General features: G+C 30.2%; 6 protein-coding genes across 13 annotated transcripts; 1 reads left to right on the top strand and 5 right to left on the bottom strand.

The window, feature by feature from the left end:
* Positions 1-22724: 22724 nt before the first annotated feature.
* On the bottom strand, positions 22725-25432 carry LOC110641442 (zinc finger protein WIP2). Its single transcript, XM_021793151.2, has 2 exons — positions 24653-25432; positions 22725-23440 (listed from the first exon to the last, which is right to left on the bottom strand). Exons 1-2 carry the CDS (start codon positions 25289-25291, stop codon positions 23003-23005), a joined length of 1077 nt encoding a protein of 358 aa, XP_021648843.2. The 5' UTR covers positions 25292-25432; the 3' UTR covers positions 22725-23002.
* A 15323-nt stretch (positions 25433-40755) lies between these two features.
* Positions 40756-44632, bottom strand: LOC110641440 (uncharacterized). 3 transcript variants are annotated; one of them, XM_058147296.1, is made up of 4 exons: positions 44341-44632; positions 42948-43803; positions 41295-41521; positions 40756-41134 (listed from the first exon to the last, which is right to left on the bottom strand). In XM_058147296.1, exons 2-4 carry the CDS (start codon positions 42966-42968, stop codon positions 41119-41121), a joined length of 264 nt encoding a protein of 87 aa, XP_058003279.1. In that variant the 5' UTR covers positions 42969-43803; positions 44341-44632; the 3' UTR covers positions 40756-41118. The 3 variants fall into 3 exon arrangements, with proteins under 3 accessions (XP_058003279.1, XP_058003277.1, XP_058003278.1); XM_058147294.1 differs by having other exon boundaries at positions 40756-41521; XM_058147295.1 differs by having other exon boundaries at positions 40756-41521; positions 42948-43364.
* A 7591-nt stretch (positions 44633-52223) lies between these two features.
* On the bottom strand, positions 52224-70976 carry LOC110640114 (1-acyl-sn-glycerol-3-phosphate acyltransferase 2). 3 transcript variants are annotated; one of them, XR_002492017.2, is made up of 12 exons: positions 70510-70976; positions 70094-70216; positions 66137-66176; positions 65930-66003; positions 64826-64885; positions 64132-64209; positions 63824-63982; positions 56757-56882; positions 56064-56156; positions 55748-55834; positions 55308-55611; positions 52224-53055 (listed from the first exon to the last, which is right to left on the bottom strand). XR_002492017.2 is itself a non-coding variant. In XM_021791306.2 (11 exons), exons 1-11 carry the CDS (start codon positions 70588-70590, stop codon positions 55372-55374), a joined length of 1161 nt encoding a protein of 386 aa, XP_021646998.2. In that variant the 5' UTR covers positions 70591-70976; the 3' UTR covers positions 55012-55371. The 3 variants fall into 3 exon arrangements, 1 of the variants encoding a protein (XP_021646998.2); XR_002492016.2 differs by lacking the exon at positions 52224-53055 and adding an exon at positions 55012-55218; XM_021791306.2 differs by lacking the exon at positions 52224-53055 and having other exon boundaries at positions 55012-55611.
* A 13740-nt stretch (positions 70977-84716) lies between these two features.
* On the top strand, positions 84717-86066 carry LOC110667366 (uncharacterized). The gene is made up of 3 exons (XM_058147757.1): positions 84717-85165; positions 85269-85324; positions 85395-86066. Exons 1-3 carry the CDS (start codon positions 85009-85011, stop codon positions 85956-85958), a joined length of 777 nt encoding a protein of 258 aa, XP_058003740.1. The 5' UTR covers positions 84717-85008; the 3' UTR covers positions 85959-86066.
* Positions 86067-90466: 4400 nt separating this feature from the next.
* Positions 90467-91879, bottom strand: LOC110667739 (dehydration-responsive element-binding protein 2F-like). Its single transcript, XM_021828700.2, has one exon. The coding sequence runs from the start codon at positions 91871-91873 to the stop codon at positions 90821-90823; it is 1053 nt and encodes a 350-aa protein (XP_021684392.2). The 5' UTR covers positions 91874-91879; the 3' UTR covers positions 90467-90820.
* A 1946-nt stretch (positions 91880-93825) lies between these two features.
* On the bottom strand, positions 93826-99395 carry LOC110667382 (uncharacterized). 4 transcript variants are annotated; one of them, XR_009148956.1, is made up of 9 exons: positions 99234-99395; positions 98874-99040; positions 98496-98692; positions 98240-98347; positions 96322-98129; positions 96005-96077; positions 94931-95096; positions 94456-94750; positions 93826-94079 (listed from the first exon to the last, which is right to left on the bottom strand). XR_009148956.1 is itself a non-coding variant. In XM_021828224.2 (8 exons), the coding sequence occupies exons 2-7, from the start codon at positions 98968-98970 to the stop codon at positions 94962-94964; spliced, it is 2418 nt and encodes an 805-aa protein (XP_021683916.2). In that variant the 5' UTR covers positions 98971-99040; positions 99234-99395; the 3' UTR covers positions 94305-94750; positions 94931-94961. The 4 variants fall into 4 exon arrangements, 1 of the variants encoding a protein (XP_021683916.2); XR_009148955.1 differs by having other exon boundaries at positions 93826-94076; XR_009148957.1 differs by having other exon boundaries at positions 93826-94076; positions 98874-98948; positions 99234-99394.
* Positions 99396-144179: the final 44784 nt, after the last annotated feature.

The following is a 144179-nucleotide window of genomic DNA, read 5'->3' as shown; positions in this document are numbered from 1 at the left end:
AATTTGAGAGAAATAAAGTTTGGAATTTAGTGCCTAAACCAAAAGATCATTCAATTATTGGTACTAAATGGGTTTTTAGAAACAAAATGGATGAAAAAGGCAATGTTGTTAGGAATAAAGCTAGACTAGTGGCTCAAGGCTACAACCAAGAGGAAGGGATTGATTTTGATGAAACCTTTGCTCCGGTTGCTAGAATTGAAGCTATTAGAATGTTGTGTGCCTTTGCATGTTACAAGGATTTTATGCTTTATCAAATGGATGTCAAGAGTGCATTTTTAAATGGTTATATTGATGAGGAAGTGTATGTTGCACAACCTCCAGGCTTTGAAAATCATGAGCATCCAAATCATGTTTATAAACTTACTAAAGCTTTATATGGTTTAAAGCAAGCTCCTAGAGCATGGTATGAAAGGCTTAGTAAATTCCTTTTACAAAATGATTTTCAAAGAGGCAAAGTGGATACAACACTTTTTGTTAAGAAGCATCATAATGATATGCTCATTGTGCAAATTTATGTTGATGATATAATTTTTGGTGCTACTAACGAATCTCTTTGCAAGAAATTTTCTAAGATTATGCAGAATGAATTTGAAATGAGCATGATGGGTGAGCTCACATTCTTCCTTGGACTTCAAATTAAACAAATGAATGATGGCATCTTCATAAATCAATCAAAGTACATCAAGGATATGCTAAAGAAATTTAAAATGGAAGATTTGAAGAGCATGGGCACTCCTATGAGTTCAACAATTAAAATGGACAGTGATGAAAAAGGTAAAGAAGTAGATACCAAGCTTTATAGAGGTATGATTGGCTCTCTTTTGTATCTTACTGCATCTAGGCCAGACATACACTTTAGTGTTTGCTTGTGTGCAAGATTTCAATCATGTCCAAAAGAATCTCATCTAAGTGCAGTTAAAAGGATTTTTAGATATCTCATTGGCTCACAATCAATTGGTTTATGGTATCCAAAGTGTGAATCATTTAATCTTGTTGGCTATAGTGACTCTGATTTTACTGGAAGTAGACTGAATAGAAAAAGTACTTCAGGTACTTGTCAATTTCTTGGTCTTGCACTAGTTTCTTGGCACAGTAAGAAACAAACTTCAGTAGCTTTATCTACAGCTGAGGCAGAATATATAGCTGCTGGTAGTTGTGTTGCTCAAATTTTATGGATGAAACAACAATTGGAAGATTTTGGTTTAAAATATAATCTTGTTCCAATTAGGTGTGACAACACAAGTGCCATAAACTTGGTCAAAAATCCAGTCCAACATTCAAGAACTAAACATATTGAGATTAGACATCATTTTATTAGAGATCATGTTCAAAATGGAAATATCAAAATAGAGTTTGTTGCCTCTGAAAATCAACTTGCTGACATTTTTACAAAACCTCTTAATGAAGAAACTTTTTGTAGAATTAGAAGGGAAATTGGTATGTGTGAACCACTTGCTTAAAATTTAAGTCATAAAAATTTCATGTTTTGCATCTTGTTTAATGCATGTGTGATCTGCTGTGATATAAAGTTTACTAAGAAATTTCTGAAGATATTAGCTAACTTATTTGTGTACTCATAAAATTAGTTTACTGTGTTGTATGCTAATATTGCTTGACTAAAATTAGTTTGCTATATCGTGTACTGTTCAAATTTCAAATCAAAAGGTGATTGTTCTTCAAACTTTCTGCGTGTCCACTAATGCATTTATCCTTTCACATTTGATATCACATTCTCAGTGCTGTGTCAGACATGTAGAAATGTTTATTTGTGCATATAGGTATAGGTAGACTTGTTTGAAATGCAAAATAAAGTAAAAAAAAAAAAAAAGGGAAAAACAGGTTCAGTTGAAAGTACAGTGAAAATGAAAAGCGCGGGACTCAAGAGGACTTAAACCCTCTGCCACACGAAACCTCCACGCTTCCTCTCTCTCCTCTGTTTCGATTTCCGACACCTCCCAAACCATAGCCGATACCTCTATCCGGCGAAACATACCCTAACTCACCAAAAATCTCAAGTTTCCTTTCCTCTTCCTCTCTTCACTCACCGAACCATCATTACCCGATTTCATTTTTGTTTCAATGGCTCGCACCAAATGAAAATCCCCTGTTGTTGCAGCTGCTTCATCTTCCTCGTCAGCCTCTAACGATGTTCCTGTCGCGGCATTGCGGAAGAAAATGAAAGGAAAGCAAAACGTGCCGAAATCAAAATCAGCTAGTGAGTCTTCTCACTCGTCCAAGGGTGTCGAATCCCCTAAATCGGCCTTGAGAAAAGAAAAAGATCTGAAGCAAGGGATGGATGCCAAAAGAAAAATGGGTATCGAAAAACTTTCGGGTTCAGTGGATAAAGCACTGTTGGATTGCAAATTCATCAAATGGGAGAACTTTAATCAGGCCAAGGAAACTGGTGTTCCAACTAAAGTTGAGGCTGCTACTCAAGTCTCTGCTGATAAGGGAGAAAGCAACAAAGTTGATGAGTCTCCTACTGCTATGGCACATGAAAGTGGCCAAGTAGCTGAACCTGACCTTGAACCTGCAGTGGAAACCCATGTTGAGCATGCTGGTCACCAAGTCATTGAACCTGAGATTGGTACTACAGCTGATGTACCTACTGAGCTTGATGGCAAAAAGGTTGTAGAAGCTGAAACACCAGGAAACTTCTTTAAAAGATCACCAAGCTAGTGCTCAAACACAGCTATCTGCAGCTGCTGCCCCTGCAGCAAAGAAAGGTAAGAAAAGGTACAAGTCAACCGTGTCAAATCCATACCAGACCCTCGCTGCTGCACTTCAACCACAATCTGAAGAAGATGAGTCCGAGAAAGATGATCAAGTGGTTGAACAAGCACCTCAGCCCCCTGTTATTAAACTCCCTAGGAAGAAAATGGTGCCTTCAAAATCCACTCGCAGGAGTAACAGACTTAAATAGCATCTCATCTGGATTTTTAGTTTACTGATTGCATATTTAGTTTACTGGTCTGTTTGCTGCTATTGGTTTTTAGTTTGCTACTGTCTATCTTACTGCATTTACATTCTGGCTTACATGATTCTTTTTGGGTACTTTCTCCTGTTTCCTTTTTGATTGATGACAAAAAGGGGGAGAATGGTTATGGATATGAGAATATGTGTTGATGACCATGAAAATATGGAAATGTGTTGATATATATATAATTGTGAAGTATGGTGATATGTGATGATACTTGTGTTGCTGGATATATGCTTATACTTGTGATTGATACTTGTGAAGTGTGAATATGTTTTATAGCATAATTTCAGGGGGAGCTTATGTACAGAAAATGGATTTCTTGGATATTATGTGCATATATTTAGGGGGAGCATTTTCGGTATACTATACTTGGATTTACATACTCACATAAATTCTCACACACTTTTATTTTTGACTGATTGATTCAGTTGAGTTTTGTCATCATCAAAAAGGGGGAGATTGTTGACTCCGTGTAGCTCAAAATGAGCATTGATTTTGATGATAACAAAACTCAAAGAGAATCTATCTAACCTAACCTTAAAGTGATGTGTAGATTCTTTGTCTTATGCATAAAGAACCTTTGAAGTTGTATCTAAGGAGAAAGGATACTCAAAGGTATTTCAAGACAAATCCAAAATGAGAAAAAGGCTATGGAAATCAAAACTCAAAGCAAAGGTATGAAAAGCATAGTGTTAGAGTCTTAGGTCTTTTTGTGAAAAAGAATATATGAGAATTTAGTCATATGGAGCTCAAAAATGAAAATTTATTTTCTGATTACTTTTTCTCATCATGACCTTGAACACAACTATTGAAACATTTTTTAAAGGTCTAAATCATTTTGCATTGCAAGTTGAGACATGCAGCTGTTGACTTAGTTTCCTAACTGGTTTGCTAAAATTTTCGGTTTGCTAATGTGTTTGCTAAAAACATTAGTTTACTAACCAGCTTTTGTCGATCGCTTTAAAATTTTATTAGTTTGCTAATCGACTGTGAGCTGCTCAACTTCGCATAAAAGGACAAAATAACGGCTATTTTGTCTTGGGCAGTGTGTATAACGTTCCAAAAGGGTTTCAAACGGTCTAAAATGATTTGGGACTATAAATACACATTCTTCACTTCATTTACACTTAATGAAAGCTTACATTTGAACTCCAACATTGATTTTTCATTTATTGCTTTCATTCAAGAGCTTTAAAGATTTTGAGCTTCCATTGGCAAATCAACTCATCTCTTCTTTATAGTTTGAATTGTATTGAGTAAGAGTGAGTGTTACAATATTGAATTGCATTTAAGAGAGGTTGTACAAGCACCTATTGAAGCTTGAGAGAGAAAGTGCTTGTGATAGCATTTGTGAAGGTTTCAAGCTACCTTGATAAAAGCTTGGTGTTGAGAAATTGTAAAGGGCTTTTGGTCTCTTGCCTTCAAAAGAGCAAATAGTGGAGAGAAGACTCAAAGAGGGTTCTTTGAGAGAGTGGATGTAGGCTAGTTAAGCCGAACCACTATAAAAATCCTTGTGTTTGATCTCTCTATCCTTTACCTTTTTACTTTTGTGCAATTTTAAATTTTTCCTCATATACATGATATTGAATATTGGTTAAATAGATTGAGTTGATAAATTTGTGGACATATTGAGTGACTTGAGAAATTGGTTATATATTGTATGATAAATGCTTTGTTGGATATTGCCATATATATTGATTGAGGCTTAAATTGCAACCTAGGAACACATTGTTGAAGCATATATTATTTTCATTATATATAGAGAAACACTTAGTTGAACAAAACCACAATTTTTCATTAGGCTACAAGCAAGAGCCGAAAAATTGTTAAAGTCCAATTCACCCCCCTCTTGGACTATTTTTGGGACAACACTAGTTTCCACCTGGATAGCTCCACCATTGTACTTACATTTGAAGGATATCAACATTTTCTCTGTTTTTGTTTGCTCTCAATAAGATTTTCAATTTTGTTCTTCAATTTTTTCATGGTATCAGAGACATCGATTGCTTCCTTGCATCTGTTCCGAAGCATAGGCTGCTTGATCTTTGAGAGTAATGATTGAAAACTTGAGGATATGGCTGGTGGATGCGATAAGGATTGGGATCAAATGGTTTTGCAGGGTTCGAATCATCCTGGGGTGATTTTGGTAAGTGCTCCCCTTACTGGTGATAGCTACTAGACATGGAGTAGATCCATGCTAATTACTGTTAAGGCAAAGGATAAAGTAGGATTCATCAATGACAAATGTGAAATGCCCTAATGAAGATTCACCTGAACTCGAGAAATGGATGAAGGTAGCTAGCATGGTAATATCATGGATTATCAACTCAATTTCTGAGGAAATCGTTGAAGGTTTTCTTTATAAATCAGTTTACCAAATTAAGAACAAGGCCCATATTTTGAAATATGGACCCTGAATTATGGGCCTCATTTCTGACCTGGGCTTATATCGCTTTACATGAAAAAAATTGCATAAAGTTTTGAGTGGTTTATAATACTTTAAAATTTCAAATTAGAGTACTAAACCAAATTAAATTAAGAAAAAAAAAACTATTTATCCCAAAAGGGTTGTTTATCATAGAGTAATGCCGCTTATGTCTACAAAAATTATGACAAATTAAATGAATTAAAATTGCTAATTTAGACTAATTTAATTAATTTTTCTCAGCGTTTATATATATTTCTCAAGTTTGAGCATTTTCATCTATTGATTGTAAGACAACTTATCACTTTTATGGTTAAAATTGGGAGTGAACTAATTTTACAGTTTTGTTCACTAATTAATATTTAACCCATTAGTAAATTTTTGAAAGAACAATATTACATAAGGTTTCTTTAATCGTTCAAAATAAAAAAGAATAAGTCACTACACACACAATTATTTTCTTCTATTTCTATTTAGATCATCTCTGAATAGAAGTTTTCAATTGACCACATTTATATATTTTTTCTTTTATGAGAATGTTATGTTATAATTTTATTATGATACTCAGTAATGAATTACTAAATTTTTTAATATAAAAAAATTCAATTCATTAGATTTCTTTTAAATAAAAATGAAAGATAATAAATGAATAAATAAATAAATAAAATTATTAGAATAATAATTTAGTGGTTAATGAATACTTATTTTTATACAGTGTAAGAAATTATTTTAGGGTTGAAATCATGATAAAATTAAAGAAAATTTTTGAGCTAAATGATATATGAAATTTGTACTTGCTAAGATTTGAACTCTAGAACCACTTTTTATATAGCTTCACTTTTATCATTAGTCTAAGATATGGCTTGGTGTAATTTCTTTATTGAGGAAAGGATTTTAAGGGCAATATCTTTGTATTATCAGAAGTCATCTCACACCTTATGCATAAACATTTGAAGTAACATGTGATCCCACATTCCATGTGTTAGCTATCAAAATCTTAATGAAATCTAGGAGAGGTTGATTTTAATATAAAGAAACAAGGAAATTTTATATTTCCTTCAAGAAAAAAAAAAAAAAAAAACATACATCACTGATTGACTGATCATATAAGGCAAGAAATGCATCAAATTTTGGATCTTGAATTTATGAAAGGAGAATAAATGTCATTTATCCCACATTAATTTTGAAGGAGACATTCTGAATCCTTTATTTCATCTTGTGATTGAAAGAAGTTTAGTAATTACTTTTAGGGAAAAATATATAAAAATATATTGTAATTTAAATTTTTTTAATCAATATTTAATGAAAAAGTTTAAATATCTTTAAACGGTAGATTAAAAAAATATAGTCACATCAACTGCTATTATTAATATTAAGATATATTTTTTTTTCTCCGTAATTATAGATTAATGTTTTCACCGGTGATAATTCTTTCTTTTTTTTATTAATTTATTTTTTTAATAATTTTTATATTCATATTCATTTAAAATAAATTTTATATATATTTTCTTAGATATATTATTATTGATAAATTTTGAGTGAATAAATTTTTAAATTTATTATTATTGATAAATCTTAAGTTTTTATTGCATTTTTTTTCTCATTTAATGGAGTATTATGTGCTTTTATCGTTGAGATTTTTTTTTAAAGAAAAAGCACTTAACAAGGTGCAAATCTTTCTTTCAATATGAAATCTAAATTTGGTTCTAACGAGACTCGTAAAAAGATTATAGGGTTGAAGAGTAGAGATTCTATGAGGTTTAAGAGTGGAGTTCACAGTCTGTTTATTGATCAATTTACATGTTTTGTCAATACTATTGAATTTTTTAAATTCTTTATATTATTTTTGACATGAGTGGTTAGTTTTATTTATATAAAAATATAATATGTTGATTTATAATTTTTTTTAATTTATTTCTAATTAATGAAATATTTGTTTTCATTTTTATCAAAAATATATTAAGATATTTAATTTTTTTTACTATTTAATCATAATGTATTAATTTATTAACATCTAAATTATAATATTATATTTAAAAATAATCAAATCACATTTTATATTTTTATGCTTTGTTCTTAATTCTACCAAATGGACTTTTAGAGAGAATGTCTCTATGATGGATTGGAATTTTGCACATAGCTCCAAACACATGTAACAAGGAAACATAAATTTGTGAAACATATTGTAACTAAATTTGTCTTTTTATTCAGTCATGTTTTCCACACATAAATAAAGTTGAGATTTTGATTGGATTTCCCAAAGTAATACTTGAGAAAAGGGTATGGGAAAAGAGGGATATAAAGACACACACACAAAGCTGAAAAAGATAAGAGAGATTTAGTAGTTGAAGTGTGGGTGATGATGAACAGTTATGAAAAGACAATACTGACCTTGTTTTATTTTTTATACTTTATGTAAAATTCACGCCTTTGCAAGGCCTTTTTAAGGTTTGGAATCATTTTATAAGGAACAAAAATATGTAGATGAGAGTATGCTTTATTGGGAAGAGAAACTAGTTGCTATATAATATAGCCCCATAAAAATAAATTGATTGGATTGCATTCAACATGCACAAAGGGAAAAGTTTCTTGAAAATACTCAAGCATAACAATCAATAGATAAATGATGATAGATATAGAGACCTATCCTTAATAGGTAAGAAAGGATAAAATAATGCTTACAAATTTTTTAACACAGGATATTTAATATAGTTAAAATATTTAATGGGTAAAAAAGATAAAATACAGAGATAATTTAATAATTGAAATAATTACTATAAAAAAATATTAGTAACAAATTAATAGATTAGTTGCTAATTTATCGTAAAAACATAGATTAGCAACGGATTAGTAATGGATCAACAATAAGTTAGTGAAATATCAGTGACAGATTCGTTACTAATTAATATTTTTATAATAGAATTTTGATCCGTTGCTAAATTCATTTTTGATAATTATGTTTTCTTGTAGTGAATATAATAATTTTTAATGTCACACCTTACCCTTCTATAAAGTATAATATGATCCCGTAATATACTTGATGAATTATCAAATTTCGCCTACCGATAACTCATTAAATATACTATAAGGGATTTTAAATTAATTTTCATTCATTTTTAAAATGGTGGGTAATATTGAATAATTATTCAAACAATTAATTGAAGTTTAGGTCATAAATTAAATTTTTGATTAAATTAGGATTTTCGAAAATTTTGTAGAAAATTCAGCAGAGTGCCAGCTAAAAATTGAAAAAACAGTTTTTCAAAACCTGTCAAAAACACTCCCAATATTTATAATTCCCACAACTCCATTTATACTCATCACCATCCATTGTCAATTCAACACAATTTCAAGTAAAATCACAATTTATAGAATTCTCAAAGAAGTTTAACTACTGCATTTATAAAAAAAAAATAAATAAATAAACAAGTTTATATTACAAAAATTTACATTAGCCAAAATGACAGTATATCTTTTATACAACTGCTCAAAGTTCACATATGGATACATACAATTTAATTTACATCAAAAGAAAATTTACAAAGGGGTATAACTGATATACCTGGAATAAGTCCAAAATAAACTCTAATCTTAGCTCCAAGCAGCTTACTTTACTGCTTTATCCTTTTTCCTATCTGCGATAACAAGAAAAGCCATCACTGAGTAACTTTACCCAGTGGTACACAACTAATATAAACAAAACATTATAAAATAAAATAAATCAATTCCTAACAAATCAAGGTTTTTGTGACACCCCTTACTCGTTTATAGTGTAGCTTAGTAGGACATGTCACGCTCGGTGGCTGAGCATCGTATCTTATCTTATCTCAATTTATTATTTCTTAATTATCACATTCAATTTTTATTAAATTTAATCAATTGTTCATTTATTTTATTTTATTTTATTATTTTTTTTATGGAGAAACTGACGGAATTTCCCCTCATTTCTTAATAATTTGACGATTTTCCCCACCTGTATGAAACAATTATTTTTGTACAGATTCTCAAAATCGTTTTCTCATTCAGAACATTTATAAGGTTCACTCATATAAATACATAAGAAAATTTAAATCATTTCCATACATATATAATTCAAAGATGAAATTTTTAAACTGTATTAATTTACATCATATGCACATTTAATGTACAAAAATACATAATTTACATTAAATGTCCAAAATTTGATTACAATGATCAAAAATAAAATACAAGCTGCTGGACACTACCAAAATATGCACTGCTGAGGAGGTAACACTCGGAACCCAAATGCAAATCAAAACTTTAATCTCCCAGTTTATAGTCTACTGGGTTCTCTGGCCAAATCTTCAATACCTACGCGTTGCAAACAGCGACGCGCTAAGTATAAAGCTTAGTGGTGCCAATAATACAAGAAAATATAATATACAAATAAAAATAATGATTTCTTAGTTATTGTGCTTATAAGAATAATAAATAATTTCTAAATTTTTGTTTTGTTTAAGACTAATTAAATCTTATGATATTAACTCTTCCTAACATGTCATTAATCGATCTCATAATAATTTTAAGTCTCATGTATTTATTTATATTCATTTTATGACCCTTAAGAATATTTATTTTTATTAGAATCATTCTTGTTTCTTAACTTAATATTTCATCAATTTATTTCCTTTAAACTTAATTTAATTTTATTAATGCTTTTCCATGCCCAAGTAACCTATACAAATTGACCGGACTGAATAAATGAGTAAACTAGCACAAGGTATAAAGTACCTCGAGCCGTTACACCATCGGTCACAATGTGTCTCCCGGTGTGCAGACATAATGGCTAATAAGCCATAAAAACAATAAGGCATAAAGCCAAGCATAACATCATAATCAGTATAGCCATAGGCTATCATATCACAAAATGACATAATAGGTCATAAAACATAGAATGGCTTGAAGCTACACGCAGTACTGCTATCAGAACCCTATTAGCATATCAACCTATCCAACTCAATCACACTAGGCTTACTAGGGCATATTACAAATTTAAATGTGACATTCTTTGCAATTGAAGTTCAATAGTTACTATTTATCCTATTAGTCAACTAAAATGTTGACTTTTTCATAGACAATAGGTGTATTGGTTCTAATATCACCCATATACCACATTTTGTATTCTAAATTTGTTGACATTAGTTGCCAATACCATTTCAAAGCTTAGTGTTACTTATTTACAATTTTTAGATTTCAAGTACTAAGTTTATTATTCCATTGCTTATTTGTATAATATGAATTTGATAAAATTCTCTTCATAAAAGTTGTACCTTTATGTGTCATCTTTAATTTCCTTTTTAAGTCACTCCATTTGGAGTTTTCTATCTCAAGATATGCTAATTTTAGCAAGGCTGGCCAGATTGGCATCTACCCAGAATTTCTGGGTAGAATTTCATTCTATCAGCTTGGTGTCCTAATTTTTGATGGGCAATTTCACTAAGTCATGGTCAGAATTTAAAGTTGTGTTATTCATAAAAGTTATCCTAAATTGTCTAAACTTTCCATTGATATAAATTTCAGATTAATTGGACTTTTCTACACTGAGTTATGACCAAATGAATTAATATTGTTCATTTGATTATTTTGCTCAGGCAGAATATGTGTTGCCCGTATTTGATAAATTTTTAGGTCAGTCTATTGTGGTTTTCTAGGCAGGGTTTCTTCATCAAAGTTTTGCCATTATGTATCAAGTTTCATGTCCAATTAGCTCTGCACCAATTGAACCTACACCACTCAAGTTACAATTGCCCAAACCTGCTAGACTCACAACTAGCCCTGCAGGTCACCAAAGGCAGCATATCTAACCTCAATTCCATTGGCACAAATAACTTCAATTCCTCATCAAATATAGTCAAATGGTCACTAATTGACTATTACAACTTTAATTTATGTTCAATTGCATTAACCTCTAAATTTGAGTGTCAAAACCCTAACCTTAATTGACCAAAGCCTTCAATTCATATATCTTACTCCTAATTGTTGTACTAATCATATAATTCATAGTAGGGGCAGCTAATATATCACTTTAAATCAAGAAATTCATCTAACCCTAACTCATGTCAAGGCTGGCCGAAATTCCATGGAACATAATCATGCATATTTTATTCATTTTTCATCAAGTTTTCAACTTAACTTAACTTAAATTCATGCTTAGAAGGAAGTAAGAGTAAAGAATATGGCACTAACCTCTTTGGTGATTTTCTAAGCTTGTTTACACCTCACTTTCTTTCACTTTCTCTTCTTCTAATTACTGCCCAATTCTTACTCTAGTGGTAAGGGTAATTTTTAGTAAAAGGAGGATGAGGTTTTAAGATGAATTGGAATGGAGTTTAAAGCATAATGAAGCTTTAATGGTGGCTTGAGGTTGGAGGTGGGTTTCGGCTGGTTGGAGGTAAGGGAAGACATAATATTTTTGTTCATTTTCTACCCATTTAACTCTTTTAATGGGGTTTAGAAATAGGTATCACAATGTGATTGGGTGAAGAGTTTTTAATGACCTCATAATGAGGTCATAAATCCTATTTAACTCATTTTCTTTCCTTTTCTTTTCTACTCATTTTCAATTAAATTTTAGCAATAATTATTCATATTTTATGTCGTAATAATTATTTATTTAACTGGACAATTTGGTCAAAAATTATCTCTGAAGACGAAATGATCAAAATGTCCTTCGTTTTGCTTAACAGACTAAAATTGTTTGTGTTGGTCTAAAAATTTTTCTAAATATTTTTTTGGCATTCTAATGCCATTAAAACCTCAATGACTCTTCTCTGGAGTCTCAAAATTTATTTCATAGATTTTCCCCCGGGTTTAGGGTTACTAGCTATGAAAACAGTAATTTCTCGTTAGGTTACCCATCGCTAGGGCACCGGCTCATTTATCTTGATTGTATTTTATTTTTGAAATTTTTTCTTGATTTTTCTTACCATTATTTGAGTTATTTATAACTCCTCACTCTAGTTTAATTATAGTTCCAGACATTCTGGCTATCCGGACAGACATTGATCATCGGAACAGTAGAATGTATGGACTATTTAAAGTGAGGGCGTTACAGTTTTCATAATAATGAAACATATCAAATTATCAAATCACTAAAAACCATCATTTCAATCATATTTCACAAATCTCAAAGAAAAAGGTGTTGCCAAAAACACACAATCTAGACCATGATACAAAATTTCATGATCAATGCCATGTTGTACACCACGACAAAGCAAATCACCTCACTAACTGTTATTAATGAGGGAAGGGCTAGCTAGCTAATGAGTGCTCATATAGTCTTACCTCACTAACTGTTATTAATGGGAGACATAAGAAATTTTAATTGCCAAACCCAAATAGCCGTTACTACAGGGAGTTTCGAATGGGACTATCATCCTAACCATGGTTTAAAAACTAATTCATAAAAATTCCATTCAAATAATTGCATTTCAAATCACATAACATATTTCATTCAAAGAAATTTCCCTTATAGGGTTGGCAACACATAATTAAATAAATTCAAGGAGAAAATCATAAATTGCAACCAAAACAATTTATATTTACAACTCATTCAACTCAATTACAAAATTAAAATCACTTGAACAAAATTAGTTATGTACAAACCTCGAATGAGTAGCCTCTCTGCCTTGACTCACTTTTTCCTTATCTTTTACGGTCTCTTTTTCCACTGAAACACAAAATTAAAGTGTTTCAATGCCTATCCAAATTATTTCTAAGAATAATTTCAACAATTGAATTTTTCATTTCCCATTTACTTATATAGTCCTATAAGTTGAGTTCTTTGTATTTTTGTTATGGTGGTTACTATTCATTTAACTAATTTGGTAAAATGTTGACTTTCTCATGCTTAATAGGTATGCTAATTCTAATTATCCCCACATACCACATTTTGGGTTACAACTATGTTGGCATTGATTGCCAGTTGAAATTTCAAACTCCCTAAGAGAGTTTCCAAAATTTTAATTTTGGTCACTTGGATTTACTATTCTATTGGACCTATCAACAATGAAAATTTGGCTAACTTTTCTTCATCAAAGTTGTTTCTTAATGTCTTAGCTTTAATTCTCTTTTTGAATCACTCCATTTGGAGTTTTCTAGCTCAAGTTATGCCATTTTTACTAAGGCTGGCCGGATTGGTCAAAACCTAGAAATTCTGGGCAAATTTAGGTCTAGCAGATTTGGTGACCTAAGTTTGGTTGTCAATTTGATCAGGTTATGGTCAGAATTTAGATTTGTGTTCCTCATAAAAGTTATTCTACTATGTCTAAGCTTTCCATTGGTATTAAAATCAGGTCATTTGGACATTTCTACAGAGAGTTATGACTATTTGAATAAGTACTGTTCATATAGTCAATTTTATTCAATGGTAGTGTACCTAATCCAAATTTAACCAAAATTTACACCAACTTGTGGTCGGTTTTAGGGCAAGATTCCTACATGAAAATTGTTACTTTGGGTCTTAATTTTCATCTCTAATTAATCTCACACAAATTGGGGCAACAAAATTTCAGTTATGGCTATTTGAGTAGACCAAGGTCAAGCTGTCCAGATTTGGACATTACTACATTTACACTTCAATTCATTCCATGCATTCAATCACACTCATAAGCACACCAATTGACCAATTTAAGCATCAATTATGTCAATTGGTATCAATTCATTAAAATCTCCAAATTTTTCCCAATTTTTCAATTGCCAAGAACCCTAATTATGCATTTGCCACAATTCATGAAATCAAAGTGTACAAATCACATCCACCAACTCATTTAAGCTTGTTTACACATTTAATTCTATCAATTACCATCAAACCCTAATTCCCCATATGTTGGCCGAATTTTCTACCCCTCCATTCCTATAAAATTTTCTTCATTTTCTTCACAATTTCCATGTATCTAAACTAAATTTCAAGTAATCTTTCAAGAACTAATTTATACATACCTTAATTTGTGAATTTTCTAAGTCTTCAAACCTCCTTTCTTTCTTCTTCTTTTTGTTGCCAATCACTTTACCAAGGTCCAAAAGCAAGGTTTACTTAAGGGAGTTAGGGAATTTATGGCTAAAATTAGGGTTTATAAAAGCTTGAGGTGAACTTTCATGGTGGAAGAAAGAAAATGAGAGAGAGAGAGAAGAGAGAGAGTGGACGGCTAGAAGAAGATAGAAATAATTTTTCTCTTTTTTTTTTTATTTGGTCTTTTATGTCAACATTTATCCGTAATTTCAAAATTTTAAATTATAAATTTTTATTACATCATGCTTACATCATTGATGATGTCATAAAGCTTTTACTTTTTAAATTTCTTTTCTTTTTATTTTCTTTTCTTCTATTCACCTCTTCAATTTAATTCTATTTTTTTTATAATTTTAATTTCCTATATTTCAATGGACATTTAGGCCGAAAGTCACCTCTAAGGGTGAATTGACCATTTTGCCCCTTAGCAGTCTAATCCGTTTTTGTAATAGCACTGAATTGCTTCTAGAACTCTGGTTCAATTATTTGAGTTGGTTCTCTATTCTTTTCTGTGATTTTCACATTACCATTAGTTTCGTAAAAATCCTTAGGCCTAGGGTACCATAAGGTCCCATTCGAAAATAGGGCAGTGACTGACATCGCAGGCACTTCCCGGTTCGATCACCCATCGCTGTGGCTTTGGCTCATTTAACCTATTATGCCTTGTTTTCTTGATTTCTATTTTACCTTCATGTAACCATTATTAATTTTTGTCTGTGATTTTTCTAGGTGACTTAAATATAGTTCTAAACCTCTTGACTGTTTGGACTAACACTGGTCATCGAAACAATGAAATGTATAGAACTAATAAATATAGGGGTGTTGCGAAACAATGAAATGTATAGAACTAATAAATATAGGGGTGTTACATTTAAATTAATTTTTATCTTTTACTTTTAATTACAGATTATTAACATCTTATTAATATTAATTGATTTGTTGAATTAAATAAATTCTTAATTTTAAATAAATTGAGACATGTATTTATTATGTTATATGAATGCAAGAAGAAAGTTAAGTAAAGAAAAAGGGTGCAATTTCAAATACAAAACTTAAACAATTAAGCTTTTCCTTGGAGTTGAAGTTGAAAGGTTATTTTTTAAAAATATTATTATATTATTTAAAAATAATTTAAAAAATATTTATTTTACAATTTTATAATTATAATTATAATTTATATTTTAAGGGTACATAATTTTATTTTTTACACTATGTTGACATACATTTTAATTAGTTTTATATATATATATATATATATATATATATATATATATATAATTTGATTTTATTTTAAAATGAATCTAGTATGATTTTAGTTTTATTTTTAATAAAAAAATAAAAATTAAATTAAAATAATAGAATAAATTTGATTCATTATAATTCTAATAAATTTGATATAATTCTTTACTTGAGTTCAAAACTTCTAACTATACACACCCCTACTTTAAATATGAATTTATGATCCTAGCAAAATATGGGGGATTTTATAGGCATGTGTATGAGTCCTTCCCCATTTGTATGAAGTAGACAAAATCAGTTGCATGTAGGGTCCTCCTAATTAATTACAATTTTAGGGCCTTAGGCTTTTTATTCTATTTGTCTGGAATACACTAACTGATTGGTGCCTTATCCCTAAAATTTAGGGGATGAAAGGAGTGTCTCTCCTACCCCTTATTAGCACACAAGATATTTGTTTTAGAGTGATTTAGGCACCTCCTTTATGTAATTTGGTTGGAGGTTGAATGGATAGAGTAACAACTGAACAGAAGGTAGTTTTTTTTTTTTTTTTTTACTATAAGGATAAATCTTAAAATAGGTAAATGAAGAAACTCAAATATGAGACTTTTTTGCTCCTACATTTAAAAAGTGAACCAACTAGATTACCTATTGTTCTACATTAGTTTGAAATACGGTATTTAAGTTAAATATAAGACTTGGGCAAACCTCCTCCCTTTAGTTAGCTTTTGGAGTGGAGTTTAATTTGATACATTTTCTATACATGATATCAAAGCCCATCTTACTTCAATGTTAGGCCACCCAAAGTGTATTTGTTTGTAAATTTCACACTTCAGATGTTCATTTCTGGGTGGAAAAGTGTATTGTTATACATTGGTTTGGGATGAAGTATTTGAACTAAATATAAGATTTCCTTTCTTTGAGCTAAAGCTAAGTTTGATCTATTTTCTCTACACTTTTCTAATAGCCTTTAACCTATTAGCAAATACCCTTAAATCAGTCCGAAATTTATTTGAAATAGGACGGGTAGATAGGATCCTTCTAGGAAGCTGGTAAAAGTTGGCTTTTTAAAAGAAAAAAAAAATCAGTAGATTTTGTTTGATTAATAGTGTGACAAAAGTTATAAGATCATATCTTAGAAAGTAAAACTATCATACTCAAAAATGGTCCTAAAGTTCATATATTTAAAAATGGCCCACCAATGTTAAGAATCCATCCAAAAATATCATGAAATTTTGTCAGAAGTTTAACTACCGATCGAAATTTACAATATCAAAACTAAGAAATTAAAGTTTACAAATGATTCTCCACACCTTGATGCTCACAAACAACACAGTTCATATATGAACCTTGTGAAAAACACAAGCACATTAACAACTCTTCTGTGAAATAATGAATTCAAATTTTTTTTGTTGGCACTTTGAAGATGATGATATGATTGTGTCAATCTGCTGGTCCACACCGAGTCACACGAGTTAATAGAAAATGGGTCAAGTGGCTTAATCTTTAGCGGATAAAATAATTTAATTCAATTGAAATTCAATCCAATTTGAATTAATAATTGTAATTTCCAATGACATATATATACCTTTAATCTGAAAATATATGCATTTCTTAACTTATGAAGATAAGAAGATTTAGATTTTAATCATCACTCTTATATAATAAATAAATTGCAGATCCTTGATTTACAAAATTGATGATAATAACACAAGAATCTGATTTATTTGTTAACTAGACTAATCCTTTAAATCCTTGGGGACCTCTACACACATCTAACTTTAAAATTCATAGCATATTATAAAGAGATTATGAAGTCCATAAGTAGGCGATGAGGAATAAAAGGTTAAGAATTAAAAGCCCAGATATGAGGCAAGAAATGACTCAAAGGAAAGTGATTATGCGCTGATATCATTTTAGAAACCCTAGCCCAACATTAAAACCTAGGTATTAAGGTTAAAGGGCTAACATATTATAAAAAAGTCTAAAGATCTATGAGCAGGCGATGTGAGATAAGAGACTAAGAAGAATTTTTGTTAACACACGTGATAGACAAACCAAAAACATTCCAAAACTGGCTATGTTATGTCATTGTTACATTACATGTGAGTGTGGCCAAAACTTCTTTCGGTAAAAGTATATATATATATATATATATATATATATATATACACACGCACACCAACATTATATATTACTTTTGTCATATCACTACTCACCCTTTATGGGACAGAAACATTTCATTATGATTAGTAGGCATGATAAGGTTGTGTTAGTGAACCATATAGGTGTCATATATCTTGACCTTAATGAGAAAAATTTATGACAAACGGTCTCCATAGAGAGACAAGCTCGAATTTGCAATAAGATTAAGTAAGAGAGGGATTCCTAAACTTCTTAAGATGTTTACTCCAATGATTAATTTAGTAAATTAAGTAATGGATGATGATGATGATGATGATGATGATGATGATGATGATGATGATGATGATGATGATGATGATGATGGAAAATTCTTACTTGAAACTTAATCCATTATGGAAAATTTTTACTTAAACTTGATTCATTATGGACTAAAATGCAAATAAATGATATTTATGTATTTAATAGGTAGATCTTACCATACATTCTATGTCTTGAGTCCATAATAAAACAGATTTAGGTAAAAATTATCTAATAATAATAATAATAATATAAGTGAAGTTCAAATTTAAGATAATAAATATGGGACATGAGTAGTTCACTTATATTATTATTATTATTATTATTAAGTAAAAGGGTTAACTTTTTTTATTAATAATAAAAAAAGAAAAAAAACTTAATATGTAAACATATACTAAATTTTGATCAATAGATCTCATAATATATCTGAGTATGTTAAGTGAAAAAATTTGATAAGACAAGAAACTCCAAAAGCTAGTTACGAAAAATCTGTCCCAACAAGTGCCCAAGATACCATCCACGAAGCAAACCAGCAATATAATCACACCCTCAAAAGAGTAATATTGTAATATTCTATTGTCAAGTTGGAATTGCATGGAAATTGGAATCTAAAATATATATATATATATATATATATATATATATATACTAGTTGGTGCTATTTTAATCAAGGGGTTTGTCTATGTGGGTTTGGTTCTAATGAGTGCACTTGGGTGTGGGCTTCAATTAATTACTTTAAGGATGTGTTATCTTTCAATTAATAGGATCTTGTACAAGTATATATGCATAGACCTTGATTATATAAAATATGTTTCTCAAATTCTGGTTTAAAAGATTGGTTTATACCTATTTGACTTGATTTGATAGCCATGAACATCTAACATGGCTTTTTCACTGACCTTGAGCCGAGAGAAAAGCCTAGATATGCCTCTCTCTCTCTCTCTCTCTCTCTCTCTCTCTCTCTCTCTCTCCCTCTCAAGTATGCTCTCTTTCTTCCCTATGAAGTTTTTCTCACTATATTCCCCATAATAACAAAGGATACCCAATACCTACAACTTGGGGAATCTCCAGGCTCCAAAGCAGGCTAACTTTAGCAGAAGAAGATGGATCATCAAAGGGGGCATACATGTCATGGATAATGATCCCTGGGAAACAAAGAGATCTGTAGGTATAGTCCAAAAGAAGGATTTTTGGACCATTTTATTTTTTTATTTTAGCTTTTTTTATATATCTATATTATTTATACACATATACGTGTGCACATTCTTTCTTTTTTAAAGGTACGTGATTATGGGTCAAGATTATTTTTGCCTTTTCCCTTTTTCTTTTGTTCATTGGGTCCTCTCTAAACAAAGTTGTCTCATATACTTTGAGAATCAGGCCAACCTCTGTTTAATTTTCCTTCCTCACACTTGTCCATATATATATATATATATATATATATATGTATATATGTATAATATATATAACATCAGGGTATGGTAATTTTTTCCCCCTATAATATCACTGATGAATTTTCAGCAATTATATGTCAAAAAAATAAGAGAAAAAAGTTTAATATTCCCATGAAATGGTAGACTCTCTAGCTTTTATTATGGCGACATGCTTCACCTTTTGCACCCCACTACGATTAACTGATACATAGTAAAGTAACTTTGATGTTTACTTTTAGATTTTTCCTTCTCAAAGTGAAAATTTTTACTTTATCATCTAGCGATTCAATGCATTCTCTTGTTATAAATGCACAAATCGATGAAGTATTACTTGCTAGGGATATAAGACTATCTTTAGAGCCTTCATTTGTTAGCTTAAACTTTTAAATTAAGTGATTTTCTAAGACTAAAAAATTTAAAGTTCAAATCTTAATAATCCCATTTATTAATTAAATATTTCAATGCAAATTATTAAAAATGGCCTGTGTTTGTTTATATTTGAAATTCAATGAACATCCTAAGTAAGTAAGCAAGAGTGTGCTAAAGATATAAAACTATTCTTAAAGCTCACTTTTTTACCTTAAAGAAAAAATTCTGCACAGTTTTTGTCACTGGCTATGCTACAAAACAAAAGGAGACCTACAACTCAAGCTACATGGTTCAGGAAATATCCCCTCTGAATTTATTCCAGATAGATAACATTGATTATTTTGTATAAGCTATGAAAATATATAAAGAAAATGTTAGTGATTGGGGCCAAAGGAGACAAGGCTGTCCCCTTTGTATTGGAATATGAATACAAAGGAGGTAATAAAAATAAGAAGATACTCTCTCTTATGTGTGTGTGTATACATATATATATAGGATTCTTGGTCTCCTTCACAAGGTCAAGCCAACAGTATAAGGAAATTATGGAACCAATATTAAAAATTATATTAATGTATTTAATGGCAAAAGGAAACCGATGAGAAAGGGTCCTTGGGATTTTAAGCTATGGATTAATAGCCTATGTTCAATTCAATTGGCTGTCGTGTAAAATTGACTAGCTTTGCTAATTGCATACCAATCTCCACCTTTTATTTAAAGAGATGCCAATAATGATCGCATTTTATAAATTAAGCACAACTTTGTAATAAAATACTCCTGCAAGTACATATGCTTAAATTAATTCTTAATGCATTTCCACCTAACAAGTAGAATATCTAGACTTGGATAATTCTTTCTTTTTGAGCTAATTTTAAAATTAAATTATATCTGTTTCTGTTTTATTTTTTCTTTAGAAATAACCTTTGTCTTGATATTAGGTCACTAATAGATGTTTATTTCTGCAAATTAACTTCACTCTAGAGTTAGATTCTGTCTGTTCCTCTATTAGATGTCATACATGTTAATGGGTGTGAACTGTTTTGGGTTGATCTGGATTTGCTTCATAACAATGAGGAATAGTGTAGAAATGAATTAGAAAACCCCACATGCCCATCAACTGAAACTGTCAGTATAGTTTCCAATCCAGTCAAGAGCCATTCTAGTTGCGAGGCATATGTAATGTCATAATCTTTAAAATAGTCAATCTATACATGGAAAACAAAATAAAAATAGTAGTGTTTTTTTCCCCTTTTCTCTTAGTAATTATTATTGCATGTTGTGAGCAATGTAGAGATATGGTGTGTGTATTTATTAATAGCAAATTGCAGGGCGAATTGAAAGGCGATAAGAGAGATATGGTCAAGGTGAGGCATTGATATGTCGTTTCAATCTACAGTTTATCCCTCTGAAGAGGCCTGCATGCACTGTTGGAGGCATCTGTCTGTGTTGCCAAATTGCCCAACCAGTACAACTTGCCCTCCACACTGTGTTTTTAACCTGATTTTTGCCCATACTCTCTCTCTCTCTCTCTCAGACACACACACACACACAGAGAAAAAGCTGCCAACAAGATCCATTAAAAAAAAAAAAAAAAGGAAATCAAGAACAAGAAAAAGAGGCCGAGGAACAAGAGATCGATATATCCTAATAATTTCTTTTTTCTTTTTTTTTTCAAGAAGACAGAAATTGTAATTTATATTTTCATCAAATGAAATTATAGTGGGACTAACTCATAAATACTTAATAAATTTCATTTTAATCTCTCTAAATTTAATTATAAAATATTAATTTTTTCTTATTTATTAAATATATAAATTTTATATATATATATTTTAAATTCCTGATAAAATTTACCTAAAACATTTTACTACAAGTATTACTGCCCCTACCCTCCATATATCCTTTGATTTCTTTATTTATACGGTGTTATTATTAAATAATTACCCTTTCTTTAATTTCTTTTCTCTCTCTTTCTCTCTTTAAAAAGCTAATCATTTGTTTTGATTTTTCCAAGCAATAGTGAATCTCAAATGGTATATGTTCCATCCATCAATAGACACATCTCTCCACTAACCAAAGCAAAAGGGCATCATATCAACCCCTCAAAAAGCTGATGCGTTTGCAGGGTGAAAAGCCTATCTCAACTACATTCGGAGCAAAATATACTCACTCACTCACTCCCTCACTCACCCCTTTTATTATCCGTTCATCTCTGCCTTTTTCATGTACATCCTTCTCTACCCATTTGCCCACTTAATGTTTGCATAAATTTTTTTTGATAAATAAAAATTTTATTAATATAATTTAGAAAAAGGTAGATAGTAAATTAGAGAACTGATCATCAGATTTTCCAGGTACACCCAACTAGAAGCATAATTTTCATATATATATATATATATATATATATATATATATATATTCCACCGAATTCATGTTGCATGCATGATGAATACAGATGTATATATGCATCATCTGTAAGGCCAAAAGAGGTGACCTTCTTGCTTAATGGGAATTTCTCTCTAAGTCCATGGAATAATGAAACTTCCAAAAATGATTGAATATATATAATTCTAATTTTTTAATTAAAGTTTTAAATTCAAATATCATGATCAACTATCGATCTCACTGTCAGTCTCAACATTTACACAGTTTCTCATTGTGAACCTGTGAGGGTTTTCACATAAAGCTAAGAATGACTTCACCATTTTCTGATGCTTTCTTTTTTTTTTTTTGTAAGCACAATTTTCTGATGCTTTCGCAGCTGTATTTTCACCTATGGTACAAAGATTCTGATTCAAGACCGCAAAACAATAACAAGAAAAGAAAACAAAGGATAAGCCATAAACAATAGAAAAGAAAATGGATATACAGAACTTACCTTACCTGATGATCGATTTGTTTTTAGGATCCTACAGCGCTAACAAGGAAAAGGGAAAGAACATAGAAGGCTAAAGAAAGAAAGAAATAGAGGTGGCTTTCCAAGTAAATATGGATGCTTATACAGTTCTTACTTCAAAAGCCTGGGCTTTATGTGAATCTGATATAAGCTCATTAAATTAAGATAATCCAGTAATGATCGATCTTCTACTTCACTGCATGGATTCATTATCTTGTTCTACTTCAGATGCAGGTTCATCTTCTTCTTCAAATCCATCTATGCCATAGGCCGCATGGCCATTCCCAAAAGCCTTAATGTGGTCTTTAAGTGATCTCTTGTGCTTAAAATCAGATCCACAAATACAATACCAAAGCTTCCCACAGTTCTTCTCATGGGTTCTCCAATCTCCCCTCACTGCGAAAGCCTTACTGCATTTCCTACACATGAAAGGCTTAATTCCATGCTTTCTCCTGTAATGTGTTTGAAGGGTTCTAAAATCTTTAAGTGGCTTGGCTCTAGGGTGATCAATATTGTTCCTGCACCCAGGAGCACAGCAATAACAAGGAAGCCTAAGCATTCCCGTGGGTTGAGTTCCTCTGAGAGATTCAGGCCCTTTTCTGTACTGAGATCCATGCCCCCACATATGCATCTACACAATAATTCAGTGACAACATAGTCTATACATTATCAGTTGAAACCCCAACAAAACAAAAATCAAAAACAGCAAAAATTTTAAGTGCTATCTAATCACACACTAGAACCAAAGCAGAAATATGGAAGCATTTCAACCTCATATAATAAAAGCAGGATTTAGTGGTACGTTCAAATCTGTTAAAACCGCGTTTAAAGAAAGAATTGTGTGTTTTGTTTTCTCCGTGCATAAAGGTTCGTAAGGTTTTATCAAAGTACGGACCATGTTTCCTTTAGATCTTGGAATTAGAGATGCTTATATTTTGTGTTCTAACAAAATTATATATATATATATATATATATAAAAACAAAGGCATATTTATAAAGCAAAGCCTTTACTTTCTTTTTGCAAAGAACAGTTACTGTGATTGTGTTTAAATTTGAAAAAAAAAAAAAAGAAATACAAACAAAACTACATAATGATAAATGTATTTTCTTCAAATTGATGGATCACTTGGTAAGTTTGTTCATCTTAATTCCCATAAGAACGTCATAATTGTAGCGAAGAAGGCAAGCTTTTCTAGCTAATTAATTCAAAGGGGGGAAGAAGAAAAAGACTAATGAGTTGAATCTTTTGTACTATTTTTCTTCTGGTGGGGCTTTCATGTCTGTGAAATCTATGTCGTGAACTCAAGCATTCACATGTAGAAATTTGTTATATAATTGAGATGATCTAAGGCCCTGGTAGAACTGCAAAATTTTCAGTTCCACACACCTGTCAATGTTTAGAGCACAAACTTCTAAGTACTAAAGGCATAAGGAACATTGCCTGAGTTGTTCAATCACATAAAGCACGGTACTGATCTTAGTTTCAGTTGGATCAGAAAGATTCATTGGAACTCCAAAACCCATAACCATGCAAAAGAAAAAATTTCAAGAAACTAAGAAAGAAAAAAGAAGGAAAAAAAAAAGCTTATGGTTTTCAGAAAAAATAAGAACAGAATTTGATGCCCACAGGATCAATCTAATTTTCTTCCCTCTTTGAATCCAAGCATATGGAAACAGTACCGAAAGAATCAAATCTGGAAAGGAAGTCATGGGCTTTTTTTTTTTTTCTTTTCTGTTTATCTTCCTTTAAATTAAGGTAAGGGAAAAAAAGGGCAGAAAGGAGGATACAAGGAAAGGAGTAGTCTTTAGGGAGCAAGGCACAGTGGATTGCCATGAAACTTACCTGCATGTTGTTGTATCTATTGAAGGTTTTGCAGCAAACAGGACATGAGAACTGAGTAGGACCAATCAGAATCTGGGTAGGGGTAGGGATCCAATACTGACCCTTATTGAGCCTGCTAAAGGGGAACCCAGAATCATCACCATCTCCATCTTTGTCAGTGACCTCCGAGGAAGAAGACAACACAGAGGCCATCTCTGCAGCACTAGGGCTTGGCAAGCCTATATGCAGTGCAACAGTAACAGTCTCATCTTCATTGGTAGCACCAGCATCAGCATTAGAAGAAAAAAAGCTCCCATGATCTACTTTGGCCTTATTATTGTTGATTTTGTCCACATCCATAGCAGTGCAACTTATTTGTTCTTGATCTTCATCTTCATCTTCTTGTTCTTGGTCTTTCTCAGCATCCCTTTCTGGACTTAACCTCAAGAGGGGTAGGGCTTCTCTGAGAGGAGGAGAAGGAGGTCGGTTTTGACAGTGAAAATAAGGAGTCTGAATTTGGTTGGTGGTAAAGGGATTTGTATAGGAAAGTTGTGGATTAGTACTCGCTGGTGTTGGATTCAGAGATGGGTATTGGTGATAAAGAGGGTTATTATTGATCTTGAACCAACCAGTGAAGAAATTTGAGTAAGGGTCAGCCATGGTTGAAAAGGTGTGAGAGGAATAGTTTAGCTTGGTGGATTTGCTTTTATAGAGAGAGAGAGAGAGAGAGAGAGAGAGAGAGTACAAGATGACTGAAGAGAGTTTGGATTGTGGAAGAGAGGAGAGAGAGAGAGAGAGAGAGAGAGTTCACTTGTACTACTACTCAGAGAAAAGGCAAGAGACGAAAGAGAAATAATAAAATCAACTTGTCAAACAATGGGTATAAGAGAATAGTGTATTATTGTAGGTTCTTTTCATCATTAGATGAAGAGAATCTAATTATAGTGTAAAAATATTAAATGAAAATTTTAATAATTTTTCCTTTTAAAAATTTCAGAATATAAATAAAAAAAAAAACTCACTATATCTCAAGTTTGATTTTATGATGTGAAGGAAGTTCTGAAAATGAATTTCAAAATTAATAATAAATAAATTATAAATTAATAATAAAATATAATAAAATTCATCTATTAAATATAAAAATTTTACATATTTATATTCTAAATTTATAAAAAATTGAATCTACACAAAAATCTATTATTAAATTTGCCTCCGTTAATTCTATGTACAATGCATTGCATCCTTAAATATTTCATTCTTTCTGCTTACCATATTTGAATACTTTGATGGGTTTTGCTTTTACATTGTTTCACCCTAAGCTCAAACAAGTTTTTCTTCATTAAATTATTCTTTTATGTTCAATTCTGTTTGGTTTTATTAAATGAAATTTTATATTAATGTATATTATATAGGAATAGTTATAAAATATAATGCTATAATTAAGAGTTTTAGTTAAAAAATAAATTAGAAGTGCAAATATTAATCTAAAACATGACAATTTCAGTAAATTTCCTTTTTAAATTTTTTTCTTGGCAAGTTTTTGGTTTGGAAAATTTTGACAAATTAAGGTTCTAATGATTTCCTATAAAATGAAGTTTAATTTTTTGCACATGAGATTTATATAAAAAAAAAATTAGAAAGAAATTTTGGATTTAACTGTATGTTTGATACTTGAACAATTCATTAATCTTTAAGATTTGATTGAAAAATAATTAAAAAAAAAATGAGCATTGAAAATTTACTCAAGTTGGCTTTGAATTGTTGAATTGGGTTTTTTTCTAACTGAAAATTAAAATTTTAGTGTTTTTCATCTTTTAATTTTTTTATTTAGAGTATTTTTGAATTAATTTTCAGATATTGAAATTAAATTCTCTATTCAAATAATTTTAATGGAATATTTTTCTACATTATTTAAGATAAATAATTTTAAAATTTTTATAAAATTAAATTTTAATTAATAAAAAAATTTAACGCATTATGAGAAATATGATCACAATTAAACAATAATAATAATAATAATAATAATAATAATAATAATAATAATAATATAAAGTGTGGATATCTATTTAAAATACTCTATGAATGACAAAATATTAAAACTAAAATATAAAAATAAAAAAAAGAAAAAAAATGAGAAAAAAAAAACTAAAATAATACATGCTTTGAAATTTATGTAGATATATGTACTTCTTTATTGAATAAAATTACTTATTGATTAATGTAACTTGTTTTTAGTTTCTCTTTACTTTATTTACTTTTTAACCATCCAGTTCTCACTTCTCATGATTTATTTATTAACAAAATTGAAGATGAATTCTTTCTTAATTAGTTGCTTCTATTTATTGGAAAAAAAAAGTAAAAACACTTTTAAGTTTTGACAATTATTGTTAATTTAGTTAATTCATTTAAACTCTTGAAAATTACTCTTATAGTTAAATAAGCTATTGTCAATTTAGTTGATCTATTTTAAGCTCCTTACGACTACTATTAGAGTTAAATAAATTTTTGTTAATTTAGTTAATCCATTTAAGTATCTAAAAATTACTCTTAGAGTTGAAACCTTGAAAATTAAGGTTAAATAGACCTAATCTCTATCACATGATACTTACACGTGATGAACGAACATTTAGTTAATGACCATTTTTGTTACATAACCTAAGAGCTAAACTCTCTCTCTCTCTCTCTCTCTCTCTCTCTCTCTCTCTCTCTCTCTCTCTCTCTCTCTCTCTCTCTCTCTCTCTCTCTCTCTCTCTCTCTCTCTGCGACTTCATTTCATCAATGGAAGACAAATAATTGAAAATCTATCTCTCTCTGCAACTTCATCCCATCAATGGAAGACAAATAATTAAAAATATGAGTAATGTGCATTGTTATTGCCATTCAACATGCTCAGTGTTGAATTCAATACTTTTTAGCATATCCCATGCTAGATGCAGAAAAGGATCTTTAGACGCGGCATAACACAGTGGCACTGGACATGCTGGACTCACATTTAACAGAGCATACATAGCATCAAGTGGTAGCTTGTAAAAGTGAATTTTCATCTCATAGGGATTTAAATGGATCAATTAAATTGATAATAATTTATTTGACTTTAAGAGTAAATATTAGGTGCTTAAAAGGATAAACATAAATTAACGAGAGTTTATTTGTCTCTATGAGTAATTATTAGGACTTAAAAAAATTAACTAAATTAACAAACGCTTGTTTGATTCTAAAAATAATTATAAGGGGGTTCAAAAAGGCTTTTTGCCAAAAAAAATGCTAAAAAATTTAATTTATATTCACTTATAGATGATTTTCATGACATATAAGTGTTACACATTTTTTTTAATATGTTATATATAATAATATGTTATATATAATAGTTGAGATAAATTATTAGAAAGTGTTTAATACTATGCTATCCGGTGCTGAAAAATTAGTCATAATTTAGCAAAATTATTTTATATTATAAATCTTTTTATCTCAAGATTCTAATAATATATCTTACATTGAGTTAGACAACAAATTAACTAATAGGACTACTCATATTTTAATAAGGACAATTTTATTACGTGTTATTTTTTGAACATTTTAAGAAGAGTGCCTTTTAAATTTTGACTCCTTTAAAGTTCTATTATAATTTAAATAATTTTAAAAATATACGGAGAAAAAGGAAGAATTAGTTTTATTTGATATTTGCTACGTATATGAGTTCAATGATTGAAGTGGGACAATTTGCCTACCTTCATTCATTGCCATTAAAGTTGAACACTGTAGCAAATATCGCAAACAAAAACAGTCCACCACCACCACCGCCATCTATCCTATTGGACATGTGCCGTGTGCGTGCATTGCATGCCCCTCTCATCCTCCCCAACCACCACCACCTCCTCCTCCTCCTCCTTTAAACACAAACAGACAATTAACTACGTAAAGAAAGATCTATCATCATTACTCCTAATCCTATTAAATATTATTTAATTAAACCTAATAATAAGCAACTCATGTTTTTCATCTCCAAATTATTATTGCTTTTCTTTTTACCCACACCTATTTCCACATTTGTAAATTCTTATAATAAATTTTAATTTATTAGGTTAATAATTAAAAAGGTAAGAATTTAAATCTTAATTATATTATCTTTCTCTTTTATTAAATATAAAAAAATTTTAATAAATATAAAATATAATTTTTTTACATAAAAAGGTTCACACTTAGGAAGGGTAAATTTTATGATTATTTTATAAAAGTCATTAAAATTTAATTTTTTTTTATAAATTTTATTAAATTTTAATTTTTTTTATAAAGATTATTGTGGTAGAAAATTAAAAATTTTTAAATTAATTTATTGACTTATAATTATTTTATAAATATAATTTTTTATATAAAAAAATTAAGGTTAGAAAGGGTATCCCATCTCAAATTTAGGAAAAATCTATAAACAACTAAAAATTTACAATAAAATTTATGTCTTATTTACCCACAAAAAATTTTAACAACAATTATTGAAATTTAAATTCAAAATGGATTGCATGAATTCTTAATTATTGAGTACATCTAATTATGAATGTTTTATTTTTACTGAATTGGAAGGATGCATTTGAAATTGGAAAGAAAAGAAAAGATATGGAAATGGAGATTGGCTCCCATCCCAAGCAATTGATGAGTAGTGAGAGATGATAGACAGACACATGCATAGACAGTTGGAAGCAAGAAGCAAAATAGTTTCAATGTAACCCAACATTTTCCATTGGTGTGCGCACACTGGTCGGCCTTGGCCTTAGACCTTAGGGTTGAGCCCAAGAAATTGTCTCAATCTCCCACCACTGTTCCTTGCCACTGCTCCTCCACTCTACTCCCTCAATTTTTCACTGTTACATTTCCAGTTTCCAGGGCTTTTCTTTTTTAAAACAATAGTCATGAAAATGACTGCAGTAATGCGATCCAGCTATTAACATCCAAAGTGGATCATTGGAGGTGTGAAGAAACATTAAGGTGCAATATATATATATATATATATATATATATATATATATATATATATATATATATATATATATAGTGGCATGCAAACCCATGTCGATGTCAGTATGCCTTTTGTCGTTTTAATTGACAGCACTGATGTGTGGATCAATGTATGTGATAAAAATGATGGATCAAAAAGCTAATTTTATAATGGAACTTATTGTCATAGCAAATATCCTTGGCATTTTCTGACCTCAAATCCAAAGGAGTGCCTTTTCCCAAAGGATTTTCTCTCCCTTTTCCTATCTCTGTAGAACCTATTCTATTTAATAATACATCCAAAGTCTTTGCCTTTGCATTATATATATAGTGGATTTAAAGGAGTGGTAGTGTCTGTTTTCTGGTTTTCATGACACCTTCTTCAAAAATTTTTGATCCATCATCTATCTATAGTGTAAAAATTTTGAATTTTTATTTGAGTTTTTAGGTGTAAGGTGAAAGTGTTAAATATAAAGATTTAGACAATTTTTTTTCCTTGAGATAGGCTTTTAGGGTTAAGTCTATAAATCCTAGACTCGATCTATTTTCTTTACAATTTAGAAATAAAGTAAACCATTCTCAAATAATATTAAAATCGTCTTTAAAATGGTGAGATTTCGAGTTTAAATTCCAATTAGAACGAATCGCATAAAAGAACATCATTTTATCCCCATATATATTGTGGACCAAATTTTATAAATTGATTTTGGATATGAATTGGGTTTGAAACAATGTGGGCTAAGGGGACACTGTGCCTCAGAATTGGCATTCTCTCTGCAATTTGTGGCCATAGGAAAGAAATGGCTTAACCTTAATTTAAGGCTTTGCCTATCATTTTCATGCACTTGTGTACTCTATAGATGTTGATCACACGTTAAAGCTAAGAAAAATAAATATCTCTCTCTCTCTCTCTCTCTCTCTCTCTCTCTCTCTCTCCTTAAAGCAAAGAAAAGGGTAGGGCAATCGCCCTTGGTAATGTGCATGTGCAATGTCTATCAAGTGCTTGAAGGTTGAACCCCAAAGATTTGTCCCCACATATCATGCGCTGAGCAACTCCATTCTTTAATATTGTAACTAAAATACGTGGCCTACAAACCATTTTTAAGCAATGGATTATGAGCCAAACTGTAAAATAGGGTAGACCTGTTCATTGAGCTGGTAATGGTATGATCAGATTCAACCCATTAATAGGTCTAAGTGTAAAGAGGTGTAGCAATTATGTTCTACTATACATACTTGTGACCTACATAATTGCTGTACCAATTTTTATTTATTTTGATTGCACAGGAGCCTGATGCTACAAAGAAAAAATGGGTAGGCTTCTATTTATGCCCTTGTGCTATTCATACAAAGCATATGCATATCTTGATCTATTTTATATCATTATCATTCTTTCTCTAAAATTTCTCTCATCACTTCTAGTTAATTAGTAAGAATAGAAGCTCCACTTTATTATTATTATTATTATTATTATTATTATTATTATTATTATTATTATTATTATTAATCAGGCTTTAACTTCATTAGAGCGCTAGGATTATTTTTCTTTGAATGCATCAGATCGTTGTAAAAAAGTTTACTCTTAATTGAAACTGTTTACAAAGTAGATTTGATTTTAATATGGAAAAATCGGGGTAAATATCACAGACGGTCACTCAATTTTATGATTGTTTTTATAAAAATTAGTGAACTTTAGTTTCTCTTATAAAACTTAGTGAATTTTAATTTGATTTCATAAAATTACCGTGATTGAAAATTAAAGTTTCCACCAACAACCATTAATTAGGTAATTTTATTTGTAAAATGGTAGACAAGTCAATATATTAGCCTGAAAACCTTTAATTTTCGGTTACAGTAGTTTTTATAAAATTAAATTAAAATTCAATAACTTTTATAACAATACATATTAAATTAAGTAATTGTGTGTGATAATTACCCGAAAAAATAGACTTGAAAATATTCCTATGACTAAGTAAAAAAAAATTCCATCAATTCATCACCAAGCTCAAAGCCTATAGGTTTCAACTTTACTTGTATCAACAATTACTTGGGAATGAGAAGAGAAAGTCACAAATCTCTAAGCAAATCCAACATGAGAGCATAAATTCAGTACAAGGAGAGCATGCTGCGGGGGAAGCACTATATGCATGTGCAAAACTTTTTTAATATAATTTCAGAATTTTCTTTTTAATCCCAAAACAATTTGAAGATCTTTAAAGGAATATATATATACTTGGAATCGAAAAGAGTGGGCTGTGTTGACCAGAGATCCCATGCTTCCTTCTTTAATTTGGTTATTTTTCCAAGATAACACGAGTGTGCTTGCATTGTAGGATATTACAAAAACATCACTTTGAGTTCCCATGTCTATGTCTTGTATTGAGATTTCCAAACATTTCTGCCTAGTGCATGCAAATCCCCATGTTCACGGCCAAAGAATAAAAATGTCCCTTGAGAGACTCCTATCCTGTGCTCCTACCTAGCTCATACCATTTTCTTTTCTTTTCTTCATGGGCATCAACAGATAAATCTTATTTTATTGATGCAATTTGATTGGTGTGCAATATATATAGAAATCATATTCTTCTTATCCCTATGCCTGCAGAGTTTCTATGGGGCATCTGCCATAGGTTAAAGAGAGAACAAAATCCCTGCGTTTATAACAGAACCAATTCTCTTTATCCATCATTCAAAGTCACGGCAAAGAAATTGAGGATTGAGGACCCATTTTCTTATCTGTTCCTTTCTTTCTTTCTTGCTTTTAAAGAATTTTGCCTTTGAGGAATAGGTTAGCTACCTAATTTTAAAAGTTAGCTCATGAAGATAAGAGGTTACTAAACCATTTAAGGAGCACATTATTCCTATTCCAAATAAATGTATCATATTAGTCCAACCCTTCAAGTTCAGACCAAACACTGTGAGTATAAAACACTTATAAGAGGCTCAATATTAATTGGGAAGAGAAAATAAGCTGAATCTAACTCATCCCTAAAAGTTAGCTTAAGGATTAAAAAGTACATAATACTTTATAAAAGGCACATTACCCTATCTCAAATCAACGTAGGATATTAACAATTTTACACAATTATATTTAAAAATATATATATATATCTTTCTACTGAGTTTTTGTCGTCTTTTATACCATGTTTCTTCAAATTTTTTTCACTTAATATTTATTGTCTTAACTAGATTGGATGTACTGGAAAGGTCTGATGACCAAAAATTAATCGGATAATGTTTGATAAGTTTTACTTAAATATTTTATTAATAAATTTGGTTGGTTTATAAAAATTATAAAAAAAAAAAAACTTGTTACTTTGCCTGAAGGTAGGTAAAATTAACTGATTCTATACATGTTGACTGATGGGTGCAATGTTATTCTCAGTCCAAAGACGGAAATGACTTGCCTCTCATTTTATTTGAAAAAATAAAAAAACGTATTGGCAATCCCAATTGAGAACTAAGAGTAATAAAACTCAAGATAATTAAATGATATTAATTAATTAATTAATTAATTAATATGTTAAATTAAATACCTCATCATTACATGCAACGTACTTTATAGCCATATAACAGAGAAGAGAGACTTTCCGGTTCAAGACTGGAGATGGTTCGGTCCTGATTTAATTATTCATACCTCACAAAAATTATCTATCACATTTTTTTTTTCTTATTAAAGAAAAAAAGAAAAGGCAAGTGGAGGTTCCCAAGAGTTCCAAGAAATAATAAAGAGAATGAGAAAAATTGGAGAAACTCAATCTTCTTGTAATTTGTATTTAATTTATTCCTATTGAAATCAATATTGATGAATTGTTGGATTCTCAACTTCCATTTTTACAGCTAATACGAGAAAATGATCGTATCGATTTGGAAGAGTATGAAGACGATCCAACACCAATTCCTTCCAATCAAGTTGAAAAGCCTTAAAATCTAATATTTTCAAGCTTAGCAAAAGCCCATTACTGTTTTTTAATTTAACTTATTATAGTCAGATTTATATTCGAATTTTCATTCTCGATTATCTTATTTAAAAAAAAAACTAATAAAATTAAAATAAATAAGAATTTTTAAAAAAAGAATAAAGTAAGAGAAATATGAGTTTTTCTAACTCCAAAAGCTAAATATACATGGCAAGTTAATTATTCACTAATTAAGTTAAAGCTCAAAATTTGTAATATAATTTTCTTTAGATAACAAAGTTAGATGTATTATTTTCATATTCTTAAATTCATATATTTTATATTTTGGTAATTTTTCTTTTCTTTTGATAAATCAAAATTTTATTTATTTTGAATTCACAAAAAAATTAACAGAATAAGCTCTAATAATCCCTGATCAATAGATCAAAACCCATGCAACCAACCTCAGGCTTATAGTGTTATGTAAACCAAGTGCAAGACCAAAGAGAACAAGACCAGCAAACTTGGCAGATATTCCACTAAGTCCCAAATATACTATAATGCACTATAACCCCAAGTCTTTTGCATAGGCTACAGAACCCCAAACCAAGAAGAAATTGAAGATAGTAAGCACTTCACCTATAGAACATACCAGCGTTATAACCAAGCAAAGAAATCCACATCTCTTGTGACTCCTTGTTTAGCAAGACAGTCGGCCACTTGATTGCATTCTCTTAACACATGCTGGTTTCTAGATCTCAAGCTATCAATAAAATTGAAGACATACTGCAAGCGCCGCGATCTACATTCATTGTTAGAATTGATCGACATTATCGCATTGAGGGAATTTGATTCAATTATAGTACCTTCAAGATCACAGCTATGATAAGTGACAGAGAGTTTGAGTGCTTTCCCACTTGCCAAAACTTCTGCATCATTTGAATCACATATTCCACAAGAACCAGAGAAAATGCAAAGGAAGCTCCCGTCTGAATTTCCAAGGACTCCACCATATCCTGCAAGTCCGAGTTTGACAATAGCTGACGCGTCAACATTCCATTTAACAAATTTTGGAGCAGGTGGTTACAAATTCATAGCAGTTCGTGGTGGAATAGCAGATTTCAAAGCCTTAATTCCATCAATTACCAACAAGAGATCTTGATTTGAGAAAGGGAAGTTGTGATTTGAAGCACTCAACCACATGGAAGTTTTATGGAAAATGGTAGAAAAAAGTTTTTCACTATTAGGGATGGCTCCTTCAAAAATTAATTTGTTCCTGCAAAGCCATATGGACCAGAGGGTAGCAAAGAAAAGAGACATCCAAACTAGTTTTTGTGTAGAACCAATCACCAGACCTTCCCAATTTATGAACGAGCATGGCACGCACCAACTCACCTCCCACCACTTGGAAATTCGGCACCAAATACTCTAAGAAGAGGGGCACAACAAGAATAAGGGATCACAAGTTTCTTCATAAGAGATACAAAAAGGGCAGCTGATCATCTCTGTTGGAATAATCCCCCTATTGGACAACAAATTTTTTGTCGAAACCTTCCCCATTAGACATAGCCCAGTCACAAAGTCAGATGACGTATTTGGCTGGGCACGAATGAGGATGGAACATGCGGACTTGACAGTATAATTTCCCTTAACTTCAAATTTCCAAATCATCCTATCTTTGCTAAACGGGCATATTTCCACATCATTAATTAATTCCAAGAGAGAATTTTTCTGGTTTACCTCCCATTCCCTTCTCCACCTCAAGCACCAGTGCCAGAGGGAACCATCCCGGAAACCCATGTTGCTGACTACTGCCAATTGATCCATTGAAATACAGTGAAGTGATGGGAAGAGTTTGTTTAAAGGATCATTCCAGCGGTGGAGCCAGGAATTTGATTTAATAGGATTAAAAAAATTTATTTTATCTATTTTAAAGAAAATATATATATATATATATATATATATATATATATAATAATTTATTTATTGGGAGAAAAAAAATTAAATTTTCAACAAATAATTGAGTAGAAAAAAGAACATAATTTTATAAATAACTATAATATTAAATTTACTATTGTCCTCCATGAGTTTTTATTTTTTAAAAACTTTCAATATATGTAATCAAATAATTATATAAAACTCATTTCTCATTTAATTTTACAATCGAGTTTTTATGATTTTCATCATAGATTACAAATGTAACTAGTAATATTAATATCAATTTCACAAAATAAATTAAATAATCTAATAAATATACTAAATTTTTCTTTGTTTAGATTAGCTTTAAACAAAATCCTAAATTATTTTAATTTACTTTATAAAATTGAGTTTATTCACTAATTTTATTAACACAAAAATGAAAAGAAAAAAAGACGATCAATCGTTAAAAAGTGAGAGAAAAGAATTAAAAAAAAGATATGTTAGATAAAGAAATTGTGATTTTGTGAATGCAAAAAATAACAAATATAAACATTAAAAAAGGAAGAGTCGGAGTGAAAAAAGATGCATTTTTAGAGCTTACTAGATAGATTTTCATGTTTTATAGATTTTATTATTTACTTTAAAAAAAACTAAAATATTGAATATTTTTATAAAAAAAATAAAATATTAAAAATTTAGTATAAACATCTAAAATTTTAATAGTAAAAAAATTATATATATATATATATATATATATATATATATATATATATTGTTTTTAAAAAAATTGAGTGAGGTGAATTGACCCACTCAATTACACTTGGATTCGCCCTTGATTATTCCCTGTCCAAGTGTCAATCCAAAATTTGTAAGCGTCACCATTACCCAACCCCATTCTAACATCACCAAAAGGGAAAAGCCCTCTGAGATCTAAAATATCTCTCAAAATTTTGGAGCTGCCATGCACACTTTCAGTTGAAAGAATGTAACTGCTGTCGAGACTGTACTTTTGACAAAGAATTGTGGACTATAAACTTCCATGTTCTTTCCCTAAACGCCAAATACACTTGAGGAGGAGGGCTTTATTTTTTAGGGTTATAGAACCAACACCTAACCCACCCATATCTCTTGGCTTTTAGATAAGATCCCATTTGACAGTAATTATTTTTTTTTGGTCCGAAATGCCGTACCAGAAAAAGGAACTCTGCAAGGAACTAAGGATGTGATCTTTTTAGCAACAGAGGAGGGGATCTTGAAAAGAGATAAAAAGTAAGTGGGAAGATTGGAGAGTGAGGATTTAATCAGTGTTAATCTTCCACCCAAAGATAAGTTTCTGCATTTCCAGGTGGACAATTTCTTCTCTATGCGATTGATCACAAGCTTCCAACACTTGGAAGATTTGGGACTGATTCCAATGGGCAGACCCATATACGAGAAAGGTAGATTTTGGAGAGGGCAATACAATTTGGCTGATATTTCATTAGCCCAAGACTGAGACACACTGATATTAATCAGACCACTCTTATGGAAATTGACATTGAGACCCGAAATGAGTGCAAAACAGCAGAGAATTCTTTTTATCATAACCACTTCAGATTCAACAGCATTACATAGAACAAGGGTGTCATCAGCCTATAGTAGATGGGTTAAATAATTGCCTTGACCTGAGATTGGAATCCCTGTAATAAGATTGAGATTTCTTGCCTTTCTGAACATATGAAAGACCTTCTGCTACAATAATGAATAAAAAAGGTGAGAGGGGGTCTCCCTGCCTCAACCCTTTGGCAAGCTGGATTTCTTTTGTTGGAGATCCATTAAGAAGTATAGAGATTCTAGCTGTACAAAGACATTCCCATATCCACCCTTGCCACTGTTCTCCGGAACCCATTTGTTTCATCAGTTACATGAATTATAAACTATGTCATAAATGTATAATAAATAATAAATTTAATGAAAAAACATCTCTTAATTTTAATATATTATTACATACACTTTGTATATTTTTTTCCTTTAAAATTAAAATTGTTTTAGTATCAAAATCTACTAACTTTATTATTATTTTTTAGTATTTTGGCTTAGGAAGGAAATCAAATTGGACCAAACTCGAAGCCTAGACGTTTAAAATCAAAATTCAAAGCGCCCATGAATTGGTCTTGAATCGAAATCAGACCTGTCTGGATCTAGATTGTTAGAAATCGTATCCAACTAGCATGGTTCCAGTCCCCTTCTCAAACCAGAATTGTCACTTGTAATTCAAAATTAATCTGAAATCAATTGTCAGCCATGACTAAAAAATTTTATTTAGTGCAATCACTGTATATATAATAAATAATAATAATTGATTATAACGAGATTCATATGAAATTTGACATGACCAATTATCATAATATAATCGTTATGATACAATCATTATATCTCTTAGCGAGATGTATACATTATAATATAAAAGTATAGTAGAAGCTTGGGTTGTTCAGTGGTCAGTATTACACATTGGGAAACACTTCCCAATTGTGCAACACAACAAGGGACCACGAAAGAATATTTCAAGAAAAGAATAATTGAGAGGCACTATTCACGTAAGGGAATGACATCAGTATCAGCTATAGCTAGGCCTTATTTTCAGCTTCACGAAGCTGTAAAAGTAGAAGAGGATTTGGGATAACATTCTGGTCCCATTATATTGGCTATTTGATATTACCCACCTGCAGCTGCAGGTGTGCCATCAATTTTCAATATGGTTCATGAACAAGAGAAGCACAAATTAAAGAGTTGAGGACAATGAAGACAGTAAAGGGTCCTAATCAACTTGGGTTGGTAAATGATCAATAAATGATCTCTAATTAATTTAAACTTGTAGGATACTGTGTGGCCCCAGTGACATCTCAACCTCAAAGGTTAAGCTCTCCAACACCTACAAAAACTAATGGAAGATGCTGATTATGCTTTTGGTGATTAACATTGGACAAGAGTCAGAATAAGGTCATTTTCATTCATATACTTGATTAGACGTCATTGCCCTTTTAGCTATTTATGACTCTAGAAGACCTATAATTTGGTTGCCTCGTCTGAAAGATTATATATATATATATTTCAAACTGGCAAAAACCTCATAAATAACAGGTGGAACGGCAAGAAAAGACAATGCACAGTGCCAAAGATCTAGTAATCACTAATCAGCATTAATGCAGTATTATTACTTGAAGCACTGTGGATCACAATGGCATTAAATCTGAATACGACCTTCACCGTGGAACCTTTAAGATCAATGAACTAAAATTCACTGCCACTGAATATTTTCCCATGTGCACCTCCAAACCTCACCCACAGGTTAATAATTTTGTCAACCTTACATCATATCAGCATTGACATGAATTGAAGGTTTTTTTTAACTTGCTTCTTGATTTTACATCTTTCACCTCATTTAGAATGAAGGAAGTCCTACCACTTGTTGGAGCTAGACCACATGTTTCTGGTTCCTACCTAGCTAGTTACCTTTGAGTCTTCACAAATGAGGAGTATCCAGCTTGTGTCAATTACACCATTTTCAAGAATTAAATCATGCGTATCATAAATCCTGCATTATTGTAAGATTCTAATCATTTAACCATTGAATTTTGATCAATTGACTGAAGTCATTTCTAGGAGCATGAGGTTACTATTTGGAGTCCAACCAACAAAAACGTAACATCTATATATATATAAAAGTAAAGTTAAAGGGAGATTTGGTGAGCATTTGAAAAGGAGTGTGAATGCCTGAACTGAGAGGGATCAGATGATTAGTTGAAGCTAAATACAATCATTTATCAGGATGTGCTGGAAAGAGTAGACAAAATAGCTTTCCAATATGAGATTAACTGGCATTCAAGTGACATAAAGAGAAGCATTTATTTCTACCTAGCTAGAGAGAAGACTCCAGGCTCCAAGGTTTGATGCAAAGTCAATTCAACTTTATGAAATTGACGGGAAAATTATTCTTTTCCTTTCTTCACATGTTGCTCGTATTCACTTCAATCGCTCACACTATTGCCTTGATTCAAATGTGGCTATTCTTTTTCCAACCCCATCATAGCTTTAGTATGACTTCCTTGTACCAAAATGAAAGCTTATAGCTAATCATGCTTAGCCTAGTTGGTCTCTTTGTGGAGAATGGAAGTATCATACATTTTAACAATTAAATTGTCCTCCTATAAAATATAAACTAAAAGATAAAAAATAAAGGGAGAAATTGTAGAAAAATTCCAAATTTTACTAATTTTTACAATTGTGACAATAATGTGATTGTACCTTATTGTTAATCATATCGTTAGAAATTAACAAAACTACCACCTCATCTATTAAAACCATTTAACAATAGTATGGTGACAGTTCTGTTAATTTAGGGAATTAATATAAATGAATTGCTAGTTCTGTTAATTTTTAACAATGTGGTTAACATATAATTGCATTGACGTCAATAATTCAAGGTACAATTATTTAAAAAATACAAAAATTGGGATGCAATTATAAAATGAGTAAAGTTTGGGATAATGAAGTCCTATCCTTAAAACCACTCCCCGACTATCGAAGAAATCGTTTAGAAGACGCACAGACCAGGTGCTTTGGCCATTTTGGCTGGCAGCATCCCCTCCCCTAACTTTTGCTACTCTTTCTCATCTATTTTGTTCTCTTAGTAATTTTTTTTCTTCTTTGATTTTCTTTGTTTTTTTTTTTTTTTTTTTCAATAATGTCTAGATCTAGCGTCCTTATGTGTTGTTCTCACATTTGAAGGTTTATAGTCCAAAGAGTTGGTTAGCTACTTGAACATCTGCCTGTTTTGATTTGCACATTAGATCAATAGGATTATGAACAAGAAGAACGTCATATTCTCACTTTCTTCGTAAAGATGCCTCAAATTTGCATACCAGAAGAAACCATCCAAGCAGGCACTAAGCATAAATTTCCTTGGGCATTATATCAACTAATATTTCAATAGAAAGCAATAATTGCCCAAGCTTACACAAGAACATAAATAGAAATCTGTTTGGCATTGCTATTATAGCCGTTGTTGAGAAAAACACCTTTATAAATATGTTAATTATAAGATATTAAAAATTAATTTCATAAATTTGACATATTTTATTCATGTGAATTCCAAAATAACAAAATAATTTTTTCCAAACTTTTTTTTTTAACATAAAAAATGATGCTTTTATTGAACAGCGCTTTTTTGGCCTAGAACCTCAATGCCAAATGAAGCCTATGTAGTCTTACCAACCTCCAATCCCAACTTTTGATTGGGGACAAAAATTGAAATAATAAAAAAGTAGAGAAAACAAATTCCTTCCCAAACAGCATTTAGAAAGCACACAGACCTTCTCTTTGTTAATTTAAATGTGTAAAAATATCTAGCATCGTTCACTTGAAACTTCCCAAGTGACTGCCATGACATTGAAACGATTTTAATGGAAATGCAACTACCAAACCATTCTCCCGTATTTTTATGATAAGTGCTTCTCCCAGAGTCAAGAATTTCTATAAGTACTTACAGAATCACCTCCCTTTGTTGGCGGCTAGAATTTGATGGGAGGTACTAAAATAGTCAATAAAAAGAACATAGAAGGCCCTGCCATTTTCTCTTCAAATCCTTGCCACAGAAGGTCAGTTATGAACAAAGACAGATCTCATTTTCCCACAAAAGGTCTAATACATCTTTAACCTGCAATAAGTAAGTTTAGAAATACAGTTTCCAATAAAAAAAATTTTTTTACAACACATTTTCTTATCAGAATGTGTTTTATCACACAGGAAAACCCATGTCAATTACATCAGCCAAGACATAAAACAAAGGCACTTGCCAATGCCGCAACGAAGCATACCTTTGATGATAAAAGTTGCACGGAAAAAAAATACTTTTCTGCTTGGTGAACTCAAGAGCCACTTGCCCACCTATTCTCTTATGCCTCTTCCTACCAATATCATGGTTTTCTGGAGGTTCAGCAGTATCCTCTACATCCTTCATCCCTTCACTTTCACGAGTTAATGGCCCTCCTAGCATTTTGGCTCTTATCACATTTGCTCTAATACTGGCATCTGATATACCACTCTACAGCCATTAAACAGAGGGAAAAAGTTAACGCAGGCCAGAAAAATACAAATATGGCATCACAACACATGTTAGGACCAATATAAGCGGCAAAAACTAAGTAATCCATAAGAAAACATTACAAATGAATTTTCAAATCAATAAAGCAGTCTGTATTCAGGCAAACAATCCAAGATAACATGAGATTCAGGAAATGATCATATGACCAGAGATTTGTTTGTGTAGGAAAATAATCAAGGGAAAGACAGAACAAATGCCTACCAAAAGAAAGAATATCATATGATCATTAGATTACAACAAGAAAACAAGCATAAGCATAACAATTTGATATGTTATCACTCAGTACTATTTCTTGAAGTCCATTAGTTAAGCAGGAGATAGGGAAATAAAACGGCAACAACAATAAAGATCACAAAAGAACTTCTTCAACTAAACTTGAATTCATCAAATGTTAGAGAAAGAAATATAAGCATGATGATCACAGCCAAAAGTTAAAATGTTGCTTTTTTAGGGGTTCACAGCAATATGATATGCTTGTGAAAATTTGTTATCAGGTTAGGAACATATCTAATAGCAGTCTGAGACAGAAGTCTTGAATGAAAGAAATGCTACCGATGTAACGTTGATTTGAAGAAGGCAAGAACTCCTATGATGGGGGTTTTTAGTACCACCATCCAAATAAACAAATTGACAGTTAAAATATTGCAAGAATTGTATACAATATAAGATCAAAAACTTTATAAGTGAAACAATTTTGACAATTTCAGTCACATTCCAAACATCTGTTGAAGATTTGTAGTCAATAAACTTACAAGGAAAATATAGAATCACAAGACATCATTATTTTTCTCTTTTCATTTTAGTCCTACAAACTTGAATCTAACACAAAATTTATAAGGAAGAATACAAATTTCCTTAATAATTTGTAATCTGTATTGAATTTAATGTACGACCCCAGCATCAAAACGAAGCAATTTTTACCCTCATATTCAAAAGTACATCAATGTCGAGTGTCCATAAATTTTCATTAACATGGCTTAGCAGAAAGCAATAATGCACAGGATGAAAACAAATGAATGTAGCCAAAAACCTTTCTACAAGCTATGATACCAAATGACCAGAAATATATTATTTTACTCAGATTACATTTCAATTGTTTTTCTTAGATAAAGAAGAAGAAAACAGGTGTGTGTGAGTCTGCGAGAGCATGTGTGTGTATGCAACAGAAAAATTTTGGTTAGTTTCTATCTGGCTACAAAAGTATCAACACTAATCTGATTCAATCATACTCTTTTCTATATTAAATATGCCCTCCAAAGATAATTTATGAATTTCCGTTGATAATTCATGTTCGAATTGCAAAATCTATTAAAAAACTGAAAAATAAAATAAAATAGAAACAAAATAATTCTGGAAGTATACTAACCAATATACCATGTGAAACCATCCAAAGATAGGTTTGGTAATGTTAGGATTTGCCTTCTCACAGTTCTTACACTTCTTAAAAACTGAAGGGATGTCCATCCTTGCAGCTTCATATGCTCAACATTGTGACAATGTGCTCCGCAATGAATTGTAGAACAAGATTCATGGCTACCATCACTGTCAGGCTTCATTTGGTGAGACTGTATCTAATATCTTAGCCCCAACGCTATCACCTTTTATGATGAGTTCCAGTTGTTTTATCCATGAAATGCCAACCCACTTATACAATACAAATTTCAGGTTCTTTCAGTTCACACAAAGAACAAGAAATAATTGGGATTGGGATGCAGGCAAGGGATGTGGCCCACGAAGGTTTCACCCACCACTAGTCCAGGAACTTCATATGGAGAATTGTCCACTACAGAAACATTTTATAATCAATAAAATCAAAGGAAAATCTCATGCTCTGCTTCATTGAAACATCAATTAACAACCAATTAGTATAACTAGCACTGAATAACAAATCTAATCCGCCAATTTTAGGCAGATATAAAACACAAGCGTCACTTGAACCAAAAAATTCAGAAGTTCTAGTGTGCACAAATTAATTTGCACATGGATTCATAGTCTTTGAAAGTATGAATATCAAGTCACAAACTTGTGTGCACATTTTTTTCTTTTATAAATATAGCAGAAATATATATTGTCCTCTCATTTAGTGGTCCCAGTGCTGCATCGTATAGCCCACCAGGCACAGGCCTCTCCACAAGATCAAGCAATCTGGGATTTGTGATCTTTACAAAACTATGCTATGTTAAGAAACTGAAAGTTATTGAGTCAATGGACTCGGTTGCACACTGCAGAAAAATACCAACCAAAAAATTGTGAACAATAGTCCAATTAATAACTAAGAAAAACTAAAAGCTCTCATTTTTACATAACAAAAAGTTACAAATTCAATCCACCCAATTCTGATTGTACATAACCATAGAAGGAACACCATTTCAAGCCTGACATAAAGACTTATTTCATCAAAAGTTTGTTCAAGCAATCAATCAAAAGCCCAATATAAAACGTTAAAAAGCTATCTCTCGTCTCAATCTTGACACATTATCTCAGTAGCCAAATAGAACATATCAATTTGAAATTAAGAATTCTCACTAAATAACATAAAATACAAAAAGTAAACATAAATAACAACGACAAAGCTGCGCATAGTCAAACTGAGTTTTTTTCACTTTTGGCATTATAACCAAACAACAAAAACATGAAAATCTAAATAATTTGCCTTTCGCTCCCTTTTCTCAATGTAAAACATAAGCTATTAACATTAACATAATATAAGATGAAATTCACAAACACATGAAGAGAAAAAGAGAGAGAGTGGGGACAACCTCTGTGGTGGCCATATAGGCGTTGCCGCGGCTCGAACACGGTTTGCCAGGGTGTAGCAGCAAAACAGGGTCCGGGCAGTTATAGGATGACCGTTTCGGCAAGGAGAAGACGGCCGCAATATGCAGAAAAGTTCGTCTTGGGCGCTGCGTGACGTAGATGATTGTTCGGCGGCGTAGAGGCGCAGATGTTTGTAGTAGAGACAAACTACAAATTACAAAGTAGTCCGAAATATCAAAATTTATTCATTCTAACTCCGAAGCTACTAGAAATTGGGTAAATAATTAATAGTCCTCAAAATTTGATCAATATTAATTATTAAATATTTAATTCCTTTATTTTTTAAATTAATTTTTCTGCAGCGTGGTTGTATGTTATTGTATTCATAATACAAACTCGTAATTTAATTTTTTTATTAATTTTTATATATGATGTAATAGTATTATAAATATTACTTTTGTTATTTCAATTAAAATATTAATTTTAATATTATTTTAATTAATTATATAAATAAAAATATTTATCAATTTAAGAATTATTATTTTTATAAAAGTTATGTATTATATTATTCACATATAATATTAGCTTAATTATAAATTTAAATGTAATATAATAAAATAATATAATAATGAGTTTTAAAAAATAAATAAATAAAAATATCTAAAAATTAAAATAAATTAATAATAAATGTAAGTTAATTATTGAATGGAATTCGTTTAATTTATTTTATTTTATTTAAAAAAAAGATTGATTTGCATATATTTTATTTTTTATATAATGTTAACTTGCATAGTGACATTAACTAGATAGATTAATGTAAAAATATTATTTATAAAATTAAAAATAAGATAATTTTTAAAATATCTATTGTAGTTTAGTGCATTATCTTTCAAAAATTTTTATTTTTATTATACTTATATCTTGAAATTTTATATTATTATTTTGTTTAATACAACTAATTTTAAAATCTATTTGATATATTTAATAAGTATTTTATTTTTTTTTAATTATAAATTATATTATATTTTTAAAAAATAAAATTTAAATATTTTATAGAATTATTAAATTTAAAAATATAAATTATTAGTAAAAATTTGTTACATTGATTATTAATTAAAAATATAAAATTAAACAATATTTTTTCAACAATAATAATTAAATTTGGGACAAATTAAGATATTAAAAATATTAATTAGATTCTGCTTTTCGCAAGTACCCTATCAAAATCCATACTTTTATTTGATATTGGTAATAATAACAAATTAAATCCTAATGATTTCATTGTGTAATTACCCTCATAATAATGATATATGTGATATATAAAAACTCAAAAAATTTAAAGACTTATGAATAAATTTTGCTCATTGAAAAAAAAAAAAAGCACACACAAAAATATAGTGAAGAAAGAAAAAAAAAATCATGTTGAACGTCAAAGTTAATTAGGCTTGAATCATATTAAGTAAAAATATAATATTTAAATGGAAAACCTTATCTGTTATAATTTTTTTTTATAATAAATAGTTATAAATTTAGAATAAATAAAATATTTGTCATTAAATAAGATTATTATTTCACATATAATAATATAAATATAAATTTTTATTTAATTAAATAATTAATTTTTAATGATAATTTTATAATTATGTTAATTAAATAAGTAATTAAATAGTTAATTTTTAATAGTAGTTTTACAATATAATATTATAAATTTGTAAATATTTAGAACAATTAAAAAAATAAATTAGTGGAAGAACTTCATTATTGAAAAGGTCATTTATTAATTTTGTTATAATAAACTAAACAAATTTTTTTAATAAATTAATAATACCTATAAAATTAAAATATATAATTATAGTATGGTTTTTTTGTATAAGTAGAATTATTATTATTAAAATAAATTTAAAATTTTAATTTATATTAACTGTAATAATATTAGTAATTAAAATTACTTATAGATTTAACGACAGATATAGCAATAAATTTATATAAAATTGTTTCTCATTACTGAAAGTATTAGCGACAAATATGTCATTACTAAGATTATTAACAATAAATTTATATAAAATAGTTTCTCATTGTTTAAAATATTAATTAGTGATAAATATATTGTCACCAAAGATAATTAGTTACTATTCACAAAAAAAAAGATAATTAGTCACTAATTAATATAAATTAGCGACACATTTTTCATCATTATTTATATTATTAGCGATAAATATATACATCTATCTCTATAAATATATTTAAAAAAATTTCATAAATAATATAAATCATAAATATCCTTTTGGACAATGCTAAGATGCCCACTAACCTATTTACTCGTTCTTTAATCTTCAAATTTTGCTTGTTGAAATTTGTTCATCATGGGTTTTATTGATTTTTTATGAGAATATATATATATATATATATATATATATATATATATATATATATATATATATAATTTTTTTTTATGGAGGAAAAAAATTAGAATTTATTATTATTTTCAAAAATTAAATATCCAAATAAAGTGTCAATAATTTTTATAAATAGTACTTTTTAAAAATTTTTAATATATTTATAAATTATAATATTTTATTGATGTAAAGAATAAAATTAATTTGAAAGTAGGACTGATTAGTTAAAAAAAAAATTATTGTTAGTTAATTTTTTTTAAAATTTTAGTTGATTTTATTAAAATTGTAAAATTATTGTTAGTTTTATTCTATTTATCTAAATTAGTCAAAATTGAAATGTAATTATAACAATTTTATTAAACATTTTAATAAAAATTAATTTTTAATTTATTATATTGAACAATAATTTGACAATATAAAATTATTTATTTTTATTCTTAATAAAAATGAAATAAATAAAATTTGTTTATATATAAAAATAAATTTTAAGTTTGATTAAAACTATATTTTTATTAATACAAATAATTAAAGAAAATGCTATAAATTTATGACAAATAACGTGGTTTATCTACTTGAATTTGATTAAAAATTTAAATTCTTGATTTTAATATGTAGTTAACACTAAATTTTATTTAATTAAATATTAAATTTTTTTAATGATAATTTTATAATAATATAAAAGATATTTTTGTTCTCTAATTATTTCCCTCTTTTCCGAGATATATATATATATAAAAAAAAAAGCCAACCAAGCTAAAAATTTCAAAAAAAAAAAAAACAAAATCTAAATGATAGAAGTTTTAACATAAATAAATGATTATAATAATTAAATATAATGATAATAAAACTGATAAGAAAAATAATTAAAAAAATATGATAATTATAATATAACAATTGAAAAATAATAAAATTATTGAAAGAGTTAAAATTTTAAGATTTAAAATTATACCTTATTAGAAATATATTGTTGATAAAAAAAAATTTTATTTTTATGTTATGATTATTTGAGGTTAATAATTAAAAATAATAGTTAAAAATTACATAAATTTTTATAGACACATTAATTAAATTCAAATTAATGTATAATCAAAATAATTAATTAAATTTTAAGGGGACTTGCTGCTATGGTTAAAGAAAATGAAAACATGTCAAATCATTTGTGTTTTCTATATTTCCTTTATTATCTTTCTATTGTTCATTGATGTCCTCTGTAATTAGAATTAGATTTCATAAGATGAAATTGGATCTAAATAATTGTCTTGTTAATGCTTTAACCTAAATCTGTAAAGAGCTAAAATTGGCAAAGAAAATTATCACCAACAGCAACATATTAGAGTTATATATATAATTTTAGGATTTTTTTATTTTTTTAAAATATATTATTTTTTAAAAATTAATTAAATTTAGTAGAATTACAATAAAAAAAATTAATTATGATTTTTTTAATTTTTCATTTGTCCAAATTGTAAATATGCTTTTACCATAGATGTCATTATAATTAATTAATTATTATAAAAAATTATTTACATATTGAATGTATACTAAAACACGGAAATAAGTTATATAGTACTCAAATTAAAATAAAATACTTATTTCAGATATTATGCTAAAAATATTAAATTATTTAATTAATAATATTCTTTAGGATATTTTATTTTATTTAAATATGTTGATTCTAAAAGTTAATTAAATTTACTAAAATTATAATAAGGAATTTAATTAAGTAGAATTGAAGTACAAATAAGATTAAGAATTTTATATTTATATAAACTCTAAAATTAATTTAAAAATAAAAATTTAAATAAATTAATTTATAATAACCAATTAAATTGAGTCTTTTAATGGGAATTTTAGGTAATGTCAATGTTCCCTCTCCCACTTCCGACATTTATATATTACTAATAAATTTTTTGTTATTGCATATATATATATATATATAATTGATTATTGCAAATTACAATTAATTTTAAAGTGAATAGAATTCTCTTTATATTATTTAAAATATTAAAAATTAAAAAAATTAATTAATTATAAATCATCAAAAAAAATTCTTTTTTTACTAAAATTCTATTTTAATTAAGTTTAGAAGTATAAAATCATTGAAAAAAAAATTACATTATAACTTTACTTTTATTGAATTCAAAAGGTCACAATAGGCAAAGTCATGGTTAAAATGTTAATATTTTTTTTTGCAATTTGTGCATGTAAGAATAATCTTATTCATAAAATTTAGAGAATTAAAAAAATAGAAAATAATAGTGAATATGACATCGTTATTTAGAATATATATATATATATATATATATATATATATATATACACACTTGCAATTTATGAGCAATTAGCCTTTTAATGCAATTTTTTTTCCATCGTCTTTTTATTTTTCACTTGTTTAAGAATTTCATCATTTATTGCATTTAAGTAAACAATGACACTATTAATATATATTTTATTTTCATTTTATTTTTATACATTAAAATAAAGTAATAAATTTTGATAATTAATTAAAAATTGGCCATAAAAGAAAAAATCCATAAAAAAAATAAAATTATCATTTTAAATAATTTGATATTCATCAATAATTTCAAAAAAAATAAAACTTAAAAAAAAGTAAATTTTTTTTAGTTAAATTTTATAAAAATATCAAATTATTTTAACAAAAGTGACTTTTTTTAGTTTAATTTTTACAAAACAAACTAAATTTTTTCAAGATAAAGAAAGCAACGATTTTTATACAAATAATTTTCGATTTTGTTATTTTTTTTATAAAATTTTATTTTGAATTATAATAAAAAAACTTAATTAAATAGAATTTAATTATAAATAGAATTAAGAATTTTAAATTTATATATTTACATATGTATATATTTATTAATTTTATTAAAATAATATTAAAATTTTAATTAATATTAATTATTGTAATATTAAAAAATAAAATTGGTAGGTATTTAGTGACAAATATTTTGTTGCTAAAAGCTATTATAGATAACATAAAATATTGTATCTTCATAAAGGATTTAGTGACAAATTTTTTTGTTGTTAAATAGTATTAGCGACAAATTTATATGGATTATATATTATTGTCTTTAAATTTAATATATATATATATATATACACACACATACAGAGAGAGAGAAGGTATTCTCCAGAGTCTGTCACGTAGCATTCTTTTTCAAAATATTATCACATGGCTAGAACATGATAAAGTCTGACATGTGACATTTTCTTTTATTTGTAAATTATAAATTATTTAATAGTTATCCTGTTAATACTATAATAAGTAACCATTTTTTACAATATATATATATATATATATATATATATATATATATGCTTTAGTTATTTTTATTAAGAAATTTTTGTTAAAAAATTTGAAAGATAAAGGTAATAAAAATAAAATTTAAAATAATTAATAAAAAAATCTGATACATAATATTCTCCTTCATAATTGCCGCATTATCTGTTATATGTAAGTTATAAATTATTCAATAATTATCCTATTAATACTATAATAAGTGGTCATTTTATTTTTATATATATATATATATAATATGAAATCTTTATTAAAGAGTTTGAGAGATAAAAATAGTAAAATTAAAATTTAAAATAATTAGTAAAAAATTTAAAATATTACATTATTTTATATATTAAAATTAAAAGAAAATATATAAATTAAAATTATTAATAGTTACATGCATTAGTACATGTAATTTCCTAGTTTTAAGAATAAAGGGCAATTTAGATATAATCAATGTTTTCCCTTCATTCATTTATATATAATATAAATTATATATGTGAATTTTTTTAATCTTATAACATTATGCCATATAATCTAGCAATTTAATGTTTATATTTATTTTTCAACTTTTGGATCATTACTCTGTCCAAAGATTTTGTATAATACTTTGATGCCAACTGTTTTTTTATTTTTTAGATAAAAGAATTTGTATGATGAAGTTATATAATAACCAAAATTATAATCATGTAATACTTATATTTACAATATTTTTTATAATTTTTCTTAAATTAGTCAAAATTTATTATAATTTAATATATATATACATATATATATATATATATATCCCATAAATCTTTTCTAAATTTGGCTAAACTCCCTGAGGAAATTTTTTTTTTATTTTTTATGCCTGTTTGGGTCAGAAGATCAACTTAGAAGGTTGTCTTCTCTAAAATGTTGGAATTTGGGAAAGTAGTTTATTGAGTTCAAAGGTTGGGATTAATGTTTCATTCACTTATTCACAAAAAGCTCATATAGTTGTATTTTAGATAACGTTCCAAAGTGGATTTTAGGGCGCAACAATTTGCAAAATACTCTGTGCATCCATTTTATCTGTCAATTTAGAGTTTTTACACGATAATATAAAAAATAATTAAATTATTTAAATTATAATAAAATATATTTTAATTTGATTAAATTATCATTACGGCCAAATTCTTTTTTTTTTTTTTTTCATTTGATTCTTTGGAATTCTTCTGTAATATTTTCTTATTATTTCACTGTCTTATATTTAGATATTTTAAATTGCCTTTGATTCCTGTTAGATTTGCAAGTTTAGTTTACTTTCTTCATATTTTCATGTTCGTCTCGTCTTTCTATTTTATCTTCCTTTTATTGAATATATATATTCAAATTAATTTTAAAAAATAATTATATAAAATTTAATTTAATTAAAAATAAATTCACACAAAGTACAGGTTCACTTATTTTTATTAAACTCAAGGAAACAGAGCATCATTAGCAACTATAGCAGCTAATTGAACAATTTAATTTAATGATTATTTTTTTTTATTTTCATCACTTAAACAAAAAAATATTGAAATAATTAAGCAATTTGAAATCGAAAAGGAAAAGAAGAGTTTAATGGATCCGGTCTAACGAATTATAAATCATAATTTTTAGATTGTTTTTATTAAAAATTTATCAATTTTAATATTTGCTAATATATATATTAAAAAATTTTATGCATGAAAAATATTAAAATTATTATTAAAATATTTTAATTGCAATATCTATCTCTTACCGTCTTCTTGTTTTGTAGAATTTATTTATCAATTTTGGTAATCCTGATGTTATCAAAATTTCGCATTATTTTCTAAATATCCTCGTTAACTACACTTACCTGAGTTTAGTAGATTACAGTTGCTGCCAAACCCGGATAAAAGAGAAGCGTTGCAATTGATTGACGACCAACGTAATATTCAGTAATTTCTAATGATATAAATACTTATGACATAAAGATTGGGATGAGATGCAAATTTGATTTTTGATAGTGCTGAACGGTGAAATAAAATTTTAAAAATATATCTATAATCAACCCTAATTAGTTTGGGATTAAGGCTTAATTATTATTGTTTCCAAATGTCTGTTATGTAACCATATTCTCCGTTGCAGAAAGAACAGAAATTAGAAAGGAGAAAGAGAGAGAAAGGGGAGAAAGAATAAAAGAAGAGAGAAGAAGGGAGAAAGAATAGAATTTAGGAAGAAAAGAATGAGGATTTCATTGATAATATTCTGGAATAGATTTCTTTAGTTACAATAGTTGTTATTTATACATCTAAAATCTATCTAGTCACTGTTCCCGCCATTCTCTAACTTATTCCTAGCTAACTCTACCAACTTTCTGTAATATTCACTTATTACAATTTCAACCCCAAAGACGCTCTATTTATTTTTGACACCCTTATTCTCCTCAGTCATAACATTCTTCACTTCTTGAAGTCATTCTTATCGTCAAGAATGGAGAAAGGAACAACAATCAATAAAACCATATTGCAATTATAGACCGCATGCTACTACTAGGACCTGTAATAAATTTTGATGCTCAAAACTAATATCTTGCATGCTAAAACCTAAGTCTCCTTTGGTAAACAAACAACTACAACAAAGCCTTATTTTCTTCCTCTGCCTTCTCCTTATTTCAAACTCAATTCTCTTGAGTAGTAAATGATTGCAGTATCTCAAAACACACATTTTCTTTCTTTGTCTTCTCTTGATTTCAAACTCATTCTCTTTGAATTTCATATGATTACATTATCTCAGCTCAAATAAAATACCACCAAGATCCCATTACTTTTCTTCTTCTTCAAACCATGTTTCCTCCTTTAATCAAAACATTCTCAGGAAGAGAAACATCCTTATGGTTCCCTGAAATTTGCTCTTCAAATTTTTGTTCCACAAACGCCTGATAGTGCCTATTAATGAGTTGTTGAATACCAACAAGAGTATCTCTGGGAATAGAAACTATAGGAACCCTTTTAGTACCCTGCCGGAGCCTTGCCCTCCCAACTTCAATATGAATAACACTAACATAGAAAAAAAAAAAAAGGGAATTACATGCATATTCCAGAACCCTTTCCTTTGAGAAAGACAAATTAGATATTTCTTCAGCATTTTTATATGAATCACAACTCAAATTCTAGTACCCAATAATTCCTAGCATGAGGTACCATTTGATGTCAATGGCAAAACAGCATCACCATCAGCCATGTCTTCATTTTCCACTGGATTTGATTGCTCTGGGACAATCTCCTCTCCATTACCAATAATATCAACCTCTTCCTCTTCCCCGTCACCTTGAAAAGTTGTTGCATCAACAAGAAGGTCATCCTCCTTCTTAACATAAAAAACCCTTGTCTCTCCCTTTTGAATCAGCAATCCCATTTCACTGCCACTATTTCAAGAAATTTCAATTTCAGGGTTTATGTCTTCTACATCTCCATCATTCTCCTCCTCAAAGTCCTCACTTACACTAGACATATTAGCAAGAAAATCGTGCACCATCTTAGTAGCGCCCTGTTAATTTTTATGGGAAACTTCACTTGAGCCATCTTGGTCTTTATTTGGCTTGTCTGAATTTCCAAGAAAGTAACCTTTATCAATTTTCTGTTTACTGAAGTCAAGCTTCTCAAATGTGCTCCACAACTTTTCTTGTATTCTCTCGAGACCTTCAAGCACAACCACTAGGATCTTTTCTTGCCGAGGTTGTAGTTCCATGGATACCCTTAACAGTTCTTGAAGAGAAAAACTGACGGAAAGAAGGGAAAAGAGAAAAAAAATCCCAAGTGTAGGAGAACAAAAAAGCAGAAGGGAAAATGGAGAAAAAAGAGGGAAATTGAGAGGAAAGAATCAGATATTTTCTTGATATTTCTACAAGATGTCAACTGAAACAAACCTACAAAAGAAATCCGACACAGAAGTGAAATGAAACCCTAAAAGATAATCTGAGAGAGAGATTAGTTGAAAAGAGAAACAGAATTAAAAGGAAGAATCAGAGAAAAGAGAAGTAGAACGATATCGGTTTTATTGATTCTTGATAGAAAAATTTCAAGAAATTTCAAGCAAAAGGTTTCTTGAAATGCAGGAAGTGAAAAATTAAAGAAGAAAAATAAAAGAAAGAACCAGAAATTAACAGGAAAAAAAAAAGGAAATTTGATTAAAGAATTTAAAGAAAGAAGAAACAGGATCTGCTGAGAAGAATAAGGAAATAAAGACAAAGAAGGAAAGAAATTTTAGGGAAGAAGGAAGAAGAATTAGAGGAAAGAGAGGGAAGAAATCTTAGGGAAGAAGAAAGAAGATATAGAGAAAGGAAGAAGATAGAACAGAAGAAGAAGAAGAAGAAGATGACAAAGAATAGAGGGAAAAACCTGGAATTGAGGAGACTCCCATTCATCTGCCCATAGTTGCAACTACAGTGAGAAGATTTGGAAGCAATTCCACCTCAGAATCAAACTCTGATACCAACTGTTATGTAACCAGATTCTCCATCACAGAAAGAATAGAAATTAGAGAGCAAATAGAGAGAGAAAGGGGAGAAGGAATAAAAGAAGAAAGAAGAAGGGAGAAAGAATGGAATTTAGGAAGAAAAGAATGAGGATTTCATTGATAATATTCTGGAATAGTTTCTTTAGTTACAATAGTTGTTATTTATACATTTTTAGATCTCCAGTAATGTTCCCGCCATTCTCTAATTAATTCCTAGCTAACTCTACTAACTTTCCAAAATATTCGTTTATCACAATTTCAACCCCAAAGGCTCTCTATTTATTTTCAACACCCTTATTCTCCTTAGTCATAACAATATCCTTCTTCCTGTTTTGATAAAAAAACCTCCTTTTTCTCTAATTTTGTTCATGTAACTATACAACACAAAAAGTAGATTCTCTATCTGGCAAGTAAATTAAAATAAGAATAATAGGATAGCATAGGGCTCAAAAGAACCAACATGCAAGTAGGAGAGAGCTACCCTATTGCAAAGTTCATTTTGCAAGAAAAAGTGCCAGTATGCAAGTATTTCAATTTCTGGTCTTCTAAAATCAGTAAAATATAGTGCCAATAAAAAAAGAAAGAGACCGGTGAGCGGCAGGGGCGGGCGGCAAAGGACTGATCATAATGCTAGAGCCATTGCTGATACAATGTACAGAATTAACCTAATCGACTGGCCAAGAATGAATTGATATGCATACAAACTGTGCAACAAACAAAAGCCAAAGACATTACTGCTCCAACTAGTCTATAATGAAAACATACAAATTGTAAAGTGAGACACTACATGTACCTTCACAAAAATGACTTTTGATGAAGTTATTGATATATGTGAGATTTAACTAACAGGATGGGACTTAGTGTTGTTTGTCTTGTCCTGTTTCTGATGGGTCTCCTTTCTTGGGCTTTGCTGGGACAACCTTGGCAGGGGTCGAACGCTCTGACTGAGTAAAGCGTATCAATATCTGCATAAGGATAGTAATAATGGCCAGTGCAGATGATGATATTGCAATACCCTTCCATGATGATAAAAGTGAAGACCATTGGAGGAACTTCAAGACCCCAAAAACAAGCAAGCATGCCCAGGACGTAACAACCTGTTCAAAAAAAAAAAAAAAAAAGAAGAATTAATAGAACTGCAAACTCTAAACCTAAAGGTGGAAAACCAGTAAACCACCCTTGTCAAAGCATTTAAGCAGCAGTTCAGCTGTTTGAATAAGACCAATGTCTCACCACAAGAGGTTTAATAGGTCGGCCAATATCTTGCAATTCTTGGTCACTGAACGTGTCCTTCGCTATATGCTTGTCCAATAATGCATCCTAGCACACCAAAGGCAAATACTAAAAAAATCACAATGAACTGATACACTAATTACTGCAGATACGAGATAAATAAGTTGAGCAAGTAGGCATTCATACACATTGGCCTCAAATAATCATAAAGTTCACTCTCACTTTCCTTGCAATTTCATATGTAAAGTTCCAGATACAAATTAAAAAAACTAATAAAGTTAGATCCTGCGACACTAGTTGAACAGTACACACATACCTTCGCAACAAATATATCCCTACACCATTGTGCAACAGCATCATCTGTTTCAGGTAGATCCTTCATCAAATGCCGTTTTAAGTGTACATGCACCTGCAAGAGAGTAACAGAGTTTTTACCAATAAAAGAAACGAAGATATTTCCATAGAGTTCTTTCTTGGCAGATATCTGAATCCATAGAGTTCTTTCTTGGCAGATATCTGAACCATTCAAAACCTCAAATTTCAGCATTTTAGAATATTTGTCAAATAATTTTATGTTCTCCAACCATACTCCCAAATTAACTGATATTTAAAACCATGCACTCACCTACAAGATTCACTTGCAGTGGCAGATTATGTAAACAGTTGAAAAAACACATACAACAAAATCAGGCACCTATCCATTTAAAACCATTTCATGACGAGGTCAAAATTAATAACAAGATGCCCAATAGCCAAAAGGCCAAATTAATAGGAAATACAGGAATTGTGTTCCACACAATTACATAAAATGTTAGTGGCAAACTCTGGATCCTCACTTTACTTGGATTTGAGTGCCATGTTATTCCAATGCCCAAAGATGATACAAGTTTAATGTCCTCTAATAATTGCATTATGTAGCAGGGAACCGAACAGAAGACAACACAGATATTTAATCATACGAGTAAATGCTTTATGTAGTTGAATAAAGACTATGCTTCTATTCACTTACCACTGAGGATTGACCCTTAAAGATCCTGAGCATTGTAGGTTGAGGGGAACTTTTGGGGATGGCTACTGTTACATCATAAATAGCAGGAACAAATGAGCGCATATTACTCACTGCTGAAACAAAACCCTGAAAGAAACAAACGTCCAAGCAATCAAGGTCGATGACTAAGCGCATATAAATTTGAAAAGGGTACAAAGCCACATATTTTGCTTTCATTCAGAAGGAAGAAAAAAAGGTGAGGGTCAAGGTCTAAAAACTTAATGCAAAGTGAGTCTTGAATGCAACACTTGCTATCACTTACCCTTGATGCAGTTACATTTTCAAATCACTGATATTATTGTCCCTAATTATTATATTTGCTTCATATTCTGCCTCAATAACCCATGGCTGAAACAAAACATGAGATATTCAAATCACCCTATTAGCCTAAAGAAATCTTCGTGGTATTCAAACAGGCCCCGGTTATTGAACCAATGAAGGGCAAAGAGTTAAAGGTTTAAGATTCAATTGTAGTTGAATCGGAGTTTAACTAATATACTATTAAATAAAATATTAAATATATATTATGGATAAATTTTACAATAAAAATATTTAGAATAAAATTTTTCATAATAATAAATTTATTTATATCAAAGAAAAATTAATTTTAATATATTAAAATTTTATATCAGGATAAATAGAAAAATTTTATATATTTTTATACTATAAAAGATAATAAAATAGAAAAAAATTAATAATTTAAGTTAATACACTAATAAAATAAATTATCGACAGCATTAGTTACTCAAGTGACAAAAGTGAGATATCTTCATCTTTATTTGCAATTGTCACAGGTTAATAATTACTCATTATTTTATACTAATACAATATAATTTAAATTCATAAAAATAATTTTGGAATATTTTATTTTTTTATTTTTGCCGATAGGCATATCGCGCACACACATGGCTCAGGGATAAGACACGCTCCTTGGTAGAACCATGACAATTTTACCAAGTTGCAAAATCCCATAAAAGTCACACGTCACATACTTTCCACATTCAACATGGGATCCGAAGGACCAGCCCACTTGACCACTTGGCTGCAGGATATGCGTGGATGGCTCCACTGCAGAACCCCTATAGGCTACAACTTTTTGTTTCTTTTGTCAATAGACAAAACGCGCGCACACAGTTAAGAGACAGGATACACTCCTTAGTAAAACCATGATAATTTTACTAAAGCGCAGAATCTCATATAAGCCACACACACATGCTTTCCACATCTGATTTAATAGATGTAATTTAATATGTGTGCTTGCGCAGAAGAATAAGCAAAGTCATAATGTAAAACAACATAGTTGTTAAAGGCGCGCCTGAGGTCAAGGCAACCTAGGCTCACAGCACAATGCCTTAAAGCTCTCCAGGTGGCGATCTTCATGAGGCACGCCCAGTGTTGTTAAAGGTGAGAAAAGAAGCTAGGTAAGGCGAGCTTGTAGCGCCTCGCCTGCACTGCCTTCCCTTGCTTGCAAGAGGCAACCGCCTAGGAGGAAGAGGCAATGGGGAGGAGGCGAGGGAGGCGACGCCTCTTGCAATAAATGTCTACTTTTTATTTTTAATTTTTTTTTATCGAACAAAAATTAAAAGAACCTTAAGAAGGCTCTTCTTTTGTCATGCCAAAAAGAGAATACGCTGCTTCCTCTTTTTCACAGCACCTCTCTCACACAGCAGCTCTCTCTCTCTCTCTCTCTCTCTTCTCCTCTTCTTCTTTCCTCTCTTCTCCAGTTCTTCCATTCTATTCTTCTCTCAACAATCAACACAACGCCTCTCTCTCTCGCGGTATTTTCCCCCTTTTTTTCCTTTTTACTTTTTTTTTTCTTTCTTTTTTCTCCCCCTCTCTTTCTATTTCGCTGTACTTCCTTATATTCTGCATACCATTTTTAAACCAGGCAGCAAAACAATTTTTTTATTTTAATTGTTTTATTGGATATGTTTGTTGTTTTTTTTTTTTGGAATATGTGTATTGTTATACGCATTTTGTTATATGAGTATCGTGAATTTGTGATATGATTTTTATTTAGGCTAATATCATGACAATTTTTTCTTTACTTCCCCTAATTGTTTAGGCTAAATGAAAATATCGAGCACTCTTGGAATCTTGGTTTAGGCTAATTTATTTAGATCCTTATAGTTAATTTTGAAATGGTTTAGGTCCTATTAATTGGATAATTGGAGCATGGGTAATTGTCAATTGTGATATGCTTTTTATTAAATGGCTGTTGTGACATGTTAGAATGAGGTGTGTGTACATATATATACAACTCAACTCAACTCTACTAAATCTTTATCCCAAAAATTTATTGGGGTCGACTATGTGAATTCTCTTACATCACTCTAAACGATTTTGGGTTAAATACTCGAAAATGTGTAATGCTTCTAAGTCATGTTATACTACTCTCCTCCAAGTCAGTTTAGGTCTACCCCTTATTTTCTTTCTATCCTCTAACTCAATGTACTCTACTTGTCTAACTAGAGCCTCTGTATGTCTACGCTTCACATGACCAAACCACCTCAATCTCCCTTTTCTCAACTTATCCTCAATTGGCACCACTCTTACCTTTTTTCTAATACTCTCATTACGGACGTTATCTAGTCTAGTTTGGCCACTCATCCACCTTAACATTCTCATCTTCGCAACTCTTATCTTAGACACACACGACTCCTTCATTGCTCAACATTCACTACCACATAACATGGCCGGTTGTATGGCTGTACAGTAAAATTTTCCTTTCAACTTATTGGGAATCTTGAGATCACATAAAACTCACGTAGCACGTCTCTACTTCAACCATCCAGCTTTAATCCTATGGTTGTACATATATATAATTTAGAAAATTTAGGTTATGGTGCCTTTCTTCAAAAAGACCTCCCCTCTCACCGTTATCCTCTTTGGCGTTAGTGTCGCATTTTGCTTTAATAACATTGGGCGAACCCCAACTACACCAGGTGAAGAAACCCAAATTTTTTACGTCTCTCTAACCAGCAGCCAGACCATTAGGAAAAAAGAAAGAAGAAGAGAGGAAAAAGAAGAAGAAAGAAGAAGTCTCTGCTGCTCCAGGTTCCAAATCCAGCTACACTAGGCGAAGAGACCCATTTTTTTTCTTCTCTCTTTCTTCCTTCTTCTCTGTTTGTTCTTGCTTTTCTGCTTCCTCTTGAAGACATGATCTGGCTGTTTTTCTTTCTGCTTCTTTCCTGAAGATGTAATCATGCTCCTCTGCTTTGTTCTTTCTTCTGTTGAGTTTATATTCTGCATTTTTTTTTCTTTTTTTCAGCAGTGTAGGATTTTAATGGTAATATGCAAAGTGGCAAGTGCAACTTTGTTTATTAGATGATAATGGACTTGCGGTTATTAATGTTTTTTTATACTAGTTTTCATAAATTAAATATTAAATGTAAATTATTTTTATATTGAATATATAATTTTTTATAATAAGTTTATAGAATTCAATTTAAATTTTTAAGTTATATTTAGTAAGATATTATTAAATTAAATATAATGTAAAATTAAAATTTTAATACAATAAAAAATTAAAATTTTAATATAATATTATATTTGATTAAAAATAAATTAATATAATGCATTTTAATGATAATTTTTTCACTCATATATATAATTTAATTGATCATGGTGATGATGCAAAAACAAGTAATAAAATAAATAATAAATTACATATATTTTTGTATATAATTAATACTATATTAATTAAGTTTATAGTGCTTATATAATTTATTTTTATGAATTTATTTATTTTTGCACCTCGCCTCACTCTTAGGCTTGCGCCTTGCACCTAGGCTCCAGGAGCCTTGATGCCTTGGTGAACCTTGAGCATAGTTATTAAAGACGCGCCTTAGGTCACCAAAATCTCCAAGCTCATCAAGCTCCAACTCTATAGGAGAAAGGCAGGCGACATTCACCAAGCCCTCACCTTATGAGCCTAGATGTGCGCCTTATCCCAAGCCCAAGGCTCTAGAAATGAGCTCCTTCTTTATATTCACCTTCGGCAGGCACTTCCATTGACAAAAAGCACTACCACTCAACTCAAAATTTATTGATTTAGAATTTATCGAAATTAGTATCTCTAATAATAATTAGTCACCAAAATCTCATCAAACTATCACACTCTGGATTAGAAACTTCCCATATTTCCATTTTCAATACTACCTGTCATTATTTTTTTCAAAAAAAAATATTGCATTTACACATATTTGAAGATCTATACCAATCGAACTTGAGAATTAAATAATACTTCTTTAGTTCGTAAAGATGACGAGGATGAAGAAGATATCGATTTTGAAGATGAGTATTAAAAGGATGAAGGTGTAGGAGAAGATGAAGAGGAATATGATGCTACTCTTAATAAAGATTGAACAGTAATTATTTTATAATTGCTTGACTTTAATTTTGAAACATTAAAATACTATTCAAGTTTTAATATATTAGCACATGAATGCTTATTAGTTATTATTATTTTTAGTTTTATGTTATTTGAAAATTGATAGAATATTCACATTCATTTGACTTTGATTTTTTATTTTTGCGCCTCACCTCATTAAGGCGTGCGCCTAAGCCTAACGCCCAGGCTCCAGGACCCCTTGGTGTCTTAGTGCACCTTGAGCCTTTATAACTATGTAGAATAGATGACAATCAGCTGCAAATTCTATCAATTGATTCAGGTTTGAATCCCATCGGCAAATTCACAATTTTTTTCTAATAAGAGGATCCACCAGTTGTAGACCCATGTTCTTTAGAATTAATTTTCAATAAATTTTCTATATACAAGCTATTTTTATAATAAATACTTCATTGATAATATCTTTCATAGTCTAGTTATATAAACACTATCCTAGATAGGACATGATGCTCTCTCTCTCTCTCTCTCTCTCTCTCTCTCTCTCTCTCTGATTAGGGTTGTATACAGTTCCTGAGGCTCCAAACCGAACCGAAAAACCAAACTGAACCATTACAGTAAGAACCAAACCGAACTGAATTTATTGCATTGTTTCGGTTCGATTCTGGTTCTTCATCAAGAAGCGAACCAGTATTAGATTGAAACCAAATCAAACAAAAGAAACAATTTTATATATTTTTTTTTATTTTTTTATAAATATTATATAGTTTCAATAAAATTATATATACTACATGCAATTAATATATATATATATATATATATATATATATATATATATATAACTTAATTTGTCATTAATTATAAGTGTATGTAACCTAATATTAACCTTTATTATTTTTAATCATAAATACATTAAATCACTTTATAGCCATTAATTATATGATTAAATCATGTTTTAATCATATAATATACTTTCTAGTTAAAAATTATATAATTGAAAAATATATATAAGATAGTAAAATATAATTATTAAGATATATGTTATGAAGTGACTTAATTTGTGAATATATTGTTTCATAGGATTGAATTATGACCCACTCAAAATCCCAGTACTATGATTGAAATAAAATATTTTGAGAAAGTTATAGTGATAGTGCAGAGCATGGACCAAAACAGTATTTAAAAGTAAAAGTTAATAATTGAATTCACTAAAATTACATTAGTTGTAATTAGTTATCTTATCTTTAATTTGAAAAAGTTTTAATTGTAATCTACAAAATTTCTATAACCAACATATACTATATTAAAATTAATTTATTTTTAATATTTATTATTGTGAATCAAAATTTAATTTAGTAAAAATTGTATATTGTCAAACAAAATTTAAACTTTAAAAAGTTAAATGAAAATATAATAAAGAATTTCTTTAAAGCCCAAAACTATATATTTTTGTGCTTTTGACTTTGGTTACATAAATCCTAAATCATATTATACTTGTTGATTTGCCGTTATTTTATAATTTGAATGAAAATATTATATAACTTATTATGGATATTTAGTATTATTTTGTATTTTTATGTGAAAATTATTAGTTTAATTTTAGTATTTCTCTTAAGTAAGTAATTATGTTTATGTTACTTTATTGATATTTCAATTTTATATTGGTATTGTTATTTTAATATTAAACTATTATTTTTATTGATATTTTAATGTTAGGAAAAATATAATTGTTTTTATCTTTTAAAAGAAATGTGATAATGCTGCCATTTCATGCAATGATGCTGCAATTTTGAGCATAGGAACTGAAAACTAAACAGAATTGGAACCAACATCAGAACCGAAGCAAGAACTAAACCAGAACCAAAAGCACTTAGAATCAAACTGGAACCGAAACTAAAATTTGGTTCCTCTTTTGGTTCAAAAAAATGAAAGAACAAAAATTCGATTCTGGTTCCGATTCTTACAGAGAACCGAACTGGCACGGGAACCACACACCACTATCTCTGAGTTGTTTTTATTTTTGGTGGGTTGTATAGTTAGGGTCAGGTTGGGGAGATAAGTCTAGAATGACGATGATCACATTAACTCCACTACAACATCTAAAAGCACTTCTCAGTGAAAACTGAAAACAAGCATGATGTTAGGATGATATTATCACCAAGACACCAACATGCTTCTGTTTCACAAATGCACACCATAAATGAAGTTCAAACAAGAAACAGCAAAAAGAAGGCAAAACCTTTGAAAATTTTGGAAATGGCCCAACAAAAGAAGGCTAAACTCAAATTAAAAAATCAAATCAATATCAACAAATAAAATCAAGATAACAAATATTTAATCACAAATGGGATATCTCAGAGGGGGCAATTAAACATAAATAATGAATAATTGAATAGAATAGGAATTATGTTGCACCTTGCAGATTCATTTTAGCCAAAATACTTTACAAAGAACTAGTTTAAAGATAATAATGCCATACCATAATATACTTAAAAAGAAAAATTATTAAAGATCAAGCCAATAAAATAAATCAGGTCAATCCAAGATGTTTTTGTTATTCACTTATTTCTTTGTTGTTCATTTACCTATTGATCTTGTTTCTTGGGTGTCTTTTCTTTTTCCTTGGCAAAAAAAGAAAGCTGTACTAAAAGAGGGAAAAAGGATGCAACAAGAATTTGACCTTAGTACGAGGAATCAAAGTATTCCTAGGAATAGGCAGCCCTGCTGAGGCTGCATATTCCTGAGCTGCTAAAAGCTTTGACTGTGTAAAACGTGTTCCCTCAACAAAAAGAGCCAACCAAAAGGGTCGAGGGAAGTCTTTTAGCCGTTGGAGACCTAACTGCAGACAGAATTCAACAAATTGAAAACAGGATCAAGAGGCATACATAGACAGGTGATGGCAATGTGAATGGTGATAAAGGAAAGGAAACATTTGTAAATGGACATACACGCTAGAAACCTATCTAGAACATACTTACAAACTTGTACCTTTAAAGTGCTTTCATCTTTGGCCCAACTTCTTTCCAGAAAGAGGTATTCAGAAAACCACATGGACCAGCCTATGACCTACATCATGTTGTGAATAGCAATTATCCTCTATGCATGTGGAAGTGCAGATCACAGAAATAACAAGTCAAATACAAATGAATATGGCACTGCATATAAAAAGGCAAAAGAAAACACACTGGAAGAAGATAGAAATAAATGAGGGAAAACTTAAACATGCTAATATTTCAGATATGTCATAATTAAATTTATCATGGAATCTTCAGTAACTAATGCTGGTTAATCACATTTGCTGATTACTTTCTAGAGCATTTTAAGGCAAGAAACAAAGATGAGCCCATACGAGTGAGGATAGAAATATAATCTTCTAAGCATGTTGGTTCTCTCTAAGTTCCTACCTTTAACTCACAATCTATTAAGAATTAAGATAACTTATCCTCTCTTTATTACATACATGGATGTCTGACACAAAATATTGGTGCTAATTGTTAAATCTCTTCAGAGTTCCAAACCCATTGATTTGACTAGATTCAGAAATTAATGATTATAGTCCAATTCTCAGCAGGAAAAAACTCAACTCCTATGTTTAAACTGAAAACACAGACCAGAACTGAATTTCAGGTATCACACTAAATCGAGTTATCAAGACCAGTAAAGTTAAAACATTAAAACATACCGGAAGGACTTTTGATGATTTCTTCATAACAGCTAACGCACTGCCAAGGCATCCTGCCCGCTGTGATAAGTGACTCAGAGATTAGCCGGCTATATAAAGATAAAAAATGAAAAAAAAAAAACAAAGACAAGCAACAAAGACTTGAATTCTCAAATAAAACAGGAATATAAATGCATAAGTCATTTTAACTCAAACTATTTCTGCCTTATAATATGTGTACAATATGAGCATAGATTATATGCTAATGCTGATGGTAAATAACAACAGCTGGGTATTTGTTTGTATGGATGGTTATTAGAGCTGTGCACGATTCTCAAGAGTCCCAAACTGAACTAAGAAACTGTACCAAACCGAAGTTATTTTGATACTTTGGTTCGGTTCGGTTCTGGTCTTCACTAAGAATCAGAACCGAGAACCAAATTTATACGTGTGTTTTTCTATGTTTTTTTAGATGTATTATTTATATATATATAAACTAAATACAACATAATATTATATTTCATTTCTCTATATTTTTTTAATAATTTTAGTTATAAATACATTAAATTATCATATAATTCTTAATTATAAATGTACTATTATACTATATATTTGTTAATTCATAATTATATTGATATTTTATAGTTAAATATCACATAATTAATAAATAGTTAAAATGTTATTATAATTGATATACTTATACTATTTTATTAGATAATATACTTAATCCTAAATTATATATACACTTTATAATTAAAAATTATATAATTTAGAAATAGTTAAAAGATATAGTATATGATCTATTATATATTAATAATTCAATTCAAAACTTCAATGTTAATTCAAATATGACTTTTTTTAAGGAAATAATTATATAAAATTGTTTCGAGAACCGAACCAAAACCGTACTGAACCAAAACCAAAATAACAAAGAACTGAACCAGAACAGTACCAAAATTTTAGTTCAGTTCCGGTTCCTAGGTAGACCCCGAACTAAACTGGAACTGCACACCCCTAACAGGTATTTACATATGCATCCAAGTGAGCATTTACATATTTTAAATTGTGCCATTTCATGAGTATTCTGCTAGTGCAAACAAATTGCTGTGTGTATAAACTATATACCTGAGCCAAAACCCATCCAACAAGCCAATCAATGTCACTTTTGTGGTTGGATATGAGAAGTGCATGTTCTTTGCCTGAAAAATTCACAGCATGAGCATACAAATAATCCACTGAGTTTATTTTTAAACTATAACTAAATTTGTCCTCCACCAACAAGAGAGAACAACAAACAGCCACCATGTTGGTTAACCAATGTTTTAGCCTTACCCAATAAACAGAAGGTCTCCTGATCTGTAAATAATTGGACCTGCAGACACAAATGATTAAGATTTAACTTTCCAGAAGATAGAACTTTAAATTAAAAAGTCAGACCAAATATCAGAAGCTATGTCTTGCATGCTCTTACAGAATAAGTTGAAAGACATAAAGGGAAAATAGATTAAGACAAGGAGGAACTGTTTTGTTTTTCCTATTTTGGGAGTGGAGTGCAGGAAATGGGAACATTTTTTTGTAATGCACACCCATTCTCATTTGGAAAAATATCATCCCAAGTGCCAAGGGGTTAATTATTTATCATGGTCTCAACATCCAACCATAATAGGCCTTGTCATGTAAAAATATCACCTTTTTTGTGGAGTTTTCATTGCATATTTACCATAGATGAAAGGCTCTCAACCAACAAATAAAAACATCTGTTATAGCTTCTTTATTATTTTGTTTTCCAAACAGACACATGTGCACACAGAGTTAAGGACTTGTTTTATATTTTTAGCCAGTGATTGGCATCAAGTGAGGCAGCACAAATTCCACAGGAGATGTGAAACAATGGGCCTAGCCTTTATAGGGGAAGCATTGGCCTCAGCCATTGGGGTGGCCTAGCCCTTCATAACCTCAAATGCTTCTCAATGCAAGCTAGGACTCTTCTCCTTGGTATTCACCGACTCTTTGGTAGACTTCTTTTTTTTCTTGAAATCATAAGCTTCAAAGAGTCTAAAAGCCCTTAAACTCCAATTTATGTCCCCAATCATGGGAGACTCTTTATTAATTCTATTTAAAAGGCTTCTTTCATCATCATTACCCTTAACCTTATAACCTCTATCAGTCTCATCATCATCCAACTGAAAGGATTAAATTTAATTAAATCCTTCACAGTACTGCTGTCTAGATGGTCCAAAGGCCAAAAATCAACTTCCTAAAATATATTACAACCATATGCAACTGTCAGTTTCAAGAAGAACAATGTATTTTCTTCATCATCAATCAGCATTGAAAGAAACAAATCAACCCAACACTTCCCAATGTCTTGTTAAAATAAGAATTTAGGCATCCTTTCCTTTTAAATTCTACACCAATACTTCTCAACAGCAACCCTGAGTAATCCTTGAAAACTAGGAAAAATCAGTGCCTGAAATAAAACTATGATTCTCCTTGTCCTATCTCCTTAACAATCCAATTATGGCAACCTTATTGATCAGGCTTTTAAAGGCAGAAAGATATTTTTAGAAAACTGTATTTCTGACTCTCTTCTTACTCACATGACTTCTAAGACAATTTTTGGTTGTGGTGAAAAAGAAAAGGTTAATAAATTTGAAGGCAAAAAAGTTTTTTTTTAAAGAAAAAAAAAGGAAGAAGAAGAAGAAGAAGACTATTTAAGACATATTACATGCCATAAAATGATATATCCAGAAGGCCATCGTAGCCAAATTTCTAAGAGATGGGACAAGGTGACTCGATTTTAATTTCGAGCACCAACTTTTCAAAGTTCTCAAAGAAAAAGACAATCTTATACCTAGGGTTATTACTAAAAGCCATTTTTATTAGGATAAAGTAAGCAAAGAATGCCTAATTTATTAACTAAACAAGGATTTGAAGCATTAGGTCAATGTACATTACAAATCACTAGAGAAGTTTGATAAAGAATATGAAGAAAATATGATGCTCTTCTTGGCATTGACAATTGTACATTTTTGTAGCACATTTTTCTTTGCTAGATTAAAGGATGAAGTTGACTTTTGGACCTTGGACAATTTAAAAAGCAATAAAGTGCAGAATTTAGTCGAGGAAATTAATTCCTTGGCTCGGGCAACTTCCATACACTGATACACATACTTGTTATGCAAGATTTTTGAAGTGCAACAAATAATTATTTCATTACATAGCATACAAGATTGAATTGAATTTTAAAGGCGAGTAGATTTTCCAATCAATCCATTCATGACCTTTAATTTGTTTCAAAAAATATAATTTCAAACTTCATAAACTTTGCAAAGTATACCTTTAATTTGTTTACTTTTTTTTGGCACATAAAAGACATTAAACTTGTTAACTTTGCAACTTACTAATTTTAAAATTGAATGAGCTGAATGAAGATCTTTTAAATCCTCTCATTTGAATTATGATTAGACAAATAGGGTTATAAGAGTGAAAATAAAGAAGCAACCCTTGTAAGGTATACAAAGCAAAAGAAAATTATAACTAGGGAAATAATTCAAGGAAACATTAAAAAAAGTGTTGGATCCTTGGTGATAGTTTAAACTGTTTGAAGGATATGACTTCCAAAAACACAAAAAAAATGATTACCAAGGAATCAATGAATAAGGAGAAGTTGTAACTTGCATTAAAAAAGCATTTAAGGGAATGAAGTACATAACCACCCTGATGGCAAGGCCAATGCTTCCCAAGAGGCCAAGACTATAGCTTCACATCAATCAATGGTCTCAAAACTAAAGGATATGGAGCTCTCTCTTACAAGTTGTATGATCACTCAAGAAGATAGAAATGAGATACAAGATTAAAAATGCAAATTTTCAAAGTGAATGGGTAAGTCTTCTTGTATCATTTACCAAATTATATCACAATATTTGTGTACCCAATATCATTTTCACATAACTTATCTTATGGATTTACAAAGGAAAGAGAAGTTAATTTGATTTTATTTCACTTGGAAAACTTGAAAATTTAACAGGTTAAGAACAAAGAATTAGAGTTTTCAAAGATTTAATCTACTAAAGGGTGACCGACCATCACATTCATGTGCAATTGTACACAAAGATGTACGTGCGCACATTAAGTCTATTTCCAAACGGTCTAATATATAGACTTGCCCCAAAACTAAAATGGAAAAGTCTATTACACCTTTGACATGTTATTTTGACCTATTACATCCTTGACTTTTTATTTTTAACCTACTGTACATATACATTTTTATTTTCATAATTAATAAGAACAATTCGCTCAAATCATTAATAATTAATTAAATAGTTCATTTCTTCAAAAAAAAAAAAAAGAATAGTTCATCAAGTTTAATCTATTATAAAGTTAGAAAAAAAAGATACATCTAATGATATATTTAATAATAAATCATCAATAAATACTGAAAATTATGTGTATTAATTATAAAAATAAAAGTTAAAGGATGCAATAGGTAAAAAGTAAAAGTTCAAAGGGTATAACAAATCAAAATAAAAGACCATGGGTTCAGTATACTTTTCTTAATTATTTTATGGGTAAATTTATGTATTCAATCTATTTAAAATGGTTAAAAGCACTAGCATGTTCAAAATCCTATTTTAGGTACCTACCTACTAACCTTCAATTCCAATAGCAGCAGATTAAATTATCATAATCTTTATGGATCTAACTTGACACAATAACCCTCCCTCTTTCTCTCACACTTAGACAGGAAAAGCTTCCACTTAACAAACAAACAATACTAATTGCATACAGCTACTTGTAGATTGGCATGGTCATGTCGTCATATAGAAATTTTCATAAAGCAAACTAAATCATTTATGATATAAACCAAACATAATGTGGTTTTTAATACAATTTGGGCTTTTTCATTGAGTGTAAGTCAAATATGAGAGCCAAAACCAAGAAAAATCATAATATACCGATAAAAGATATAAAAAAATGCAATATTAAAAAATTAAATAATATGAAAATATATATGATCTAATACAGTTCAGCAGATAACAGACTGGTTTGATTTCTAAAAAATGAGAAACAAAACCTATACTAAATGCTAAATTATTAATACAGTTTGATGTACGATCTAGATTGAATAGCAAACATGCTTAGTTCATTAGGTGCTTTAAGCATCCTCAAGCATCATAAAAGATTATTCAAACTTCTCAACAAATAAGGCCAAATTGAAGAAATTATAAACCAAGAAAAAATAAAAATAATATGGCAAGATAAGAGATGTGTTTTTTGCATTGAAACCTTCACTCCCGCCCACCAATCAAAAACCCACACAAGCTCCAGCCACAACAACTCTGCCAAAGCTCTATTGATCGTTCTGTATGTGTTTTTCGACAATGGCCGAATAAGGACATAGCAGATAGCCTGAAAAATAGAGTCATTATCATGCAGCTTTGGTTAAATCAAGCGTCCATCTAAGGCAATCAACTCTAAAGATTTAACTAAAGATTTCCATAAAATACATATATATGTAAAACACGAAGAGTATGAATCGCAGAACGAAGTAAACAATACACCTAGACTGAAATGGAACTCTACAAATTTGAACAAAACCCAGAAATCGAATCCACCAAAAAGAACAAACACCATATTCAGCCAATCTCAAAAAACCCAGAAATGAAAAATCTGAAAAATGAAAATTGAATCACACAAGATACCTGAATGAGATTAATAATAAGGCCAGAAGAGAAGAAGAGAAGTCCCACTGGCACGATGACAACTGCCGCAGGAATCGCCATCCCCCAAAAATCACCACACTACAACCACCACCAACACCAACACCGATCGAAAGAGATTAATAGAGAGAATGATTAGATAGATCGGAGATGATACCCAAAAGCAAAAGGTAAACGAAGGCTTAGAACAATGAGATTTTTTGACTTAATTTGGAAGTATCGAAGTGGATTTATGATAAGTATGGAAAGGGATTGGAGTGTGTAGATTGATAAGAGTGTCAGGCTCATGCACGTAATGCGTGCGTGAGCTGTGGCATGCTATCGATAGAGAGAGCTTTAAACGCAGTTTCCCATTCTAAGGAGAAGAGAAAACTTTCCCTTCATTTCCTTTCAGTTCCTTTTCTTTTCCTTGTTCTTCTGCCGACTGCAAGTTCTGTTCTTATAGAATACTCCGCTCATTTAAATATTTATATTGGTTTATGTAAAATTAATTAAAAAATACACATTATATAAACAAAATATAAAAATATTTTTTAAATATATTAATGAAGAAATTTTAAAATTAAATTTAATAAATTTTAATTATAAAAATATTAAAATAATAAAATAATTTTTTTAAATTATTTTTTAAATAATATTTAAAATAATATTTTTATTGAAAAAATAATTTAAACTCTTTAAATTCAATGTCAATAAATACTTATATAAATGTATTAAATTTTAAAATATATATTTTTAAAATAATTTAATAGCATGGTAAATTATAAAAGAAATTATATATAAAAAAATATAGAAAATAAGGTCATTTTGTAGTTTTATTATAAATTAAAAGTAATTTGACTTATATTAAGAGAGTATTTTATTTGATTAATAAGTAAATAAATAATAAATAAAATAATATATAATTTAATTTATAAATAAAAAAATTATTTAAAATGAGGTAAAAATCATAGGTTTATGAATTATTTATTTTAAAATTATATTTTGATCAAATAAAATATTATATTATCTTAATAATTTTTTTAATATATTAATATTATTCTCATTTCAACAACTATAATACTCAATTATATATATTTTTTTATTATTTTAATAAATTAAATTATTTTTAAATACTTTTTAAATAAAAATTTAAATTATTTAAAAATTAATTTTAAATAATTTTATTCAATGATTAATTACTTATTTTTAAAATTTTAAATTATTTTATAAATTAAAAATATATTCTAAATTAAAAATTAAAATCTAATCCTCCGAAATAAGCAAATTTCATTAAGGAGTATTCTATGATAGAAGAAATATTTAAATGATTTAAATTATATTATTATGTAATAATTTGATAAATATTATTATTTTTGAAAATATATTTTTATATAGTTTCTTTTTTAAATTAAATTACATGTATTAAATTATTTATTAATTAAATTACATCTTTAAAGTAATTAAAATTTTAAATTATTTATAAAAATATATCAAGAGGAAACTTTAATAATTTCCTTCAAATATATATATAGAGATATTATAATATTGCTATTGAAAATTCAATTAAATTATTAAATTTAATCTGAATCTGCGGATCGTCCAACCGATTCAAAGAGTTTTTAATAATTTAAAAATAAAATAATTTAAAAACTAAAATTTGTCAAGGACCGATCATTAATTTTTCCAGTTGAATCTGTCGGACCCAAATTTCATAACTGTGTTTCGCATTTTCTTGACAATTTTTATATTATTTTCTCTGGGCCCATTTTTATAATTTTGTTTTTATTTATTATTATTTTTAATAAATTTATCACCTCTTATCATTTTTTTTTATTTTAATAATATTATAAAAATATTTTAATCAATTATTAAATAATAAATTAAATAATTAACTTCGTTAAATTAAATGAGTAAATAGTCATTTTCCCTTCGCGCATCACATGTGTCGTGGCATTGGCAACTCCGCAAGCACGTGAATAGGCCAAAAAATGAGCAAGTCGATGGCGTATTTGTTTATTCATTTTTTTAATTGCTATAATATCGTAACTTTAATTAATTCACCTTAAAATTATGATTATTTAAAGAAGAAAAAGTTTATTTTCTAATCTCAAAATTAAAACCTTGATGTATAAAATATCAATTTAAGTCATTTTCGAACTCAGATTAATATGAAATTAAATTAATTGCATACAAATTTCATGGTAAATATTTCTTTTAAAAGTTAATAGATTTATTTTTATATGAAAATGAATTTATAGTAGCTGTATTATATCATAATCAATAAAATATATTTTTTTTATTTTTTAGCATATAATTAAATAATATAAAATAAATAATTTTTTCTAAATATATTTTCTAAAAAAAATTAAATCAGTGGAATACAAAAGTTTATCCCTGAATTTTATCAAAAAAAATTTCATGACATGCTGAACTTTTCAAATGTCGTATGATACATTTCAACTCTTATAAATATTATATAACACACCTCAATTCTTGTAAATTAATTAAAGTGTCATAAGATTTTTTTGGATAAAATTTAATTATCAAATGGTATATTCGGCCTATTAAAATTTTTAATTCTTAAAATAATTAGAAAATTTATAAATGAGGAAGAAACTATTTATCTTGTGGTAGTTTAAATTTAATATTAATAACCAACAAGTATGGGTATAATGAAAAGTTAATTGCGTTTTTAAAAGGAAAACTTAGATTTGATCTATAGAGAAAGATATTATTGAAAATCCCGAAAAAATTAATATCGTAGTTTTTTTTTTAATCTATGCATGCTAATTTTTTTAATACATATATGAGATTGGTGAATATGAGATGAACTGTCCGTTTCGAAAGAGTTAAACTAAAATAAGATTTTATAAAGTAAAGTTTTTTAAAGTAAGATTTTTTATAATTTTCAGAAATTCATAATTTTTTAGTATTTGAAAGAAAATGAATATTTTTTTTAAAGTATGTAAAAAAAGAGAAAACATTCTTAATCCACCAATTTAATGAGTTGAAAAATGAAGGTTTTCGGATATTTTTAAAAATTTTTAAAAATCATACTTTTAAAAACCTTCTATGCTCCTAAATAAAAGTTTAAGATTTTTAAACATCGAAAAACCTTCAATTACTTTAAAAAAACTCCCACTCAAATAAAAGGAAAATGTCTAAATATAGATAATTTATTCATTACGACTATTAAATATATAATATATATACTCTAATCGTTGATTATAATGATTAATAATTATAATATCGTAATATTCTCCATTTGAAAATGAGATTGAAAATGAAAGATGAGTGGAGAATCAGATTGAAAATCTTTCTCCATTTAAGCATGATCTTGTAGGATTCTTCATAGGTGTCAAAGATTCCAAGAAACAATAAATAAAAGAGAGGTCCAAATAAATAGAGCAAGTAATTTCTTGATGCTCTCTTCAATCGAATTCGATTCCTGCAAATGTAGCTAAATAAAAGAGAGGTTAATTCATTCTTCTTTTATTTAAAAAATCTATATATATGTATTTTAAATTGACTCGTTATAAATTTAATTATTGAATTATTTTTTAATAAAAATTAAAATTAAATAGGGGTATAATATTATTTTTTTAATAGATATAAGATTATGCATAATTCAATCAAATTATCCTCACTCATAAAGGCTTGATTTTTTATCTTTCTCATTATAAAAGCGAATAATTGTAAAATAAATAGATGTAAAGACTCAAACTTAATACAGTCTCACTATTTACACTTTAAATGTGAAGGAAAACCAATCAAATTACTTAATTAGCATAAATACATGAATATTTTATACTATGTTTGAGAGGAAGGAAATAATTTTTTAAAATATTTAGAGGTTTTAAAAAAAAATTTTTATTAACTCACCAATTTGATGAGTTGAAAAATAGAGATTTTTCGAGATTTTCAAAATTTTCAATAAAAACCCAACTTTGGAAAACCTTCTACTCTCTCAAATAAAAGTTGAAGGTTTTTAAATCTTGAAAAATCTCTTATTACTTAAAAAAAAAAATCCCCTCCAAACAAAGGCTTAAGAGTAAAAGATTAGATATTAAATGCATATTGCCTAATTAAATTGAGTCTTAAGGTACGGTTTGGAGATCTCATATTGAATTATAGGTGCAACTTATTTGGTAGTTGGTCAACTATTTTAGCCTAATTATGGTGCATGGCAAATGTATGGAAGGTTTCCGTCCCATTTTTCAATTAATCGATCTCAACCACCCCACCGGCCCCCATTCATGCTTCAACTGCAACTGCTAACTACTCAGGCTTCCCTCGAGTATCTTTCATTTATTACTATTTAATTTTTTTATTTCAATAAAATTAATTATTTAATAATTTTATTTTAAAAATATATATTTATTAATCTCTGCATTTTTGTTCAGTTTATTTTTTTTTATTTGTCCAGTTTAAATCAAAATTTTTTATTAATCAATATATACAAAAAAAAGAAATTATCGTTATAAGAACTAAATAATTTAAAGATTAAAAAATAAAAAGGCTATATAACTATGTTTTTCAAATTATAGAAATTATATGAAATTCAAATTAATACCTAAAATGACAGTAAGAAATTAAGAGTATACGGAATGAAAATATAAAGACTAACTAATATATTTTTCAAAATATAAGAGAACCAAGTAGTTAATTTCTTCAAAATAGAGGAACTAAATAATAATTTTTTATTTCTCTTCACATAAAATTCATTTAAAAAATATTAAAAAAAGTACTTATTATTTTGTTCTTTGATCGTATATTTAAAATTCATCAAAATTGTATTTTTTTATTTGAAATAAGTTAAAAAAAAACAATTTATAATTATGGTTATGACAGGTAAAAAGTTTTTTATCTAGACTCAGTTTACTATAAATTCAAAATATAAATATATAAAACTCACATATTTAATAAATAAATCTCATCATACATCTTGTATCTCGAGTCCATAATAAATCGAATTTAAGCGAGAAAAATCTAACATGTAACGGCTTAAACAATGGTCACTTGATGAAGAAAAATGTGATTATATAATCCAGAGAGCTTATGTAAGTAGCTATAGCATGCGCAATCTAAAGATTATGTTATCTAATAGAGTTTAATTTAGCCATTGGAAGAATTAATGTCACTCAAAACCAATCTAAATGAAAATGATCCTCTAAAATATCATATTTTAACTCAAATTGGGTTTAGAAAATCAGTATACAATTAGAGTGGTTAATTGATTTTGCTTGCATCACATATGAGCTTCTCTATCCAAAGCTTGAATTTTTTAATTGTAAATAAGCTTTGATGAGTACATTTTTAAATTTGTAAGAAAAATATAATAAAATTGTTATTGATTCAACAATCTCTATCTATATATAATAGTTATATACTTAATATATATTTTTTTTTTTCATATTGGACTATTATAAGTAAAAAAATATCACAAACCTAAAATACAATACACAACATAAGTTTTATTTTACTGAAAATATTTTTTTAAATATTTTTCTTATTTTTTAATATTTGAGGCGCTCAAAAAAATAAGTTAATGAAAAATATTATTCTAATTAAAAAAAATTAAATTATTTTTAAGAAAAATTATTTTATCTTCTTAAAAAGAAAAAGTCATTTTTTATTTTTAAAGCTTTAATAATTTTATTAAAATATAAAAATATTTATACATATATCGCATAAATATATATTATTAGTTTAAGATTACAATAAAATAATGAAATTATTTTCTATAAAAAATATTTTTTGTATACAATTTTTTTTTCTTCCTAAGAAGCAAATAGAGGCTTAACGTACTAATAACTTTTTGGCGACATGATTTTTGTTGTGATCTATGTAATAAATTTATTATTTATTTTTTTATGTTACTTAAATATTAAATAGAACAATTTTTTTTTTTGAAATTTCTTGCATATATATCATATTTATTATTATTATTATTATTATTATTATTATTATTATTATCACATATCGATTTTCTTCTTGAAGCCAGATCGATTACATTTGCACGATACTTGTGATTTTGAACTCTTTTTTGAGCCCACAAAAATTGGAATTTTGGGCTTCAAGTTCAGCCCCTCATGGCGGAATTAGACCGATTAGTGTAACTTCGATGAGAATGGCATGAATTCCATATAATCATATTATTTTTATATTTTTTAAAATGTTTTTTTAATTAAAAGAAATATTTTTTTTATCAATTATTAGATTTCTAAAAGAATTGAAAAAAAATTAATTAAATTAAATTCCATAAAAATCTAGTTTTATGACGAATCTCAATCTTGACAATGATATCAAAGTAAGTGATTAGTCTTAATAAGATAAATAAGTGTAATAAGTGTTCAAAGTAGTCTTATAGTCTCAGTGCGAAACTAAGTGTTATATCATGGAAAGTCGATCGGAGTCACCTTTAAAATCCATACTGACCACCTATAGAATTTATCGAATTTTTTAGAAATTAAGGCTTTGTTTATTTTATAGAAATTTTTTCCTGTATTTTTTTTATTTTTTATTTTTTATTTTTTTTTACATTTTCTAGTGTTTAAACTCAACCTAAACATGCGAAGCCTTAAGCTTCAAAAATTTGATCCAACAACATATGAGAATTTCCCCCTATGCGTCCTCTATTTGCAACAAGAACATGGAAGCAAGAGACATCAATATGGGGATTTAGGTTTATTGGGTTTTGAAGCAAATGATGGAGCAAAGTTTTCAAGAGACCAATGCTTGAAAGAATATTTGAATTACTCAAAACTATTAATGGCTAGTATTATGGAACTCCAAGATTATTATCAAGTATGTTTTCTACAAGTGGATAGGAAGTGGTTGGCTACAACTTATGTTCCTTCTTCATTAACTTCAATGAAGGCCTTGTATATTCATGGGAGAATCTATCTTATTCAACTCATACTTGGGACTAAAAGGCAGCTTGAATCGAAGTTTTTCCATAATATATTAAAAAAGTGACTTTCTCAACAATAATTTTAACAGTAAAGCCAAACAGGCTCTTAGACTTGGAACTAAAAGGCAGCTTGAATCAAAATTTTTCCATAATCTTTGAAACTTCAAACACTTGGGACTAAAAGGCAGCTTGAATCAAAGTTTTTTCATAATCTTTGAAGCTTCGAACTCTAAGGAGATCCTAAACTTTGGGATGAAAACATTGGAAAATCAGTTCTAGAAAGGTCAAAACTGTAACAACTGTAATTTAAATAAAATAAAAAGAAAATATTATGTTTTTAATATTATAAGATTTATTTGAATTGATTTTAAAATAAGGGAAGATAATTAGAATTGATAAATTAAAAATTAAAAATTTTTCAGGAATAAATTTGGACAACATGTCTATCCAAGTTCATTCCCAGAGATTCAAAAAAAAAAAAAAAAATTTAACAGCAGCCCCTCTGTAACACCCCTTACCCGTCTATAGTGTAGCCGAGCAAGATATGCCACACAGTGTACCGGAATACCATATTTTATTCCAATCATTTTTATCCTTCCTTAATTTATTTCTTCATGGATATGAAGTGCAATTTGTGAAATTTAACTCATTTAAGTCATTTATTGAAATTTTAAATTCATTTGAGGTTCCGAAAATTTTATAGAAAATTAGGCAGAGTACCGATTAAAAATGGAGAAAACAGTTCTTCGGAACCTGTGAAAAACACTTCCAATAGTCATTTTATTCCACAACTCCTCAATCTTCACATCAATTCTCAAAATTTTTCCATTTGCCATTCATTCATTTTAACATCATAATCATATACATTTCATTCATAAATACTGACATTCATACCAAATTATATTACATAAGTTTCAATTTATACATGAGAAAATAAAAAGTTTGATTACAAACAGTACAAACAGTATAAAATACTAAAATGGGACCTAGTGTCCTACCAATGCACTGTAGTCTGTGAGATGACACGGATACTATGCAGAACTGTGAATGGCCTCACCCAGTCTGTGGTCTACTGGGCTCTCTGTCCAAATCTTCAGTACCTACGCGTTGCAAAAGCGACGCGCTAAGAATAAAGCTTAGTGGTGCCAATAATACAAGAAAATATAATATGCAAATAAAAAATAAAAATTTTCTAGTTATTATGCTTATAAAAAATAAATAATTACTAACTTATTGTTTAGTCGAAGGCTAATTACATTTTATGATATTTACTCTTTCTAGCATTTTATTAGTTGTTTTCTTGATGATTTTGAGCCTCTTTTTATTGTAATCATTCTTGATCTTTATCTTGATATTTAATTTCCTTACTTCCTTCAATAATCAATTCAATTATATTTATACTTTTTCATGCCCAAGTAACCTATACAAATTGACCGGATTGGATAAATGAGTAAACTAGCACTGGGTACCAGGTACCTCGGGCTGTCACACCATCGGTCACAATGTGTCTCCCGGTGTGCAAACATAATGGCTAATAAGCCATAAAAGTAATAAGTCATAAAGCCAAGTATAACATCATAATCAGTATAGCCATAGGCTATCATATTACAGAATGGCACGGAGCCATACATCATATGCAGTACTGCTATCAGAACCCTATTAGCATGCCAACCTATCCAAACCAATCACATTAGGCCTACTAGGGCATATTATAAAGTTATTTCTTGAATATTTATACTTAATATGTAAGGTTACTATTCATTTGGTCATTTAAGTCAAAATATTAACTTTCTCATATATAATAGTTACATGAGTTTTAATCACATAAATTTACCACATTTTGGTTCCCAAAAGTGTTGGCATTAGTTGCCAATCTATACTCCTAACCAATGGTGAATAAATTAAAAATTTCAATTTTGGGTGTTAGAGTTCACTATTCCATTAGGCCATTCTACAATGAGAATTTGGCCAAATGTTCTTCATCAAAGTTGTTCCTTATTATGTCTAGTTACATTTCTTTTTTTGAATCACTCCATTTAGAGTTTTGTCGTTCAAGTTATGACCTAAACACCATAATTGGCCGGATTGCAATTTTTCCAGAATTTCTGGGCTGAATCAATTCTACAGTTTTTGTACACTAACTGTAAGTTAGTTTTTAGATATGTTATGGTCAAAATTTGAGTTTATTTTTTTCATGAAAGTTGTAGGGCTATGTCTCAACTTTCAACTGGTAAAAATTCAGATCAATTGGACCTTTCTACACTGAGCTATGACCAAATGAATGAACACTATTTATTTGATCATTTTCCAGGGACTGCATATTGGTCACCCGGATTATGTCAATTTTTAGAGCCACTTAGGTTAGTTTTCTAGGACAGTTTCCTTCATCAAAGTTGTTGCATTTTGTGTCTAGTCTAACCTTCAATTGACCTTGTACCAATTGGAGTTACCTAGCTTAAGTTATAACCCTTAGAGCACACTGGACTCAAGTCCAGTATTCTGGTACCTTGAGAGGTAGCATACCAATACACTTCTTAATATCACAACTCACTCCAATTTAAATTCAATTCACCATAAATGGTCACTAATTGACCATTAAAACACTAATTCACCCTCAAAACACAAATCTCTCAATTTAGTTCAAGAGCTCTAATTCTCAAATTTCAACTCATGCACATACATCAATTAAACATACTAATTCACTATCCATTTTATATCAATACCTCAAACACCATTTCTAACCCATTTTGAATCCATGAAAACCATCAAAATTACTACAACCATAGGGCTGCCGAATTCCATCCATACCTCTACACAAATGTTTTATTCAATTTCTCACAATTTTCTTACTCAATTTAAGTCCCTGACATGAAAAGAAAGAGAGAGATGTAAAAACAAGCACTAACCTCTCTTGTGACCTAACTTGGACTTGCCCAACTTCAAAATTTCCTCAAATTTCTGCTGCCTTATGCTTCCTCAAGGTTTAGGAATAATTTTTTGTGAAGAAAGTTTAGGGTTTTGAGGTGGAAAGCTTAGGGAAAATCAAGCTTGAGCAAGAGCTTTCATAGAGGTCTTTTGTTCTCTCTCTCTCTCTCTCTCTCTCTCTCTCTTTCTTGGTTTGGCTCATATGAAGAAGCTGCTGGTTTCTTTTGTTTCTTATCTCATTTTAAGTTAATTTTTTATCCCTTTTTATCTCTTATAAATTGGCTTGTCAAATTCTAATTGGTGGGAAGCTTTTTAATGATGTCATCCTATATCATAAATCTAATTAAATTCTATTTTCTTTTCTTTTCTTTTCTACTCATTTTCAATTCAATTTTATTAATATTTATTCATATTTTATGTCATAATAATTATTTACTTAACTGGACAAGTCGGTCAAAAATCGTCTTTGAAGACGAAATGACCAAAATGCCCTCCGTTTGGCTTATTAAGCCAAAATCGTCTGTACCGATCGAAAATTTTTTCTAAGACTTTTCTTGGCATTCTAATGCCATAGAAACCTCAATGACTCTTCTCTAGAGTCTCAAAAATTATTTTATGAATTTTCTCCCAGGTTTAGGGCTCCTAGCTGCGAGGACCGCAACTTCCCACTGGGTTGCCCATCGCTAGGGCACCGGCTCATTTAACTTGGTTATATTTTATTTCTAAAATTTTTCCTACATTTTTCTTGTTAATATTTGAGTTAATTATGGCTCCTTACTTTAGTCTAAATATTTTTCCAGTCGTTCTAGCTATCCGGACCTACACCGATCACCTGAACAATAGAATGTACGGAATTGCTACAGTGAGGGTGTTACACCCCCCCCCCCCCCCCCCAAAAAAAAAAAAAAACTCTCTCTCTCTCGTTACTCTCCCTCCCTCTCCATTTTTCTTCCAACTGGCGAGCCTCCAGCCACCATGGTTGGCCTGCGAGAGGTCCCCCCACCTTGGATGTCGTCGGCGTACCACCAGCCAGCCGGCAGCACCATCTAACATGGCGGCAAGAGAGGGAGAAGAGAGAGAAATGTGCGCGCAGGTGGTCCAACTTCCAGGCACGATTTCGACTTCATCCGACGTCCGTCGAAGCGATTCAGGTGGCGTTGGAAAGCTTGTTCCGAGAGCTTTCTTTTGATACCAATTTTGCAACAAATGGAGGTCGGATGAGTGAGATATGGAAGAGAGAAATTTTAGGTTTTTCAAGTTTTTTTGTCAGATCTAGGACGATCTGGCAGTTGGATCGACAATCCGAGACCACCTATGGACTGAGAAAGAGGAGAGGAACATTATGGTATGATCAGATCTGGCAGATATCACCGGCGACCTGCGGCCAGCCACCGTGAGTGGTGGTTCTGGCAGTGGCTCCGGCTAACTTTGGGGATGACTCAACTTCCAGAGGCTTCCTCATAAATTTTTAGAATTTTTGAGACACAGATAAGCTTCGGGTTAGATTATTTTCATTATTTCTCAGACCGTGGAGCATAAATGCAGTGTTTTTTAAACAGAAAAAATTGGAGAAAAATTTTAAGAAAAATATATGATGAAATTAAAATTATTTAGAGATATTCTATGGTGTTTGTTGAATTTTTTAGTGAATGTAGAATATTTTTGAAAAATATAGATGGATTTTAGTTAGATTTTTAGCATATGGGCATATAAAATTATTTGAGATTATGATATTTAAATTTTCTATAATTGGTTGAAGCCTGAGAATAGAGGTTTAAATATGTGAATATTGAATTGGGTTGAATTAAGAATATGTTAGCTGTTGAAAATTTATGGAATTGAGTAATATTCTTAAATAAAATATTCATGGGTGATTAGAAAATTATAATTCCTTTTGCGATAGCTTTATAACTTTATTAAGGACCGCGGGGCAAAATTTTAGAATTTTTAGAGCTTGTTTGAGTAAATTTTTATAAAATATCAATTATAGGGACTAAAATGTAATTTTTTAAATTTATGACTATTGTCTGATTTGGAGGGCCCAGGAGGGGCCATATAATATTGATGAGATGTGATTGTGGAAATTGAGAATTTAGAAGTTTTATTTGAATCTTTTTTGCAGATTGGGTAGGTTCTAGGTATATGAGAAACTCTGCCGAATTTTCGGTATAAATTAGGATTGCCTCTTTAGATTTATTTTTATTTGAATTAACACTAATAAATTCACAATAAAATTATGTAGGTGATCAGGGTCAACCATCTTCCTCCACCCAACCTTTACAGTCGTCTCTGGAGTACTGTGAGTAAAATATTAATTTTAATTATAATTTCGATATTATTATATGTTCAAGCATGACTATGCATCACTTATAAATATGTATCTATATAGTTAAACATTAGGCACGTTTTATATTGCATTCATAATTGATGAAGTGCCATGAATGTTGTTTGTGGTAATTTGGAGCAATGTGCGTGCGTTGGCATGCGTGTAGTATGGTATTGGATATGGACAGGACGGGTAGACACGGCTTGAGAGGCACTCACTCGGACCCCCATTTGGTTTATTAAGCGAAAGTCCAGCTTAAGAGACACTCGCTGGCAGAGGTTGGATTAAGAGAGTTGTATAGGGGATCAGCTCCCATATATGTACTGTTTGCTGTTATGATGTGATTCGTATGAAAACTATGAAGGTGTTGCATTCTACTCTTTAGGATGCATTAGCTTTATATAGCTATAGAAATTGTGGTTAAAATTGATATTTTACTCTCAGAGTCTAACGCTCACTCCTGTCCACCTATTTTTTCCAGACTACAGGATGAGTTCTTTTACAGAGCAACCTGCTTTCTTCCTTGCAGGTTTATCGTCGGTTATTTAATTATTTTATTATTTTTTCTAAATTTGAAATTTAGAACTCCGCATGTGTTAGTAGTAGTAGTATGGACCTTATTAGAAATCGTGTTTGGGTCGTGACAAAAAACATTGAAAAATGAGTTCTAGAAAGGTCAAAGTGTTGATTGAAGAACCTTGGATTAGAGTTGAACATTTGGAGTAGGTTTGGCTACTCTTCTTTCTCACAAGGAAGAAAGGAATGCCAGGAGAATTGACTATTATTGTCATGACTTTTTGGGTAAGGAAGTTGAAGAACTCTATAGCCATTGAAGGATCTGTGTGTAACTCATTTCTTTTTGTCATGGAAGGAACTTGGACAACCTCTCCATTGAGTAAGTGGAAACATTTAATTTTTGTACTTGGTTTCATTTGTTGAGAAAAAAAAATTTCAGAATTATCAACCGGTTATAAATAAATCAAATTATTTAGAAATTGCTCCGGATTGATAAAAGTTCAATTCTGTTTGACTTATTTTTTGAAAATAAGTTATGTTTAAGCTCAATTTTTAGGCTCGTTTAATGAATGAGTTGAATTCGAATTTCTTAACATTCAGCTTGTTAAAATTCGTGAGTTGACGCATAAATAAACTCATTAAATAGACTCGTGAATAGATTCGTTTGTAAAAATATTTGTATTAATTATTTTATTTCATTATATATTATAAATATTATTTTTTTATTTTTGAATGTTCTAAAAATAATAAATTGTTTAAAATTATGATATAATTAATATATAAAATATATTTGTTAAATATAATTAATTTATAATTTAAATTTAATTTTTTATGAAAATTAAGGGTTTTTTTTATGTAAGAGTTAATTAAAATTACGTAATTTAAATTTTATAACTTAAATATAAAACTCACTCTATCAATGAGTCGAGTTATTCACAAGCTATTCAAGTTTAATTTGATAAAAACTTTACTTGGCTCGACTCGTTTAGATCTTGTTTTCTAAACAAGGCAAGCTATTCGACTTGAGCTTGACATAAATTGGGTTCGAATTTGACTCCAGCTCGAAAAAATTATGACGAACCAATTTTGTGTCTTCAAAGCTCAACTAAGCTTGATTCAATTCGTTTAACCCCTAATCTAAGTCAAATCATTTAGTATTAATAATAAGTGCTTATATTATGGTTGGACCCCATAAAAGCATCCAAAGTCAAAGTAATACAGTAACTGTAATTTGGTTTGCTTAATCTTTAAGCATATATCACATTATAACCAATTAGATTAAGAAGTTTGTTCATGAATTTATTAAAAAGATAATGTTTACGACAGACTTGCAATTCAGTGTTGTTGAAATTGTATTATGAGGTTTCGAATTTAATTTTTGAATTTTTTATTTTTTTTAAAAGAAAATGTCAAAAGTTGAAATATTATTTATTATTTTGAGAGGGAGAGAGAATTAACCCGCAAAAAAAGAGAAGAAGAAAAAGTCATGCAGCTTCCAACGGTCGAATAATGTAATTAAAAAAAATAAATCCCCTATTGATTATTGTTGCTTCTTTCCTGACGTTGCAAAATCCAATTAATTCCTCTGAAGCTCTCTCCATATCTACCCCTTAACCATCTCCTCTCCATAATCTCTCTCAGTTTAACCTGGTTCCAAGTTCTAAGCTATCTGTAGAGTCTTGAAATCAGTTCAAAAGCTTCCTGAATTTCCTCCGTTTTCTCTCTGTTTTTATCGCACTTCCACTTCTACTTCCTGATTTACATAGTTAATACAATCTTTTTTATTCTGTTTCTGTTTTTTTGCAGATTGTTGGAGACTATGGAACCAGAAATCATTGATTGGAATAGCATTGACTCTGTTTTTGTAGAAGATGAGACTTATGAGAACTTGGATGCACCAAAGTGGGTCGATTTCTCTGCCTTTGGCCCTGATGAACAGCTCAATGATGATGATGATGCTTGGTTCTACAATCCAAGTATGGCCTTTTTTCTCTTGGTTTTCTACATTTCTGATTATGGGTTTTCAATTTCTGCAAAATTGGTAGTCATAAAAATTCCGTTTTCTGTTTCTTGTTGCAGATTGCAAGCATCCAAAGATTGCAGAAGATTTTAAAAAATCTACCCTTAATTCAAAGGTTTCTAATTCTTTTTTTTTTAAATGATTCTCTTATCTTTTCTGATTTGCTTTATCTTTGTTGTTGTCAGGTGAAATGTTTAAGATCTGTAACCATATCTGAAATGCTTCCTTTCAGGGACAGAGCTTGCAGGTACAAAAATAAGAAAAATCATTTCTCAAACTTTACTTTTAACCCAACCTTTGGCTTCACTTGTAGTTTCTCTTTCTCCAGAGATGCAAAAATAAAAGAATCAGAAAAGCCCAATCTGCATACCCCTAAAGCAAAAGAGAACAAATCTGCACAGAACTTAGGTGAAGACATGGAGAACAAGAATCCAAACTTGTATGCTTTCCCTCCTGTTGTGTCAAAGAATGCAATGACCAAATCAGGTGCAGAGAAAAAACGGCAAATGGGTGATTCACATGGAAATTCATCAAAGCCAAAGCTGAGAAGTACATTTTCAGCCCGGAATTTGAGAGGTGGAAGAGCGATTTTGAGTCAGATCACAGAGTTCTGCTCTGAATTAAAGAAATTCGTGAAGAAAGGATCAAAGAAAGGGTCAAGAGAGAAGGTTTCTAATGGGGTTTTGGGTGACATGGAAGAGAGAGTAGGAGAAAAAGAGAGGGTTCCTCTGCTTGAGGTCAAGAAATAAAGGAGATTAGAACAGAGAACATAGAGTAAGAACAGAGGAAAGGGTGAAATGTTCTGTTTTGAACAATTGCCAGAATAGTGCAATAACACATCATCTTTTTATTATTTACATTTATAAAAATATATAATTGGAATTAATATTTGCTTTGTTATCTATATATATATATATATATATATATATATATATATATATATATATATATATATATATATATATGTGTGTGTGTGTTATTGCCCTATTCTGACATTATTTATAGTATTTATAATTTAATTTTTTATTATTTAATTTAATTTTAAATTTATATGAATTTAAAATTTTTAATATTTAAAATTTAATTATTTATATAAATTTAGAGTTTATATAAATCTAAAGTTTTTAATTTTACTTGTATTTAAATTCTTTTTAGTTAAATTTTAATTATAATACAATTTAAAAATAAAATTATAAAAATAATTTATATTATTTACTAAAATAGAAAGATATTTTATTTATATAAATAACTTTTTTTAATATATCCTAGTAGATTTTTAGTTCTATTATACAATTATTTTTATAAAAATACTTTAATATAATTATATTTAAATTTACATGAAAAAACAAGAAAAAAATAAATTTTATTAGCCAAATATATAAATTCTTCTATTAATATTTTTTAAGTTTTCTTTTAATTTTTTTCTCTTAACATTAAAAAAATATTTCATATAAAATAAATTTATATTTTTTAATTATAGATATATTTCTAAATTCTTAATTACTACATTAATATATAAATTAGTTCTAATTAAAATTAAATTTATAAGTTCTATATAAATACTATTACATTTATTGATAAACTTTTATAAATGAATAAATATATATATAAAATAAATTATATGTATGAGAAAAAATATTTAAATAGATAATATTTATTATTTAAAAAATTAATAATTATCATAATATACTAGACTAGAGTTTAATTATAAAACTAATACAATTAATAAGATAATTAGAATTTATAATACTGATTTTTTCTTTTAAATGGTACATTTTTACGAGTTTAAAAATGTTAGTATATGTATATATAATACTATATAATCTCATTAGGATTTTGAATCACAAAACTAACATATTTTATCACAATTTAACATATTTCATCCCATGGAATATATATATATATATATATATATATAATCAAATAAATAATTTTAATATTATATAAGAATTTTTATGAAAGAATTTATTGATTTAATTAAATTTATTAATATTTATTTAGTTTGAAATCAATTAAATTAAAATCATAAGTTAATTATATGCCCAAAAAGAAGAAGAGTTCTACTTAAAAAATATGGAGACACTAAAATAATTCAAGATTGGTTCATCTTTGACAAATAGTAAATATGTGTAAAAAAAAATTAGGAGTTATACTTTAAGTAAAGGATTATTATTTTAATTTAATAAATTTATATTTAAATATAAACATAAATTAATTATTTGATTTTAAAAGAATTTAATTTTCATATAAATACAAGCATTACATTACTTAATAATTTTTTTATTTATTTAATTGTCAAAAAATATTTATTTGAATTTAATAACTTTTTTTATTGAAATTTCACATTTATTTAAAAAAAAATAATTATAAAAAATTTAATTTAAAAATACATTATAAATAAATTTGATAAAATATTTTATTATAAATTAAATAATTATCTATACATTTTAATTTATTATTTATAAATAATTTATTAATATTAATATATTTACAATTTTATTTTTAAAATTTTTTTTTCATACCATAAAAAAATATGAAACCATGCAAAATATATTATTCATTGATATGAGTACGTACAATCAACTTTATCAAATAAGCTATTTTGGTAACACACATAGCCGGGCCGTGTATTACACGATCGTTTGTTGTTAACTGGATTAGATTGAATTTCCCCGTTGTGATTAGATTCTTATTTTAATGAGAATTCTTTTTTTTTTTTTTTAATTATTGATTGGATTTAATTAATTTTATTTGCTAGAAATCATAGACTATATTAGTATTTTTTTTCCTTTATTAAAATATGAAATAGAAACATTCATTGAATATTTGATAAGAGAGTATCATTCAATTCATAAAATAACCCTACGGCATTTATAATTAATATAATATTAAAAATTATGATATAATCTTATAAAATAAGATAAATATATAAGGATGAACGACTCTTGAATTATTTTAGTGTCTCCATACTTTTTTAGTAGAACTCTTATTCTTTTTGGGCATATAATTAATTTATGATTTTAATTTAATTGATTTCAAACTAAATAAATATTAATTAAATTAATAAATTCTTTCACAAACATTCTTATATAATATTAAAATTATTTATTTGATATATATATATTCTCCATGGGATGAAATATGTTAAATTAGGATAAAATATATTAGTTTTGTGACTCGAAATTCTAATAAGATTTAGAAATATCTATTTCAAATTAGGGTGAGATAAATATTTCTGAGGAGAATGAATGATTATTTCATAAATATGATAAAATTATTTGGCTATGAACAGATATTTTTATCTATTAAGTGGTGTAGTTACCAAAAAATGTAAAAAATTTAAAGGAAAATATGAGAAAGAGGGCAAGATAATAGGTATGAGAAAATTTCAAAATATCTAATGATCAAATATCCACAGAGGGAGAGGCCCTTTGCAACTGTATCAGAGATCATCAAGCTGGCATCATCAAACTGCTAAATGCAGGATATGGTTCACATCAACTAACCGAAGTTTGGCAATTGTAATTCATGTTTCTTTTGCCAGATTTTTTATACAAGTCTTATCCAAATTTTATTTTGCTTCACATTCAAATTAAAACTTTTTCTCATCACAGGATGTATTAGCCATTAGGTATGAAACTGTACTAAAAGCTAGCAGCATACCTGTTGATTTTGACTGTGCAGGTGGTGTTTGAATTTCTCCATTAAAACAAGAATGAGAGAAGCAATAAAGTTTGGCTTATCATACGTAAAAGTAGTAGTCATCATTATTGATATTGGGATAATTGGCTAAAGTCTTGTGGGAGATTTTTATGTAAAAAGCTGCATTTCCCCATTTTATCTGGTAAGAGATATGATCCATCACGAGGAGCATCTGTCATTGTTCATGCTTTACTTTAGCTAGCTTCGGATCTCAACTTTTGTTGGAGAGAGTTGGATCTTTTGTCTCATGTGCTTTGGATTATTTTTAGGATTTAATCAATTGCTTTAAGAACTTGATGTTGTGCCTTCATTTGAGCTTACAAATGATTGAAGTGTTTACTTTTTTCGTCCATTATTACTCTTAGAAGAGCCTTTGGTATAAGATTAATTAGAGGTAATCATTATCTTATAATTTTTAATCTCTCATTAATGTTATTTAAATATTTAGAGAGATTATGTTAGTTTTTAACTTAATTAATATTTATACTCTCTGAAAGGATTAAATATTATTCTTGTAATCCTTTTTAAAAGTTAAAACTTATAAGATAGTATTTAATTCTTAATTTTTTAACATTTTATCCAATATATTCTTAGGATTAAGAAAATTTTCTGATTGTAATAGTTTTGCATTTTCTAAAAATATTCAGGCCTGAAGTTTTTTTTTTTGTCAGAGATAGAACACACGAATACATGAGTTATGTAGAGTTTTCTCATATCTACTGAATTGAAGGCATATATAAAAGCTACAGAATCTATCAGATTGGTCTACCGAAAGGATAAGCTTATAGAAATAATGATAAAATATCTGCTTGCAAATACATTATGGGAGTTTAGGATAATGATAATATTTTTATGGGAAAGTTATTGTATTTTAGTTTATATTTTATAAATATTAAGTATTTTATATAAGTTATATTAATTTTATTAATATGGGCATTTTAATTATGTTGATTAAGAATATTATAATTAATTTTTTGTTTTTATTTATAAATTGTCTTGTTAAATTTATAAGAATAATATAAGAAGTTTTAAAAAATAAATAAAATTAATGATAGATAATGCCAAATTTACGATGAATTATTTCAAAAAATTAAACTATTTAGTTACTTACTATTGCCATTTATCGATGTCTTTTTAATGCATTAGCGAAGAATTTAGTGACAGAAATTTGGTTAACATTCATTGTGATTTAGCGAGCGTTGCTATTATTAGCGACGCTTTTTAATGCAGAAAAATTGGCACCTACGGTGTCAACCATGGTTTTGGTGTTGGAATTCCGTCGCTAATGCTTTCAGCGATGGAAAACAATATTAACAATGAAAACATCCGTTGCTGATTTTTTTTTTAGTGTTCTTAGAATTTGTTTAGTAAAGCTTTTAGTTTATTATTCTTTTAAATTTCATTTTATTATTATTTTTAGGCGGACTATTCTACTCTTTTTTCATCCTCAAAAGATATGGAAAACCTACAAGAAGAATAATTCCTTTGATGTCCTTGTAAATGGTGGAATTTCCCTAGTCAAGCCAGAAACAAAGCTAAATAAAATGTAGGAACAGAAACAAAAAGGGGTCCTGTTTTGTTAATGTGAGCAAATCAAATTACAAGCATCTGGTAAGTTCACATCAACCATAGGCCAAAAGAACTGGACAAATGCTACTACAGCTGCATCAAGTGAATTCCCTTTCTCCAATCCAACTCAACCGCTAAAACTACTACAGCAGGCTCTCTCTAGCTCTCATGGTCAAAGTTATAATATGCTTTCTAGACTCTAGCATGAATCTATGCCACTAATTTCTAGACTCTAGCATGAAAAACTTGGTATGATGAAAGAAGCAATCCTCTATTTCCAAGATATCCAGTGAGGGTATATCTCTCACTCTACCAAAATCTGTTGATTCTTCTTAGCTGGCTAGAAGTTCCAAATGGAAGTTGGGAAAGCCACGTCTTCTTGGACATCATAAACTTGGAAACTGGCTGATTCTGCTGCTTGATGATCAGCAATTCCATGCATCTCAATCAGCGAATCCCAATTGAAACTATTGTCTGCCAGGGCTGCAAGATTATTCTCCTCATCATAATCTTTTAATGAAGGTTCTTTCTCCATAAAACTTTCTGTGGAATCATTGTTTTCCGGTTGCCTGTCTACTTTTAGTATGCCCAGCTGCTGAAGGAACTCATTTAAATCAATCTGTGGTTTCTCCTCATCATGGCATCTCAGCATCTCTTCTGATGTTATTTCCAAATCATTCTCCATTACTGGAGGATTTTCTACGTGAGTTTTGTCGATTATACTGTTTGCTTCATTTCTTGAATCAGAGGAGGATGAACTAGAAACTTTAGAGGATTGACCAAGAACTCCATTTTTCTTGAGTTCTTGGAGCCTCTGATGAATGACATGAACACTAGGCTGCGCATGTATATTAAGCAATCCACAAGAGGGAAACATGGAAATGAAGTTCTTGGAAGGAATCCATTTGAACTTCTGTGATTTGTTGTTAATTACAGGATTAATGGAGCTAGGTTGAAGATGAGGTAGATTAAGATAAGCATCTGGTCCATACAATCTCCTAGCAGCCTCATCATAGGCCATGGCAGCTTCATCAGCAGTAGCAAAAGAACCCAACCAAAGCCTTGTTCTCCTCTTGGGTTCCCTGATTTCTGCCACCCATTTCCCCCAAGTTCTTTGGCGAACGCCTCGGTACTCACACATGGCGTTTTGAGGGCCACCTTTGCCTCTTGTTGGGCCTTTCTTCCATGGCTTCAATGGAGATTTCCTGCAATTTTCCATGGGGTTTAGGAGTAAAGCTGAGTGAAGAGAGCGAGAGTGAGAGTTGGGGAATGCAGAAAATGGGTTGAAAGGCGCGGGATATGTAGGGAGAAGAGTGCAGTTTGGTTTAAATGTTGTCACGTTTAGGGAAAGTTTCATGTCCATGTGAACGTTAGTGACTGTCAATACTAGCATTTCAAATCCTTGTACATGGTCATTCAGAAAATTCTTATCTAAATTCAATTCATAATAAACTCAATATATAAATACATATAATTTATATATTTATTATATCTCATTGTATATTTTATTTCTTAAATCTATGATAAATAGATATAGAAAAAAAAAAAAAATCATGCCCATAATAACCTAATATAAGTCTTTCAACGAAGCTGAGAGTTGGCAAGCATATTCACTTGATATGTGATATAAAAATTCATTTAACTCAATCGACAAGTGAATTTACTCTATTTTATCTATTAGTCTTAATTTTAAGTTAGATTATAAAAAAAAATCTGTATTTATTGAATTAAGAATATAAAATTAATATGATATGTAAAAATTAATATGTGATATCACCTTATTTTAATTAAAAAACAAAAAAGAAATCACTAATTATAGGAATTGTTTCTTCATGATTTGGAAAGTAATTGTCACTTTTGAACTAGTTTTAAAAATATTTGGCTAAATGGAAGAGATTTTCCATCAGTGCTTAGAGTATTTCTAATTACTTAGGATCTATTTGGTATTATTATTAAAAGTTTTTTTTAAATATTTTAATTAGAAAATATTAAAAAATAATTTAATTTAATAAATTTTAATTAAAAAAATATTAAAATTACAAAACAATTTTTTTAGACTACTTACGGCATTTAAAATAGTTTTTTTTTTCTTGAAAATCAGATTTAGTTCTCCAACCTCAATGCCAGACACTTAGAATATTAACTCAAAATGTTCAGTTCATCTTATCACGTAGGAGTATTGAGGTCCTATTGAATATTTTTCAAAAATAAAATAAAAATTTTCAAAAATAAAATAAAAATTTTCTACTTCAAAGAGATCAGTTGCAATTTACACCGTCTAAATTGTCTTCCTCAGCTCAATAGGATGTTGGTTTTATTTGTTAATTATCATAGTAATAACACCCAATTGACCAGGTTAAAATATTTATTTAAAAACATGCACAATTTTCTAAATATAATGAGACATATTGTTAAAACTTTCCATGCAAAATTTTCTGAAATGGATAGGAAAGACTGATAATGAGACAATCGGATAAAGAATGCAATAATTTCCGGGGGTGGTGACTGGATTTTTCGTTTATGCAACTCAGCTTTGCTGTTTCTGAGTAATGAAATGAAGTGCATGCTTTCAATAAAGACCTAACACTAACACTCACTCTCTCTCTCCATTGGATTCTAAATTAGTGTTTCTACATCAGTCCGCAAGAATTCAATTTCTTCACTTTAGAGCCAGAAGCACCCACCTCCACCATTTTTCACTTTCACGAGCCCTATTTGATCACATGTTGTCCTGCTCTTCACGACCTGATTCCCGAGAGTCTCCTCACCTTTATCCCATGCCATTACATCTCTCTCTCTCTCTCTCTTTCTCTCTCACGTACAGATGTATTGCAAAGAAAATGGACTTCAGAGACTTGCAAGTGTCAATATGTAAAATCACGTCACATGTTAAATAGGCCATGATAATGAATTTGCTGCATAGGAGTCAGCAGAAGCCAAAAAATGAGATAATCTTAATTACAATGATTACAGGAATAACTATGCTCGTATGTACATGAGATAAGACGAGACAATTTCATAGTTCATTGCAACAATAGCCTGGATATTTGTTGCAATAATGATGATCATGCAGAGGGCTACCTCATGAATAATGCAAAATATGATAAGAAATTTCAACTGAAATGAAAGGATTATGACTAAACATGCTTGGTGATGATTTGATGGAGATAAATTTGAGATGATGAGAGATAGCTAGCCTAAGAATGTTCCTCATGCTCTATTAGTTGCATTCTCTAAATGTGCTGCAATACTATCTTACCAAACACATCACATCAGCAGAAATAATACTAGTATTACAGAATCAACTGGGCTGAAAGAGGGAGATGGTGGAAGGAGGAAGGAAAAGAAAGAATAAACACCAATGCATGTATTGAATTGATGGCCATGATTTGATGATCATGGAGACAACTATCTCATAATGCAAATTAGATCAGAAATCCAAAAACAGGAAATAAACAATTAGGATTACAATGATGGTGACAATTTCAAGTTGGCAATTACAAACAAAACAGTGAAATGTACATGATGTAGCAAAAGTATAGAATTTCTTTCTCAGCTCCATTAAATTTGTACAGCACAATCTTCTGCATATTACCCTGCTTTTGAAAGAAGAAAAAAAAAAATTACATCAGCAGCAGAAGTAGAGTTCTGTGGAAACGACGACAAGAACAAAGAAAACACAGTCACCGATGTTGCTGCAAAATCTCGATCTATAATGCAGAGCTTATGGCCAGCATGCTGAATGATTGACAAACTAATATGAACACGTAAACATATGCTTTATAACCTTTCAGCAGATCACGGCACTTTGCAAACATGAATCCTTTCATAGTTCAGAACTAGATTTCTTTTATAAAATCACAGATAAAAGATTCTCACAACTATATGCCTTCTTTCAATAAACAGCAGAAGTGTCTGTACACATGACTACAAAATAACAGCCAAAATAAATACTCAAATTCTAGGTATCTACACCTCTACTTTACAGTGCTGCAAAAGCAAAAGTGGAGAAGAGTCCATCCCATACAAATCCAGCTCTTGTCGCATCTATCACATTTGTCATGATCTGAAATCAAAGGATGCTTCCAGAACTTATGAGAATGCTTAAATTTGAGATTGATGATCATGAGAAAGACTGTCCTCACTCTTCAATGCACTTGGGAGATGTCCCACAACAGTATGAAGACAGAGAAACCATAAGACTTGGCGTCTACCATATTATCAGTCAAGCACAGCTATTTCCTCAATTTCTGACTAGATTATAGTGTAGCTACAACAAGATACATACAAAAGAATCTATCAGACTCATCATTAACAAGAACAATTTAGATTAGTTTCTCTCATGTAATCTTCAGTTACCAAAAACGAATAATTAAAGGAAAATTAATTCCTGATAAAATCAGTAAGAGGCAGACCGAAATACTAAAAGCAACTTTGCAAGCTAACTGACCAGGCAGACAAAACGATTTGCATTTAGGACTTCATTTACATATGTTCCTCCATTTATCCTTTAGGTCTACTGTAGTACGGCCACTCAGAAATACAGAACCACCATACTCCAAAATTTTTTTCCATATAGCTCTTTCACCAATATTTGAAAATTTCTGCACTCCCTCCTATAAAAGTAAAAGGAATCATCAATATCAACTATACTTACTAAAAATAAAAACAAAAAATCAATAGTTTAATGGACATATATAAAGAAGCATATATAAAAACATATAAAGTATTTCAAAGGGAAAAGTTTAAAAACATAGTTGTGGATTTTATTTATTTATTTATTTATTCACTCAGGGGGCTATTATTTTTTTTTTCCCTCTTTTTCTCAGTATCAGCTCAATACTAGAGGTTTTCATCCTTATTGCTTTAGTGCTACTGTTTTAGATTGATGTCAGTAAAATCATCCTTAAACAGCAACAATGTGGCAAAACAAAAAAATTTTTGAAAATCATCTGCGTCGAATCTAGATGGATGATCATGTGGTGACACATCGGTGCAATGTTGACAAATCCTCCTTCCTGATTTTATGAAAAAACAAAAAATTATGTACAAATGTTTTTTTATTTTCTAGGAGTATACAAAAATAGTAATTCTATATAAAGAGTTATTTTAATTTTTATATACCACACAGGTACTAATAAGAGTGCAATTTGAATAGCATCATCCAACAATGATATTCAAGTAAAAAGGATGAAAATCTCTGGTACATCATTGGTACCAAAAAAGGAAAAATCACAGATTCCAAAATGAAAAACAATATACCACAGGATCTGTTTTGAATTTTTCTTTATCTTGAAAGCCAAAACCATAAAAAACATAATATGGCACTAACAAGTTTCAAAGATCAGATGTACTGCAAAGCAAATTAATACTTCTCTCTCAAACTACACACATGAACATAACTACTCTGATGAGCTTATGGTAAAAATGTAAAATTTTGCTCTTATATTGCTGACTGTGGAGCAACATAATGGATCACACATAAGGGTAAGTCAAATTACAACTGCTCATGCCGATTTTGTACCTTAAGCATCTCCTCTTCCTTAACCGTCCAAGGAACTTTCTTTCTTCTCAACTGAGGTATTGCTGGGTATACACTGCACATCAAGATAGAATTTATATGAACTACTAATTATTTATCATTGCAATAAAATTCTACAACTTCTTAATTTAAATTATGAACTTAGTTCAACAGGAAGGAACCCGCTTGTGTGTGACAGATAAAAGGAAAGAATAAAATTACTAACCCAGTATTTATTATAATCTTTAAAATAGCAGAAAAGAAATAAGATAACAATCTTGAGAACACTCGGAATAGTTAGAAATCAACTAGAAACTTACTATTGTCTCTCTCTCCTTCGAGATCTTATGGAGTAATTAGAGATCATATTTTCTTTATTTCCCTCATCAGAGATGTCTCCTTCATCAATCTTAATGGCACAAACAGGTTTCTCCAATGAATCACTACTTTGTTGCTCTAGAACTTCCTTCTCAATTCCTCCCTCAGCTTGTTTTTCATTTGAAGAGAAAAACTCATTGTTTTCAGATATGGGATTATCACCATTGCCTTTGGGGTCATCACAAATTTGGTCTTGCCTATCAAGCGCCTGTACGGACAGGCACTCTGGAGCCATCTCTTCCCTTTTTTTTTCACCAGGAGAAATATTAATTGTCCCGTGAGTTGCATCTGGCTTTTCTTCTCGGCCCATTAAATTTACATCAAGACATGATACAATAGGCTCCACTTGTTGCTCATCAACACTTCCTTTCTTAAATTGGCCATTAACTTTTAATGGATACCCATCATTATTTGTTTGATCAGGCTCTCTCCGTCCCAAATTCCCACTCATATCATCCTCATCTCCATATTGATTTGACTTACTATGTTCTTTGCTATGTGAGCTCTCAGTTTGTTTATGAATAAATGCAGACAGTTCCTTCCTTGCCAAAGAGGCCTTTTTCTTAACTTCCATGTACTCTGAGATAGCATGAGAATATGCACAAAATGGGCAGTAAAATTTTCCCTCCACATCAAAACTTGGTAAAGAACCCAAGCACCCACTGTGAACCACCAATGGACAACCAACAGCATTGCAAACCAACAACTGACCATCTTTGCTACACTTTATGCAAAGATTTCGCTCTGTCCAGTCAGTTGGGGAAACATGATTTAATGTGCATAGAGAGCTCAGGAAATGACTCTTCTCCATAGCAACATCAAACTTCTCTTGATGGTACTCATCACCATCACATGATGGGTCTTCTTCATAAAAATGCTCCATGCCAACTTTTTCAACAGTAGTATCTCTGTGCAATCCAGTCAAGGAAATGACACTAGGTGATTTTAGCTGATTTCCACAGTAACTGTTAGCTTTGGTGTCATCAATGGAGACCTTGTGCCGGGTTCTCACAGACATGTCATTTAATGCTCTAGGTTCAGCCTCATTGACTTCATCCACCAAAATAAACCGGCAAGGTCCATCTCCAGATGTATCTGATGGCATTTTGTTGGCATTGTCGGCATTCTCACATTGATTATGCTGGAATTCAGCACTAACATCAGCATCAAGACTTCTCCCAAGCCCCTCTGTAGCAACAAACTTGTCATGACCATTCTCTAAAGACCTGAATTCACCCAGCGCTCCTAGAGATTCTCTTTCCATATGGCAACTTTCTTTCTCTGTAACTCCAACCATCCTTTCAGAGGAATCCTCTACCAACTCCTTACCATTTAGTGGAATAAAAATCTGTTCCGTAGAGATATAAATACACAAGGCATCACTCTTAAACCTTTTGACATTTAAATGGAGATCATCATTACCCACATCACCTTGGTCTTCCTGACACTCTCCAGCAGGATTTTCATTATCCAAATCACTTTCGTTCCTCTTCAAGGGTAATAAATTTCTATGATGTGAATCACATCCTACCATTTCATTCCTATTTTCAAGCGGTAAAGAAATGGCGCTCCCCTCTGGTGCCATAATTTGGGCATTAGTGTCATCACTGTCAACCCTCCCGGCAACTGCATTATGATGACCAGAATCCACAGTGACACTATCATTCTCATCATTTTTATGCACCAGTCCACTAAGTTCTGTCAGGGAAGCAGCATATGGACGGGTACCTTCAAGGATTGCATCTTTCAGCTGTTTGTAAAAAACAAAGGAAAGTGCAGTCACACATAGTACATGAAAAGCAATAGTCTTTTACCACTTCTGTGTGACAGGAACTTAAAGAACTAAATAAATCCAATTACCTGTTCTAAAGCACATTTTGGCATGGAAGCTCTTTTGTGTGTGATGAAAGGATGAATATCCCATTTCAACAGATCTGGTCCAGACGTTCTCAAATCTGATACTGAAGTCTGTTAACAGAGAAATCCAGGACTTCACATTACAAAAGCAACATAATTTAAAAACAGGATTTTATAACACGGGTATTATTGCTTCAAATCTCATTCTTTCACATGACCAAATTAATTATAAATCAAAGCCAAAGTAAAACAAGATTACTTCTTTCAGTATGGATTCGAGCACATCTTCACAAGTCTGTGAGAAGTCGAATGTATGTTTGGGCTCTGTCACAGAAGGAACATCATTCACAATTTCATTACTAGTACCAAACAATTGCTCCAAGCATCTCAAAGCAACCATTTCCCTCATGCTCTTTCCCAAATCCTCAGGTAATATTGGAGCTACATCAATCAAATCTGAGAGAAAATAACCATCAAACACCTTAAGCATTGATACTAAAAACCAATAAAATAGGCCAGTGAACAGCATTTGCTTTAAAATAACACATTGATAATTACATAGAACTCTACATAACATACACACGAGAAATATATATCCATATATCTATTAAGAATGTTATGTTGCACACCCACATACCATGTAAAATTGACGGGTCTAGTTGCTGGAAGCTTGCAAGGTACTCAATGACCCAAAGCCACGCGAGGCTTGAATCTGAGCTAGAAGGGTCACCCATTAAATCTATATTCAGAATGTTTCTAAAAACATAAACTTTTCTCCTCTGATGAGTTGTCTCATCAAAAGGGCTGCGTCAATGACAAAAACAAATTCAAATGAACAAAGAATTCCGCATAAAACTTCTTGTTCTTAAACAATTATTCCATCAGAGACCGCATAAAAACCTAAATATTGACTGGACAAAAACTCTTAGATTTGGGATAAAAAAAATTCTCGAGAACCAAACGGGAGGCAAATGGAAAGAGTAGGAAGAGTCGGTACCGATTAATCGCTGTGGTAATCACAGACTCCGAGAGAGAGAGGAATTAGCAGTTGCTGTACCAACAGTTTTAAGCCCCGTTTGGGCGTTGCGGTAAGAAGGGAAAAAGCAGGTTAGGAGGAAAAAGCAGACTTCCTAACTGTTTGGATAAAGAATGAAACCCAGTTTGGGCCCATAATAAACGCAGTTACAGAAAAGGGCCAAAAGTGATGCTTTTTCTCAACCTACTCTTTTCTCCCATAATCGGACAGCAGTTTTAATATTTTATATTTACAAAAATATCCTTTGAAACTAAACAGTATTACAATTATGTCACCATAGATACTCATTTTTCTCCCCCTCAGCAAGCACATGTAACGGTTCAGAAGTTCCCCACTCCCATTTTTGGTAGTTGGCAAGGCCGTCACAAGCTGTCTCTTGCCCTATGGAGCTAACCAGTGTGAATCTATACAGCTATGTGCCAGAAACCTCGAAGATGCTTAATATTTGGGCTTATGCGAGCTTGCCAAATAGGAAGAGGCTGACTTAGGGGCCCTGGCCAAGGGGGACTTAGGTGCCGCACGGGGCTAGAACTCCCGTCCCGTGACAATGTGGTATCAGAGCAAGGCCCCAGACGATGCGAATCACGCCAAGCGGCTCAACGGGACCGAGGTAGATAAGGGTTTCTCAATCCCACGTCGGACAAGAAAGGGGTCGATCCGAGGGACAAGTGCGGCCTATCATGCAGCTTGTATGCATCTTGCGAGTAACATGATCAATCTTGGCAAGGCATTTTGGAGGATGTCTGCGTGCGGAAGTGGGTGAGTGTACTGGCAAACTGGTGGCTAACATGCTGCTCAAGTGTTTGCATTGGGTGAGCGCAACAAATGGTGTGTGGACTCCTATGTGCGAGGGAGTGTGACCAAGTTGCGCAGGGAAGCGACGTGAATGCACGCAAATGAGGGCATTTGCGGGATTAGGTGGGAGAGAATGTAACGGTTCAGAAGTTCCCCACTCCTATTCTTGGCAATTGGCAAGGCCGTCATAAGCTGTCTCTTGCCCTATGGAGCTAACCGGTGTGAATCTGTACAAGTACGTGTCAAAAACCTCGAAGATGCTTAATATTTGGGCTTATGCCAGCTTGCGGAGAGGGTAACTTAAGGGCCCTAGCCAAGGAGGACCTAGGTGCCGCACGGGGCTAGAACTCCCGTCCCGTGACACACAGCCTCAGAGAAACAATGAACGAATTGGAGAGGAAAAAATATTTCAAGAAGGAGAGAATATAAGCAGAGCCTCTATCACCATTGACTCTCTCTGGTCTTTGCTCTCTTTTTCTTTCTCTTTCTGTATGCTTATGTTTATAGATTCGTAGAATTGGATGATTTTATGTCGAAATGTTTATAATTTTAGATTTTAAAATGGATAGAGATAAAGTCATGTATAAAGGGACTGCCGATGGTTACTAGAGATTAATAGTGCTTATGGGAGGCTTCATTTTGCTTTAACTTGTGTTTTGATGTTCAAAATTTGTATTTGTGAGAGTAGATAGCTCTGTGGGTATTGAATGAGAGGAAACCCTAACTTTAATTGTTAAATTTGTTTAGGCATGTGTATTTCATTGTTGCATTTGGTGGATTAAAAGTTTTGTCTTTTAACTTTCTATTCCTTGTGTTATGGCATTTTTTTAAAATTCTCATGTTGCCTGCTTGTTTGCCCTCAACATGTTCGATAAAATGACCGAGTCAACTTTTTCATATATTTTCAAATAGCAATCAAATATCGATTATTTTAGTGGACAATTCTTTTCTATTTTTTCTTAGTTCAGTTGTTGTATTCTATAGTTCATTAATAATAACATGCCCTTTTTATTTTGCTTCCATCAAATGGGGTATCAAAGGTGAATACAATCCATGTCAAATTTGTGATTGTGAAGTTCTAATGGCTTGCCTACTTGTATGCTTGAAACAGATTTCTAAAAAGTTGCTATCAAAACACATAGATGGATTATGAAGCTGTGTTCATTTTCTTGAAAGTAACAACATGGTTAAATCTCTTAGTTTGAAATTGAAGTTATTTGATTCCACTGCTTCAGTTAATTATCAATACATATATGGTTTGCATTTTTTAGTGCATACAAGATTATGAAGCTTAAATTCTTTTCGGTTAAGCTCTGAGTTTCAAACTAAAGCTCTGAGACTAATTCTTGGGGTTACGAATCCATATGATTTGTGAGTGATTGCAAGAACAAATTTTCTGCTTTAGCCCACCCCATCCTGAGTCTCACGGTTTTGTCCTATAGGTGGAATAGAGAACTTTCCAAGAGGTCACCCATTTTAGGATTTCTCTCAAGCAAGCACGCTTAACCCCGGAGTTTTTTCAACTCTCTAGACCATTCCATCAAAAGGTGTCTCTAGTGATTAGTTTTTCCCCATTTCAATATATGATTCGATTTATTTCTGCCCCCCATTTGATCAAGGTCTCAAGAGAGGTCCTGCTTTCAGCTATAGATTATTTCTCCTTGCAGCACTAAATGTTACAGACCCACCAGCTTCTGCCTGATTCGTCTTTGAACCACACGTTTACTAGAGGGAGTCCAGCTCTAATACCATATGTAACGTCCCTGCTCCAACCACTAGAGGATTTGTCTTCTTTGGCCCACCCCACCCTGAGCCTCACGATTTTGTCCCATAGGTGGAATGAATAACTTACCAGGACGTCATCATCCTAGGATTTATCTCAAGTGATCATGCTTAACTCTGGAGTTTTTTCAATTTTTCAGGCCTTTCCACCAAAAGGCCTTTCTAATGATTAGTTTTCCCCAATTTCAATATATGATTAATGTATCATTCGATTCATTCTTGCCTCCCATTTGGTTAAGGTCTCAAGCGAGGCTTCGCCTTCAGCCGTAAATTATTTTTCCTTGTTGCATAGGATATTACAACTTCAGACTGCATTTAATCTTACAATTGAAACATTAATCTTATCTCTTAAATGATTTATGACCTTATTCTACATATTTAAGGTATAATTCAACAAGCTGGTCCACTTAATTCAACCATCATCAGATCTTAATCAATATTGCAGTGCAAGTCATTTTTCCACAAAAAGAGTGAAAGATTCACATTGCAATAATAAATTCACATCGAAGAACCATCCTATACATACGAAGTTGTTGGTTTGGTTTTGAAGGGTAGGACTCATGTACATGGGGCTCATTTTGTAGCAATTTTCTGAATTTGTTTATTTTCTTTTTGTTTTCATTTTTTGCTACTAACTTGTGATAAAGAACTGAATTTGTAATCAATCCATTTCATTAATAGAAATTCAGTACTATTTTTATAGCCTCAATTGGTTTGTTGTTTTCATTCTCTGTTAGAATTAATGCCAATTCTTCTTCAATAAAAAAAAAAAGAAAAAAGCAAAAAACCTGGTGGTGTTGAAGTTGGATTTTTTTTTTATTTTAATTTTTCTTTCTAAGTTTTTAATTACAAACTTGACTTAAATATCTGAGCTAATGTTGAAGGTGCTCTAATTGATAGTCATAAAGATAATAAGATATCTTATATGAATATTATTCGCGATTAAATTACATATAGTTTAATGTCTCGTATAAATCAATTGTTATAAATATTTATATTTTTTATTTAAATATATGAAGTATTAGCTTGATAATATTTTTGTAAATATTGGTAAAAGGTTCATTAATATTTATTAATAAAAAAATTAAATTAAATACATTTCATTATATAAATGAAATATAATTATGAAAAATTAAAAATAATAAAATAAATGATTAATTGTTAAAAAAAATTAAAATAGTATATTTATAGTTATTATTCTTTTTGGTCTTTTTACTCTCCAATAACATTTTAAACAGTAATTTTAATCAAATATTTAACAAAAAGCTTTTTTTTTTAATATCAGAAATTTTCTATTTTATTATTAAATAGATAAACTGCTTTTGTAGAATATCAGTTTATGGATAAGCAATTTTAAAATAGCAACGATAAAATAAAACAGCAATATTAAATAAGTCCTTAATTATCTCTTATTTTGACGGGGGAGATTTTTTTACAACCAATGAGCTTTTTAACCAAGTTTTTTGGACAGATTGCACTTATATATATATATAATAACTATTTTATTACTTTTAAAAAAATTAATATTTTGCTCACTTTCTTTTAATTTTTTATGATTAAATTAATTAATAATTATTTATTAATAAAATTATTTTATTTTTAATAAAATTAATATTTAATCAATTTATTAATAAAGTTATTCATTAATTTGTATTTTTATTATTAGTTTAAATTTCATTAAATTTTAATTGAATTTATCAATAAATAATTTTATTAAAAATACTATTTTCTCAATTTTTTATAATTAAATAATTTAATTCAAATGTCATCTCTTTAATTTTTAAGAAACAAATTTCTAAAATACATTTGAATTAAACAATTAAAACTTAAGTCTCAGTTTATCGAATTCATTAATAAATTAAATAATTACCATCAATTCAATAATTTCAGGATCAAACAATAATTTTAAGTCTCTTATGTGACTCCTTTAATTTTGGTTGTCGAAGCTTCTTCCTCTCCCCACCCTTGCTGGCAACGCCGAGACCATCAAGGCTAATCGACCAATTCCTTTCCACCTCCCGGCGAATTCCAATACAGAGAGGGCACAAACGAAAAAGGCAAAACAAGATTATGAGCTTGCCAAGCAAAGAGTAGAAGAAATAAAACGAGGGATTTCTGATGAGACTAGCGTTGCACTAAAGGCAAAGCTTGAAGTTGCTAAAATAATTAGGGCATGTACCTAGATGGGAAAGGATTTAGATTCTTTTTCTCTCTTTTCTTTTGTCTTTTAATTATTATGATAATAGTATTTAAAATATTTTATTAAAATATCTCAACTATCTATCATCAAATAAATAATTTAATATATTTTATTTAGATAGAAAGTAATAAAAATTAATTTTTTTTAGAGAATGATAAAATAGTAATTTTAATTTTTTACGTTAAGAAGATTTTTTTAAATATAATTAAAATTGAAAAATTTTATTGTAATAAATTAAAATTTATGGACGGAAATGAAATAATTTCCTTAATTCAAGGATTGTTGATGCAATTTACTCAAAATTTTTCTAGTGAGTGTGATTTGCTAAGATCCATTAAATACACTATTTATTATTAATTTTATGTGGATAACGTAAAAAAATTATATTTTTTATATGATATTCCAACCTTATAGATATAGTATTATATATTTTTATATAATATTAATAATTTTTAATTAATAATAAATAAATATATTTAATTAACGGGATCATTTAATTGAATAGTATTAATTTTTTTAAATCATATTTTGAATTTGAATTCTAATTAAAATTTCATTTGTTTCACGAAAAATAATTTGTATATGTAAAATTTTTTTTATAGAAATTTTTTTAATGAAAATATTTATTATTATTTTAATTTTAATATTAAATTAATGATATATATATATAAGTATTTTCATATTTTAATAAAATTGTTAAATTTAGAAAATGACTTTATCTTTTAAAAAGAAAAAATCATTTTCCTTAAAAAATGTTTAATTTTTCCTTTAATTAGAAAAATATTTTTCCTTTAATTAGAAAAATATTTTTCGTTACTCTATTTTTGAAATGCCTCGAATACTAAAAAATACAACAAACTAAGCCTAAAAGTCAATTGTATAAAAAAAATATTTTTTCTTAAAAAAGGTTTTTTTAGCACTCAAAATAAGATTTAATAGTTATTTAAATTATATTTTTTAACTTGGACCGGATTAAAAACCAATGAAAGTAGAAGGTTTAGGGTTTAAGGCTAAATCAAGGTTGAACCAAAGTTAAATCAAGTCACAACATAAAATTTTATATGATAATGTTATCGGTCTAATATAAGTCATGATATACAATATAAATTTCCACACGAGTTTTGAGAGTGAACCAAACTATTTGAAAAGCTGCTTCACGAATTTTACAATTCAATCGATCAAACCGGCTGAGTTTCAAAAACCATGATTTAAACTTTTTAACAAAATAAAAAGGACAAATAAGATATTTTAACTTTTTAAAATGAAACTCATCAACTCAAACATACATCGTTAAAATGTCATATGGTATTAACTGACTCAACATTTTCTCTGCTCTCGTCTCCTTCATCGAACCAACCATAAATACTAATCCTTTTCTTCCCTTTGTTTTTACTCTCTCCTTTGGTTTCAGTTATGCATCAGAAGATAGAGAAAGTAGAGGCATCAATTTATCCATATTTCTTTTTCTGTATTTTTCTAAATTTTCTTTGTTTCTTTGATTCACTACACCCTTTTACTTGCTAAGATTGATGGGTTGGTTTTCTTTTTATTTCAAAATCCATCTTTGAAATTAGATAATTTCATGGTTTCTGCAAAATTTGATTTCTATTCTTTTCTTGTTGTATTAAATTACTATTCAACCTTATTTTAAGCGTTAAATAATATCTTATCATTTTTTAAAATTATAATTTTATTTAAAATATAGTTATTAATTTATTTAAATTTAATATCTATATAATATATAAAAGTGAAGAAAAGAAAGGAAACATTAGAATTTTCAAAAATATATATGATAATTTAGTGTTATAACAATGAAGAATTAATTTTAATTAGTTATTGAAATTTAAAATTAATTTTAAAATAAATAGGATTTCTTTTATATTATTTATAATATTTAAAATTAAAAAAATTAAGTTGTAGTATCGTTGAAGCAAGAAATTTTTTTTTAACTAAATTTCTATTTTACTCCATTGATCATTTAGGACAAAATTTTAATTTTGTCAATTTTATTGACATGATGACATCATAAATATTTTTTTTTAACTTACGTTTTACTTAATAATTTGAAAAGTTAATAATTTTTTAATGAGATAAAAAATTAACTTTATTTTATTTAAATAGTAATATTAATTTTAATATATGAACTTAATTTTTATTTCACTTAATATTAATGTTTTCAATTTTTATATAGACTAAAAAATCGTCCAACTTAAAGTCCTATGTAAACTTAATTTCTATGAACTAAAAAATCTTCAACCAACTATCGAAATTACGAATTAATATTAGTTCACATGGACTTGACTTTCATTGTCCTATATGAACTAAAAAACATCAACCAATAATTGAAATTATGAATTAATATTCATTCACATAATATTAATTTTCCATAATCTTATATGAACCTATTTCTATTTCACATAATATTTTTATGTACATGATTAGATTTAATGAAATAATAATTTAAATCGATTGAAGTTAATTTTATTTCATTTAAATTATCATCTCAATTATTTGAGAGTTGTTTTCTTTTTATATAAAATAGAATTCATATAGAATAATGAAACGGGTACCCTATGTATGCATGTTATAGTCAATATTACATAAAAAAAGGTGGTCAAACCAACAGAAAGAGTATATGTAAAAAGGTATATATATATATATATATATATATATATATATATATATATATATATATATATTGGTTTCTCATAGTTGATGGTTATCACATGATTATTTTTGTAGAAATATTTACATTACTGAAAACTTGGCAATAGTGCTGACCAATGTCCCAAATTCTCTCATTTTATTACCAAGTTGTGTTTTTTATCTAACCAAACTATGGATCCTAACATCTCTATGATGTTGTTAGCATGCATGCTAATTTTTTTTTTTTTAATTTTCCATTCGTTCATATGATATAATTCTTCATTAATTATATTATATTTCACTTTTATATGGTTCTATTGAATGTTAATGATTAACTACTTTTGATAAGTCGCATGCTTGCATGGTTGTTTAATTTGCATATTTTGCCTTTTATTAGTTTTCCCATTATTCTTAATTGTTGTTTTTGATATGCCATTTTGCTGCAATTAGCGAGTGACTATTAATTTTGCTTATTTTAACGTTAACAAAAGTTTGAATTATCCTTCACTCAATTTAGTATTATCGAATAGCGTATTGTATCAATTCCTCAAGGAATATTAAGATACAACTTTAAGACTTTTTAGTGATATAACCAATTATGTTAAAGATAATAAAGTTATAGGTTCCTTAATTCCCTTTTTTAGTTGCTAAATCAGCTTATATTATATGCTATTATATTGACTTAATAACTTTTTATATCTTAATAATTTTATTTAATGGATTTTAATTTTAATATCTAAATATACGTACATGCTTAATTTCAATATCGCTACCAGAAAGAGGTTAATTTATGCTATCATATTTCATAATATTGAAATATTAATTAGATATCCAATCAATAAATACATATTTCTAAATTTCAATTATAAATTTTAAACTAATTAAATTTCTTATGTAATTAATTTTGCATGTTAATGAAAGATTAATGCACTTAAGGCTGCAAAGTTAGCAAATTAAATTTTTTCTTAACCCTAGAGTTTCATGCAACACATAAGCCATTTATGCTATTGTAAAACACATAATTTGGTTATAAAAAATTATGTTTCAACTGCTAACATGCTTAATTGCCATTAGGAAATAGAAATCTCAAATTTAACAAGGTAAAGTTTAGGAAAATTTACCCCTTAGACGCAGAATCTAATCCAACACCAAATCCAGGGAGTGAAGACCACTAATTGTTGATCTTCTAGCTTGTCCACACAAACAAGAAGACCAAAGCTCTCTTGATTGAACCCAAAACCCTTCCTTGTTCTTCCTTTGATTCGGCCAAGTTGGAAAGAAGAGGAAGATTAGGGTTTTCTAGGTTTTACTTGTATCAAAGTATAGAGAAGCACTTTCTCAACTTTTAATTTAAGAGTTATAACACTTAATCTCTTGAATTAGGCAAGGAAGGAAGAAAAATTGGTTATGGAGGAGAGAGAGAGAGGCCGGCCAATTAAAGGAGAAGAAGAAGATAATTCTACTTTTTCCATCTTTATCTCCTTTTATTAATTTTAATTTTCTTAATTATAAAAAAAGCTTACAAGTGTCCAAATTTGATTTAATCATAAAATGAGTTTTCTAACTTTAATTTGATCACTTATCAAACTTAGATAATTAAAGGAATTAAAATTTCAATTAATTAGTATATGAAAATACTAATTAATTAAGCATTTTCTCTCTCCTTTGCTAACTCAAGGAGAAGAAGAAGATAATTCTACTTTTTCCATCTTTATCTCCTTTTATTAATTTTAATTTCCTTAATTATAAAAAAAGCTTGCAAGTGTCCAAATTTGATTTAATCATAAAATGAGTTTTCTAACTTTAATTTGATCACTTATCAAACTTAGATAATTAAAGGAATTAAAATTTCAATTAATTAGTATATGAAAATACTAATTAATTAAGCATTTTCTCTCTCCTTTTACCAAGTCAAACTAAGCCAAATTAATCAAAATTAATTTTCTACCTTAAGCTTAATTAATCAAGTTTATATTTAAACACTTTAAATATTAACTTGAATAATTTCATAGATAAATTTAGTTTCAAGTCATGCTAGGGACTTTGCAATCTAATTGTAAACTAAATATATTAACTTGCTTAATTAACTAAACCATTTAATTGATTAATCAAATTAATTTTACTTTGGTCAAATTGTTCTTATGTGTGTAACTTACTAGGTTCATTACTAATTGACAATGAGAATAATATTGACTCTTAATATTATTGGAACTATTCTATGCTCAAAATGAAATTCCCTTTTCATTTAAGTTCTCGTAAATCATGGTTGGCATATAGTATAATGTCCCATGATTACCCAATTAGTTATAAATTATTTCCTAATTCATGAACCTTGATCATACATACCATGCACTAAAATCTCTCCATTACAAAATCCTGATCCTAGCTAGAGTTATGGTTTATGTCAAACTCTTAATGCTTAGAATCATACATCCTCATTTCAATTCTAATTCTTGATTAATAAAACTATCTAGTCAGAAACTCTTTTCTGACTAAGTTTATTTGTCCTGATCAGAAACTTAACTTATCAAGAACAATTTAAATGGACATAGGATTTTATCCCTATTTACTTAGGATAATGGATCCCATCTTAACTAATACTTATCTCCATATATAACTAGTCGGAGCCAACACATGCCCATATACTCATACCTAGTACAAGCGTGAAAGTAATATTAAACTCAAATCGCATATATACAAGATAACTGTGTTATCTTAGGCTAAGGGATTATATGAACTATTATGATCTAAATGATTATGTAATGACAAGAATAAACTCCATGTACATATCATCTTTGTGTCGCTGGTTCAGTTTACTTATCTCATAAGTGCTCACTATATTTGTCATATGACATGAGACTCACCATTCCATCATATTAGTATCTCATACTAATCAATGAAAATAAACAAATGTGACAATCTTTCAGGACAAATCATGCCCAATGAGATATCCTAGATTGTGAATCAAAATTTATAACACTTGTACTAGAATGTTCCGTCACTCATATTTTTAACACTTTAAGAATGGAACATCTAACAAGTTGTTAAAAGACATTTTCAATTGAATATAAACAATTTTAATTTAAAAGAAAAAGATATATGCCATTAAAAAGAATAAGTGTTTACAAGATACAATTTCATGATATGTTCTAGGACATATTACTAACAATCTTTCACTTGCACTAAAGCCAATCATTACAAAATCTTAGACCCATCTTCTCAAGATGTCGATCTAACTGGTTTTGTGTCATGGCTTTGGTGAATGGATCAGCTAGATTATCAACTGAAGTTATCTTCTGCATGGCTACATTGCCTCTCTCAACTATTTCTCTGATAATATGATAGCACCTTTCTATGTGTTGGATTTTTGGTGAGATCGAGGTTCCTTTACTTGAATAACAGCACCATTGTTGTCACAATATAAAGGAATTAGTGGCACAGTCGAAGGAACCACTCCAAGTTCTATAATAAACTTTTTTGTCCAAACAACTTCTTTTGTAGCATCAGATGCAGTAATATACTCAGCCTCTGTAGTAAAATCTATAGTTGTTATTTACTTGGAGCTTTTCTAGCTAACTGCACCTCCATTACATAAAAACACAAAACCTGAGATAGACTTTTTATCATCCACATCTGATTGAAAATCAGATTTTATAAATCCATCTAGTTGCAAATCACCTCCTCCATATATCAAGAGTAAATCCTTAGTTCTTTTCAAGTACTTAAGGATATTCTTAATGGCACTCCAGTATTTCAAACTTGGATTGGATTGAAACTTACTAGTCAAACTAACAGCATAAGTGATATCCGGCCTTGTACACAACATAGCATACATAAGACTTCCAATAGCCGAAGCATAAGGAATTCTTGTCATCTTTTCTCTTTTCTTAGGTGTCTTTGAAGACATATCTTTGGAAAGATAGATATCGTGCCTTACAGGCAACAATCTTTTCTTGGAATCAAGCATGTTCACAACACGACTGAATGACACTCATTCAAAATTGGCATTTTCTCTTGAATTTTTCTTATTTCAACTTGCATCTCATGCAACTTTCTTGAGTCCCAAACATCATATAACACAAGGTAAAGTTCTTAATAACAAATTAGGGTGGCTGTGATACCAATTGAAAGATTAATGCACCTAAGGGTGGAAAGTTAGCAAATTAAATTTTTTCTTAACCCTAAAGTTTCATGGAACACATAAACCATATATGCTATTGTAAAACACATAATTTGATCATAACAAATTATGTTTCAATTGCTAACATGCCTAATTGCTATTAGGAAACAAAAACCCCAAATTTAACAAGGTAAAGTTTAGGGAAATTTACCCCTTAGACACAAAATCTAATCCAACACCAAATTCGGAGAGTGAAGACGACTAATTATTGATCTTCTAGCCTGTCCACACAAAAAAAAGACCAAAGCTCTCTTGATTGAACCAAAAACCCTTCCTTGTTCTTCCTTTGATTCGGCCAAGTTGGAAAAAAGAGGAAGATTAGGGTTTTCTAGGTTTTACTTGTATCGAAGTATAGAGAGGCACTTTCTCAGCTTTTAATTTAAGAGTTATAACACTTAATCTCTCAAATCAAGCAAGGAAGGAAGAAAAATTGGTTATGGAGGAGACAGAGAGTGGATGACTAACTCAAGGAGAAGAAGAAGATAATTCTACTTTTTTCCATCTTTGTCTCCTTTTATTAATTTTAATTTCCTTAATTACAAAAAAACTTACAAGCATCCAAATTTGATTTAATCATAAAATGAGTTTTCTAACTTTAATTTGACCACTTGTCAAACTTAGATAATTAAAGGAATTAAAATTTCAATTAATTAGTGTATGAAAATACTAATTAATTAAGTATTTTCTCTCTCATTTGACCAAGTCAAACTAAGCCAAATTAACTAAAAATAATTTCCTGCCTTATGCTTAATTAATCATGTTTATATTTAAACACTTTAAATATTAACTTAAATACTTCTATAGATAAATTTAGTTCCAAGTCATGCTAGGAACTTTGTAATTTGCAAACTAAATATATTAATTTGACTAATTAACTAAACCATTTAATTGATTAATCAAATTAACTTTGCTTTGGTCAAATTGTTTTTATGTGTGTGACTTATTGGGTTCATTACTAATTAGCAATGAGAATAATATTAACTCTTTAATATTATTTGAACTATTCTATACCCAAAATGAAATTCTCTTTTTATTTAAGTTCTCATAAATCATGGTTGGCATGTAGCATAATGTACCATGACTACCCAATTAGTTATAAATTATTCCCTAATTCATGAACCTTGATCATACATACCATGCACTAAAATCTTTCCCTTACAAAATCTCCATTCTAGCTAGAGTCGTGGTTTATGTCAAACTCTTGATGCTTAGAATCATATGTCCTTATTTCAATTCTAATTTTTGATTAATAAGACTATCCAGTCAGAAACTCTTTTCTGACTAAGTCTATCTGTCCTGGCCAGGAACTTAACTTATTAAGAACAATTTAAATGGACATAGGATTTTATCCCTATTTACTTAAGGTAACGGATCCCATCTTAACTAATACCTATCTCCATATATAACTAGTTAGAGTCAACACATGCCTATATACTCATACCTAGTACAAGCATGAAAGCAGTATCAAACTCAAATCACCTATATACAAGACAACTATGTTATCTCAAGTTAAGAGATTATATGCACCATTATGATCTAGATGATTATGTATTGACAAGAGTAAACTCCATGTACATATTATCTTTGTGTCACTGGTTCAACCTACTTATCTCATAAGTGCCCATCATGTTTGTCATATGGCATGAGACTCACCATTCCATCACATTAGTATCTCATACTAATCTATGGAAACAAACAAAGGTGACAATCTTTTCGGATAAATCATGCCCAATGAGATATCCTAGATTATGAATCAAAATTTATAATGTACTAGAATGTTCCGTCACTCATATTCTTAGTACCTTAAGAATGGAACATCTAACAAGTTGTTAAAGGACATTTTCAATTAAATATAAACAATTTAAATTTAAAAGAAAAATATATATGCCGTTAAAAAGAATAAGTGTTTATAAGATATAATTTCATGATATGCTCCAGGGCATATTACTAATAATCTCTCATTTGCACTAGAGTCAATCGTTACAAAATCTTGGACCCATCTTCTCAAGATATCGATCTAACTGGTTTTGTATCATGGCTTTGGTGAATGGATCAACTGGATTATCAACTAAAGCTATCTTCTGTATGGCTACATCACCTCTCCTAACTATTTCTTTAATAAGATGATAGCGCTTTTCTATGTATTTAGATTTCTGGTGAGACCGGGATTCCTTTGCTTGAATAATAGCACCGTTATTATCACAATATAAAGGAATTGGTGACACAATCGAAAGAATCACTCCAAGTTCTTTAACAGACTTTTTTTATCCAAACAGCTTCTTTTGCAGCATCAGATGCAGTAATATACTCAGCCTCTATAGTGCAATCTATAGTTGTTATTTGCTTGGAACTTTTTCAGCTAACTGCACATCCATTATATATAAATACAAAATCTGAGATAGACTTTCTATCATCAATATCTGATTGAAAATCAGAATCTGTGAATCTATCTAGTTGCAAATCATCTCCTCCATATATCAAGAGTAAATCCTTACTTCTTCTCAAGTACTTAAGGATATTCTTGATGGCAGTTTAGTGTTTTAAACTTGGATTGGATTGAAACCTACTAGTCAAACTAACAACGTAAGCGATATCCGGCCTTATACACAATATAACATACATAAGACTTTCTATAGCCGAAGCATATGAAATTCTTGCCATCTTTTCTCTTTCCTTAGGTGTTTTTGGAGATATATCTTTAGAAAAATGGATGTCATGCCTTACAGGCAACAATCTCATCTTGGAATCAAGTATGTTAAACCTTTTTAACACCTTTCTAAGTATAGGTTTTGGGATAAACCTATCATTCTTTTCGATGACAAACCTATCATTCTTTTCGATCTATATGTATAAATACGAATTCCCAGAATATAGGTTGCTTCCCCTAAGTCTTTCATTGAAAAAACATTAGACAACTAGATTTTTACAGTTGTTAGCATACCGATATCATTGCTCATTAATAATATGTTATCCACGTACAAAATGAGGAAAGTGAGTGCACTCCCACTAACCTTTTTGTACACTCATGGCTCATCTTCATTTTTTATAAAGCCAAAAGATTTAATAGCTTTATCAAAATGGATGTTCCAACTCCTCAAAGCTTGTTTTAAACCATAAAATGATCTTTTAAGCTTGCATACTTTAGAACCATCCTTGGATTCAAAACTTCTAAGTTGTTCCATGAAAATATTTTTCTCTATGTATCTATTGAGGAAAGCAGTTTTGATATCCATTTGCCAAATTTCATAATCATAGTATGTTGTTATTGCCAATAAAATTCTAATGGATTTTAGCATGGCTACATGCAAAAATGTTTCTTCATAGTCAATTTTGCGCCTTTCGCGCTGCTAGTATTGCTTTATAGGTCTCCACCTTTCCATTAGAACTAATTTTTTGCTTGAAAATCTGTTTATTTCTTATTGGTATAATACCTTCAGGTGGGTCTATAAGATCCTAAACTTGATTCTTATATATGGAATCCATTTCAGATTTTATGGCCTCAATCCATTTTGAAGAGTCTATATCTGATATAGCTTCTTCATAGGTCATAGGATCATCACCATGATCAATTTCTTCATGAACAAACAACTCTTATTCATTCTCATGAAGAAATCTATATCTCTCCGGAGGATGAGATATTCTACTTGATCTTTGAGGAATTAATGTGGAGACATTATCAATAGGTGTAGGCTTGCTATGTGGATCAATATCCATTTTATCTATTTGTTCATCAAAATTTTCTAATTCTAATTCTATCTTCCTTCCTTTGCCACCTTCTTGAATAAACTCTTTATCAAGAAATATAGTATCTTTACTTATCACAACTCTTTGTGATGAAGCAATAGAGAAATAATATCCAAAACTATCTTTTGGATATCCAATAAATCATCCCTTTTCTAATTTTGTTTCCAATTTATCAGTCTTTAGCTTTTTAATATAAGTTGGACAACCCCAAATCTTAATATGTTTAAGAATTGGTTGTTTTTTATACCATATCTAATATGGAGTGGAGGAGACTAATTTGGAAGGGACACAATTAAGAAGGTGCAAAGCTGTTTTTGATGCAAATCCCCATAAGGAGATTGGAAGGTCAGTGTAGCTCATCATACTTCTTACCATATCCAATAGAGTACGATTTCTCCTTTTAGATACACTATTTAATTGTGGCATTCCAGGAGGGTTTGATTGAGAAACAATGCCATGTTCCTTTAAGAACTCATTGAATTAAGTACTTAAGTATTCACCTCTTTAATCTGATTTTGGAGTTTTAATACTTTTTCGTGTTTGTTTTTACTACTTTTGATTTAAATTTTTTAAACTTTTCAAAGGATTCATGTTTGTATTCTATTAAATATAAAAATCCATACCTTGATTTATCATCTGTAAAGGTAATGAAGTAGTAAAACCCATCTCTTGCAAATTCTTTAAATGGGCTACATACATCACTATGTACTAGCTCCAAAACTTCTTTGGCTTTTAATACTTGTCCAACAAATGATGATCTAGTCATTTTGCCTTGAAGGCAGGATTCACAAGTTGGAATATGTTCGAAATCTAATGAAGATAAAATCCCTATTTTCTCTAATTTTGTAATCCTATTTTCTGCAATATGACCTAATATTAAGTGCCAAAGTTGTTTTAGACATGATTTGGTTTCAATGATGGCATTAGACTCAATTTGATTACTTGGATTTGTTTTGTTATCATTATCCAAATAATAAAGACCATTTTGTAAATAACCCATGCCAATAATTTTATTTCTAAAATAAATATTAGAAATATCATCTCTGAAATGAAATTTATACATATTACTAGTCAAACTAGATGCAGAAATGATATTTTTGAAAGATTCTAGTACATACAAAATATGATCCAAAAACAAAATATGTTCTTTTAGATACAATGATTTAGACCATATGGCTAATGTTGCAATAGTTGCTCCATTGCTAATTCGGAGTTTAACATCCTGTGCATCTAAGCTTTCACTACTTGCTAGTTCCTGTGTATCAAAACATATGTGAGAACTTGCACTCGTATCTAAAACCTAAGCTGTAGATAAACTATGAGTATTATCAGAATCTAAATAATAAGATATGGACATACCTTTTGAAGGCTTATCCTTCTTATCCTTCAGAGATGCAAAATACTCAGGGTAATTTCTTTTCTAGTGCCCATCTTTCTGACAATGAAAACACTTTCCTTTATCAGGAACAACTTCAGTTTTCTTTCTCTTTTAGTATTGGTTTTTGGCAATCCTGCCAAAAGGTCCGAGAATAGAAATTTTCTTCCTTTTGTTGCTTTTCTTCTTTTTGGATTTTCCAGAAGAAGAAGCAACTAAGGCAACTTCCTTTTTCTTATTGCCAGGCATATTTTTCTATGCAAAGATCAGCAAATTCAATAAACCAGCCAATGTGCATTCCTATTTTGTCATATGAAAATTTGTAATGAAAGATCCAAATGACTCTGGAAGGGATTGTAGCATCAAATCTGTTTGTGATGTGAAGTCCATGGGCTCCCACATCCATTCCTTCCATTATCTCTGTTGTGCTCACCATACAACTCTTGTAGGTGATTAAGGATTTCATATGCAGATTGCATCTTTTCATATTGGTTCTGTAACTCATTGATCATAGAAGCTAGCATATAGCATCTGGCTTACATGTCATGTTCCTTTCATCTGTCTAAAGTGTCTTGTTCCTCTTGTGTGGCCCCTTTTAGTAAAGGACCAGGAACTTTAGAATCTAGAATGTATCCTATACGCTCCAAATTCAAGATAATCTTTAGATTTCTCAATCAATTCGAGAAGTTAGGCTTAGTTAGCTTATTATTATCGAGTATGCCAGCTAAAACGTTAGATGATTGCATGGACATTTTATCATATTAAACCACAGAAAATAATAAGATTCCAATTAGTATATTATACCATGTAACTAACTAAAATGATTATGGTCTTTTAATCAAATTGATCCTCTTATTAATTTGGCGAATCCTATACTTTCAAAGTAGGAAATAGAAATCCTAGTTGGGATGGATTTCTAGTGGGTGATTGATTTCTTATAAATTGTTAATTATCCTCAAGTACATCTATTCTTAGATTCTTAATAATTTATAAGTAAGTAACTCTTTACTCATTACATCTCATTTGAGATTCAATCAATTATTTGGCTCATAATGCTCAAAACCTTAGGTACATCCATTCTTGGTTTATCTTGCATTAATTAAATTAAGCCCACTAAGTTAGTAAGTAGGCAAATTTGAACCTTAATGACCTCATGTACATCCATTCTTGATCATTAAAGTATTTACATACTTACAACATATCATGTTTAACAATTATTTCAAAAAAAATTCTCTTAAAGCAAATACATTATTCCTCTGTAACTATAGCCAATAATGTAAATGTTTAAAATTTCTTAAATAATTGCCTTAGTAGAGAACTATGATGCAATTTCCAAAATTACGCTATCACTATCTTAATCATTTGATTGAAAGATTTCTTGGCTGACCTAATTACTGTTTGATCTCACTTTGTACATTAACCATTTTCATGCATATCTCATATACATTCATGAACATACATATCTCATACATACATTCATCAATAATAATGTAAAAGGCATGATCATGGACTATTCAAGAATTAGATTCAAGGGCATCCTAGGTTATCATTCATCTATTTGAAGCTTTGCTTGATAATCTTTAACTCTTGAAATCTTTTGCTTCCACTAATCTCCATCAATGATTTAAGCTCCCTTTCTTCTTGTAATCTCCACCAAAGCCAATTACGTAAAGTATCCTTGGCATACCAAGGTGAGAAATGAAAGAAAAATGTACCTTAACACACCTTAAGGTGCAGAGTTTAGCAATTTAAATTTTTTCAATACCTAAGGTTTCATGCATCATATAAATTATTTAAGCTATTGAAAAAACATAATTTGTTCATAATAAATTATTTTTCAATTGCTAACATGACTACTTGTTATTAGAAAACAAAACTCCTAAATTTAATTAATTAGAGTTTAGGGAAAAATTACTCTTAGGGTGCAGAATCAGATTCTACCAAATTCGGGGAGTGAAGACCACTAAGTGTTAGCCTTCTAGCTTGTCCACACAAGTAACTTAATCCAAGCAACCTTGAAGAACAAAAAACCCTTGAATCCCTTTCTTTATGATTCAGCCAAGAAGAGAAAAGAGAGGGTTTAGGGTTTTTCTTAGTTTTAAGAGTATAGAAGTGGTAAGAAACACTTTCTCAATGCTTAAATCAAGAGTGAACAACTTCTAATATCTCTTGAAGTAAGCAAGGAAAGAAGAAGAATTTGGTTATGGCGAGAGGAAAGTGGACGGCAACAAAGGAGAAGAAAAAGATCTCATCTTCTTTGTAATGCCCTCACTTTAGGTAGTCCGAACATTTTGTTGATCTGACGACTAATTTCTGTTCAGACAGTCATAATGTCTGGAACTACACTTCAACTAGAGTGAGGAGGCATAAATTAACTGAATAAAGACAAAAAAAAAATTAAGTAAAAATAAAAAAAAAATGAATTGCAAATGAGTTAAATGAACCGGGATCGCAGCGATGGGTGACCGTACGGGGAAGAGACTGTGAAGACCAAAAATAACCCGGTGAGCCTAATGGAGGGCATTTTGGTCATTTCAACCTCAGAGTTGAATTTTGACCTAAATGTCAATTAAAATAAAATATATTAAAAATACCAAAAATAAATTTTAATTATGAATTTTGTAAAAAAGAAAATAAGAAATGAAAAGAAAAGAAAATGAATAAAGTATTTATGATGTCATATGACATCATTTAAAAATTTTGAACCAATAGGAAATTAACAAATTTACAAGAAGGGATAAGAAGGCTTAAAAGAGGACAAAAATAATTAAATTGGCCATCATCTTCTTCCTTCCACTCCCATGGCCGAGACACCCCACCCCAAGCTCCACCATTTTCATTTTTTTTCAAGCTCTTTTTCCTTAGCTTTTTCACCTCAAAACCCTAATTTGTCTTCACAAAAATTACTCACCACATCATAAGAAAGTTATTGATAGTCATAATAAGAGGTAGAAGTGAAGTTTATCAAGTCACCAAAGAGGTTAGTGCACTAAACCATAGTTTTTCCTTTCTAAGCAAGATAAGCATGCTAACTTAGGTTAAATTGACATGAAATCAAAACAAAATTTGAACTTACTTGAAATTAAAATTTTGGCAGCCCTAAATTGAGTATGGTTTTGCTGATTTTTGGTGAATTGAATTGGTTTGTAAGTGTTATTGAAGTGGTTGGTGATGATAGACATTAAATTAACTAGAAATTTTATGAGTTGAGAAATTTTGAGTTAGGGTTTAAATTAATTTTGGTGCTTTGGTGTTATGGCTTGAGATTAATCTTGTTGAGTCTGTTTGTTGATCATTTGAAGTACTATGAATGACAAATTATAGTTTGGGAGTAAGGAGAAATGAATATAGGGAGTGCATATTCTTTGCAGGAAATTTAGACCTATGAGTCTAGTATACTGTTTGAGATATAACTGAAAGTGTATGACTCCAATTGGTATGAGGCCAATTGGAGGTGAAACTAGACTCAAAATGCCCCATTTTTCATGAAGAAACCATGCTCAAATTCTATCCAAATCTCGACCAATTTACTGTCTCAATCCGGATATCCATACACTAAACCCAAAAAAATGACCAAATGAACAGTACATGTTCATTTGGCCATAACTCCCTTTAGACAGGTCCAAATAACCTGAATTTTATGTTGTTGGAATTTAGATATATGACTACAACTTTATTAAGAACACCAAGACCAGAAATGCCTCTAACCAAATGAAATTATTTACCCAAGTTAAGTCACCAAACTGACCAGAATCAATTTTGCCCAGAATTTCCTGGACATAGACCACCCGACTAGTTTTGGAAAAATGGTCATAACTTGGTATATAAAAATCCAAATGCAATGAAACCAATGGCAAAATTTTTATAAGACATAGGTCTACGATATTGGTCTTTTGAAAAAAACCCAAAACCCAAAGAAACTAGGTCAAATGGTTAGAAGAAATTAACACATCAAAATTTGGAGTTTGACCAAATTACACTTGATCCTAGAATAGTGTTTATAGTATATCTTCCACTAGGAAACTCCAATTCGGATGAGCCATACTGATCTGGAACCCTAAGAAATAGGGCTCCAACTTTGTTTTAGACATTGTCCTCAGATTATGAACATAAGGACCCTAAAAGTTGAGTCAAAGCTACTGACCTAAACCTGGACCCTGAAGACATAGGGTACCTTAGTATAGGCCAGTGATTTGGCCATAACTAATTCTAAAAAATTTATAAAATTGTAATTAAAATTTCTGAGGGACCATAAGACATAGCGTAATAACTTTTATGAAGAACATAAGGCCGAAAAATGATTGTAACATATCCATTTAATTATACCAAGACAGACTCCAGAATCTACCTAGTTCTAGAACCAGAAAGAGACAGTGAACCAGTTATGGTTATTTGTGTCACACCTTACCCCTCCGTAAGGCATAAAATGATCCCGTAGTATACCTAATGAATTACCAAACTTCATCTACTGATAACCCATTAAATATACTACAAGGGATTTTAAACTTTTTCTTATTTCTTTTTACAGTGGTGATCACTTTTGACAGGTGTTAAAATTTTTTTTTTAACTGAAGTGAAATCAAATAACAAATATGAAATATCAATAATTTCTATAAAAATTTCGGCAGAGCGCCGTCTATATTTAGAGTAAAACAGTTCTTCAAAAACCTGTGAAAAGCACTTCCAATATATTTGTTCAATCCTAAACTCCAATGTGGCTCAACTCAAATCAATGTCCTCAACACAGTTCAAACTCAATTCAATATCATTTTTAGCAATTCCAAAGATAAAGTGCAAAATAAATTATTTTGGCCAAAATAATTTATAACTTTATTTTACAACTGCTTAAGAACAAGTACAATAAATATATACAGTTCACATACATTACAACAAAAATTACAAGGAGGTGGTATACTCAATATACCTGGTAAAATCCCAAAAGTGTAGCACAAGCAGCCTACTCTGCTGCTTTATCTGTCTGTCTACCTGCGATAGCAATGAAAAAGCTATCGCTGAGTAAAATTTACTCAGTGGTGCACAATAACAATTTAAAATGCGGTATATAAAACTTTTGTTGACAATTTACAATTCAAATAATTTACAATTTCATGTCACAATTTTCAAAGCTCATATAACACAAATTTGATCAAATAATTGAATAACACAGTGTTGCCAATCAATAACACAACTTAGGTCATGACACAACTTTTCCGAACACGCCGTGTTGTACACCACGACAAGGCATACTCACCCCACTAATCGAAATCAATGAGGGAGGTGGCTAGCTAGATAATGAGTACTCATCCATACTCACCTTAGACTGGCAAGTCAGAGAGGGAGGAATATATTCATACTCACCCCGTAAATGGAGGAAGAACATAGTAATATTGCTATGCCAAGTGTGAATCAAAACAATTCCAAATCACAATATTTAAATATTTCATACAAACCACAAATCACATTTTATCTCAAAATTTCCATTTGCAAAGTAGGCAACATAATAATTTCCAATAAAATTCCCAAAGCCAAAATAATAAAAAATTATTCATAACTCATTTTTCCAAATAAATTTTCAAGTAAAAGCAGTGAATATAAAAAGTATTATGCACAGACCTGATTTGAGTCGCCTTTAGGCCTTGACTCAATGTTTCTTATACTTTTCAATATCCTTTTCAACTGAAACACATAATTTAAAGTGTTTCAATACTCAGTTAAATTGTTTCTAACAATAAAATCTAATATCTAAATTTTCTTGATACTATTCCCTTCAATTCATTAGTCAACCTATAATGTTGACCATTAATACACACTAGCTGAATTAATTTTAATGTTCCCAATTTGTCACATTTTATGGTCTCTAAGTGTTGGTATATATTACCAATTTCATTTTAAAGCTTATTGCATTTTATTGCCATTTTTCAGATTTTATATACTAGATTGCTCTTGCTAAATGTATTGTTTTCCTTAGTTTTTAGGTTTTGGTCAAAAGAGAAAAATTGTAGATTTATGTCTTAGTGACATTTTGGCTCTAATTTCATGTCATGTGGAGTTTCCTGGACCAAGTTTTGGTCATTTTACTATTGCTGGTCAAATTGCCTTTTTATTGTGAACTTAGGTCATTTTTAGATCATTTCCAATTCTGGCAGGTTTTATACCCAAACTTGTGCAAGAATTTTGACTTGCTTATGGTCATTTCTAGGTTTAGTGGTCTCAAGCAAAATTGTAGCCCTATGTCTAAGCTTTCCAACGATATAAATTTCAGGTCATTTGGACCTGTATACAAGGAGTTATGGCCAATTACGTAACTGCTGTTCAAATGGTAAATTTTCAGGTTTGAAAGGTTACAAATCCGGATCAGGTCAGTTTTAGTGTCACTTTCCGGATAGAATTTAGGTATGCTCCCAACATGAAAGTTGGCACATTTTGTGCCTATTTTTCCCTCCAATTGGCCTCATACCAATTGGGGTCACACATTTAGGGTTATAAGCTAAATTGCATACCGCCCCAATTAACCACACTTTGCATTAAAATTTTTCATTTCTAATGAACACCATGCACATTGTATGTAGGTCAATTTTCCAACAATACTTCAATACAACCAATATCCAGCCAAAATATACTTAATCAAGTGTCCAGCAGTTTAATCAATGTCCAAATACCAATTCAACTCAAGTAAGTCTCCATCACATTTAATTAATCAAATCCATATCTAACAACAATTCAATTGCTCAAACCTAATCCAACTAACCAAGATCAATAACATACAACCCATTGTTCTTAAATCAACATTAAATATACATGAAATTAAGGTCTTCCTAAGCATATCAAGGCTGTCCAAATTTATACATATACATCAAGCTTCCAATTTCAATTCACAAACTCACAATTCATATTATACACATGGTAATCAACTCTTATACATTTAATCACTATAATTAACCTCCTTACCCATCAAATTCAAGTGGAAACAACTCAAACTTCTTCAATATCCATGGCTGCCGAAAATGGAACACCTCCCTAACTCATCAATTCTTCCAATTTCTTCCATAAATCAACTCCTCTCAACACTAACACAAACTTTAACAGAGAAATGAAAGAAAATTGGACATGTAGCGCAAGTGGAACTTGTCAAACCTCTTCAAATCTCTCCTTTTTTGCTCCCAAAATGCTGCCCAAGGTGTGTACTCCAACTTTAACGAAGACTCTTGCAAGAAATTGTTGCTTGATCATAGAAGCATGGAGCTCAAAAGTGGGACGACAATGGTGGAACTTTAGGGAGAAAAGAATTCGGCAATTGAGAGTGTTTGAGGAAGAAGATGCTGAATGGAATATTTTTGTCTTCAAGTAGATTTATTTATGTCTCATAATGTGTAGTTAGTGCTCCACTAAACTTAGTTTATGATTAATAAATTTCCAAATTCCATAATTTGTAAATTTACCACAAATTTCCACTATTTACATTATGTAACAAATTCTTATTTTTCTTTGACATTTTTAAAGTTTAATATCACTTATTTTTAATGGAAATTTAGGTCAAAAGTTAACTCGGGGTGTCAATTGACTAAAATACCCTTATTCGGTTTGTATTCCCGATTTTTGTTGGTTTCTCGATTTTTTTCGTTTTTGTTTGTTCTAATTAATTAAATTTTCTTTGATATTTTATAAGTCAATTATACCTCAATAGATGTTTATTTAAGTCCCAAAAATATTTCCCAGGATTTTCCGCGGTCCAGGGCTAGTCAATGGTCCTCGCCGTAACTTCCCAATGCGGTCACCCATCGCTACGGTTTTTGGCTCGTTTAACTTAGTCACATTTCATTGCTCTTATTTTTCCTTTATTTTTCTTATATTTTCCTCTATTGTATTTCATTATTTTATGTCTCCTTACTAACATTTAAGTGTAGTTCTAGGCATTCTAGCTGTCCGAACAGACACTGGTCACTGAAACAGTAGAATGCACTACCGAATATAGGAGTGTTACAATTTGACCATAACTTGAGTTCTAAAACTTCAAGTAACATAATTCAAAAGGGAAAACAAAGACAAGACATAGAGGAACAACTTCCATGAAGGAAGTGTAGCCAAATAAGGGCCACATCTTGGCCAATTTGCTAGGTGAATCTAAGATACTAAACCTGGACCTTCAAAAAGGTTCCTAATATGATTTGGCATATGAGATGAAATAAATTACAATAACTTGCTAAACATGAAAATGACATGAATCAATGAAACTATGAATATTAAATAACATTATTTTGCTCATAGTACACCTAAACTCATTCATATAGCTTGGATCGATTGGTATACCAGTTAGGGACTACATATTGCAGTACTGCCCACAGGGATAATCATTGACAGACAACATATATCTAAGATGATTATTCTATTGGCTTTATGCCTGCCCGATGGCCATAGTGCCAATTTTCATTATTACTGGTTTATGCCTGCTCGCTGGCCTTATGCCTGATATGACCGTTGTATACTGGGTAGACATATAACTAGTATACTCCTGTGTATCCAATCTTTATAGTCTGTCATAGGTTACTTGGGCACAGTTATGAGAGATAAAATTTTAAATTCAAACAAGTACATGAGAGAACCATTAATATAAACTATATAAGACCGAATATAAATTACATGAATAAAAAGATCCAGATTAATTTAATTGCTTCCAAAGTTTGATAAGCATGAAAAAAAAAGGAACTGTAAATTCATATAATTGTATGTTACCTTATAAGGTTATATTTAAAATAATTATTTTAAATTGTTTAGTTATTTTTTCTTATTTATGCACCACTAAGCAATATACTTAGCGCGTTGGTTCTTACCACGCGTAGGTACTGGAGAGTAGCAGCAATAGTAGGGCCTAGACTAGACTTGGACCAGATCTGTTACAGTGTGGGTTGTCACCTCATCAGTTATTTTTGGTGGGGCTCGTGTACATATTAGATTTTACATTTTGGTATTGTATGTAATTAAATGATGTAAATAATTTAGATTGTATATGAATTGTAAATATTGTACTTGACTTTATATGAATGAAATACAGTATTTTATTTTCTTGAAAATTGATATGAGCATGAGGAATAATATGATGAATGAATAGATGTAAAGGATATGAATTGTTTTAACAAGTAACATGAAACCCACCATGCACTAATAGAACAGAGGGGAATCTGTCTGGGTCTCCATAAAAACGAAATAGAAATAAAAAAAAAATTTCTATATGTAAGATGATATAATTGAATTAATATTGTACACGACAAGACATGATAGGGTGCTCTGACACCGAATGTAGCACACCTTGTTCGGCTACACTGTAGTCGGGTGAGGAGTGTTACATTCTTTTTCCTTTTCTCCTTATTTATCTTTTAATTATCCTTAATTATTTTAAGTTAACAAGTGTTCAAATCTCATTTAACCATTAAATGAGTTTTCTTAATTTAATTTGGCCACTTGTCAAACTCAAATAAATTAAGAAATTAAAATCATAATTAATTAGTATATCTCATATTCTAATTAATTTAATTTTTCTCTCATTTTTGACCAAGTCAACTTAGTCAAAATTTGACTAAGTCAAACTTGTTAAATTTTGACCAAGATTAATTTCTCAAATTAATTACATTAATTTCCTTCCACATACTTGGTTAATCAAGTTTATATTTAAACATTTTAAATATTAACTCGAACACTTTCATAAATAAATTTAGTTTTAAGTCATACTAGGGACTTTGCAATCTAATTACAAACTAAATATGTTAATTCAATCAATTAATTAAACCATTTAATTAATAAATCAAATTAATCTTGCTTTGATCAAATTACTCTTATGTGCGTGACTTACTAAGTTCATTACTGATTGGCAATGAAAATAATATTAACTCCTTGATATTATTGGAACTATTCTAAACTTAAAATGAAATTCCCTTTTCATTTAAGTTCTCATAAACTATGGTTAACATCTAGCATAATGTACTATGACTACTCAATTAGTTATGATTTAATCTCTAATTCATGAACCTTGATCATATATGCCATGCACTAAAATCTCTCCTTTACAAAATCCTAATTTCAGCTAGAGTCATGGTTAATGTCAAACTCTTATGCTTAGAATCATATATCCTCATTTTAATTCTAATTCTTGATTAATGAGATTTTCCTGTTAGAAACTCTTTCTGACTAAATCTATCTATCCTAGCCAGGAACTTAACTTATCAAGAATAATTTAAATGGATATAGGATTTTATCCCTATTTACTTAGGGTAACGGATTTCATCTTGAATAACACATATCTTGATATATAACTAGTCGGAGCTAACACTTGCTCATATACTCATACATAGTACAAGCATAAAAGCAATTTCAAACTCAAATCACCTATATACAAGATAACTGTGTTATCTCAGGTCAAGGAATTATATGCACTATTATAATCTATATGACTTTGTATTGATAAGAGTAAACTCCATGTACAAGACATATTTATATTACTGGTTCAGCCTACTTATCTCATAAGTGCCCATCATGTTTGTCATATGGCATGAGACTCACCATTTTATCCCATTAGTATCTCATACTAATCTATGAAAACAAATAAAAATGACAATCCTTCCGGATAAATCATGTCTAATGAGGTATCCAAGATTGTGAACTAAAGTTTATAACACTTGTACTAGAATGTTCTGTCATTCATATTCTTAATAACTTAAGAATAGAACATCTAAAAAAATGTTAAAAGACATTTTCAATGAAATTTATACCATTTAAATTCAAAAAGAAAAAAAAATGTTTGCCATTAATGAGAATAAATATTTATAAGATACAATACAATGATATGCTCTAGGGTATACTACTAACAATCTCTCACTTACACTAAAGCCATTCATTATAAAATCTCAGGCCCATCTTCTCAATATGTCGATCTAACTGGGTTTGTGTCATGGCCCTGGTGAATGGATCAGCTAGGTTACCAACTGATGCTATTTTCTGCTTGGCTATATCGCCTCTCTCAACTATTTCTCTGATAATGTGGTAGCACCTTTCTATATGTTTAGATTTTTAGTAAGACCTAGGTTCCTTTACTTGAATAATAACACCATTATTGTCACAATATAAATGAATTGGTGACATAATCGAAGGAACCACTCCAAGTTTTATAATGAACTTCTTTATCCAAATAGCTTCTTTTGCAGTTTCAGATGTAGCAATATACTCGGCCTTTATAATGGAGTCTGCAGTTGTTATCTGCTTGGAACTTTTCCAACTAACTGCTCCTCTATTACATATGAACACAAAACCTGAGATAGACTTTCTATCATCCACATTTGATTGGAAATCAGAATTTGTAAATCTTCCAGTTGTAAATCACCTCCTCCATATATCAAGAATAAATCTTTAGTTCTTCTCAAGTACTTAAGGATATTCTTGACAGCAATCCAGTGTTGTAAACCTGGATTAGCTTGAAACCTACTAGTCAAACTAGTGGCATAGGCGATATCCGACCTTGTACATAATATTGAATACATAAAACTTCTAATTGCCGAAGCATATGGAATCCTTGCCATTTTCTCTTTCTTCAGGTGTCTTCGGAGACATTTCTTTAGAGAGATTGATGTGGTGCCTTATAAGTAACAATCCTCTCTTCGAATTAAGCATGTTAAACCTCTTTAACACATTTTCCAAGTATAGACTTTGGGACAAAACTATCATTCTTTTCGATCTATTTCTATAGATATGAATTTCTAGAATATAGGTTACTTCTCCTAAGTCTTTCATTGAAAAGGTATTAGACAATCAGATTTTTATAGTAGTTAGCATACCGATATCATTACCCATTAATAATATATTATCCACATACAAGAAAAGGAAAGTGAGTACACTCCCACTAACTTTCTTGTACACACATGGCTCATCCTTATTATTGATAAAACCAAAAGATTTAATGGCTTCATCAAAATGGATGTTCTAGCTCATCGAAGCTTGTTTTATACCATAAATGGATCTTTTATACTTTGGAACTATCATTGGATTCAAAACCCCTAGGTTGTTCCATGAATATATTTTCCTCTATGTATCCATTGAGGAAAGCAGTTTTGACATCCATTTGCCAAATCTCATAATCATAGTATGCTGCTATTGTCAATAAAATCCTAATGGATTTCAGCATGGCTACAGGCGAGAAAGTTGCTTCATAGTCAATTCCTTGCCTTTGGCGAAACCGTTTCGCTACTAGCCTTATTTTGTAGGTCTCTACCTTTCCATCAGAACTAATTTTACGCTTGAAAACCCATTTATTCCCTATTGGTGCAATACCTTCAGGTGGGTCTATAAGATTCCAAACTTGATTCTTATACATGGAATCCATTTTAGTTTTCATGGCTTCAATCCATTTTGAAGAGTCTATATCTGATATAGCTTCTTCATAGGTCATAGGATCATCACCATGATCTATTTCTTCATTAACAAACAACTCTTGTTCATTATCATGAAGAAATCCATATCTCTCTAGTGGATGAGATATTCTAGTTGATCTTCAAGGAAGTGCGGTGGATACATTATCAATAGGTGTAGGCTAACTGGATGGATCAATATCCATGTTGTTTGTTTGTTGGTCAGAATTCTCCATTTCTAATTCTATCTGCCTTTCTTTGCAATCTTTTTTATTAAATTATTTTTCAAGAAAAATAACATCTCTACTTATCACAACTCTTTGTGATGAAGGAAGATAGATATAATATCTAAAACTATCTTTTGAATACGCAATAAATCGTCCCTTTCTAATTTTATTTCAAAATTATCAGTCTTCAGCTTTTTAATATAAGCTGGACAACCCCAAATCTTAACATGTTTAAGACTTGGTTGCTTTTCATACCAAATCTCTTATGGCATGGAAGAGACAAATTTGGAAGGGACTCGATTAAGAAGGTACAAAGCTGTTTTTAATACAAATCCCCATAAGGAGATTGGAAGGTCAATGTAGCTCATTATACTTCATACTATATCTAATAGAGTATGATTTCTCCTTTCAGATATGCCATTCAATTGTGGTGTTCCTAGAGGAGTCAATTGAGAAACAATGCTTTGTTCTTTTAAGAACTCGTTGAATTTAATACTCAAGTATTCACCTCCTCGATCTGATCTCAGAGTTTTAATACTTTTTCCTATTTGTTTCTCTACTTCTGATTTGAATTCTTTAAACTTTTTAAAAGATTCATGTTTGTATTTCATTAAATACAAATAACCATACTTTAATTTATCATCAGTAAAGGTAATGAAATAGTGATAGCCACCTCTTACCATTTCTTTAAATGAGCTAAATGCATCACTATATACTAGCTCCAAAATATCTTCGACCCTTAACTCTTGTCCAACAAAAGATGATCTAGTCATTTTGCCTTGAAGGTAGGATTTACAAGTTGGAGTAGGTTTAGAACCTATTGAAGATAAAATCCCCATTTTCTCCAATTTTGTAATCCTATCGTCTACAACATGACCTAATCTTAAGTGCCACAGATGTTTTAGACTTGATTGGATTTCAATTATGGCATTAAACTTAATTTGATTACTTGGATTCGTTTTGTTAATATTATCTAAATAATAAAGACCATCTTATAAATAACCCATGTCAATAATTTTATTTCTAAAATAAATATTACAAACATCATCTATGAATCGAAATTCATATCTATTACTAGTTAAACTAGATACATAAATGATGTTTTTAAAAGTATTAGGTATATACAATACATGATCCAAATACAAAACATGTCTATTTAGATACAATGATTTAGACCCTTTGGCTAAGGCTATAACAGTTGCTCCATTACCAATCCAGAGTCTAACATCTTATGCCTCCAAGCATTCACTACTTGCTAGTTCCTACATATCAAAACATATGTGAAAACTTGCACCAATATCTAAAATCCAAGCTATAGATAAACTATGAGTATTATTTGAATCTAAATAACAAGATATGGACATACCCTCTGAAGGTTTATTCCTTTTGTCCTTCAGAGACGCCAAATACTCAGGTTAATTTCTTTTCCAATGCCCTTCATTCTGACAATGGAAACACTTTCCCTTATCAGCCACAACTTCAGTCTTCTTTTTTGTTGATTGGTTCTTGGCTATCATGCCAGATGGACCAGGAACAGAAGGTTTCTTCTTCTTGTTACTTTTCTTCTTCTTGGAGTTTCCAGAAGAAGAAGAAGCAACCAAAGCAACCGCCTTTCCCTTGTTACCAGGCATCTTCTTTTGTGTTATGACCAGCAAGTTTAACAAGCCAGCTAAGTGAATTCCTATTTAGTCATATGGAAGTTTGTGATGAAAGATCCAAATGACTCAGGAAGGATCCCTGTAACACCCCGACCCTCTAAGCTCTGAATAGTACTTTTTTTGATCTGTGACTTGTACTATTCAAAGACACCTTGAGGACCAAAAATAAAATAAAAATTTATTGAGATAGACACAATAAAAATTTAAGTGACCAAAAAATATAAGGACACTCCGGGTATATTGAAAAAGAGGGATTATGACCCGATGAGGGGCATTTTGGTCAATTCACCTTAAGAGTTGACTAATGACCAAAATGTCAATTAATTTAAGTGAAATTAATGAATTAAATTATGAAATAATTTTTTTTAAGAAAAGAATTCAAGTATAAAGTGAAAGGAAAATGAAAGAAATAAAAATATAGAATTTTAAGTCCATTTTGACCTAATTAAAATTTTAGGACCAATGGGCTTTAGACAACTCAATTAAAATGAATTAAAGAAATTTAAAATTAGGGATAAATATAAAAAGGGAGACCCTCTCCTTTTCTTCTTCAATGTGCCGCCCCATTCCCTTTCTCTCCCTCTCTTGTTCTTTCTTCTTTTTCTTTCACTCTTCCACTTACAAACTCTCTCAACCCATGATCTCCCCACTAGTCCTCCATGGGTTTTCCATCTAATTGGTAGAGAACATCAAATTAATTCTTGATTGAGAGATTAAAAGCAAGGGGAAATAAGAGATTTGGAAGAAATTGAAGATTTGGGAAGGTCACAATTGAGGTAAGTTTTTCTTCATGCTAGATTAGTTGTACAAGCTTTGAATTAAGGTTGATTATGGGAAAATTTCATGAGGAAGCATTGAGAATCATGCATAGAACCCAAACTAGGGTTTTGGCCAATTTGGAAAATATTAGGATTTGATATATTTTAATATAATTGATAATGAAATCAAACTTTGTTAAAGTAGTGTGCATGATTGGGGTAAAGAAATTGCATGAGATTTGTATAAGTTTAATTATGAAAAATTAGGGTTCATGGGAAAATTAGGGCTTTAGTGCTAGAGAGTGAAATTGATGTGTGTAATATTAAATTATGACTACTTAGCATGAATTGAATGTGTAATACCCCTATTTGTATAACCTGGTATATTTCACTGTTCCAGTGACCGGAGTCGGTCTGGATAATTAAGGGGATTAGAATCACACTTAAGACAACTAGATAAGCCATAAACACAAATAATTAGTAATTGTTTATTAGTTAAGTATAAATAAGAAAAACAGAACATAAGAAGTTAAACGAGCCGAGAGTCACAGCGATGGGTGACCTTCTCGGGAAGGATTGTGAAGTCGATTTAAACTCGAATTTCGAATTGTAAAATGTGACGCTGCGGTCCTTAAGACTATTGCGAACACAGTGGCAAAGAGAAAATCACGAAAAAGAATTGTTAAGCCAGTCAAATAATTAGGTCAGGGAGTCGGAAGAAATATTGAATTATTTGCAAATCAGGTTGAACCAGCGAGGGGCAATTTGGTCAATTGACCCCGAGAGCTGACTCCTGACCTAACTGTCAAATAAAATCAGAGAAAAGAAAATTCTGTAATCGAGAATTAAATTAAAAGAACTAAAGAAAAATAAAAAAAAATGAAAAAAGAAAGTTAAAGCAATTGATGACATCATCATGATGATGCAACTATGACTTCATAATTAATTTTAATTTAATTAACTAATTGACTAAGTCAAATTAAAAAATAAAAACAAAATTAAAAAGCTAAATTTTTATCTTCTTCTTCTTCTTTTTTCCGTAGCTTCATCTCTCTCCCTTTTCTCACTAAATCCTCCATAGCTACATAATTTCAAGCTTTTAAAGCTTGAATCAACCCCATAAATCCCACAATTTTCCTAAATAAAACTTGTTCTTGGATCTTGGCAAGCCTATTGAGAAGGAAATTTGAAAGAAAATAAAGGGAAATTGAAGCTTTGGGAAACTTCACAAGAGGTTAGTGATAAATTTTTCAAATTATCTATTGAATTCTTGTTTAAGTAATTGATGTAAGTTAGAAATTAACTTTAAATGAAAAGAAAACAATTATTGAGGGACTATATATGAATTCAACCAGCTAGGGTTTATGTTTGAAATGGGTGATTTGATGCAAATTAGAAAGTTGTTAAGTGAGAATAAGTGAATGAGAACTAAATATGCATTTATAATTCAACAAATGAACTAAACATGGAAGTTAGGGTTTTGCACTTAGGGTTTAGGAGACAAAATTTGAAGAAATGGTAAAATGATGTGTTTGACCTAGTTTGAAGTGAGAAATGGTCATTTGTGACCAAATGTGAAGGAATGGAAGCGTGAAAAACACAAGTTTATACCATTGAATTCAAAAATTTTCACCTAGGGTCACATGCATCATGCAAGATTTATTTTTATCTATTTGATTTCAATGATAAACAACATATTAAAACTCTTTGAATATGTTTTTGGATCTGTATTTGCCATTTAAGATTTTAAAATTAATCAGATTAATTTTAGAACCCTAGATTAAATCAAGAACGATTACACTAACCTCTTGATGCACTGCAGCGTGTCTGCACCTTTGAGATTTGTCTTCAGGACACCAGATGTTGTCCCTCTATCTTGTCCACACCAAGAACACCTATGGCAGCCCTTGAACAGCTTCTAAAGCCTTTTCTATTAATTAGAAATTCAAGTTCTGCCTTTTAAGAGATTAGAGATGTAAACAGGACACTAGAAACAATTTCTAGTGTTCTTAATTCAAGAGATTGATGGCTATTCTCTTTGAATTGATGAGAGATGAAGAAGAATAGATGAAAAGCCTCAAAGTGGTGTGACAAAGGAGAGGAGTGGCTGCTGGTTGCTTTTTCTTTTCATAACAATACTTAAATAGCTAGGTTAACACATTAAACCCTTGCCACATGTCACCCTTTGATTAGCCCTAGGTTTAAGTGACCTAATCACATTGTGCCAAGTGTCAAACCTATATTTAATCTTGATTTTAATCATCTTACATGATTAAAAAAAAACATTTGGCAAGCTTATGTGTAATCCCATATGTCACCATCTCATGATGCCACGTGTCACACTGTGAAATGACCAAAATGCCCCTGTGTCTTAATTTTGAGTTCTCAACCCAAAATAATTATTTCTCTTCTTCTAATTAATTTATATCAAATATAAATTAATTAATTAATCTCTATTAATTAATTTCTCATTAATTAAATTCATATTTAAACACTTTAAATATAAATTTAATCTATACTACACATCCAATAATCTAGATTTGGTTTCAAGTCATACTAGGGACTTAGCAATTTAATTGCAAACCAAACCTGTTTAATTAATCAATTAAACTCTTTAATTAATTAATTAAATCATATTTAAATAGGTGATAACTTGTGTATGTGTGTGACTTACTAGGCTCATCACTAATTGGCAATGAGACATGATATCAACTCTTAATATCATCAGAACTCTTTCTTACCATAAATGATTTCTCTAAATCATTTTATGCACCTCATAGACCATGGTTAACACCTAGCATAGCATGCCATGGCCACCCAATTAGTAATAAGGTTTACCTTAAATGAACCTATAATCATATGTTACCATGCACTAGAATCTCTCTGTTACAAAATCCCAACTCAAGCTGGAGTCATGGTTTATGTCAAACTCCATTTGCTATGAATATTATGTTCTCTTTTAATTCCAGTTCTTGATTAAAAAGATTTTCTCATCAGAAACTCTTTTATGAATAAATCTATCTGTCTGCCAGAACTTGAACCATCAAGAACAATTAAATGAACATAGGATTTTATCTCTATTTACTTAGAGGAACAGATTCCATCTTGATCAACACCTACCTCCATATATAACTAGTAGGAGCCAACAGATGCCCATATACCCATACACAGTACAAGTATGAAAGCGATCAAACTCAAACTACCTATATACAAGATAATCGTGTTATCTCAGTCTAAAGATTATATGCACTGATATGATTTATGACAAAACATTGACAAGAGTAAACTCCATGTGCTTGTCATAAGTGTCACTGGTTCGGCCTACTTATCATTTATAAGTGCCTATCATGTTTGTTATATGGCATGAGACTCACCATTCCATCTTATTTATATCTCATATAAATAACTTGGGAAGAAACATGAATACAATCTTTCTGGATAAGTCATGTCCTTATTATGAAGTATCCTCGATTGTGAACCTATTTATGATACTTTGTGCTAGAAATATTGTCACTCATATTTTTAACAACTTAAGAATAATATTTCTAACAAAATATCAATGGACCTTTTCGATTACACATAAATATATTATGTAAACAAAAAAGTGGAAATGCCTTTTATTAATAAAAATATGTACAAGATATATACTAAATGATATGCTCTAGGGCATACTACTAACAATCTCCCACTAGCACTAGAGCCATTCATTACAATATCTTAGACCTATCTTCTCAAGAAGTCGGTCTAACTGAGTCTGTGACATAGGCTTAGTGAATGGATCAGCTGGATTTTTAGCTGATGCTATTTTCTACATGGCTACATCACCTTGCCCAACTATTTCTCTAATAATGTGGTAGTGCCTTTCTATGTGTTTGGATTTCTGGTGAGACCTTGGTTCCTTAGCTCAGATGATCGCTCCATTATTGTCACGAGGTAGTGGAACCGCCGACTCAATGGAAGGAACTACTGTAAGTTCTGTCATGAACTTCTTTATCCAAATACCTTCCTTTGCAAAGATCTCGATGCAAAGAATATACTCAGCCTCTGTAGTGGAATCTGTAGTCGTGCTCTGTTTGAAACTCTTCCAACTGACTGCACCTCCATTACAAATGAACACATATCCAAAGGTAGACTTTCTATCATCGATATCTGATTGGAAATTAGAATCAGTATAACCTTCCAATTGCAATTCTCCACCTCCATAAATCAAGAATAAATCCTTAGTTCTTCTCAAGTACTTAAGGATATTCTTGACAGCTATCCAGTGTTCCAAACCTGGATTGGATTGATACCTGCTAGTCAAACTAACAGTATATGCGATATCCGGCCTAGTACACAACATTGCATACATTAAACTTCCAATAGCCGAAGCATGTGGAATCCTGGCCATCTTATCTCTTTCTTCAGGTGTCTTTGGAGACATCTCTTTAGAAAGGTGGATACCATGTCTCACTGGTAACAATCCTCTCTTAGAATCAAGCATGTTAAACCTCTTTAACACCTTTTCCAAGTATAAACTTTGAGATAAACCAATTATTCTTTTCGCTCTATCTCTATAGATGCGAATCCCAAGGATATAGGTTGCCTCCCCTAAGTCTTTCATGGAGAATGTATTTGACAACCATACCTTTATAGTCGTCAACATACCTGTGTCATTACCCATCAACAGTATGTCATCCACATATAAGACAAGGAAAGTGATAGCACTGTCACTAACCTTCTTATATACACCAGGCTCAACCTCATATTTTATAAAACCCAAGGATTTAAAGGCTTTATCAAAACGGATGTACCAACTCCTCGAAGCTTGTTTCAACCCATAAATGGATCGTCACTTGCATACCTTGGAACCATCTTGGGATTCAAAACCCTAGGTTGTTCCATGAAAATGTTTTCTTCAATGTATCCATTGAGAAAAGTCGCTTTTGACATCAATCTGCCAAATCTCATAATCATAGTATGCAGCTATTGCTAATAAAATCCTAATTGATTTAAGCATGGCAACAGGCGAGAAAGTCTCCTCATAGTCGATTCCTTGCCTTTGGCGAAACCCTTTCGCTACTAGCCTTGCCTTATAGGTTTCTACCTTTTCATCAGAACCAATTTTCTTCTTGAAAACCCATTTGTTCCCTATAGGTACAATACCTTCAAGTGGGTCAACAAGATCCCAAACTTAATTCTTATACATGGAATCAATCTCGGATTTCATAGCATCAATCCATTTTAAAGAGTCTATATCTGATATAGCTTCTTCATAAGTAAGTGGATCATCTCCATGATCTACTTCTTCATGAGTAGACAACTCTTGTTCTTCTTCATGAAGAAAACCATATCTCACCAGTGGGTGAGATACCCTGGTTATTCTACGAGGAACAGCTGTAGATGTTTTATCAATGGGTATAGGTTGACTAGATAGATCTATATCCATCTGATCTGTTGGTTGGTCAGAATTCTCCAATTCTAACTCTATTTGCCTTCCTTTTCCTCCTTCTTGAACAAACTGTTGTTCAAGAAATGTGGCATCTCTACTTATCACAACCTTTTGTGAAGTAGGCAAATAAAAATAATATCCAAAACTATCTTTTGGATATCCAACAAATCGACCTTTTTCTGATCTGGTCTCCATTTTATCAGTGTTTAGCTTTTTGATATAAGCTGGACAACCCCAAATCTTAACATGCTTAAGACTTGGTTTTCTTCCATGCCATATCTCATAAGGTGTGGAAGAAACTGATTTTGATGGAATCCTATTCAGAATATGCAAAGCTGATTCTAATGCAAATCCCCAAAAGAAGATTGGCATATCAGTATAGCTCATCATACTACGTATCATATCCAATAGGGTATGATTTCTCCTTTCAGACACACCATTCAGTTGTGGCATTCCTAGAGGAGTCAGCTGAGAAACAATGCCATGCTCTCTCAAGTATTCATCAAATTCAGTACTCAAATATTTACCTCCATGATCTGATCGAAGAGCTTTAATACTCTTTCCTGTTTGATTTTCTACTTCTGATTTAAATTCTTTGAACTTTTCAAAAGATTCATGTTTGTATTTCATCAAATACAAATATCCAAACCTTGATTTATCATCAGTAAAGGTAATAAAATAATGAAAACCCCTCTAGCCATTTCTTTAAATGGACCACATGCATCACTATGTATTAGCTCCAAAATATTTTCAGCTCTTAGCCCTTGTCCAACAAAGGGTGATCTAGTCATTTTGCCCTGAAGGCAAGATTCACAAGTTGGAGTAGGCTCAGAGCCCAATGAGGATAGAATCCCCATTTTCTCCAGTTTTGCAATCCTATCTTCTGTAACATGACATAACCTTAAGTGCTAAATATATTTTGAACTTGAGTTGGTTTTCACCATGGCATTGCATTCTTTTAGATCACTTGCATTCAATTGGTGTTTGTCATTATTATCCAAATAATAAAGACCATCATTCATATAACCCGAACCAACATATTTATTTCCAAAATAAATATTGCAAACATCATCTATGAACTGAAATTCATAGCCATTTCTAGTCAAACTAGATATAGAAATGATGTTCTTAAAAGCATCAGGTACATATAAAATATTATCTAAACACAAAACATGTCCAAACATGTAAAAAGATTTAGATCCTATGGCTAAAGCTTCAACAGTTGAGCCATTGCCAATCCGGACTCTAATATCTTGAGAACGCAAGCTGCTACTATTTGCTAGTTCCTGCATATCATTAGAAATGTGAGAACTGGCACCAGTATCTAAAACCCAAGCTGTAGATGAACTATGAGTATCATCAGAATCTAAATAAAAAGATATGGACATACCTTCCGAAGGTGTATCCTTCTTGTCCTTCAGAGAAGGAAGATACTCTGGGCAATTCCTTTTCCAGTGCCCATCCTTTTGGCAGTGGAAACACTTTCCTTTGCCTCCATCAGCTTTAGTCTTCCTTTTCTGTTTAGCTATTTTCTTGGAAGGACCAGGAATCTGAGGTTTCTTTTTCTTATTGCCCTTCTTCTTATTGGACTTTCCAGCAGAAGAAGATGCAATCAAAGCTACCTCTTTTCCTTTATTGCCCGGCATATTCTTTTGGGCAATAACTAGCATGTTGAGTAAACCAGCTAAGGTGCATTCCTGTTTAGTCATATGGAAATTTGTCACAAAATTCCCAAAAGACTCAGGAAGGGATTGAAGGATCAAACCCGTTTGTAGTTGGAAATCCATGTTGAAGTCAAGATGTTCCAACTGCTTAATCAGCCGAATCATCTTGTGGACATGATCCCCAACATTCTGTCCGTCAGACATCCTCATACGGAATAGCTGTCTAGATATCTCATACCTAGCATTCCTGCTGTGCTCACCATACAACTCTTGTAGGTGAAGGAGGATCTTACTCTAACTCTGCATGTTCTCATGTTGCTTTTGTAACTCATTACTCATGGAAGCAAGCATGTAACACTTAGCTCTCATATCATGCTCCTTCCACTTGTCCAAAGTTTCATGTTCCTCTTGAGTGGCCTCTAGAGGTAAGGGACCAGGAACATTTGAATCTAGAACATATCCTATATGTTCAAGGTTTAGGACAAGTTTCAAATTTTTTTAGCCAATCAGACAGATTAGGTCCTGTCAACCTATTGTGATCAAGTATGCTTGCAAGGATATTGGATGGTGGTGGTTGTTTTGTGCTCATTTTTATCAGAAAATTAACTGCAGAAAATAACCAGATTAATTAGTAAATGTATCATGTAATTAACCAAAATGATTATGGTCTTTTAATCATATTGGTCCTCCCACTAACTTAGCAAATCCTACACTTCCAAAGTAGAAAATGAAAATCCTAGTTGGATAGATTTCTAGTGGGTGATTGAATTTTTATAATTCTATTGATCATCCTCAGGTACATCCATTATTGGAATTACAATAAACTATAAGTGAGCAACTCCTTGCCAATCACATCTCATGTGAGGTTCAATCCCTTACCTAGCCCCTAATGCTCAAAATCTCAGGTACATCCATTATTGACTTATCTTGCATTAGTTAAGTTGATCCCATTGAGCCAGTAATTATGTAAATAATTTTAATGTCCTTAGGTACATCCAATATTGGCCACCAAACCATTTACATATTTACAACATCTCATACTTAACAATTATTCTTAAGAAAATCTCTTAAATTAATTGCATCTCATGCAACTATTTAAAATTTCTTAAAATAATTGCCCCAATGGAGGGCCTATGTTATAATTACTTTAATTATAGCATTTACAACTTAATCATTTGTTTGGAAGATTTTATGGTCATTCTAATTACTATTAAGGTCTCACTTTGCACATTATCCATTTAGCATGCATATATCATATAATTGCATACATTCCCATATATCTTATGCATTCATGGATAAGCAGTAAATATGGTATGATCATGGACTTTCTAAGGGATTCAATTCTGAGCCACCAAGAATTGAATCAGGGCATTCCTAGGTGCATTTCATTCATTCATTTTACAAGAGTTGCTGAAGGAGTACATAATCAATACTTGATCTTGAATTCCTCCCACTGGTCCCACCAATGCTCTTGACCTCCTTGAACTTCTTGCAATCCAATATTACATAGTAATCCTTGGCATACCAAGGCGAATTTACAAGAACTTAAATAAATGAAATTACAACCCAAAAATTATTACAAACTTAATGATAATGCCCAAAATAAATTAAAATAAATAAATTAATTTACAATCCCAAAGAAACATAAAAGAAATAAATCCAATCACATTGGTATTTTATAGTCCATGATCATCCATCATGCATATCACTATTTAACAATTAAATAAAACATACATACTTAAATTAAATTGAATATCTCATATTCAACTTAAAAATCTAGATTTGAATATGATTCAAATAAATTTAAAAATTCAGATTTGAATCTCATTCAAACAAATTTAAAAATTCAGATTTGAATCACATTCAAACAACTTTAAAAATTCAGATTTGAATCACATTCAAACATTTTTAAAAAAATCAGATTTGAATCACATTCAAACATTTTTTAAAAAATCAGATCTGAATTTTATTCAATCAATTTTAAAAAATCAGATTAAATATGATTCAAACAACTTTAAAAATTCAGATTTGAATCACATTCAAACAACTTTTAAAATTCAGATTTGAATCACATTCAAACAATTTTTAAAATTCTGATTTGAATCATAATTTAATTGTGTAATTAAAATTCTAATTAAACAATTTAATTAGACATAGGATGAGCTTTTAGATTATACAACAATTGTAAATTAAAAAGCAAACCTTGCGTTACCTTGAAGAAGCTTTGTTGCCGCCACCAATGGTGGCTTCACCATGTGTGCCGCCACACATCCATTGCAACCAGCAATGGATCAATCATCTCATGATCAAATCACACAATTAAATCATATAATCAACAATCTAAGTGGCAAATATAGTAGCTCTGATACCAATTGAAGGAACGGAAGCGTGAAAAACACAAGTTTATACCATTGAATTCAAAAATTTTCACCTAGGGTCACATGCATCATGCAAGATTTATTTTTATCTATTTGATTTCAATGATAAATAGCATATTAAAACTCTTTTAATATGTTTTTGGATCTGTATTTGCCATTTAAGATTTTAAAATTAATCAGATTAATTTTAGAACCCTAGATTAAATCAAGAACAATTACACTAATCTCTTGATGCACTGCAGCGTGTCTGCGCCTTTGAGATTTGTCTTCAGGACATCAGATGTTGTCCCTCTAGCTTGTCCACACCAAGAACACCTATGGCAGCCCTTGAACAGCTTCTAAAGCCTTTTCTATTAATTAGAAATTCAAGTTCTGCCTTTTAAGAGATTAGAGATATAAACAGGACACTAGAAACAATTTCTAGTGTTCTTAATTCAAGAGATTGATGGCTAATCTCTTTGAATTGATGAGAGATGAAGAAGAATAGATGAAAAGCCTCAAAGTGGCGTGACAAAGGAGAGGAGTGGCTGCTGGTTGCTTTTTCTTTTCATAACAACACTTAAATAGCTAGGTTAACACATTAAACCCTTGCCACATGTCACTCTTTGATTAGCTCTAGGTTTAAGTGACCCAATCACATTGTGCCAAGTGTCAAACCTATATTTAATCTTGATTTTAATCATCTTACATGATTAAAAAAAAAACATTTGGCAAGCTTATGTGTAATCCCATATGTCACCATCTCATGATGCCACGTGTCACACTGTGAAATGACCAAAATGCCCCTATGTCTTAATTTTGAGTTCTCAACCCAAAATAATTATTTCTCTTCTTCTAATTAATTTATATCAAATATAAATTAATTAATTAATCTCTATTAATTAATTTCTCATTAATTAAATTCATATTTAAACACTTTAAATATAAATTTAATCTATACTACACATCCAATAATCTAGATTTGGTTTCAAGTCATGCTAGGGACTTTGCAATTTAATTACAAACCAAACCTATTTAATTAATCAATTAAACTCTTTAATTAATTAATTAAATCATATTTAAATAGGTGATAACTTGTGTATGCGTGTGACTTACTAGGCTCATCACTAATTGGCAATGAGACATGATATCAACTCTTAATATCATCAGAACTCTTTCTTACCATAAATGATTTCTCTAAATCATTTTATGCACCTCATAGACCATGGTTAACACCTAGCATAGCATGCCATGGCCACCCAATTAGTAATAAGGTTTACCTTAAATGAACCTATAATCATATGTTACCATGCATTAGAATCTCTTTATTACAAAATCCCAACTCAAGCTGGAGTCATGGTTTATGTCAAACTCCATTTGCTATGAATATTATGTTCTCTTTTAATTCCAGTTCTTGATTAAAAAGATTTTCTCATCAGAAACTCTTTTCTGAATAAATCTATCTGTCCTGGCCAGGAACTTGAAACATCAAGAACAATTAAATGAACATAGGATTTTATCTCTATTTACTTAGAGGAATAGATTCCATCTTGATCAACACCTACCTCCATATATAACTAGTAGGAGCCAACAGATGCCCATATACCCATACACAGTACAAGTATGAAAGCAGTATCAAACTCAAACTACCTATATACAAGATAACTGTGTTATCTCAGGTCTAAAGATTATATGCACTGATATGATTTATGACAAAACATTGACAAGAGTAAACTCCATGTGCTTGTCATAAGTGTCACTGGTTCGGCCTACTTATCATTTATAAGTGCCTATCATGTTTGTTATATGGCATGAGACTCACCATTCCATCTTATTTATATCTCATATAAATAACTTAGGAACAAACATGAATACAATCTTTCTGGATAAGTCATGTCCTTATTATGAAGTATCCTCGATTGTGAACCTATTTATGATACTTTGTGCTAGAAATATTGTCACTCATATTCTTAACAACTTAAGAATAATATTTCTAACAAAATATCAATGGACCTTCTCTATTACACATAAATATATTAAGTAAACGGAAAAGTGGAAATGCCTTTTATTAATAAAAATATGTACAAGATACATACTAAATGATATGCTCTAGGGCATACTACTAACAAAATGAAGTGTGTTACAAGTGTTTGAATTGAGGTTAAATTCGGATTCAATGTGGTCATGCTGCAGGCAGCAGGACTAAGGTCTCTTTGAGGGACCAAAACTGAAAATTTACAAGTCTAATTGGTATGAGACCAATTGGGAATGAAAATAGACACAAAATGACACAATTTTCATTCAGGAATCATGCCCAAAAAGTGACCAAAACCTAGTGAACAAATTGACCAAATTTGGAAATTCTCAGTATGATCTGTACAAATTGACCAAATGAATAGTATTTGTTTATTTGGCCATAACTTGAGCTAGGCAGGTCTAAATGACCTGAACTTTTACCAGTGGATAGATGAGATATAGACCTAAAACTTTCATGAAGAACACAAACCCAAATTATGCCATTAACCAAGTCATTTGGCCACCCAAAGTTGGTGACCTAAAATTGCCAGAACCAGAATTTGCCCAGAAATCTGGGTTAAGTCCAATCCGGTAGCCATGATTCAAATGGCTATAACTTGAGCTGAAAAACTCCAATTGGAGTGATTCAAAAAAGAAAATAAAGTTAAGACAATAGGAAACATTTTCTATGAAGGAAGTTTTACCAAATTCTAACAGAAAAATGACCAATGGAACAGTGCAACTTAAGACACCAAAACTGAAAATTTGCAAATTTGCCTAAAAGACTTAGAATTTGAGTAAACAACCAAAACCAATAAATTTAGTGACCAAAATGTGGTATGTGGGTGAAGTTGGGATTCCCATACCTATTAAGCCTTAGAAAGTCAATAAATTGACTTGAATAGTGTAGTGAATAGTAATCCCGAAATACAAAATTTAAAGAACGTTAAGTTTAACACATTAGAGCTAGGTATAAGTGAATGTAAATTTATTTTTGGACTAATGATGAGTTATGATACTGAAACACTGTGAAACTGTGCGTTTCAGTGAAAAAGAACACTGGGAAAGAACCCGAGGAATCGAGTCAAGGCCAAAAGGCGACTCATATAAGGTTTGTGCACAACGTATAATTTTTTGTAAATTATCTTCTACATATTGTTTTGAATAATGTGAAATATTGAATTGTGACACTATTATGATGCTTTTGATTTAAATTGTTGAAAGTTATTTGTGTATATTTGAATTGGCAATGTTTAGTAAATTGTTAAGATAAGTTTTGAAACCACAGTGTCATGACCATATATTTGAACACCTCACTAGCATGACTAGTGGGGGTAATCATTTTCGAATTTTGATTCCTTCTCTGGCTGAAGTGTTGAGGTGTGTGCCAGTAGAAGAAGAAATTGAATGGATATCCATATATTTGAGCTAGCTAGCCTTGTGATGTGACTTCTCCTTAGCCTCTGGCTATTGAGATTATATTTGTTTCGAATGGCATGATATAACTGTGGGTTTTATGAAATGTGTTTTGATACTTCGAAATGAACTTGTTTGGATTAAAATCTCATAATTCATGTTTTGTATTTAATTATCATGTTCAGTCCAATTTTTGAATAAATGTGATTTAAATTCTGCATTAAGATTATTTTAGTATATTGTGCACCACTGAGTCCTAGTACTCAGCG

Source organism: Hevea brasiliensis, chromosome 5 (assembly GCF_030052815.1).
Source record: "Hevea brasiliensis isolate MT/VB/25A 57/8 chromosome 5, ASM3005281v1, whole genome shotgun sequence".
Lineage (NCBI taxonomy): Eukaryota > Viridiplantae > Streptophyta > Magnoliopsida > Malpighiales > Euphorbiaceae > Hevea > Hevea brasiliensis.
Note: the sequence above shows the minus strand (reverse complement) of the source record. Positions and strands in the feature narration are given on the sequence as shown.

What these genes read in the sequence shown, in the direction of transcription:
- LOC110641442 (XM_021793151.2), bottom strand. Translation starts at nt 25,291, where the DNA reads ATGGCTGACCCTTACTCAAATTTCTTCACTGGTTGGTTCAAGATCAAT. An exon ending in ATAGATACAACAACATGCAG is followed by an intron (nt 23,441 to 24,652) that starts GTAAGTTTCATG and finishes ATTATTGTGTAG; the next exon opens with ATGCATATGTGGGGGCATGG.
- LOC110641440 (XM_058147294.1), bottom strand. Translation starts at nt 42,968, where the DNA reads ATGGTTTCACATGGTATATTG. An exon ending in TGGTTTCACATGGTATATTG is followed by an intron (nt 41,522 to 42,947) that starts GTTAGTATACTT and finishes TAATGGCTGTAG; the next exon opens with AGTGGTATATCAGATGCCAG.
- LOC110640114 (XM_021791306.2), bottom strand. Translation starts at nt 70,590, where the DNA reads ATGGCGATTCCTGCGGCAGTTGTCATCGTGCCAGTGGGACTTCTCTTC. An exon ending in AATCATCAAAAGTCCTTCCG is followed by an intron (nt 64,210 to 64,825) that starts GTATGTTTTAAT and finishes AACATGATGTAG; the next exon opens with GTCATAGGCTGGTCCATGTG. An exon ending in CTTTGATTCCTCGTACTAAG is followed by an intron (nt 56,883 to 63,823) that starts GTCAAATTCTTG and finishes TGTTTCTTTCAG; the next exon opens with GGTTTTGTTTCAGCAGTGAG.
- LOC110667366 (XM_058147757.1), top strand. Translation starts at nt 85,009, where the DNA reads ATGGAACCAGAAATCATTGATTGGAATAGCATTGACTCTGTTTTTGTA. An exon ending in TGCTTGGTTCTACAATCCAA is followed by an intron (nt 85,166 to 85,268) that starts GTATGGCCTTTT and finishes TTCTTGTTGCAG; the next exon opens with ATTGCAAGCATCCAAAGATT. An exon ending in AATCTACCCTTAATTCAAAG is followed by an intron (nt 85,325 to 85,394) that starts GTTTCTAATTCT and finishes TGTTGTTGTCAG; the next exon opens with GTGAAATGTTTAAGATCTGT.
- LOC110667739 (XM_021828700.2), bottom strand. Translation starts at nt 91,873, where the DNA reads ATGCTAGTATTGACAGTCACTAACGTTCACATGGACATGAAACTTTCC.
- LOC110667382 (XM_021828224.2), bottom strand. Translation starts at nt 98,970, where the DNA reads ATGGGTGACCCTTCTAGCTCAGATTCAAGCCTCGCGTGGCTTTGGGTC. An exon ending in TCGAATCCATACTGAAAGAA is followed by an intron (nt 98,348 to 98,495) that starts GTAATCTTGTTT and finishes CTCTGTTAACAG; the next exon opens with ACTTCAGTATCAGATTTGAG. An exon ending in AGGAAGAGGAGATGCTTAAG is followed by an intron (nt 95,097 to 96,004) that starts GTACAAAATCGG and finishes TTACTTTTATAG; the next exon opens with GAGGGAGTGCAGAAATTTTC.